This window comes from Carcharhinus amblyrhynchos, chromosome 28, assembly GCF_965287045.1.
Source record: "Carcharhinus amblyrhynchos chromosome 28, sCarAmb.v2.hapA, whole genome shotgun sequence".
Taxonomy (NCBI): domain Eukaryota; kingdom Metazoa; phylum Chordata; class Chondrichthyes; order Carcharhiniformes; family Carcharhinidae; genus Carcharhinus; species Carcharhinus amblyrhynchos.
This window is the reverse complement of record NC_137351.1, coordinates 14,285,756-14,429,934: the sequence shown is the minus strand read 5'-3', so window position 1 is coordinate 14,429,934 and position 144,179 is coordinate 14,285,756. Positions and strand designations below refer to the sequence as shown.

Below are 144,179 nucleotides of genomic sequence, written 5' to 3'. Positions count from 1 at the left end.
CAGGGAGAACGTTCAAACTTTACACAGACAGTGACCCGAGGCTGGAATTGAACTCAGGTCCCTGGTGCTGTGAGACAGCAGGGCTAATCACTGAGCCACCCAGAAGATACGTGCTTTTAATATGCAACTCCACAAATAAATATTAAAGTGTATAATGATTAGCTCTATCTTTCACCAGCTGGCTTTCTGGGATACAACAGGTGTAAGCCTGGAAATTAAGCATTGGGAGAATTTCAATTGTGATTTTTCTGGTTAATTCCCTCACAGGGCCCAGCTAAAAATGAACAAATTTCAGTAGATTGGTCAAAATCGATGGGCTATTAAACAGAAAGTAGATGACAATTCTCATCACTGCGCCTCTGTGGTCAGAAATATAATCTGAAAATTTGAGCTAAACCATTCAGCAGTGATGTAACAAAGCACTTCTTCACACAACAGCTGGTAAAAATCTGGAAATTTCTCTCTCTCTCTCCAAATATCTACCCCAAGCAGGGAGTCAATTGGAAATTTCAAATCTGAAGTTGGTAGTATTCTTGTTGAGTACAGAGGGTTACAGAACCAAAAAGTGAGTAATTGTGTGGTTAAGATACAGATCAACCTTGTTCTAGCTAATCAGGCTGAAGGGTACCTTGCTGTTTCTATCTTCCTGGCTCTGAGCAAATATCAGAGGTACCCCAGGTCCAAATATAGGCTCAGTTCCAATCTTGGCAGAGGCTTCACTGACTGAGCCACCAGGGACAGCGCCGTTATGTCAGAGTGTCAGAGGTTCAAGCACTGACTAATAACGCACAACACTCAGCTACATTACACAGATGTACAGCAACATGACAGCAGCAAAAGATGACATTCTACTGGGCTGCTCTCGAGCGTCCTTTTCTGTCTTCTTTCTCCACATTACATTTTACCAGCATTCTTTTAAATAGCCTGTTGTCATTGCAACGGAGAGTTTTAAGCAGGCTGATACTCTTACGTTTGCCTCATGGATAACACAATAAAAAGCTGTATATCCAAGTTTGCTGATGACAAAAAGATTGGTCATATAGTAATGAAGATAGACCGGAGAAAAGAATTACTATGCAACACAGACAGGTTGACTGAATGGGCAAAACCGTGGCAGATTGATTTCAATACAGCCAAGTGTGAGGTCTTCCATTTTCAATGAATTAAAAAAAGTGGATGAGTAACAGTTCAATAATGAAAATCAGAGATTGTGGAGATCCAAAAGAGATTGAGGTGTGCAGTCGGGTACAAAAAAGTCTACAAGGATAATCACAGTAAGAAATCTCATTACCCCAGGTTAAAGTCCAATAGGTTTGTTTGATAGCAGGAGCTTTCGGAGCACTGCCCCTTCATCAGATGAGTCACCTGATGACGGGGCAGCGCTCCAAAAGCTTGTGCTACCAAATAAACCTGTTGGACTTTAACCCAGTGTTGAGAGACTTCTTACTGTACCCATCCCAGTCCAGCTGCTGCATCTCCACATGTCTACAAGACAGTTAGCTTTTGTACTCAGTGCACTAGAATATGAATGGGTGAAATCTTTGCTAGAATATACAAAGCCCTGGGTAGGTCATTTCTCAGGTACTGTGTACAGTCTAGACATAGCCTTATAAAGGATATATTTGCCTTGGAGGGAATGCAGCACAGAATAACCAGAATATTATTAGGGCTCTTGGGTCAAATTTTAAGAATAAGTTACATTAACTAGGCCTGCATTGTGAAGAATAGAAGTGATTAACAGAGTGATTGAGGATTTGGAAAGGAATTGATAGGAAAGATACAAAGAAACATTTTCTACAGGTGAAATGAATCTTCAACAATAAGGCTCAGGAGTTAGGAAACATCTTCATGTAAAGCCATGCGGAAGTATAATGCTCTCTTCAGCATACTTCTCAATTGATTTTAACACAACCAAGTGTGAGGTCTTCCATTTTCAATGAATAAAACAAGGATCAGTAATAGTTAATTACTCAATTAATAGTTTTAAATCTGAGATCAATAGATTTTTACTAGCTAAGGGTATAAGAGGATATGAAGCCAAGGCAGTTGCAGAGATAAGATTCAGTCAATGATATGACCAAGTGACGGAACCAGGTTCCAGGGGCTGAATAGCTTGCTCTTACTCCTGTCTTCTCACAGGAGATGTTGCATTGCCTGCTGGGCTGCACCCATCTTTGCAACCCCTTCTCCAGCCCGACAACCCTCTGAGATCTCTACAATCTCCTCGAGGGTTGTCGCTGGGCCTAAATAATGGAACATCCTCCCTAATAGCACAGTGGGTGTACCTACACATGGGCTGCAGAAGTTCTGGAAGATGGCTCGCCATCACCTTCTGAAGGGCAATTAGGGATGGGTAATAAAATGCTGATCTTGCCAGTGACACCCACATCCCATGAATGATAAAAAGTGTTTTTGTTCTTGAAGGACAGAATACCACAACCTGATCTGCTGCAGTGCTAACTTCTACAGCAAAACCTTCCACCCAATTTTCATCCAAGATTTTAATCGTTTACAGCTGCAGTTTTGACCAGTGACAGTTACAAACATACAAGTTCCAAAAGGCATTCAGTACTCCAGTGGGGTAAACGGCACCACCTGGTGTCCCCACCACTCTACTCCCCCGGTAATGTTATGCAAAACGCTTCAGCCAACAAGAACGCTTGCTTAATGCAGAAAGATACGGATCCTTTCTCCATCAGTGGGTACACGTGTAGGGACCCATTACTCTGAGGAAAAGTTTCCTTCACCAAAATAATTTAGGTAAAGTCATGTTCATTCATGAGCCTGCCAGCCTCCAGCTGCTTCTTTTTTTGGGAGGGTTAAGAGAAGGAAAAAGGGTGCTGATGGACAGTCATCATACAGACACACAGACTGCATTTTACCAGGTTAATTCTGGGTGTCCCAGTGTTAATGTTGATGCAAGTAGTTGTCTTAAATCAGCATGTAAGAGGAGACAGTCGTTCAGGAAGAAATGCATCCTTTTTGTGGCAGCTAATAGGATTAGAATCGCCACACTTGGAAAAAGCAAGATATCCCACTCACCCTGGCTGGGACTTGCTGTGAGTTACCAGCTAACATGCCAGAGATTAACACTGTTTCAACCTACCTCACCATTCCCTAGCACTGTAATAAGAGCTTCCCAATTCTCATCATTATCTTCAGCCACACAAGGAAGAATGGGAATGCTGACCAATCATTGCTGCAGGAGATGCATTTTTACACTGATGACAATTGATACAAGTGGATTTCTTCTCCACAGCACGGGTGCTGTGCACGAACCCAAGAGGCATGCCCACTCTAGTCAAAATTCATTAAAACAACAAATTGAAGGATGGTGTGGAGAGCCACATTCTAACAGAAAAGTTAAAGATATTTCTGCTAAATGTCACCAGACTTTGAGATGACCATCATTTCATTCAGTTAATGAGGGTTAGTCCCTTTGGTAGTGCAGCAGTGGTGTACACACACAATAACTAATATACATTCCAAATACACACACAGCAGCGACCGAGCAGGCAGTTAGCAAAGGTGCAAAGTGTTTCACACGTACAGGCGCTTGCAGAACGAGAAGCGAATGTCCTTGTCCCGGCTCCCACTAACCTGAATGGTGCAGGAATACTCGGAATCGTCCAGCAGTCTGACAGTGCAGTCGAACTCCCGATCCAGGTTCCTGATGCTGCCGCTCCTTAACCTGCTCAGCATCTTTCCCCGGGTTTGTGGAACAGAACAAAAGGGAGCTGTTTTTTTTTACGGGAGGAGGGGGGGGGTGTTTATTATATATCTATTTATATATTTTGGGAGGAGGAGGTGTTTATTCAGTCAGTGGGATAAGTTCTCCTCCTCTCCCTCCTCCCGGGCTGCTTCCTCATCGCCCCCCTGTCTCCAGCTCCAGCTGAGGCTCTCGCATCGCAGCGAGTGGCCGGGGCCAAGTATCCAGGCAGCGGGGAGAGGGGCGGGACATCACCCGGCCTGACTGACAGCCCGCTTCACCAATCACCACCGGGACCACTCTGATTGGCATGGATCCTGACCAATGACGGCTATGGTGGGCGTGTTCTAGGGTGGCCAATAGGCGGTGAGAGGGGGCGGGCACTGGGTGGCATCCCCGCGGAAGGTTGGCCAAGGAAGAGAGGAGGAGGGGGGGACCTGGGGAGGTGAATTGGCGGCTTAATGATGGAGAGAAACTTGTGCAATGGGTGCAGGAAATCTTTCAGTGCAATGTATCAAATTGCTTACCCGCTTTCTCAGTGCGCAGCTCAGGATTTTTTTTATTACCTACAAAATGCATTTTTCTCCGCTTTTTGTGTTTCCCATTGTACCCACTGCTTTGTAAGTGCTGCATAATGAGAGTACGGACAAGACTGCCTTGAATTTGTTCCCTGGCTCTGGCTCTGTGTCTCTGCAGCGCCTCTGCACAGCCCTGTGACTGCTCTGCATAAATCTCCCTTTATTAGCACGCAGCCCAGGCGCAAGAGAGAGAAAAGGGGTGGTTGGCCACTAACACTGGAATTAGCTCCCCAAGGGTCTTACTGAGAGAGGGGGAGAGAAGAACAGCAAATAGGGGGAAAGCTCCACCCCCCAACCTCCTCCCCCAAAAAACAGAAACATATCAAAATAACTGGGCTGCATCCAGATCCAGCACACTGAACAGATGCTTTGTATGAGTTATTATTGCGTTTGGTAATTACGAGCCAAAGGCAGATCAATTTACATATATAAATATATTACGCGGATCTGACTGAGCAAAACGAAATACCTCAAAATCACTTCTGTGAGGAGAAGTCGGCTGGAAAGTCAAACTGCTTTTAAACCCCAAGCCCAAACTCAGAACAGTCAGGATTATTAATAACAAGAAATTTCTGGCTTGGAGGAAAAGTCAGATTCCTTGTAGCACATCAAAGTGAACAAGGCAATGACACAAAGAACACTGTTCCCAGTGAGGTGCCAACGTGGGCTGTAGAGCCTGCCAAAAAATATATAATTTATTCCCCAAACTTAATAAAAAACATAAATAAGATCATTTAAATGTAACAAGTTGTCTTTAATGCAATTTGTAAAAAAAAATTCCCAACCTAATCTGCCCAGCAATCCTGGGATAGAACCCCTCCATACCCAAAACTGACAAAAATCTGTCTTTGGACTGGATAACGGTATCCATCCAGCACAGGAGGAGGTTGTTTGAGCCATGGTACATGTTCTGTTCTGTGGAAAAACTGTCCAATTAAATCCACTCCCCCCTGGTCTTTCCCCATAGTCCCTCATTTATTTTCTTTCCAAATATCCAATTTGTCCAATTCCCTCTGGAAAGTTATTACTGAATTTGCTTTTCAGGCAGCTTATTTCATAGAATCTCTACAGTGCAGAAGGAAGCCATTTGGCCCATCGAGTCTGCACCAACCACTAACCCACCAAGGCTCTAACCCCATAACCCCATCCATTTGCCCTAACTAGTCCCCCTGACACTAAGGAGCAATTTAGAGTAGCCAGTCCTTCTAACCCACACATCATGACAGTGACCCAAGCCAGGACTTGAACCCGGGTCACTGGCGCTGTGAGGCAGCAGTGCTAACCATTGTGTCACTGTGCCTCCTGTTTCTGATCACAACAACTTTTATGTAACATAAATTTCTCCTCAACTCACCTCTGGTTCCTTCATAAATCACCTTAAATCTGTATTCCTGCTTATCAATCCTCCAGCCACTGGAACCCGTTTCTCACAATTTACCCAAAACTTTAAACACCTCTATTAATTCTCTCAACCACATCTTCTCTGAGAAGGCCAACCTCAGCTTCTTTAACATCTCCATCTATCTAACGTTCATCAATTCTGGTATCATTGCAGTGAATCTTCTGTTCCTCAAATCCAAGGCTTCAAGATCCTGACTTAAGATTACTTGGTGTGAAGAAGGGAGTCAGGAGAAAACGATAAAGATATCATGTAATTAACCCATTAAAGGCAAGAAATATTTGCACAATTAAAAATAATGCAAGATCTGAAATTTCCATTTGTGCTTTTAATAAATCCCATTTGTCTGGGTGGGGGTTGTTTCTAACCCATGACCCAATCATAGAATCCCTATAGCGCAGAAAGGGGCCATTTGGCCCATTGAGTCTGCGCCAACCACAATCCCACCCAGGCCCTATTCACGCATCCCTACATATTTTTCCTCCTAATCCCCCTAAGACTAAGGGGCAATTTATCACGGCCAATCAACCTGCACATCTTTGGGCTGTGGGAGGAAACTGGAGCACCCGGAGGAAATCCACACAGACACAGGGAGAACATGCAAACTCCACACAGGCAGTGACCTGAGGCCAGAATTGAACCCTGGTCCCTGGCGCTGTGAGGCAGCAATGCTAACCACTCTGACACCGCGCTGCACAAATGTTGATGTTCAGTTGATTTGGGTATCAAGGTCCTTTCAAAATGTGGCAGATAATTTACTCAATTAACTTTGAAATTGCTGATTGCATTGTCATTTTGAATCTGACACAAGAAGTGATACGGCATTGGAGGTATCATCATGTCATATCAGCTAAATCTCAACTTCGACCCACCCCCAATTTGCACCGACAATCTATAGACATTAGCTACATCACTGGCTGCCCCTATATGGATATTTTGATTTGATTTGATTTATTATTGTCACATGTATTAGCATATAGTGAAAAGTATTGTTTCTAGTGTGCTATACAGACAAAGCATACCATTCATAAAGAAGGAAAGGAAAGAGTGCAGAATGTAGTGTTGCAGTCACAGCTAGGGTGTAGAGAAAGATCTACTTAATATATGAGCTGATCTCCCCTGGTACTGTGCATTGCAAACTCACGTTTTACAATTCACAGAATGTTATACAATATAATTCACAATGTATTATTCTGCTGTCGGGTAGAGCTGTCTTTAAGATCATCTTTCATCTTCAGGCCAAAATTGACCAATTTGGCCCATTGAATAATATGTAAATGAGGCCTGAAGTCACTCAGAATATAATTGTTTGTGAATTTTCAGTTCCAAGTAAAACAAAATGCTTTTGTGAGGATCCTTCTTTCTTTGTTAATGTTTTTTGATTCTGTATTTTAACGACCGGATTGGATGTTAGGTGCAATATTTCAATGCAGAGCAAATGAACTGATTTGGTGAGTAATGGGTAAGGTTGAGTAATTGCTATGAGATTACAGCACACACCTTTCCACGATGGTAGTACGGGGACAGATTGCGGTGTGACAGCCGAAGTGTTCCGAAGTGACATCACAGTTTAGAATGTGACATGGGACCAATGACCAGATCAGCAATGGGAGCAGCTGATTGGCGAGTAAGTCTTGGTGGGTATTTTCAAACTGTAAATTGTAAGTCATTGTTTAAGTAATGATAGGGACATATTTGATTTATTTTAACTTAGAAACAAAATCTTCTAAGGTTTTAAGTGTAAAAGGTTTAGTCATGGCAGGAGATCTCAAAGCCATGGTTTACTCCTCCTGCTCTATGTGGGAAACTGGGCACATTTCCATGTGTCCAGGAAGTCTGTCCAGCTGCAGCTCCTGGAAGCTCAGGTTTCAGAGCTGGAGTGGTGACTGGGGATACTGTGGAGGATCCTTGAGTCTGAGAGCATCATGGATAGCATGTTTAGCCTGTTAGCCAAATAGGAACACAGCATAATACAGTAAAACAATCAAGTTAGTGGGAATACAGCTGTACTAAGTTTCAAGGGAGTAAAGCAAGACTGGATGGGCTCTATTTTAATGCTAGGAGTATTACAGGTAAAGTTAAGGATGAGGATTGACACGTGGAATTGTGATATAGTAGCCATCACAAAGACATGGTTGAGGCATGGACAGGATTGGCAGTTCAACATTCCAGGATACAGAATCTTCAGGTGAAACAGGGAGGGGGGAAATGAAGAGGAGGCATTGTATTATTAGTTAAGGAGTCAGTTATTGCTATAAGGAGAAATTGGAAGGAGCATCGAATAAAGATTTGTGGATAGAGTTTTGCAATAATAAAGGGGCAGCCATATTGCTAGGTGTTTATTATAGAACCCCAGATAATCAGTGGGAAATCAAGGAGCAAATATGTACACAATTTGCAGAGGTGTATAAAAATAATAACAATAGGGTAATTATATTAGGTGACTCCAACTTTCCCAACATCAGTTGCAATGAAGGTCTTTTTTCCTTAGAGAGACGAAGGATGAGAGGTGACCTGATAGAAGTGTATAAGATGTTGAGAGGTATAGATCAGGTGGATTCTCAGAGGCTTTGTCCAAGGGCTGGAATGGTTGCTACGAGACAACACAGGTTTAAGGTGCTGGGGAGTAGGTACAGAGGAGATACCAGGGGTAGGTTTTTCCCTCAGAGGGTGGTGGGTGAGTGGAATCGGCTGCCGTCGGTGGTGGTGGAGGCAAATTCAATAGGGTCATTCAAGAGGCTTCTGGATGAGTACATGGAGCTTAATAGAATTGAGGGTTATAGGTAAGCCTAGTATGTATGGATATCATCGGCGCAACTTGTGGCCGAAGGGCCTGTTTGTGCTGTAGTTTTTCTATATTCTATATGTTCTATGTTCTAAATATAATGTTAATGGCTTGGATGGAGTGGATTTCTTGAAATGTGTACAGGAGAACTTTTGAGGTCGATATGTGGAGGGTTCAACAAGGGAGGGCTCAGTGCTGGACCCAATTCTGGGGAATGACACTGGACAGGTGGTTGAGGTGGTGGAGTGGGGAGCATTTTAGTGATAATGATCACAACATAGTACAATTTAAGCTTGTTATGGGCAAAGAGATAGACAAGCTGTAAAAAAAAAGATTTGGATTGGGAAGACCAGATTTTAGTAAAATAAGGCGGGAGCTGGCCAAGTTGGAGAGGGAACAGCTACTAATGAGCAGTGGGGGAGAGCATTCATAAAGGGAATGGGGAGGGTACAGGCCCAACATGTTCCCTCTAGGGTGATAGGAAGGAGTAACAAGCCCAAAAAAACTATGGATGACCAAAGGTATTTAGGATGTAAAGAAAAAGAAAGGCTTTTAGCAGGTACCAGGGGAGCAAATCAGCGGAAACATTAGTGGAGAACAGAAAGTGCAAGGTGGAGCTTAAGAAAGCAATTAGGAGAGCAAAGAGGGGATATGAGAAAGCTCTGGCTGGTAAAAGTAAGTAAAGTCTAAGATATTCTATAAGTATATCAATGGAAAAGGATAACCAGGGAAAGAGTGGGGCCTGCTAGGGACCAAGGGGGAAATCTGTGGGTGGAGCCAGAGGGCATTGCTATGATATCCTTAGCTGGAGTACTGTGTGCAGTTCTGTTCGCCACATGATGGTATTTAACGAATACTCACATCTGTCTTCGCCCAAGAGAATGAGGATAAAGGTATGGAACTCAAAGACACTCTGAGGCTCTTGAGCAATTTGACATAGGGTGTGACAAGGTATCAGAGAGCTCTGACAAAGAGTCATCTAGACTCAAAACTTTGGCTCTATTCTCTCTCCACAGCTGTCATTAGACCTGCTGAGATTTGGGGATATGATTAGTAAGTTTGCGGATGACACAAAGATTGGTTGGGTGGTTAACAGTGAGGTTGAGTGTCTAGGGCTACAGGAAGATATAGACGAGATGGTCAAATGGGCAGATAAGTGGCAGATGGAATTTAACTCTGAAACGTGTGAGGTGATATACTGTGGAAAGAATAATTTGACAAGAAATATTCAATGAACGGCATGACATTAGGGAATTCTGAGGAACAAAGTGACCTTGGTGTTTCTGTCCATAGATCTCTGAAGGCAGAAGGGCACATTAGAGGGGTGGTATAAAAGGCATATAGGACACTTGCCTTTATCAATTGTGGCGTAGATTACCTAAGCAGGGAAATCATGTTGGAGTTGCATAGAACTTTTGTGTGCTTACACTGGAGTACTGTGCAGTTCTGGTCGCTACATTATAGGAAGGATATGATTGCACTGGAGGGGATGCAGTAGAGATTCATAGGATAGAAATTATCGGATTCCTACAGTGCAGGAGGAAGCCATTCAGCCCATCAAGAATGTACTGAATCTCCCATTCAAGCCCTTTCCCCATAACCCCACATATTCACCCCACTAATCCCCCTAACCTACACATCTTGGGGCACTAAGGGGCAATTCAGCATGGCCAATCCACCCAACTTGCACATCTTTGGATTCACCAGGATATTGTCTGAGATGGAACATTTTAGTTATGAACAGAAGTTGGATAGACTTTGGCTGTTTTCATTGAAGCAGAGAAGACTGAGGAACGACCTGATTGAGGTGTACAATATTATGAGGGACCTGGGCAGGATCAATAGGGAGCATCTGTTCCCTTAGTTGAACACGAAGGGGCACAAGGTCAAGGTGAGGGGCAGGAGATTTAGGAGGCATGTGAAGAAAAAGGTGATGATGGTCTGGAATGCGCTGTCTGGGAGGATAGTGGAGGTGGGTTGCCTCACATCCTTTAAAAAGTACCTGGATGAGCACTTGGCACACCATAACATTCAAGGCTATGAACTAAGTGCTGGCAGATGGGATTAGGTAGACAAGTTAGGTGGTTATCACGTGTTGGTACAGACTCGATGGGCTGAAGGGCCTCATCGGCACTGTACGATTCTGTACAATAAAACCCCCAGCATTTTACATATTTCTCTTTGCATCATCAGGCTGTCCCACAGTGCATCATAAATAATGGATTATTTTTGAAGTGTGGCCAGTGTTGTTTTGTAGACAAACAGCGCACCAATTTGTAAACAGCAAATTGCAATGAGATAAGTGATATAGTGAATAAGTTTTGGTGGTGTTCATTGAAGGGCATGGACATCAGGAGGAACCTTCTGAGGACTAACATCTCACCTGAAAGATTTAGCCCTATCATGTTATACCCTGAGGTTTCAACCTAGTATTATGTATTCAAGTCATCTGGTAGGTCTAGAACCTACAGCCTTAGGGGTAAGGTATTATTGAGGCACGGCCACCATCACTATTTAGAATCATACACGTATGTCTTTTTCATGTTAATTTTGTGATAGTAGTGTCCCCACCCTCATTCTATTTCCCTTTCCTTCCCAGAAAGAAACAAGTACAAGGAAAGGGAAACAAAGGAAATTTTGGGAAGATGTAAATTCAGGTCCTATTTTGCAAATGGAATTGTACCATTCTTGAGATGCCAAACATTGCAAGTGTAGTCACTGTTTTTATCCAACGAACACAGCAGCCAATTTGTACACAACAAGGTCTTACAAAATAGCAATGAAATAAATGACGGAATGAAGCTGACTGAAGGGTGAATATTTAGTGCGACTTTGAAAAGATCCAGGCGATCTTTTATGGTCAACTGTATACCTGGATAGGCCCTCAATTTAATATTTCTTCAAATGATCGCATCTCCTCAAGCAACAATGCCTGAGTTTTAGATTGAGGTGTCAGCCTACATTATATGAGGAAGTCCTGCAGTCCGTTTGAACCCATAACCTGCGGGGTTATGAATGTGAGAAGTCTTAATCCAGTTCCAATTGAGAATGGACTCTTGGCTCAAAAACTATACAAAGCAGCACTAAATGGTCAGTCACCCTGACAGGGCTATAGAATGGTCGCAGACATTCTGGTGCACTAGTTTTCTGCAGTTAGGCCTGAATCACATTATTACATGAAGAATTACACAGAATGTTGAGCAAGTAGACAGGCTATTGAGGCCAACATGCCTGTGTTTATACTCCACATGAGTGTCCTCTCCTCCCTCTTCACCTCACCCTGTCAACATAACCTTCTATTCCCTTCTCTTCATGGGTTTCTATTAAATGTATCTCTGCTACTCACTTCCATGACTCCAAGTTTCACATTTTAATAATTCTCTGGGTGGCACCATGGCCCAGTGATTAGCTCTGCTGCCTCAAAGACCCGGTTCCATTCCCAGCTTGGGTCACTTTCTATGCAGAGTATGCACGTTCTTCCCGTATCTGCGTGGGTTTCCTCTGGGTGTTCCGGTTTCCTCCCACACTCCAAAGATGTGCAGGATAAGTGGATTGGCCATGCTAAATTGTCCCATAGTGTCAGGGGGATTAGAAGGGTAAATACATGGGGTTGTGGGGATAGGACCCTGATGAGCTTGTTATTGGTGGTGCAGACTTGATGGGCCAAATGGCCTTCTTCTGCACTAGGAATCCCATGAAATGGAAGTAAAGAAGTTTATAGAGTGAGCGACAGAGGCAGATAGAGGAGAAAAACAAAATACAACTGAGCTGGGAATGTTTGAAGATGATATTGACTTTCTGAAATGGAAAGGTTAATGGTCCTAACACTGGCACCCATAACCGTAGACACATTTTTGTAATAATATTTGCATTAATTTAGTGGCTTTTCACATCACGATGTCTCAAAATACCTCAGAAAATTCTTTATCTTTGAAGTCTGGTGACTGTTTCTTCCCACTACCCTAACATACTGGAGCTGAGATTGGCAGGGAATTGAATTTTTCAATAACCAGCCTGGATCAGTGATGATTAACAATATTACAGTATTCTGTGAACAAACAAATAATATTAAAAATCAAATTATGAAAACTGCAGCCAAAATAACATCAATGGTCATGGAAAGGAAACCTTCTCAATGTCATGCATGACATCCACTGCGACTTAAACGATCTTTCTTCATCCTTCTCATGACTCACCATGTCAACCTCCTCCATTGATTTAAGAACATTATCTACCTTCCATCAACAGTAAATAACTACATAGAATCATAGAATTCCTACAATGCAGAAGGAGGCTATTCTACCCATCAAGCCTGCACCAATAACATCCTATCCAGGCCCTTTCCCCTTAACCCCATGTGTTTACCCTGGCCAATCAACCTAACCGCACATCTTTGCACTGTGGGAGGAAACCGTAACACCAGAGGAAACCCACACAGACATGGGGAGAATGTGCAAATTCCACACAGACAGTGACCCAAGGCTGGAATTGAATCCAAGTCCCTGGTGCTGCAAGATAGCAGTGCTAATCACTGTGCCACATCTTGTTCTTCATTCTGTGCCCTATGACTCCTTTCCTCAATAATTCTGCTACCAATCTTTATTAATATCGATATCCCCCAAGGTTACTCCATGACAATCCAGAATATATTCCTTCCAGCATATTCAGTAACAAAGCAGGAGCAGCCAGAGGCATCTGAATCAAACAAACAATACCTCATACTATGGCGCGAGTGGTTGCATGGGCTTCTTTTCAGTTTTATGTTCATAAGTTAATCAGTCGGTCTTTTGGTTTCTGCCTGCGATTCCAGCCATTTGATCAAGGCCTTCATGCAATATCGATTATCAAAGTCTATCTGAGTGCACACAATTCAGGTAACTGAGAGGATGGGTGGGATTTTATGGCCTCATTCATCCCAAAACTGTAAAACCTTGCCCAAAGTCAACAGACCTTCCTATGGTCCGCTCCTTGCCCTCTCCCATTCCCATGGCAGGCAGGTAAAATTCCGGCTGATATCCATATCTGGAAAGGCTGGACAGTCAGGTGGTTGGGGGAGTCCCAGTAGACATCTTTACGATTATGGAAAGGTTTGATAGGATAGACACAGAGGAAACACTTCCATTTGTGGGGGAGGTCAAAAACTGGGGACCATAAATGAAAGATAGTCATTCACAAATCCAACAGAGAATTTTGGAGCAGTGACTCGAATATGGATCCTGTACTGGCAGGAAGTAACTGAGGTTGATGCAGTTAAGTAGAAGCTAGATAAGCACATGAGGGAATGAGGTACAAAAGGATATGCTAATACAATGTGGTGAAGAGGGTTAGGAGGAGGACAGTTTGGAACATAAATGCCAGAAAAGACTAGTTCAGTCAAATGACCAGTTTATGTGCTAAACTTTCTGTCATTCTATATAATACTGAGCCCTGGAAAACAGACAGGAGCTCAGATTAAATCCAAAGATTGATGACAAAATGCAGGCAGAGATATATCTCATTGCTGTAGTATTATTTGAACACAAGGATGGCCTTGCCCCCACCTTCCCAGACACCTGGGTCATTCTCCAATGCCATACATAAGAAGCCAGTTTTCCACACTGGGGCAGTGGATTGACAGGGAGTTATTTGCCTTGTGGCTTGCCATAATTGAAACAGAGAGAAAACAGGAACTTGTTCATTAAAACATTCAGTGGAAGCTTTGTGAACACTGGGTAATCCATTGAATGATTCTTTGTTTAAATTCCAATTTCAGTGAATATGTCAAACGTAGGTTTCAACTCAAATCTTGTAAAGACAACATCTAAAGAGTTAGCTGCCAAGCAAAGCCTCTCTCCTCTTGTATTTGTTGAAGAAAATAAATCTTGGGAATCTTCCTTGAGCATCTATTTTTCATGGAATATGCTTGTACCAAATAAATTTCTCAACATATCCTCCAGTGTTCTTGTCAGTATCTTGGCTAAAATATTAAAATCAAAATTGAACAAACACTCAAATCTGAACCTTTTATGCTGCCTGGGGGTCTTTATTTTGCTCCAAGAATCAATGCTATTACTTAACTCACAGTAGACATTGGGAGAGGATGGATGTCCTTATTAATAATCTATTCATCAGTACACAGACTCCAAAACATTAAATATTCGATGTCACAGATTTACTAAACAAAAAATAACAAATAATATTTTTAAAAGGCATGCATTTAATAGCAGTACTTATAACAAAACCACACATGTTTCAGTCAGAGGTCCAAATTCGAAATGTTTCTCTCTCCACAGATAATGCCAGACCTGCTGAATTTACCCAGCACTTTTTTTATTTTATATTGTATTTGCAGCCCCTAGTTTTGAATTTTCCCTCAATGGAAACATTGTCTCCACATCTATCCTATCCAAACCATTCCTCACTTTGAAGACCTCTATCAGGTCACCTCTAAGTATTCGCTATTCTAAAGAAAAAAAAGACCCACTGTGTTAAATATTTCAAATCTTAATTAATTTACAAAGTGTATGTTCCAACACACGCTGTTTTTGTTTGGAACCCTTCTCAGTTCCCTTCCCCCAACAGTGCTACCGTATGGTGGGACACATGGAGCAGGGTTGCAAGAATGCAGACACCTGGGAGGGTTGTAAGGCTGGAGGTTAATACAGGGATAGGGAGGTGGCTCCTCCAGTTTGGCGTGATGGAGTCTGGGGACAAAGGGAACAACAGGCCCAAGTTTGACTATCCCATCCAATAATCTGAAATCCAGATAATTTTATAATCACATTAACTCCACATACTGCCTGTTTTACGAAAAATATTACCTGTTATTATCCTAATTCCAAGGTATTATGAACATTTTTATTTGTTGCAACAAACGTCTGCTTCAACTTTGCAAATTCACCATAACACAGAGGCTGACCATCCGGCACATCATTCTTGTACTGACTCTGTCAAAGAGTTATCCAGTCTAGATCCATGTCCAAGCATTTTCCCACATTCCTTTAAATTAGTCCTCTTTAACACATACAAGAGGGGGTCATGTGGTGCAGTGAGCAGTGTTCTTGCCTCTGAGCTAGAAGCTCTGATTTCAAGTCATACTCCAAGGCTCGATAGCCAAGAAAGGTGCCTTGACTGGTGGCCAATCAGATTGAGTATCAACTTGTAAACCTTTCCAACAGGTGCCAATGGCAGGTGATAAGAGCTGGAGAGATCCCTGGTCGGCCATGTATTGGAAAGAACATTGAAGCTTCAACTAAAGCACATTGCCATAACAACTTGAGACTCCTTGGGGGGCTGGTTGGCTCAGTTGTCTCAATAGTCAGATCAGACTGCTGCCTACATTATGGGCTTCGATCCCCATTCTGGCTGAAGTGGATTTTGGATCCACCATCCTTCCTCATCCGTGGTGGAGATCATGGTGCTGTGTGTGGGTCAGACCTCCCTTCAAGCAGAGAGTTTAAGAACATCATGGCCCAATTGTCCCTTCAAAGTTCATATAGAAGCTGATTCCACTAAATTCCAGGCATTGCATTCCAGATCATCACAACCCTTCACAGATTGTTAGTGCAGAATGAGGCCATTCAGCCCATTGCAAATACTATGGTTCTCAGAATGAATATTTGACTTAGTGCCATTCTCTTACCTTCTCCCTGTAAACCTGCACATTATTTTCCAATACTAAATACTTTGATTGAACCTGCCTTCGCCATACTCTCAGGCAATGCATTCCTAACCACTCACTGTGTGAAAAGATTCTTTTATATGAGTTTTGCTTCAAAAGTATCCTCTGTCTGATGGAACTTCTCCTCATTTCCCCTCTATTCTTTTGCCTATTGTATTGTAACTATATGACCTCTGGCTACCAACCTATTTTATTGGAGCAAATAGTTCCTCCTTTAATCTGTCCACCAAAATCTTGATTTGGTCTCCTCTTAAGCTGCTGTGCTCCAACAAAAACAACAACAACTTATATTCAGGCAGTGCCGTGAGTAACCTTTCCCAAGGTGCTTTCCATGGGGCGCTGGAAAGCATAATGTGACAACGAGCAACATAAAGAAATATTAAATCAGATGATTGAAAAGCTTGATCAAACAGGGTAGGTTTTAAAGAGTGTCTTAGATGGAGGGAAATGAAGTAGAGAGGTGCAAATGTGAGGAGATGGAGAAGTGGAGAGATGGAAAGGTGTGTGAAAGGAATTTCAAGGGTGAAGGCTGAGAACGATTGCAGCTCCTTCAATCTCTCTGCATGACTGAACTCTTTCATTGCTGGTAAATCTCATCTGCATCATCTCCAGGACTTGACATTCTTCCTGAAAGGTATTGCCCAGAGTTGTACACAACGCGCCGGTTGCTACGGGCTTAACAGAGATTTGTGAAAATTTAACATGAAATCCTTGTTTATGTATTCTAACTTCACTGCAGCAGAACATGCTAGAGGCAGATATATTCGCATATAAGAAGTATACTGTTGTACTGAACCTACCATTTCCTTATAAGGACCCTTATGTTATTTCAGGGATATTCATCTCTTGATGTGAATATTTTCACACATCGCTGTGCGGTGGAGCAGGTTTGTGTTTGCAGTTGGTTCAATAGTTTGATTAAAACCAAAAGCTACAGATCCAGTAAAAATACGAGGGTATCATGAGAAATGGTTTACTTAATTATGAGAAATTATAAATCTTCAGTCTTGTACTTGTTGGAACTTATCAGATTGGAAGCTTTTAATCATTCCCAGGTACTCACTGTTTATTACAAAAAAAATCAGAACTTTTTAATTCGAACAATGAGCTGTTTAAAATAAAATACAACCTGCAGTGGAAAGGCAATTGGATGTTTGCCTGTGCCAGGAAGTGTTAGATTTAGCATTCTCAGCCCAGGACAACTGAACTTCAAAATTAATTCATTGGTTCTGAGGCCGGCGCAATTCAAGGACTCAACCAAGACAATGACTGAGGCTGTTTTACTGCCACCTGTCAGAGATCAGTAAGTCACATAGAGCTGGGATCGAAGCTGGTCCTTTCTGTTTGCTTGCTCCATCTACAGATAAGTCCATTTCTTTGGCATCCCACGTCTTACTGTCTGTTTTTTTTTTTGGGTGGAACATTTTCAAATCCATAGCCTTTCAATGGTATCTGTCACAGCTCACAGAGGGCAGCTCATTTGCTTCTGAGTTAGAAGTTAGTGGGTTCAATTCACACAGCAGAGATTTGGACATAAAGGCTAGGCTGATACACCATTGCCGTCATGAGGGAATGCTGCAGTGTCGGAGGTGCCAACATTTTGGATGAATTCTCTGCGTGGATGCAAAAAAAACACATGGCACTATTGGAAGAAGGGCAAGTGTCCAGAAAATATTTACCCTTCAACTGACATCACTAAAAGAGAATATCTGGTCATTATCACAGTGCTGTTTGTAAATTTTACTTTGCATTTCCTACTTTGCAACAACAACTTGACTTCAGAAATCTATCTGTGGTTCAATTTGGCTGTAAATTTTGGGATGCCCCAAAGGTCATAAAAGGTGCAAATTAAATGCAATAGTTTCTTTCTATTGGCCCGCAAGAACTCGCCTCTCAACCAATCAAAATTCCAAAGCATGACAATCAAAGGGATTGTATCAAAATCAAAATCCCCTGAAGTGAAATGAATATATGGAGCAGGAGTAGGCCATTCAGCCCTTCAAGATGCTCCTCCATTCAATAAGATCACAGCTGATCTGACTGTGGCTTTAACTCCACATTCTGCTATTTACCTGATAACCTTTGCCTGCTTGTTAGTCAGGAATCTATCTACATCAACCTTTAAAACAATATTAATTGATCCTGACTGTACTGAACTCTGAAAAAAGAGTTCCAAAGAGTCATGACTCTGGTGATTTGTCCCTGTAAGGGTAACACACAGAAGAGGCACAGAGCAGGGTAATCACAGGCAGAAGACCGTCTGAAGGCATGTAAGAACTGGGGCAGCCAGAGGACAGTCAGTGGACTGTCAATCACAATACAGTTTTTCCTTATTAATAAACATCCTTTGTGTTTCTGACAAAGTCTGTAATGCGTGTGTATCGTTACACTGGCAACGAGGATGGGATGGATTTTGAGGACACCGCCTGTTGCCCAGGATGCACGACGAGTGAGATGTTGAGATGTTGCTAGGCCTTGAGGGACAGATGCAGACGCAAAATGAACCTGTACTAGCCAGGACCATGAGAGGTTTAGAAATCACAGATTCCCTACAATACAGAAGAAGGCCATTTGGCCCATTGGGTTTGTATTGACCGAAACCCCACCCAGGCCCTGCTCTGTAACCCCACACATTTACCCTCCTAATCATCCTGACATTAGGGTCAATTTAGCATGGCCAATCAACCTAACCTGCACATCTTTGGACTGTGGAGGAAACCCACACAGACACAGGGAGGATGTGCAGACACTGCACCAACAGTGACTGAGCCAGAATTGAACCTGGGTCCCTGGCGCTGTGAGGTAACCACCATGCCACTGTGCTATGTAGAAAAAAAATGAAGAAAACTAACCCTCAGGAGCAAGAGCAGTGATTTTGTGCTTAAGGAAAAGTGGAATTTAAGTTTAAAAAAAGGACAGAGAGGTTCTGTGAACTTATTGTCCGAATAAAAAAGTAAAGAGAACATAAAGCAGTGGAATTACACTGGGGGAATTTCACAGTAACTTCATTGCAGTGTTAACGTAAGCCTTACTTGTGACTAATAAATAAACTTTAACAGTGTTTTGAGCGAAAAATAAAAGAATGCCCCAAGGAGTTGCAGCTCAGTCCCTTGAGTGCGGGAAAGTGGAGAAGCTGAGATTGCGGGGCTTTGGATCCAAGCAGAGTCTGTGGTGGGACCCAGGTAGTGGTCTCTGCACTGAGAGACTGCAGACAGCAAATTCCAAACTTTTTGAGAGAAGTCGTCAACCTGTTTAGAAGATAAGTTGAAATGTTTTGAAAACCACCCCTTGGATTTCAAGACTGCAGGAACTTACAGTGAAATTGACAAAAAAAGAGGCACATCAAAGGTGTGCCTGCTGTGATAGTGGAGTCGGACACTTTAGGAACTTTCAGGCGGTTATTGGATAGGCACAAGGAGCACACCAGAATGATAGGGAGTGGGATAGCTTGATCTTGGTTTCAGACAAAGCTCAGCTCAACATCGAGGGCCAAAGGGCCTGTACTGTTCTATGTTCTAAAGGAAGAGAAGAATGGACTCTCCAAATGTCCTGAAAGAGAAAAAGAGTTGTAGAGATCACTGAGAGGGCTTTCTGTCAGTGAAAATAAGTTTTAAAAGGTTCACGGGAGGACCCGTAGGTTTGTGCCAAAATTTCAAAAGTGGGAAAAAAGTACAAAGAGAGAAATGTCAACAACTGATAGTTCAAAAAATGTCGACAGTCTTAAAGCAGTAATGCATTTAAAGAGATAATGTATTTAAAGAGGTAACGCATTTAAAGCGCTGACGCATTTAAAGCAGCAACCAGAAGAAGAAACAAAGAGCAATGAACAAGAAAATTGGAAATAGAGGGCAACTCTCAAAAAAAGTCAGTTGAGGCAAGACCACATGAGGAGGAAATTAAGACTGCAGGGAGAGGGAATGGAAGACCCCAGAAGGGAGGGCACTGAAAGAAGGAGCGCAATGAAAGACCCCAAAAGGAGGACAACAATGAAAGACGCAGAAGGAGGTCAACTAAATCACCAAATGAAGGACAATAAGAGAATTGCAGAATGGAAACAAGTCAACCCTTCATTGGAGACAGCAGTGAAGCCGAAAAGGAGTTAGTTAGAGCTAAGACAAGTAGAAATTAAGATCCCATTTGTCGAATATAAATGGCCAGTCGGAACATGATGAATTTCCCTTGGAAGAAGTGCAGAAATTTAACATTTCAAAAGAAACCAGGAACTATTGAACACAAAGAGGAATTAAAACTCTAGACAAACATTAAAACAACAAGATGAAACAATTGACAACTTCCAAGGAAAAGAAAGAGTTGCAAAGCATTGACAAAATGCAGTTAAGAAGGAGAATTTAACGAGATAATGGAAAATAAACTGGAATCCATGAAAAGCAACCAGAAAATAAGAACAACTCTAGTGAAGAATTGAATCAGGTGCTGTCAGCCTCTGTAAAGCTTTTCCTTTTTAATAAATACCCTTTGTTTTCCTGAAGAAACCATGAGATGCATAATTACAACAATGACCCTCAGAGAGAAAAACATTCTTCTCATCTCGTCTTAAATGATCAACTCATTTTTAAATGAGACCCCAGTTCTAGTCTCTCCCACAAGGGGAAACGCCCTTTCAGCATCCACCTTTCAAGTCCCCCCGGGATCTTCTATGTTTCAATAAGATCACTTCTCATTCCCCTAAACTCCGGTGGGTACAGATGAAAGCAAAATACTGCGGATGCTGGAATCTGAAACAAAAACAAAAAATGCTGGAAAATGTCGATAAATGTTGATAAAGAAGGGTAAGATAAACTATGAAGTGGGCTAGCGCTTAATATAAAAAAGGATAGCAAGAGTTTTTATAAATACATAAAAAGGAAGAGGCTGGCTAGGATGAACATTGGACCCTTAGAGGATGAGAGGGGGGACTTAGTGGTAGGGGATGGGGAAATGGCTGAGGCCCTGAATAACTTTTTTGTTCCGGTCTTCACGGAGGAGGACGTGAATAATTTGTCGGGTGTTAGCGATGGAAAGATGGTAGGACTGGAGGGCCTGAATGACATTATTGTTACTAGAGAGGTGGTGCTCGACAGACTGGAGGGACTGATTGTGGACAAGTCCCCAGGACCGGATGGAATGCATCCAAGGGTTCTGAAGGAAATGGCGGAGGTGATAGTGGACGCCTTGGTGATTATTTTCCAAACGTCGCTGGATTCCGGGGAAGTGCCGGAAGATTGGAAAACAGCTAATGTTACGCCGTTGTTTAAGAAGGGTGGTAGGCAAAAGGCAGGGAATTATAGGCTGGTTAGTTTAACGTCTGTTGCAGGAAAAATGTTAGAATCTGTGATCAAGGGGAAAATAGCGAGGCATCTTGAGGAGAATTGTTTGGTAGAGCAGACGCAGCACGGTTTCATTAAGGGGAAGTTGTGTCTGACGAATTTATTGGAGTTCTATGAGGACGTGTCTAGGGCGGTGTTTAGAGGAGAGCCGGTGGATGTGGTCTGTCTTGATTTTCAGAAGGCGTTTGACAAGGTGCCTCACAAGAGGTTATTACAGAAGGTCAGGGGGCATGGAGTTGGGGGTAGGGTGTTAGCGTGGATTGAGGATTGGCTGTCAAATAGGAGGCAGAGAGTGGGGGTCAATGGGTGCTATTCAGATTGGAGGTTGGTGATTAGTGGAGTGCCCCAGGGGTCGGTGCTGGGCCCTCAGCTATTTACCATTTATATAGATGATCTGGAGGAGGGAACCGAGTGTAGGGTGTCGAAATTTGCTGATGACACCAAGGTTGGTGGAACGGCAAATTGCGCAGAGGGTGTGGAGAGTCTGCAGAAGGATCTAGATAGGCTGGGCGAATGGGCCAGGAACTGGCAAATGGAATTTAATGTTGGCAAATGTGAGGTTGTCCACTTTTGTAGGAATAATGGTAGGAAGGACTATTACGTACGTGGCGAAAAACTGCAGCAGGCGACGGTGCAGAGGGACCTCGGGGTCCTTGTGCATGAGTCGCAAAAACCCAGCTTGCAGGTGCAGCAGGTGGTCAGGAAGGCAAATGGGATGCTGGCCTTCATAGCGAGGGGGATTGAATATAAAAGTAGGGAGGTCTTGCTGCAGCTGTATAGGGCATTGGTGAGGCCGCAGCTGGAGTACTGTGTGCAGTTTTGGTCACTGCACTTACGCAAGGATATTTTGGCCTTGGAGGGAGTGCAGAGGAGGTTTACTAGGCTGATACCGGAGTTGAGGGGGTTGAACTATGAGGAGAGGCTGAATAAACTAGGCTTGTACTCGTTAGAGTTTAGAAGAATGAGGGGAGATCTCATTGAGACGTATAAGATGTTGAATGGGATGGATAGGATGGAGGTGGAGAGGCTCTTCCCGCTCAGAAAGGACAGTAGGACTAGAGGGCACAGCCTCAAGATAAAGGGTGGGCGGTTTAGAACGGAGTTGAGGAGGAACTTCTTCACTCAAAGGGTGGTGAATCTCTGGAATTCTCTACCCGTTGAAGTGTTGGAGGCTGCCTCGCTCAATATTTTTAAGACGCGGGTTGATAGGTTTTTGATAGGCAAGGGGATTAAGGGTTATGGGGAGAGGGCGGGAATGTGGAACTGAGCCACGACAGATCAGCCATGATTTTATTGAATGGCGGGGCAGGCTCGAGGGGCTAGATGGCCTACTCCTGCTCCTATTTCTTATGTTCTTATGTCAGCAGGCCTGACAGCATCTGTAGGGAGAGAATAGAGCCAACGTTTTAAATCTAGATGACCCTATGTCTAATGAAGATTTATTTAGACTCGAAACATTGTTTCCAGTGGATACAGACCCAACTTGTCCAATTTTTTCCTCATAAAATAATCCCCTCTTCCCAGGAATCAGTCAAGTTAACCTTCTTTAAACTGCATATCATGCATTTATATCCTTTCTGAAATAAGGAAACCAAAACTGTACACTGTACACAGTACTCTAGATGCAGTAGACGGCATGGTGGCACAGCAGTTAGCACTGTTGCCTCACAGCACCAGGGACCCTGGGTCACTGTCTGTGCGGAGTCTGCACGTTCTTCACATCTTCACGGAGGAGGACGTGAATAACTTGCCGGGTGTTAGAGATGGAAAGGTGGTAGGACTGGAGGGTCTTAATGACATTACTGTTACTAGAGAGGTGGTGCTCGACAGACTGGAGGGGCTGATTGTGGACAAGTCCCCAGGACTGGATAGAATGCATCCGAGGGTCCTGAAAGAAATGGCGGAGGTGATAGTGGATGCCTTGGTGGTTATTTTCCAGACGTTGCTGGATTCCGGGGAAGTGCCGGAAGATTGGAAAACGGCTAATGTTACGCCGTCGTTTAAGAAGGGTGCCAGGCAAAAGGCGGGGAATTATAGGCCTGTTAGTTTAACGTCTGTTGTAGGTAAAATGTTAGAATCCGTCACCAAGGAGGAAATAGCAAGGCATCTTGAGGGGAACTGCTTGATAGAGCAGACGCAGCACGGTTTCGTTAAAGGGAAGTCGTGTCTGACAAATTTACTGGAGTTCTATGAGGATGTGTCTAGGGCGGTGGATAGAGGAGAGCCGGTGGATGTGGTCTTTCTGGATTTTCAGAAGGCATTTGACAAGGTACCTCACAAGAGGTTATTGCAGAAGGTCAGGGGGCATGGAGTTGGGGGTAGGGTGTTAGCGTGGATAGAGGACTGGTTGTCAAATAGGAGGCAGAGAGTGGGGGTCAATGGGTGCTATTCGGATTGGCGGATGGTGACTAGTGGAGTGCCCCAGGGTTCGGTGCTGGGGCCTCAGCTATTTACCATTTATATAGATGATCTGGAGGAGGGAACCGAGTGTAGGGTGTCGAAATTTGCTGATGACACCAAAATTGGTGGAAAGGCAAATTGTGTGGAGGGTGGGGAGAGTCTACAGAAGGATCTAGATAGGCTGGGCGAATGGGCCAGGAAATGGCAAATGGAATTTAATGTTGGCAAGTGCGAGGTGGTCCACTTTGGTAGGAAGAATGGTAGGAAGGACTATTACTTACGTGGCGAAAAACTGCAGCAGGCGACGGTGCAGAGGGACCTCGGGGTCCTTGTGCATGAGTCGCAAAAACTCAGCTTGCAGGTGCAGCATGTGGTCAGGAAGGCGAATGGGATGCTGGCCTTCATTGCGAGGGGGATTGAATATAAAAGTAGGGAGGTCTTGCTGTGGCTGTATAGGGCATTGGTGAGGCCGCAGCTGGAGTACTGTGTGCAGTTTTGGGCGCCGTACTTACGCAAGGATATTTTGGCCTTGGAGGGAGTGCAGAGGAGGTTTACTAGGCTGATGCCAGAGTTGAGCTATGAGGAGAGGCTGAATAAATTAGGCTTGTACTCGTTAGAGTTTAGAAGAATGAGGGGAGATCTCATTGAGACGTATAAGATGATGAATGGGATGGATAGGATAGAGGTGGAGAGACTCTTCCCGCTCAGAAAGGATAGTAGGACTAGGGGGCACAGCCTCAAGATAAAGGGGGGGGCGGTTTAGAACGGAGTTGAGGAGGAACTTCTTCACTCAAAGGGTGGTGAATCTCTGGAATTCTCTGCCCGTTGAAGTGGTGGAGGCTACCTCGCTAAATATTTTTAAGGCGCGGGTTGATGGGTTTTTGATAAGAGAGGGGATTAAGGGTTATGGGGAGAGGGCGAACTGAGCCAAGACAGATCAGCCATGATCTTATTGAATGGCGGGGCAGGCTCGAAGGGTTAGTTGGCCTACTCCTGCTCCTATTTCTTATGTTCTTATGTTCTCCCCGTGTCTGCATGGGTTTCCTCTGGGTGCTCCGGTTTCCTCCCACAGTCCAAAGATGTGCGCATTAGGTGGATTGGCCACGCTAAATTCTCCTCCCGTGTACCCAAACAGGCGCCAAAATGTAGTAAGTAGGGGATTTTTACAGTAACTTCATTGCAGTGTTAATGTAAACCCACTTGTGATAAATAAACTTTAACTTTTACTTTTGTCTTACTCACGCTACTGTAGCGAAACCACCCCACTTTTATGTTCTATTCCTCTTGTACTAAACAGCAAAAACATATATTGCCTTTCTGATTACTTGCTGTATCTGCAAACTAACCTGTCCTGATCCATGTACCAGGTTTGTGCTTAAGTCAAGGCAATATTTGCACATAAATTCAGAATGGTGGAATGAACGCTGGTGGATTATTCCACGCTCACTAGCAGTTCTACGCACAGACTGTTGAGATTATGTGTAGGATTTAAACATGCACCATAGACTGACACTCCAAGTCTATTCCATGGTGCATATCCATGAAATGGTTTCAACTGCCTGAGGGAACTGAGAGGAATATTCCAGAGCATTATTTTCCTGTGTGTGCCAGGGATTTTTTTTGCCTCTCCAGGGAGATTACAAGACTGGAGCGGGGGAGGTGTGGTGGGCTGGGAAGGGGAGAGGTGGTGGGCTGGGAAGGGGAAGGAAGTGTTGAGTAACAGTAATTCAGCTATCAATGTAGGACAAGCTGAGTACCTTCATAAGTTCATAAGATGTAGGAACAGAACTAGGGTATTCAGCCCATTGAGTCTGCCCCTCCATTCGACTGTAGCTGATATGTTCCTCACTCCCACTTCCCTGTCTTTTCCCCATTACCCTTCAGCCATTTCCATTAAAAATCTGTCAAACACCTCCTTAAATGTACTCACTGTCCCAGCATCCACCGCACTTTGGGGTAACGAATTCCACAGATTCACAACCCTTTGGGAGAAGTAGTTTCCCCTCAACTCTGTTTTAAATTTGCTTCCCCTTATCCTAAGATATGGCCTCTCATCCTAGAATGCCCCAGAAGAGGAAGCATCCACTCCATGTCTATCCATATCTTTTATCATCATGTACACCTCAGTTTGATCTGGTTCTTTGCTGCCTATCATTTTTTAATGTTGTACGGAAGAATACAGATCAACCAAAACAATCTCCGATTCAACGGTCATTCATCTCATTGATGTCTGTGGGACATTGCTGCCACAGAATATATTTGCTGTATGTGGCTGCGCACTAACAGTTGCTACATTCTAGAAAGAACTTTTAGTGTGCAGTGGTTAAGTGCACAATGATGTGCACAAGGTGCTATAGAGGCACAGGTATTTTCTTCTTGAGTGCATGACAAGAAAGAAAGAGATTTGTATTTCCATAGCGACTTTTACAACTTTAGGACGTTCCAAAATGCTTTAAGCCAGTGAAAGTCCTTTCAGAGTGCAGTCACTGTTGTAAAATAGGACAGTGCCTCCCAACCTTATCAGTAACACTTCAATGAGACAAATAATTCCACAGCAGACCCTGTTTTTTCAGCTCATAAATGCACCACAATGTTGTAGCAAATCGACAGTGACCAATCACATACAATTGGGCAGTGCGCCACAATTTAGGAATCCAAAGTGCTTCCTAACTATGCAGCCATTCATCCTGTGCACTCAATGTAAATCAGCATTGAACTTCAGTCCAATTCAAAACTGTTATATTCAGTAATACCATTCCACAATAAATCAGCAACAATAAATCCAGTTAAAATGCTAAGAGGTATTAGACATGAACATATTCCAATCAATGCCATCCAGCAAATAAGAAAAAACATATTGTTGCACTGTAACATGGGTTGCCGCACTATGTGAAACCAACCTCTTCCATTTACCAAGTTAAATGTCAAGTCTAAATACCAAAGCTACTTTATGTACATGCTTGTAATTGCAAGAGTTGAATTTAATTTCAGCCTTTAACAAGACATATGTCACTTATTTGCATTGATATCATTTTGTGTGACAGTCGGTAACTCTGCTACATATCCCTACTTTGTGCCATAATATATTTAGTACTAGATAATGACGACATACTTTGCAAAGATTGTTTTGGGCATTTGAGTGAGGGATAGGATCAACATAAAGTTTTACTGTTGCTATTACGTTGGAATGTTCCTTTTTGGCAATTTATGATGCCTAAAAGCAACACTCTGTCAACATTATACCGTGCATGAGTTTAATCGTGAACTGGGTTCTCCACTGCCTCATGGAGGTAGATTAGATTGCAATGTTCAGCAGATATTTTAAACCCCCAGCCTTGCAATGCAAACTGCAACTGTCACTCCCTTTCGACTCTCAGACACTCCTTTGGAGAGACGTTTCTGCACATGGCAAGAAATAACCAATGTGACCCTGTCCCCAGTTGAAGGAGTCTTGCAGTGACAGTTGAGACTTGTCGGATGTCTTGACGCAAGAGGAGCGGCATGGTAGCACAATGATTAGCACTGCTGCCTCACAGTGTCAGGGACCAGGGTTCAATTCCTGGCTTGGGTCACTGTCTGTGTGGAGTCTGCACGTTCTCCCTGTGTCTGCATGGATTTTCTCCCGGTGCTCCAGTTTCCTTCCACAGTCCAAAGATGTGCTGGTTAGGTGGCTTGGCCGTGCTAAATCCTCCCTCAGTATACCCAAACAGGCAACAGAGTGTGGCGACTAGGGCATTTTCACAGTAACTTCATTGCAGAGTTAATGTAAGCCTACTTGTGACCAATAGATAAATAATAAGAGTGCATGGATGGGAGTGCTGGTGGTTGTGACATACTTGCCCTTTTCTCACAGCACACCTGTGTGCAACGGCACAGCGGTTGAGAATCGCGGATACGGGAAGTGGAGCAGCTAATACCCACGTAACAAATAATTCTTAGATTATGACCAGGTCACTTTTTTTTTAGTAATGTTGATTGGAGGACAAACATTAATTTCAGGAAAGGGGATGTTCTTCTGTCATCTACACCCATCAATATTTTACGACCTCGCTTGAACGAGACTCAAAATCCCGCCTGAGGCCAATAGAGAATTCCTTTCTCCGATTTCGGGGCAGGTGTGCAGGTAGAATTCCAGCTGTGGCCTCGGTTTAATGTCTCATTACAATCCCTGATCATTTCATAGAATTCCTACGATGCAGAAGGAGACCATTCGGCCCATCAAGAATGCACCAACCACAATCCCACGCAGGCCCTATCCCTGCAACCCCATATATTTATCCGGCTAACCAGCCCCCCCCCACCCCCCACCACTAGGGTCAATTTACCATGGCCAATCAACCTAACCTGCCTATCTTTGGACTGTGGGAGGAAACCGGGGCACCCAGAGGAAACCCATGCTGACATGGGGAGAACGTGCAGACTCCGCACAGACACTGACCCAAGCCAGGAATTGAACCTGGGTCCCTGGCACTATGAGGCATTAGTGCTGACCACTGTGGGGTCATGGATTTCATGTGATTGGTGGAAGGATTAGAAGGAACATGAGTTTTTTTTTTCTTCTTTTTGGCCAGTACAGACACAATGGGCTGAATGGCCTCTTTCCGTATTGTAATTTTTCTATGGTTCCAACAAGATGCAAACAAATCAGGAATTTCTTTTTGATTCCCCTGGTGTATCTTTGTAAAAATAAAGTTTTAATAAAACCTTTGCGGCAGTTCCTAAAAAAACTGATTCTCAGAATGTGGGCAAGGCCAGTAATTTACTGCCCATTTCTAGCTGCACATGGCGTCTAGACCACTTCAGAAGGTAGTTGAGAGCCAGCTACACTAGATTGGGACTGGAGTCACATTACAGCGAGACCAAACTGGGCAAGGACAGTAGGTTTCCCTTCCTAAAGAACATTAGTGAAGCAGCTGGGTTTTTACAACAATCTGACAATTTCAGGCTGACTTTTACTGACACCAGCCTTTTTTCACTTTAATTTTGTTTCTGAACTGAATGCAAATTTTCAAATTGTCGTGGTGGGATCATTATCTGGATTGTTGGTTCTAAAAAAAAACCCCACCAAACTCCTCCGCCCTTTAAGTCTGAAAATTATTAAGAATATAAAAGGCAGATCAGTCCTTTTGATGAATTCTTATTACTCGGGGAGCTGGCTTTTCCTTTGCTTAGATTGCGATACTGTTCAAAGTTCTTTTAATTGCTGCTTGCGACTGGGCTGATTTGGTTCAGACCTCCCTGAACTCCGCTGTTCTTGGCCAGAGTGTGCGAAACACTGCCCTCTTCTGGAAGTTACCTCTTACACCACACAACATTGCATTGAAAAGTAAACAGGCCATGTAGAGGGGAGGATATTCCACCGGCCTGTGGAGGTGACCCTACACAGGCCAGCAGTGGGTCATCCCAGTCCTGCCGCTGCCAACAGGGTTTCCCATTGTTCGCACCCTCCGCCGCCAGGGAATCCACGGCAGCAGTTGCCCAGCGGAAAAACTGGAAGATCCCACCAGGGGGAATGGCCAGAAAATCCTGCCCAATTTTAGTGAGAATTGAGTGTCTTTTAATAGAAAATAAAGCTTCCTTTAAATGTAAAAGAAAGCTCTAGACACATTTTGGATTTTGGAATATTTTCCTATTTACAACAATGTCCACAGCTGATTCCTGGGTATGAAGGCCATTCACCCTGTTCCCGAGATACTGACAGTGTATAGCACAGAAACAGGCCATTCGGCCCAACTGATCCATGCTAACGTGCATACCCAAAACAATACTTAATTAGTTAATAGCTAATCTGTGTCTGAACTCCATTTACCCACATTGGTACCCTATCCTTTACCAGCCATTATCTGATGTCACAGGGACTAGGAGACGTGGGGCAGAGGTTTCCAGACACTCTGGCAGTGGGTTTAATGGTGGACGGGAAGGGGATTGGGGGTACAATGTAGTGGGAGTTGAAGGATTGGCTAATTGGATTCCTACTAGCCTACAATGATGGTGGGAACTTCGGCCTGTGCTCACCATGGCGGGTCATCAATCCTGCCAGAGGCTGCCAAAAACCTTTTTAATGGGATGCAGTTGAAGTTCGATATTTGTTATTGGGAGGCATGGCCCAGTGGTATTATTGCTAGACTATTAATCCAGAAACTTAGCTAATGTTCTGGGGACCCTGGTGGAATTTGAATTTAATAATAATAAAAAAAGAAATTAAGTATCTGCTGATGACTATGAAACCGTTGTTGATTGTCGGAAAAACCCATCTGGTTCACTAATGTCCTTTAGGGAAGGAAACCTGCTGTCCTTATCTGGTGTGGGCCTACATGTGACTCCAGAGCCACAGTAATGTGGTTGACTCTCAACTGCCCTCCAAGGGCAACCAGGGAAGGGTAATAAATGCTGGCCAGCCAGTAATACCCATGTCCCACGAATGAATTTTAAAAATCCTCCCGCATTCCTATCATCTACACTGCCAGCAGGAAATGATTTGATTTATTATTGTCACATGTATTAGTGTACAGTGAAAAGTATTGTTTCTTGTGCACTATACAGACAAAGCATACCGTTCATAGAGAAGGAAAAGAGAGAGTGCAGAATGTAGAGTTACAGCCATAGCTAGGGTGCAAAGAAAGATCAACTTAGTGCAGGTAGGTCCATTCAAAAGTCTGATAGCAGCAGGGAAGAAGCTGTTTTTGAGTCACATGATCTTAGATTTTCATATCTTTTTCCCGAGGGAAGAAGGTGGAAGACAAAATGTCAGGGGTGTATGAGGTCCTTGATTATGCTGGCTGCTTTGCTGAGGCAGCCAGAGGTGTAGACAGAGTCAATGGATGGGAAATTGGTTTGCACAATGGATTGGGATACATTCATGATCTTTTGTAGCTCCTTGTGGTCTTGGGCAGAGGGGGAGCCATACCAAGCTGTGATACAACCAGAAAGAACGCTTTCAATGGTGCATCTGTAGAAGTTGGTGAGAGTCATAGCTGACATGCCAAATTTCCTTAGACTTCTGAGAAAGTAAAAGTATCAATGGGCTTTCTTAACTTTAGCGTCTGCAAGGAGGGACTAGGACAAGTTGTGGGTGATCTGGACACCTAAAAACTTGAAGCTCTTGACCATTTCTACTTCATCCCTGTTAATGTACTCAGGGGCATGTTCTCCACTATGCTTCCTGAAGCCGATGACAATCTCCTTTGTTTTGTTGACAGTGTGGGAGAGATTATTGTTGCCACACCAGTTCACCAGATTCTCCATCTCTTTCCTGTACTCTGTCTCATCATTATTTGAGATCCAACCCACAAGAGTGGTGTCATCAGCAAAGTTGAAATTAGGCCACACAGTCAAAGGAGTATAAGGAGTATAGTAAGGGACTGAGGACACAGCCTCAGGGAGCACCGGTGTTGAGGATGATCATGGAGGAGGTGTCATTGCCTGTCCTTACTGAGTGCTGTCTGTGGGTTAGGAAGTTCAGGATCCAGTTGCAGAAGGAGGAGCCCAGGCCCAGGCCGCCAAATTTGAAGATGAGTCTTGTAGGGATGAATATGTTGAAGGCTGAGCTGTAGTCTATGAGTAGGAGTCTGACATAGATGTCTTTGTTATCTAGGTGCTCCAGGGTTGAATGTAGGGCCAGGAAGGTAGAGTCTGCTGTGGACCTGTTGCAGTGATAGATGAACTGTAATGGATCCAGGCAGTTTGGGAGGCAGGAATTGATTTGGGCCATAACTAACCTTTCGAAGGATACTGGGCCAGAAGGTGTTTGGACAAATATTGCACGTACATGTTGGCATTTACCGGAGAAGAAGGGAAACTCCCGGAGATCAGAAGAAAAGTTGGAGGCCACCAGAAACCAGATCCTGGATCCCCACATGCAGCAGCAGGTGGGCAGAGCATCAGCTGCATGGATCAGCTCTGAGCTGCAGCATCCAGGAGGTGGCTGTTGGTGGTCCCACAGCTTTTCCTGGGTTTGGATCTTCAGGCTCTAGGTGGATGGCTGCAGGAAAAAAGTAAAATTTATTTATTAGTGTAACAAGTTTAGATTAACACTGCAATGAAGTTATTGTGAAAATCCCTCAGTCGCCACACTCCAGCACCTGTTCGGGTACACTGAGGGAGAATTTAGCATGGTCAATGCACCCAACCACGGCTTTCAGACTTTGGAAGGAAACCGGAGAACCTGGAGGAAACCCATGCAGACACGGGGAGAACATACAGACTCCGCACAGGCAGTGACCCAAGCCGGAAATTGAACTTGGGTCCCTGGCACTATGAGTCAGCAGTGCTAACCACTCTGCCGCCATGCCGATACTGTTGGGTGGTGATGGCTTATATCAGGAGATGGAGGTGCGGCTGCAATAGACAGGGATGAGAGGAATGAAGAGGTGGGGCAAGTGTGGTTGGGGAAAGAGGATTTGTGTGGGGGTTATGGAATGGGTGAGTTGGTGTTGAGTGGGAGGATGGGAATGGCGTGCTCGAGTGTGGGAGTGGTTGTGCACATGTCAAGGGGCATCGGGGGGGCGATCTGTAGAGTCAATGGAGGGATTGAGGGGGTACATTCAGAATACCAATGATAGGTCAGGATAGTGAGGGTTAAAGGGGGCAGTGGGAGCTGATAGGGTCGGAGGGTGAGGGTACAAAATGGCCAGTGAAGGGGTGCCGAGGGTTATTGGAGGGGATGTGGATTCTAGGGGTTAGTGGGTTAAGGGGAGGGCATGGGGCATGTTAACTGTAACAAGAATGGGCTCTTTGGAATGGTTGGGGTCTTCTACACCACCTGTACAAGATGGAGGATGATGAGGGAGGGTTGCAGGGTGACAGTGGAAGGTTAAATGTAATACTTGGGGATTGATGGTTATTGGTTGGAGAGGGTGTGGGTGACTGGGGAGAGGGAACTTCAAACATTACTCACCCCCTGGCAGCTTTCAATTTGGCAAAGTCCCAAGGTGGAGATCTCCAGGTGCTGCGTGGGGAGTTGGGCGTGGAGATTCAGGTCAGCTCACCTGGCTGAATGAAGAGGAACCCCTGCTCATAACACTGACAATGTTCAGGCTTTGGGACAGATGAATGTGAAAGGCAAGGCTCAGCATGCGCCTTGCACATGGCTCTGGCAAAGGCCTCACTGCATTGCCTCATTCTGGGGGATATGGGGTGCCCCTCGGAAAATGTCAGAGAGCTGGTACAGGCCCAAGGACTATCACAAATAAACCACATCAGGCAGGGTTAAACTTGACTGAACCATACTTCCAGAAGTGTGATAATTTAACAATCACAGCACAGCTGTGCAACCACTTGTGAAACCAGAACTTCTTAATTTTACATAGAGTCATGGAACATAGAACAGTACAGCACAATACAGGCCCTTCGGCCCTCGATGTTGTGCCGAGATATGTCCAAACCCAAGATCAAGCTATCCCACTCCCTATCATTCTGATGTGTTCCATGTGCCTATCCAATAACTGCTTGATAGTTCATAAAGTGTGCAAGTTAGGATGATTGGCCATGATAAATTGCCCCTTAGTGTCCCAGGATATGTAGGTTAGAGGGATTAGCAGGGTAAATGTGTGGGATAGGGCCTGGGATGGGACTGTTGTTGGTGCAGATTTGATGGGCCAAATGGCCTCCTTCTGCATCGCAGGGATTCTACAATTCTATGATAATTCTATGATATGACATTTCAAGTAAAAAGCCTTCTTCTGAATTCCCAATTAGATTCCTGAATAACTATCTTGCATTGTGAATGCTGTATATTTGAATATCTGACAAGTGGAAAAGCTTTCTCTACATCCACAAGAGAGTAACTGCCCCTGAAATCAGAGCAGCATTTGGCCAAATATGGTTAGAATTACATCAACAAGACACATGACATTGGCCTCTTGGAGTTCTTGATTGAGGCCAGAAGAGTCTGCCCAATCAGGGAGCTCATGTGTATGTAAAACTGGAAGTGTCAGGTCTTCCGATGCTCTGGATTCTGACTGTGTAAGAAGTCTCACAACACCAGGTTTAAGCCCAACCAGAGACTTCTTACTGTGTTTACCCCAGTCCAATGCAGCATCTCTATATTCTGACGGTGTATCAGAAGTGTTCTGTGAATGGATTAGAGTTTGTAAATAATGAGAATCTGGTGAAGGGAGACTGGCCTCTGAGGAATAATTTCAGTGGTGTCAAGGAACCCCTAGTAAAATTGAAATCAATGGTAATTTGGGGCAACACTATCCACAATTTTTGGCCATTCTGATGCCAACATGGACAAGTTGGCCGAAGAGGCTTGTTCCTGTAAATTCTATGTAATTTTTTGTTGGAATGACAATAATTCTGCATCTTTTATGTAGACAGGGCTTTACAGAGCCACATCAGATAAATAGATTTTCTGCCAAATAAGGAGTTATTAAAATGTAACTGATAAAAATTACATCCAGTAACAATTTAGTTTTGCCACGGAAATTAATATCTGTTAATCAAGATGAAATAGAATTTACAAACTTTGTGGCTGACCACAATTTGGGTGTTATAGTTAGTAAGGAAGAAGACTTCAATAAAACGCAAGAAAACGTTATTAAACTCGCAGAATGGGTGTGAAAAGGGCAAATGGATTTCTATTTAGACTAGTGTGAGGGGTGAATTTTGGTAGCGAGACTAAGGAGGCTACATATCCTTTGGAAAATAAGAGTCTAAATTGGGTGGACGAACAGAGCGATCTAGGGATATAGATTCAACAAACCATTAAACAGAGCAACGCAGGTTGACACGGCAGGGAGATTAACACTGGGTTTTGCTTCTCGAGAAATAGAATTAAAAAGCTGGTAAGTTCTATTAAACCCTTATAGAATATTTGGGCAGCATGGTGACACAATGGTTAGCACTGCTGCCTCACAGCGCCAGGAACCCCAGTTCAATTCCGCCCCTGGGCCAGTCAATGTGGAGTCTGCACATTCTCCCTGTGTCTCTGTGGGTTTCCTCTGAGTGCTCCGGTTTTCTCCCACAGTCCAAAGGTGTGCAGGTTAGGTTATTGTTCATGCTAAATTGACCCCAGTGTCAGGGGGATTAGCAGGGTAAATATGTGGAGTTGCGGGAATAGGGCCTGGGTGTGATTGTGATCGGTGCAGACTTGATAGGCTGAATGGCCTCCTTCCGCACCGTAGGGGACTCTATGAACCTGTTTTAGTCCACACTTGGAGTGCTCCACACTGTTTCGGTTTCAATAATTGTTGCATTTCCATTAGAAGTTATATTTACAATAGAACACAGCAAAAGCTATAAATCAAAACTTCACTGATCCAATTGCTACGCCAACCAGACCAACAGAAAATCTGCCTCTGAACCCCAGAGGTGTCACCAAGTTCAGTTATATTGATGAGTTGTTGATTCTTGCTACAGGGGATCACTGCAACAATTTTAAACATTTAAAGTACAAGTTAGCTATCGCTGGAATTCTCCAGTCTTGCCACTGACTGGCACTGTGCTGGAAACCCAGAAAGCAACATAACATGCTCTTTCCTACAAAGTGCCATCAAGTGGCAGCAGTCAGGATCTCGAGCACACAAACAAAATGAAAAGACTGAAAGAGGAATTTGGAAACAAAGTCTTGGAAATTGCTAGACGAGAGAAAAATGACAAAACAAACTAATTTTAAAAGCATCAAAAGGGGGAGTTAATAACTTCACTATGCATCTCTTAGGAGATTATTGTAACAAATTTCAATGAAAAGGCTGAGTAAAAGGACAATATCATGTCCACTGCCCAAAAGCCAAGAACTTTATCTTTTATTCATTCGTGGGACATGGGCACCGCTGGCTGGTCAGCATTTATTGCCCATCCTTAGTTGCCCATGTTCAGAGGGCATTTGAGAGTCAACCACATTGCTGTGGCTCTGGAGTCACATGTAGGCCAGACTAGGTAAGGGTGGCAGATTTCCCTCCCTTAAGGATATTAGTGAACCAGATGGGTATTTTATGATGATCGACAATGGTTTGATGGTCATCAGTAGATTCTTAATTCCAGATTTTTTTTATTGAATTCAAATTCCACCATCTGCCGTGGCGGGAATTGAACCCAGGCCCTCAGAACATTAGCTGAGTTTCTGGATTAATAGTCTAGTGATATCACTAGGCCATTGCCATTGCATTTCTACAGTATGTTTTACTACCTTGGGACATACTTGATAAACAATCAAATGCAGTAGTGTTAGGGTTCTGGATCAGAAACTCTAAGGTACATTATGAGGTCAGGCTAGACCCCAACAAGTTTTGCTATTTTGGCATCATTGTGAGGATAGGATGTCTCACTCCAGGCACAATTCTATTGACAAACCAGGGATCTTGTATCAAACAACATTTTATTTAATAACTGTGTTTTTCAGGAAGGCAGACTTCAGTGGAATATACCAAGGACCAAGGAGATCACATTGTGACATATAATCCAACAGCTTCAGTATTTTAGGTAACAAAAAAGAACTCACGGCCATACTAAAATACAAGCTAAGAAAAGACCAGCTGCTCTACACTCATTCTACCAGGAGTATCATAACTAGATACTTTCAATGGGGGCAGCACGGTGGTACAGTGGTTAGCACAGCTGCCTCACAGTGCAAGGAACCCGAATTCGATTCCCAGCTTGGGTCAATGTTTGTGTGGAGTCTGCACATTCTCCCCGAGTTTGTATGGGTTTCTTTCGGGTGCTCCGGTTTCCTCCCACACTCCAAAGATGTGCGGGTTAGGTGGATTGGCCACGCTAAATTGCCCCTTAGTGTCAGGGGGATTAACTAGGGTAAATGGATGGGATTATGGGGATAGGACCTGGGTGGGATTGTGGTCGATGCAAACTTGAAGGGCCGAATGGCTTCCTTTTACATTGCAGGGATTCTATGATGACTCTACAAAAACAAAATCCTGTGGATGCTGGACATCTGAGACAAAGAGAGAAAGTGCTTGATCAGATCTGTACAGATAAAGCACAAGTTTACATTTTGGTTTTGGCCCCTATTCTGGAAAATAGAAGAGTGATGAAAGAAATTATTATCAGTGGTGCTGTGGCATGTAGTGTGTGGGGGGGGAGCATCAAAGAGGACAAAATTTAAGAGAATTTGGAAAGAACCAGAGAGGAGATGAGGAGAATGTTTTTCACTCAGGGAGATACTGTGACGCGAATGCACTATCTGAAAGGGTGGGGAAAGTTGGTTTAATGGTACTCTTTTGAAAGAGAACAGCTTGAACACTTCAACATTTGCAGGACCATGAGGCAAGGCAGGGGAGTAAGACTAACTGGATAGCACCAACATAATGGTCTGAATGTCCTCACTCTGCACTCGTACATTCTATGATTCTTGGTTCAACACCACACAAGTGTTGAAAATTTAAGGATTTGTTCTTTACTTCCTGTTCACTGCTGTGTTAATGTTAATGAAAGGGAATTGGAATATGATGAGCCCTCAATACACATAGCCAATAAAACAAAGTTCACATTTACCTAAGGTTAGTTTGATAATTTCATAAATATCGCGGTACTCCAACCGAGATGCCCCCTTTCTGTCTCTGGCCTGTGTGTGTATTTGGCTTCAATCTTCACCAATTTGTCTTTATATAGTGCCTTAAAGATTGTAAATCACCTCAAAATCTATCTTTTGTTTCTTTATTTGTTCTATTACCATTTCCTTTTGCCTTGCACCTTCAGCCCTTTTATCCGCATTAACAAATGATTCCCTTTTTAAAATGGATCATTGCAATTTGAATGCTATCTAAAAGTTAAGTACTGAGAACTTGATAATTTCTCGCTACCCATGTGTTGAGTTATATCAGCATAGTTAAATGATAAGAATGGGATATCATTTCATGGAATGAAATATAGCACAGAAGGAGGTGATTCAGATCATCATGCCTGTGCCTGATCTTTGGAAAAGCTATATATTCCCATTTCTTCACTCTTTCCCCATAGCCCAACTTTAATGTGAAACTTTGAAACTTCTTGAGGCCCAGAGTCAATGTTTAGGATTCTCCCTGCTCACTGTACCATTGCAACACCACCTCTGAATGCTTACCATGCTGGTGGGATAGAACATATCCGAGATGGCGATGAAGGAATCTGGAACACAAGGGTGCAATTCTGATACGTAAGACTGCTGTCTGACACAGTAATAAGCATAGCATTGAATTATTGTAAGAAAACAAACTACGCCCTTCTGGATAAGTCCTTCAATGTCTCAGCTAATCCTATGGAAGATGAATCACCTACAGATTCACATTTGATTATTTAAACGTTTCAAAATGGCTTGGTTCATCAGCAATAATTAAACAAAGCTCCCTTCATCCATCACCCTTGTGTTCGCTGACCTACATTGCTTCCTGCTTGAGCAATGCCTCAACTCAAATTCTCATCCTTGTTTTCAAATTCTTCCATCAGCTCCCTATGTCTGGCATTTCTTCCAGATGGTCAATGCTCAGAGATGTCTGCACTCCTCCTGGTCTCTTCTGCATTTCTGATTTGAATCACTCCACTATTGGTAGTCATGCTTTAAGCTGCTGAGATCATAAGCTCTGGAATTCCCTCCTTAAACTTCTCCATCTCTCTAACTTGATTTTCTCCTTTAAGACGCTCCTTACAACCTAACTCTTTGACTAAACTTTTGATTGTTCTCCTCACCAAGGCACCTTGGATTCTACCTTCCGAATCTGTAATATCTATCACCTAGAAGAACAAGAGCAGCAGGTATTTGGGAACACCACCACCCGCAAGGTCCCCTCCAAGCCACATGCCATCCTGAATTGGAACCAAATCGCCGTCCTTTCACTGCCACGGAGTCAAGTTCCTGGAAGTGTATTCCTATGGGCACTGTGGGTGTGCCTACACCACAAGGCCTGCAGCAGTTCAAGAAGGCAGCTCTTCACCATCTTCTCAAGGACACCAAGGCATGGCCAATAAAAATGCTGATCTAGTCAGCGATGCCCACATGATATGAAAAGTATGAAAATCAAATTGCGGCTGTGTCAACTTTTGTCTGCTGCATCTTGGGATGTTTTGTTGGATTTCTGTGGTGGTTTTCGCAACCTCGCTACATCCCAGATTGCTTTCCAGCCAATTCAATACATTTTCAAAAGTATTCATTGTTTTACTGCAGGAAACACTGCAGTCAGTTTGTGGATGGCAAACTCCCATGAGCAGATAAGAGTAGCAATTGGCCAAGATACTGGGGAGAACTCCCCTGCTTTTCTTCAAATACTATCCTTGAATTGTTTACATCCATCTAATAGAGCTAACAGCTCACTTGACAGGCCACCCCACTTTCAAAACCACACTGGGAATGTTACCCTACATTTCATGCTTAAAGCCGGAATTCTACAGTCTCGCACGCCCTGCCACTGCTGCCAGTGAGAATGGAGAATTTGGCACTCAGTCATCAGGATTGGAAAATCGCAGCCATGGGCAAGGTCGGAGAATTGTGGCCTGAATCATAGAGGTTACAGGATGGAAACAGGCCCTTCGGCCCAACTTGTCCATGTTACCTTATTTTTTAAACCCCTAAGCTAGTCCCAATTGCTTGCATTTGGCCCATATTCCTCTAAACCCATCTTACCCATGTAACTATCTTTTGAAAAGACAAAACTGTACCTGCCTCTACTACTATCTCTGACCACCTGTTCCAGACACTCGCTGTGTGAAAACATTACCCCTTTTGTATCTCTCACCTCTCACCTTAAACCTATGCCCTCAAGTTTCAGACTCCCCTACCTTTGGGAAAAGATTATCTAGCTAATCTATGGCCCTCATTATTCTATAGACCTCTATAAGATCACCCCTCAGCCTTCTACACTCCAGGGAAAAAAAGTCCCAGTCTATCCAGCCTCTCCTTATAACGCAAACCACCAAGCCATGGTAGTACCCTAGTAAATCTCTTCTGCACTCTTTCTAGTTTAATAATATCCTTTCTATAATACGGTGACCAGAACTGTACACAGTCACAAGGAGCCAATGGAGTGTGATTTTAATCCACAATCTCATGATTCAGAAGAGAGAGTGCCACTCCCCCATGCCAAGGTTGACATCTTCTAGGAAGCAGAATGGTTACTGACGTAGGCTGCATACTCCACTTATTTCGCACTTATGAAAGGATGCTTAATACTTCTTGCTTTGCAAGCAAGCAAGAAGATACATTTTTATAGTGCTTTCCATGGGCCCGGACTGTTCCAAAGCCCGTTACATCCATTGAAGTATCATGGGAATATAATCACTGTTGCAGTGCACAATGCAAACTTTCACAAACAGCACTGAAGGATAAAAATTGGCCTGGATAGTTGGCCTTTGACACCCCTTCAGCAATCCAGCCACCCCCCAGTTCAGGTTGCAAGGCCCACCAGTCAGAGCCAGCCTGTGGAAAACTCATGAAACTCATTTTCTTCAAGAAAAAGGAAATGAGTTCCAATCAAGTCCTTGAACTTGAACTCCCAGTCTTTCAATTGCCGTTTAAATTCTCAGGGACAATTTATTAAAGGTAACAGCTTCCTCCTGGTCAGTGTTAAGCTGCGTTCTGGTAGCCTGGTGAAGCAGTGTGCTCAATTACATCAACATCATTAAAACAAATGATCTGATCATTATCACATTGTTGTAACGAATGGAAATTATTCCTGATTTATCATTCCTTGAAATGTCACTTTGTTGCCTTACGTCACTGCCGTTGTCTACTGCTTTATTAGTTGAAGTTTGACCTTGAAAGCAATGCTTGTTGATTGTAGAAATCTGACCAGCAACATCCTGTAAATCAATAGAGGGAAGCCAATAGACTTGTGTTTTAACAAATCAGTGGAAGGATAGAAAATTAATGAAACTTTGTGATATCTACAAGACAAACGTAGAGAGGAAGCAGCAGAAAGAGAAATAAGCAAGACAGATTTTTCATTTTGCAATTCAGGTTATCACAAAATGAAAATAAGATCAAAGTTTATTTATTAGTCAGAAGTAGGCTTACATTAACACCGCGATGAAGTTACTGTGAAAATCCCCTAGTCGCCACACTCCAGCTGTTTGCGTATTGAGGGAGAATTTAACATGGCCAATGCACCTAAGCAGCATGTCTTTTGAATTGTGGGAGGAAACCTGAGCACCTGGAGGAAACCCATGCAAATCTGCATGTTCTCTCATGGGGGAGAACAGGCAGGTTCCGCACACATTGTAACCCAAGCCAGGAATTGAACCCAGGTCCCTGATGTTGTGAGGCAGCAGTGCTAACCACTGTGCCACCAAAAGGAGTTGGGAAAAAATATTTGATAATTGGCCATGTGTACAATGTCCAAAGAGAACCTGCTCTGCAGGTTAGACAAGAAAATAAAACAGAAATAACCAATTCATCCAGAATTAGAACTTCTTTCTCAACTTAACATTTTAAAAAATCCCAAAGTGCTTCACTGGAATGTAACCTGAAAGAGATTCACACCAAGCCAAAGGAAGAGATATGAGGACATGTTGGTCAAAGAGGTAGATTTTAAGGAATGTCTTGAGAGGAGGAAAGAGTGGTTTGAGCTTTGCTGAAAAAAAAAGAGACATATGAACAAAGCTTTTTGTCTAGCACTTATCAGGACGGCTCGCAAGATATTACCAACAGTAATGGGGACTGGGCTCTGCCCAGTTTGAGTGTAAACAAAGTTAAGCAATGAATTGTTCCATGCTGCATTCTCCATGGCAACACCTTCACCGATCAGAGTCTAATTCCAACCAATCAGCACTCTCTTTTCATGCAAATTGTTGATCCCCTGTTCCTGTTGGTCATTTCTTTTGAGCTTCCTGATGAGTGGAAGACGGAAAGACCATGTCTCTTTTTTTAAGCAATGCTCAAAACAAGGGAGAGGTTTAGGAGCGAAAACATGAGCTTAGGGACCAGGCAGCTGAAGGGATGATTGCCAACTGTGGAAGGATTAAAATTGGAATGTACAAAGGCCAAAATCAATCAAGTGCTGAGACCTTGGAGAGTTGTGAGGCTAAAGAAGGTTACAGATAAAGAGAACACTGAGACCATGATACAACTTAAACAAAACACATATATTGTCATATAAAGCAGCAGACAAAGATCATAAGCTACAACTTACACAAAAATGCAGTGAATAAAGTGCCTAAAATCAGGCATTCCCTCAAACACCAGTTCCAATTTTTGGGTCTGCCTAGACAATCACAGGGGAACAATGATGCTGGCCATGCCCATAAAGCAGTGCCGAGGACAACTGGGGGAGTGTGTGGGGTGGTGTAGGGGGAGGAGGGAGAGAGGGGTGGAAGGCCACAGATATCTACGTGGTGGAGGAGTGGAGAGGGGTGGGGAATAAATTTTTGTTTGGGGTCCCCTTTGGTTCCCAGCTCTAAGAGCCCCCACCTTGCCAGAGTGATGACACAAACCAAGCCTAGTTGTTCTTTGGCAGTTAAAGTGACAAGATCTGGAGCCCAGGATGTGGAGATGCTGGCATTGGAATGGGATGGACACAGTAAGAAGTCTCACATCGCCAGGTTGAAGTCCAACAGGTTTATTTGGAATCACGGGCTTTTGAAGTGCTGCCCCTTCATCAGGTGAGTGAAAGGTGGTGATATCAAATAAATCTGTTGAACTTTAACCTGGTGTTACAAGATCTGGAGAGAAAACTGGCAAGTGGAGCTGGAGAGTTTCACATCAGTTTCTCACCAGAACTAACACTCAGCCAAATTCCCGTAAGATTCCATCCAAAGTCTCTCCTGTTTTTTTAAGTTGGATATTGTGATTTCTGTCTAGGTTGATTCAATCTTTCAGTTTCTGAACTGAAAATATTCTGCTACCTGCATCTGAACTCACATAAAATCCCAGTTCCCCCTTCGCTCCTGGTTGAGCGTCTATTTTAAAATTCTCATCCTTGTTTTCAAATTCCTCCATGCCTTCCCAAATCAATGATGTAATGATTTAGGAAGCCCAACTGGAAAGGAACATAGTTTATTACATATTGTAAAGTAAAACTACTACTGTGGTATATACTCACTAGTCCCTGCTAGAAGTACAGTTCAGCAGGCCCAGTCCTGGGCCTGCCTTATAAAAGAATCAGGTAATGAGTTCCAGCTGGGCAGACCACTGCCTGTTACCAGGGGAACTCATTCTCAACGAGCCCCACGGGGAGATCAATTAGTGACTTCTCATAGACCTCATGGGGGTTACTGCATGTAACCTCCTGGAGACCAACAATACTCTGCAAATCTCTATGCTCCTAATATTCTGGCTCCTTTGTGAATCTTTGATTTTAATTATTCATTCTGATGACATGGCCATAAATTTACTGTCCCACCCAACACAGAATTGGAGCAGGCAAGGGGCGGACAATGGAAATATCCACTGACCTCAGGCAGGATTTTACAGGTTTCGGGATGAGCAAGACTGTAAAATCCGCCCCCCCCCCCCTCCCCCCCGCAATGTCTTCAGCTGACGAGGCTCTAAGTTCTAGAATTCCCTCCCTATCCCCTCTGCTCCTCTATCTCTCTCACCTTCATTAAGATGCCCCTTAAAATCTGGTCACTTGTCTTAATGCCTCCTTATTTGGCTTGGTATTAGTGTCTGATAACTGCTTCTGTGAAACATATTGGAATGTTTTACCAACTTGAAGGCACTATATCAATACAAGTGTCACTGTTGTTGGGTTAAAAAAGTTCAGGCTGTTCTATTCTGGCGACGAAATTTAAATGTTAAGATTAATAGCTTGAATCTAAATTCACTTCACTGCAAACTCCTGCCCATGAGAGACAATCATTTTGCCCTGGCTTAGGTTGGAGGCTGACTTTACTTGTTTTTTGTCAGTATTGTATTGAATCAGGTCTAGGCTTCAAAAGGACCTTGTCATTACTTGACTTACAGTAAAGAATGTTGGCCTTTCTCACAGTAGACCACCCTGACTCATCGTTTTCCCCTCTCCGCAATTAGACAGGAAATTGGCAGCTGAGTTTGGACCCTTTGCCCAGGAATTGATCACCAAACTAGAAACTAAACCGGCGATTTCACTGCCCAAGAATGAAATTCCAATAGAGCTACCCACCCCCGACCCACAGCCCCAGTCCCTACCCCTTTCTCTCACAGTCACCTGGATTCTTAAATGAAAGACCATCTGACTGATAATAGATGTAGAGTTTTGGAACAGTCCTGAACTGAGGTAAGCACTTTTGACTGTTGTCATTTAGAAAACAGGCTGCCCAATTTGCAATTCTGGATTACTAGTCCAGTGACATCAGTACAACACAATGGTCCTGTACTCATCTCAATGTACAGCACTCACTTTTTAATTACCTCTGAAATTGTTGTTTTGTGGGGAAACCTCTGCAGACAATTCGTATACAGTAAAATTTCAACAACACAAATGAAATAAACCATGGCGAGGTAATGGCGTAGTGGTATTGTCACTGGACTAGTAAACCAAAGATCCAGTACAGTGGTATGGTCAACGGATTAGTAATCTAGAGACCGGAGGTTAAGCCCTTAGGCACCTGGGTTCAATTGCAGATTATGAAATTTGAATTTAACAAAAATCTGGCATTAAAAGTCTAATGATGATCATGAAACCATTGTCAATTGTCATTTTAAAAAAACCATCTGGTTCGCAAATGTTCTCCAGGGAAGGAAATTTGCTGTCCTTACTCTGTCTGGCCCACATGTGACTCCAGACTCACAGCAATGTGGTTGACTCTTAAATGTCCCTAGTTTAAGGGCAATTAGGGATGGGCAATAAACGCCAGCCCCACCACATCCCATGAAAGAATAAATAAATAAAAATGACCAGACAATTTGTTTGTGTTTTGCTTGAGGAAGACCTGTTAGGGAAGACACTCCTCTGCTCTTCTTCAAGTAGTGCCTTGGATAATTTGCATTTACCAGAAAGGGCAGGAGAGGCCCCATTTTACTACCTCGTCTGAGAGATGGTACCTCCGATAGTGCAGCACCCGTTCATCAGTGCACTGGAGTGTCAGCCTAGATCAGGTGCTCAAGTCCTGGTTTAGGAAGCAGGAGTGCAATTATTGAACAAAAATGCTAGTTGGTTAATAAAGAAACTCCATTCAGTGCCTAGTGAATCATTTAATTCCTTCCACATAACTGTTTAAAATCTGTTCTAATCTTATGCACTTGAGCAAAGGGCAGCATAAACAGTCCCAAAATAATCTTCCAGCAATATTACCAATTCAGTGCACAGTGTGACTTATCCAAGTCACTGCTGATTTGTAACATCACAGAAGAGAATGTACCATACCAAGCCCGACAGAAAATAACTACCCCAGTGAATAATGCCTGCTGTGGCTATCTATTATTACAACAATAATTGACTTGTTCCTTGTTTCAACTTGTTTCTTGTTACAGAATTAAACTTACTTTGATTGCCTGCCCACTCTTTGAGGCAACAATATTCCCTTTTCCTTTCTTTAAACATCTATTTTGTGTTATCTGCAAAATCATCCACAATAATTCACACAGTCAGTTATACGTGTCAGGTACTCACTGCCAGTTTCGTTTCCCTGTCGCTAATACATTAGGAGGAAAAGTGCTGAGGTCAAAATAGGGAAGAAAATAATAGTCTCAATAACTCCTTATTTCATTCTTGCTGTTAGAACTCTTTAAATCGGGTGCCTGCACTGTCTTGCTTTTGCGTTTTTTGTGACTTCTGCATTGTTGGAATTTGGATATGATATTCATTGAACTTGGTGAGAAGAGATACCTGCATCCCTCATTCCTGTTTGTGCATCTTTGAATACAGAGTAGAATTGTGTTGGATGAGAAAGGAATAGAAAAGTTCGCTGCTAGGTTTGTGTGAAGAGGGATGGGGCTAGGCTTGTATGGAGAACAATTACTTGTGCGCTGTGCATTCTGTTTAATTCAACGTATACTGAAATGTTCAGTCTTTGCCCTTTGACTTTGGTCTTTTGAGGCATTGTCCTTTCCCCTAACTCCCAGACACTATCACAGCCTGCCATAGAATCACCACACAAGTTAGATGTCCTTGCATTTTAAAATGTACTGAAAGGCAATTATCAGGAGCCTTGTTAAAATGATCATCGTTTCACTGGTTTGTAAATGGTGTTCCCATTATTCAAAGTCTTTTTAATTCAGCAGGATGCTAGAAGATGCAAGTCTTATATTCAGCCCACTATTGATTTTGCTCCATTCATAAGTAAACAAAGACAAGCTCAACAAATTCTCTACGTGTCTCCATATATTCATACCAATGTGCACAGAATTCCCACAGGCTCAGTTACATCTTCAAAAAAGGACTTCACATCCTTTGGTCCCTGGCTCCAATGTTAGTGGTCACTAATCTCCTGTCCTCTGAAGGTCTCGGCAGGGTTTGTTCTGTTCTACTATTTGCTTTTAAAACCTCCTCAAAGTCCTCCTTTTCAACTGTGCTTCTCGTCCTCTGTCCCAGCCTCTCGTCTTTTTCTTTTGCTGGGGTAGCACAGTGGCACATCGATTACCACTGCTGCCTCACAGTACCAGGGACCTAGGTTCGATTCCTGGCTTGAGTCACTGTCTGTGCGGAGTTTGCACATTCTCCCCGTGTCTGCGTGAGTTTCTTCCGGATGCTCTGGTTTCCTACCATGGTCCAAAAATGTGGGGGTTAGGTTGATTGGCCACGCTAAATTGCTCCTTAGTGTCAGGAGGATTAGTAGGGTAAATATGTGGGGTTACAGGGATAAGGCCTGGGTGGCATTGGTGTCAGTGCAGGCTTGATGGGCCAAATGGCCTGTTCTGCACTGCATAGAATCATAGAATGCCTGTAGTGCAAAAGGAGGTCATTTGGCCCATCAAGTCTGCACTGGTCACAATCCCACCCAGGCCCTATTCCTGTAACCCCACATATTTACCGTGCTAATCTCCTGACACTAGGATCAATTTAGCCAATCAACCTAGGATTCAAATGAAAGATCGTTCTATACAGAGGAGCAGTCGATCCATTCGATAAGTTGCATGTCATAACAGAATTTATTGAGCATGCCTCAGTAAGTGGCATGCTGATCTTTGTGTCAGAAGCTCATAAATTCAAGACCCACTCCAGAGACTTGAGCACCAAGTATTAGCTGACAAGCCCAGTGCAGTACTGAGGGAATGCTGCACTGTTAGATGAGATGTTATGCCGAAGAGCTGTTTGTTCACTAAGGCAGACGTAAAAGATCCCATGAACTGTTTTAAAGTAGTGGAGTACTCCTTGCTGCCCAGGCCAATATTCATTTCCCAATCCACATCACTAAAATTGAAATCTTGTCATTATTGTATTGCTTTTTGTGGAACATGCTGTGCAAAATCGGTAGCCTTGCTTCCTATAATCATGACAATTCTTCAGAAAGTATTTTCATTGCCAATGAATGCTTTGGGATTCCTGAGGTTATGAAAAGTGCTATAGAAATACTACTGTTTGTTTTTGTTGTTAAAATTGCAGATTTTGCAGAACAAACTCCACAGCCCAGTCCTAATGAGCCATGAATTCCTGCATTTACTAGTCTTGTTGTTACACGTTTATGCTGAGTTTCCACCCAAGACTGAAGTCTTTGCCGCAACGAATATTAAGAGTTTCTTTGGCTTATTTTAAAGTATCTTCATCCCTCATCAAGATTATGGGGTCTCTTCATGAACGTGTAACTCAAGCATTTCAATCAAAATTAAAGTGTGCCACGCAGCTTGCGAAAGAGATGTCCCCAATTCTTTAATCTGATCCTAGATTTGCAAGCCACTGACTCTTTACAATTATCCATTCAGTGAAGGAATGAAGATTACTCAGCAATCCATATTATCAGTGCTTAATTTCATAAGGGTGGAGTACTTTTTTAAAATTTGCATGTGCATCATTACAGAGCCAAGCAATAGCCTTGTCAGTGTACAGATGAAGTTTGTTCATCCTGCGTTCAAGTTTAATCAGCAGACAATCCTCGACCATAATTGGAACAGGAATAGGCTGTTCACTCCCTCGAGCCTGCTCCAACATTCTATATGATCCTGGCTGATCCGACATTCCTCATGTCCACATCCCAGCTTTTTCCCCTTTACAGATGAAAAATCTATCTATCTCAGCAGTAAACATACACAAGGGGCAACACTTTCTGTCTGCGCTCGCCCCAAAACCAGAACATCTCACCCGAGGTCAATGGACCTTTGCATAGCCCGTCCACTATGATTGCCATGACTGGTGGGATTCTGCCCGCACAGCTCTCTGTAGCAAGGAATTCCAGAGACCTTTACTTTCTCAGAAGACTAAGGAAATTTGGTATGTCTGCTACGACTCTCACCAACTTTTACAGATGCTTCATAGGAAGCATTCTTTCTGGTTATATAGTTATAGTCATAAATTACTTACTTATTTATTTTTTATCACAGCTTGACATGGCTCCTACTCTGCCTAAGACTGCAAGGAGCTACAAAAGGTCGCGAATGTAGCCCAATCCATCACAGAAACCAGCATCCCATCCATTCCTGCTGCCTCGGCAAAGCAGCCAGCACCCCAGCCTGAGGTCACATACCGACTGACCTGTGGTTATAAATAAATTCTTTTGCAGCAAATGAAGGTACAAGACTAAGAGTGGAAAGAGATCAAAGTAGTAGAATTGTTATGGATTCCTGTTGCAATTGGTAAGGCTAGAAACCATCATAAACCACTCAAGCACAGCTACTTCCCTGCTGCCATCATTGAATGGACTTACCTAGCATTAAGTTGATCTTTCTCTACACCCTAGTTATAACTGTGAAACTACATTCTGCATTCTCTTTTTTCCTTCTCTATATATGGCATGCTTTGTCTGTATAGCGCACAAGGAACATTACTTTTCACTATATACTAATACACATGACAATAATAAATCAAATCAAAGACTCACAACTGTGATAATAAATTCCTCCTCACCTCAGTCTTCAATTAGCGTCCCTTTATTCTGAGACTATTCCCTCTGATCCTAGACTGTCCCATCAGGGGAAACACCCTCACAGCATTTGCCCTGTCAAGTCCCTTAAGAATCCTTTATGTTTCAATAAGATCAACTCTCATTCTTCTAAATTCCAATGAGTAGACCCCCAACCTTTCCTGATTAGACAATCCCTCCATACGGGGGATCTTCGACAACTTGAGTCATTGTTTGGACTGCATGACATCTGCAGCCTGGATGACCTCGGGATTCAGACTGATGTTGGGTGGCCGCACAGGGGCCTCAGTCTGTCCGGAAACAGGTTAGAAGGGTCATCTATCACTGTGGGAGATCAGGCCCAGTGGATGAGCAGTGGGGCCTATGTTGAGGGAATGGTTTCTGTCAGATGTTTTCTCCTGCCATAAATCCTCAGATGTTACTTCTCAACATGATGGGCTCAACTATGTGGAGTGGCATGAGGCAAGGCCTACTGCTGGTGGCTTGAGGAATCCTTGCATAAGGGTAGACCATCTCCAGTATCTTGCCTGTTCCAATTACCTTCCTGATGTGAGTTGTGGTGATGGTGGGGGTCAACGTTGCCCAGAATTGGGAACCAGAGGGATTGAATTGATCAAAAGATATCTGTGATGACGTGCATTGTTGAGGTGAGTTGCACATTGATAAATTTGGTTTGGACAGATTTGTACCATTCTGGGGCTCGGTATTTTGCAGTTATGAACATACAAATCAGGAGCAGGAGTAGGCCACTCAGCTCCTTGAGCCTACTCTGCCATTCAATAAGATTATGACTGATCTGATTGTAATTTCAACCTCTGTCAGAGGCCTAGTGTTGTCATCCATAGTAGCCTGAACAGTCTGTCCTGGGGTATCAGTATAGTGGTGGCACTAACCCAGGGAGTGAGAACTCTTTTGACAAATGGGCCAATGTGCCAGATTGTACTACAATGAGGTTAAGGAAAATTTCCCCTGTTTTAAGATTCCTTTGAAGGCTATTTTCATGAAAGTTGTTAATGTGAGGAGTTGATCACATGAGCTTCTTTCTTGTTGAAAGCCAGTGTGGTCTACCCTCAGGATTCGCTCCACTTCTGGCTTGATTCGGTGTAGGATAAGGTGTGCTATTACCTTGAAGCATACTGAGAGCTGTTCCCAATGTGGTCTCCTCTAAATTGGAGAAATCAAACATAGACTGGGTGATCACTTTGCTGAGCACCTTCAGTCTGTGCGCAATTAGGACACTGACCTTCCTGTTGCTTGCCATTTTAACACAATATGCTCACATGTCTGTCCTAGGCCTGCTGCAATATTCCAGTGAAGCACAACGAAAACTGGAAGAACAGCATCTCATCTTCCAACTAGGCACATTATGGTCTTCCAATCTCAACATCAAATTCAACAATTTCAGGTGATTAGTCCTACCCCACCTCCACTCCTTTGTTTTCATTTTATTCAATTTTTAACTGTTCTCTACCTTTAATTTCTTTATTGCCTTTATTTATTTTGTTTTTAACTCCCCCACTCTTTTCCCCTATTTTATCCCCCTTTCCTTACCCTTTGGCCTTTGCCCTTTCCCCCTTCTTCTCAATTTTCCTTCTCTCCCACTCATTTTCCTCCTCCCCACACATCTTAATCTGTCACAGTTTACCCTCTGATTTCAGCTTCTCTGCCATTTGGCCATTCACACCTTCTATTCTCCCTATGGGCTTTCATTAACAGCCTTGTTTTTGTGGCGATGACTCATCTTTCATTCCGTCACCCTACAGTAGAAGTATCTCCCACTTTCTATACCTTTTCATTTTGACAAAGGACACCTGCTCTTTTCTCTCCTTACAGATGGTGCCAGACTGCTGAGGGCCACACAGTGGCACAGTGGTTAGCATTGCCAGGGACCCAAGTTCAATTCCGACCTCAGGTCATTTTTTGTGTCATGCGTTTGCACATTCTTCCCGTGTCTGTGTGGGTTTCCTCCAGGTGCTTTGGTTTCCTTCCATAGTCCAAAGATGTGCAGGTTAGATTAATTGGCCATGCAAAATTGATCCTAGTGTAAGGGGGGCTAGCAGGGTAAATATGTGGGGTTATGGGCATAGGGCCTTGGTGAGATTGTGAGCAGTGCAGACGTAGTCAGTCAAATGGCTTCCTTCTGCACTGTAGGGATTCTATGATTTTCTAGCATTTTCTCTTTTGGTTTCTGTGAGTAGTGATATTGGATATTTAGTTTGTTGCTAATTTTGGATCTTTGCCTGGTGTTGGGAGGCTGAGGACTTTAGGCATGCGCTAAGATTTTGTCAGCCTTCCCTCACATGCAAACATATGAGTTAGGAACTGGATCAGGCCATTCGGCCCCTTGAGCCTGCCCTGCTTATCCAATAAGATCATGGTTAATTTGATTGAAACTCAACTCCACTTTCCCACATACCCCTGAAAACGTTTCACCCCCAATAACCTTTCACCCTGTGTTAATCAAGAATCTACTGAGTTCTGCTGTAAAAATATTAAAAGATTCTGCTTCCAGAGAAAACATTTCTCCTCACCTCTATCTTAAATTAGTGACCCTTACTTTTAAACAGTGACCCCTAATACTAGATTAACCCACAAGAGGAAACATCCTCCCTGCATCCACCTTGTCAATAACATGCAGGATATTGCTTTTCATTCCTCTAACTCCAGTGGATGCAAGCCTAGTCTGTCCAACCTTTCCTCATAAGATAACTCACCCATTCCTGGCATTAATCTAATAAACCTCCTTATAACTGCTTCTGATGCAATAACATCCTAAATGACCCTTGTAAAGAAATGGGCAACCCAGGAGTGTGTCCATGGGCCAAGATGTTTTAGGAATTCAGGAAGAATGTTGTCATAATGAGCAACAATGCCCAGACTGATGGTTTGTCATACTTTGTCCAACTCTAGGGTGGTGAAACATTGAGATCTGGAATTGTACTGCCTATTATAGGATTACCACTCACTCTGGATTTGCTCCTTTGGGGGTGATTTTACCAAAATAATTCCAAGTGCTAAATGAGTGTGAAAATGAGAGAGAATTGCACTGATTTTTTGGGCAAACTCCAAGTTGCAATCATAAGGCAATTGGAAAAAAGATGTGATTCTCACAAGCAGGGGGAATGGACAGAGCCTATTTGCACTGTAAAGCCGGCACCATTACGCAAGTGCCCCAATCACCCAGTGCACTCTGTGCACTAGGGGATCCCCTGTCACTTCCCCCCATCCCAGACATTGCACATCCCCTCCTGATCACTACCCCAGCTTATGTTGATCCTCACATCCCCGATCGCTGCTCTGGCCAAACCCCATCCCCCTGATCCACGATATCCCCACTAAGGAATTCCCCCCTCCTGCCTCCCCTGTTATGGCCCCACCACCTTAGCATTGCAAAATTTGAAGATATATTCATAGAATTTTGCAGAACAGCAAGAGGCCCTACGGGTCCATCATGGCAGGTGGCACAGTGATTAGCACTGCTGTCTCACAGCGCCAAGGACCTGGGTTCAATTCCAGCCTCAGTTAACTGTCTATGTGGAGTTTGCATTATCACCTCATGCCCACATGGATTTCCTGCCGGTGCTCCAGTTTTCTCCCACAGTCCAAAGTTGTGCAGCTTAGGTTGATTGGCTATGCTCAATTGCATCTTAGTGTCATAGAGATTAGCAGGATAAATATGTGCTGTTACGAGGATAGGGTCTGAGTGGGATTGTTGTCAATGCAGGCTCAATGGACCAAATGGCCTCTTTCTGCACTGTAGGGATTCTATGATTCTATGTCTGTGCTGGCCATTAAGTACCTATCTATTCTAATCCCATTGTCATGCATTTGGTTCACTGCCTTGTGTGCTATTTATTTATGGCGTTTCAAGTGCTCATATAAATGATCCTTGAAGGATTGGAAGATTCTGCCTCCACCATCCTTTAAGGCACTGAATTCCAGATTCCCACCACCCTCTGATTTATCTCTTCAACCTACCTGTAATTCCAGACTATGTCCTGCATCCTCCCTTTCCTTCTCCCCGATGCACTTTATGAGTGGTATGTTTTGATTGTACAGTGCACAAAAAACAAGACTTTTCACTGTATTCCAATACATATGTTTAAAGCTTATTTATTAGGCTTACATTAACACTGCAATGAAGTTACTGTGAAAATCCCCTTAATCGCCACACTCTCTGACACTTGTTTAAGTAGATGGAGGAACATACCCTAACCAGTATGTCTTTCTGACTGCGAGAGGAAACCAGAGCAACCCAAAGGAAACCCATGCAGACATGGGGAGAATGTGCAAACCCTGCACAGATAGTAACCCAAGCTGGGAATCAAATTCGTGCCCCTGGCACTGTGAGGCAGCAGTGCTAACCACTGTGCCACTCTTGCTAATCAACAATGTGACAACAATATATCAAATCAAATCCCCTGGGTGAGAAAGCTTTCTCTCAAACCCTGTCTACAAATATCCTGCCCTTGATTTGATTTGATTTATTGTCACGTGTTAGTATACAGTGAAAAGTATTGTTTCTTGAGCGCAACACAGATAAAACATATCGTTCATAGAGAAGGAAACGAGCGAGTGCAGAATGTAGTTTTACAGTCATAGCTAGGGTGTAGAGAAAGATCAACTTAATGCAAGGTAAGTCCATTCAAAAGTCTGACAGGAGCAGGGAAGAAGCTATTCTTGAGTCTTGTTGTCCAACAAGGGGCATACATGCGATGGGTCGTATGATGGCTGCTCTTGGATGTTTCGAAAGTAGCCTAGTACTTCATGTCGTTAGCGTACGCTTAAACTGGACCAGATGCTGGGCAACACAACAGCTCAGTGACTATCACTGTTTGCTGTGCAGATACATGGATTTGGGCCAGTGTCTGCCGGAGCTTGCACATTCGCCCTGTGCTTGCGTGGGTTTTCTCCGTGTGCTCCAGTTTCCTCCCACACCCCAAAGATGTGCTCTTAGGCTGATTGGTGTAACAAATTGTCCCTAAATTAGTCTTCCCTCAATGTGGAATGCCATAAGCATAGATAAGGGCATGGGTGGAGAGGGGACTCATAATGTTAAAATGGCGGCACAGGCTCGTTGGGCCGAAGGGCCTGTTTCCCATGCTGTGTTGTTCTTTGTTGAGTCAGTTGGTACGTGACCTTAGACTTCTCCCTGAAGGAAGAAGGTGGAAAAGAGAATGTCCGGGGTGCATGGGGTCCTTATTTATGCTGGCTGCTTTGTCAAGGCAGTGGGAAATGTAGACAGAGTCAATGGATGGGAGGCTGGTTTGTGTGATGGATTGGGCTATATTCATGACCTTTTGTAGTTCCTTGCTGTCTTGGGCAGAGCAGGAGCCATACCAAGCTGTGATACAGAATGCTTTAAAGATAGCTGTAAAGATTGGTGAGAGTCATAGCTGACATGCCAAATTTCCTTAGTCTTCTGAGAAAGTAGAGGCATTGGTGGGCTTTCTTAACTATAATGTCGGCATGGGGGGGATCAGGACAAGTTGTTGGTGATCTGGATACCTAAAAACTTGAAGCTTTCGACCCTTTCTACTTTGTCCCGGTTGATGTAGACAGGGGCATGTTCTCCTTTACGCTTCCTGAAGTCAATGACAATCTCTTTTGTTGTGTTGACATTTAGAGAGAGAGTATTGTTGCCTCACCAGTTCACCAGACTCGCTATCTCATTTAAGAACATAAGAACACAAGAAATAGGAGCAGGAGTAGGCCATCTAGCCCTTCGAGCCTGCCCCACCATTCAATAAGATCATGGCTGATCTGAAGTGGCTCAGTTCCACTTTCCCGCTTTCTCCCCATAACCCTTAATTCCCTTGCCTACCAAAAACCTATCTACCCGTGTCTTAAACCTTATATAACATAAATGACTAAGAATTAAGAAGAAAATGGGAGTGCAAATATATGAATTCCGCCTGTTTATGGGCAAGAATGTTCTCACAGTGCCAAGCACCCCCCCCCCCCCCCCCCGACTTTAAGGAAATGGAAAATTGAAAAATGCACAGGGGTTGGGTCAGGGTGAGGCATGCTGCTGGGATGCTACATCCGCGTAAAGCGGGATGTGGCTAGAGCTTGTGTCACAACCTGCCATCCACAGCAGCAACAACCCCCAGCGCAGCAAGCTCAACGAATGCGGAAGTGTGGCTGTGCCCGCTCACACTAACCTGCTAGACCCGCAACTTCCCCTCCGCCCACCTGGGGGAGAAGAAACCAATGAGAGCGCGCGGGCCGGCAGTCTGATTGGTGGAGCCGCCGCTTCCAGCCCTGCCTCCCCTGCACTCGTCACAATGGGCGGTGAGGGTAGGTTGCACCTTACTTATAAGGGGAGGGCGGGCACAGCCGAGCGTCCTCGGGTAACGGCCGGGGCCGGGGGATAGACGCGGGTGTAGGAGGAGCGGGTCGACCAGATTGAGTCGGGAGGGAACATTTATTTATTAAGGGGGGAAAAAAAAACACTCATTCCTCAGTGTTGAGGGCGACTGTCGATCGATAAACGTCAATCGGTCGGTCGCTGAGGGGGAAAAAATTACTGTCGTCGGCGGCGGGGGGTGCTGCTTTGAGGAGATTGTTCGAGAAGCGGCCGTTTGGACGGTGACGAGCGGTGGCTTGAGAGGCTTAAAATCGCCCTCCTTCCCCGGGAGGATGGAGTGAACCGGAGTGGCGGCTGGTGCAATCTCCTCAGGCCCGGCTTGAAGGGAGAGGAGGGTGGCGGGGCCCTCACTGATCGTGGCTCGGTGCCCGGGAGGGGTTTGACCCCCTTTGCCCCCGCTCTGAGGCCCCGTCTCCCGGCTCTGAGGCCGGTGTCTTGCCCCCCCCACCCCATCCTCCGCTTTATTTATTTAATTGATTATTCTCCCGGCCCCCGCGATGATGTTCGGGAACAGCCGGCGGGGGGGCCGCCTGCCGTCGCTACTGCTGATCGGCCTGCTGCTACTCATGGCCGTGCTGGCCTTCAACTACTGGGTGCTGTCCAGCCGCCACACCCGCATGCAGCTGGAGGTGGCCGAGCTACAGGTGCAGGTAGGGCAGCAGCCAGAGCATCGCACACCGGGGCGAGGGGGACGGGAGGTAGCATCAGCTGATGGGGTGAGGGGGTCAGACCTGGGGGCGGAGGGGAGTACACATGCCCCCAAGGAAAGTGGGGGTATACGCGCATCTGGGGATATTGGGGGGGTGTTCCAGGGGATAGGGTTACAAACACCTAGGGATGTAAAGGGAGTATGCACACTGAGGAAAGGAAGGTACACATGCACATTGGGGCAAGGGGGTTGTGCCTGCCCGCACGTTGGGGCAAGGGGGTTGTGCCCGCCCGCACGTTGGGGCAAGGGGGTTGTGCCTGCCTGCACGTTGGGGCAAGGGGGTTGTGCCTGCCCGCACGTTGGGGCAAGGGGGTTGTGCCCGCCCGCACGTTGGGGCAAGGGGGTTGTGCCCGCCCGCACGTTGGGGCAAGGGGGTTGTGCCCGCCCGCACGTTGGGGCAAGGGGGTTGTGCCCGCCTGCACGTTGGGGCAAGGGGGTTGTGCCCGCCCGCACGTTGGGGCAAGGGGGTTGTGCCCGCCCGCACGTTGGGGCAAGGGGGTTGTGCCCGCCCGCACGTTGGGGCAAGGGGGTTGTGCCCGCCCGCACGTTGGGGCAAGGGGGTTGTGCCCGCCCGCACGTTGGGGCAAGGGGGTTGTGCCCGCCCGCACGTTGGGGCAAGGGGGTTGTGCCCGCCCGCACGTTGGGGCAAGGGGGTTGTGCCCGCCCGCACGTTGGGGCAAGGGGGTTGTGCCCGCCCGCACGTTGGGGCAAGGGGGTTGTGCCCGCCCGCACGTTGGGGCAAGGGGGTTGTGCCCGCCCGCACGTTGGGGCGTGAGGGGAACATGGGTACATGCATGCTCACCTCGGGAAGGGGGGAATACAACTCACAAACCTGGGGAAGGGGTGTAGGAAGAGGGTGAGAGAGTGAGTGGGGGATGAGGGAAGGGTGAATGGGTTGGGGAATAAACGCGGGATATTGATTTAAAGTGAACATCAGTATAAATTGTCCTGTTTATACTGAGACTTGGGTCTGATGGTTGATCTCTGATTCAGAGACCTATGATATTGCAAAATAGACATATGGCTGGTTAGCAATTGCTGTTATGTACATTAAAGGTGTAGCAGACTCTGGGGTTACCATAACTACTATAGAATACTGAGAATACCTTCAGCATCTGCCAGGCACAGCTCACGTTGCTTCTTTGTTTTGTGCCATAGTGCTGTCAGTATGTTGCTCCTTTACCAGTGTGGGAAAATGTCTAATTAGGACTGATGAATTAGTTTTGTGGTAATACCACGCAGGATTTTTATTACTGTTATGAACCTTGCTGATGTTCAGTGTGGGGGTATTGCAAATCACAGAAGGGAAACTTCAAATCAAGAGTGAGGAGGAGACTGGAAGAGCAGAGGAGAGACATAACTACCGTTCTAAGGAGCAACATTTCAATCCAAATGATTGTCTATCTAAGGAATTTTGGCAGTAACCAGAGTTTGCAACCAATGTAATGTGGTCCAGCATTTTTGGTAGTGAAACTGACTAATGGAAGAGTTGTTCGCTGACATCAGAATCAATTATTCTACACTGTGACTCGAAGACAATGGCCTAGTGGTCTTATTGCTGGACTATTAATCCAGAAACTCGGCTAATGCTGGGCTCGAATCTCACCATGGAAGATGGTGGAATTTGAATACAATAAAAATAATCTGGAATTAAGAACCTACTGATGACCATGAAACCATTGTCGATTGTCGCAAAAAAACCCTAGTTAGCTAATGTTATTTACGGAAGGAAATCAGCTTTCCTTAATCGTCTGGCCTACATGTGTTTCCAGACCACAGCAGTGTGGTTGATTCTCAACTACCCTCTGAAACAGGGCAACTAGGGATGGGCAATAAAAGTTGATTGGCCAGCTAGCAACATCCATGTCCTGCAAATGAATAAAAAAAGACAGTTCCAGATAACACTGTAGAAGTAAATGCTGCTGAAGGTATTCAACAGGAAATGGTTCCTGATACACAAGAATTTCCAGTGGACTCGACTCCTGAGAAGATGAAGGATGAGGGACATTCATTCACCGATACTCAACCTACTCCTATGTCTAGCTTTGCTGCAACAAGCCTCGCCTGTGATATTGTTGCAGGTCAACAAAACTCCTGAAAGATTGATGTATAGTTGAGACATGAGTGTCGTGTTTCTGCCCATAATGGAGATTGAAATGAAGGGGAGAAATATTATAGTAAGCATTGTCTTTATGTATAAAATGACATCTTCAGTAGACATGAGCACATGCAAGTGACGTCATCGTTAGTACAGGTTTGAAGTTTATTTATTCGTGTCACGAGTAGGCTTCCATTAACATTGCAATGAAGTTACTGTGAAAATCCCCTAGTTGCCACACTCCAGTGCCTGCCTGGGTATACTGAGGGAGAATTTAGCATTGCCAGGCACCTAACCGGAATGACTGGGAGGAAACCAGATAATCGGGGGGAACCCACGCAGACACTGGAAGAACATGCAGACTCCACATAGACCGACTCAAGTCGGGAATTGAACCCAGGTCCCTGGCATGAGGCAACAGTAGTAACCACTGTGCTGCCCCATGTTTAGTTTTACCATGAAGAATCTGTGTAACAAGTTGCCTCCTATTGAGTCCGTGCTGTACTGTATTTCCATATTTTTACTTGTAGAAGAGGTTGAATATCACGTTTGACTACCATTTTAGTGGCCAAATTACCACAAGTGATGAAGGCCTGGAACCTGAGGCCCAATTTGAAGACAATCGAGCTAATGTTTCAATCTAGCACGGCTGATGAGGTTTCTATGGCTTGCACTTGTACTTGTGTATCAAGTTTCAAATTCCAAATGTGGGAAGGTAGTGATGCCTGTAGGAACAGAATCATCATCTACGTGGGAAAACGTAAAAAACAGCAGTATAGCAAATTGTTATCTACCCATATTGTGTAGTGCTTGCTGCAGTAGAGCTAGTATTAGAGAAATGAAGAAAATATTTTGTCATAGGTCGGGATTGGTGTCATATTAATTCTCCATATGTTAGGGAGATGCAGCTCAAACCCCAAGGCCAAGTGCTTTGTGCATTTCCTGATTCTGCAAGTTGAAATATTTTCTTCCAGTGTTAGTTGCAAAATTTAAGTTTCAGTTTACTTTTTTAAATTCAAACATTAGTTGTATTCATTGAAAACATTAAAGGTTGAAATGATATCATAACCGCATATCAAATAAACACTCCTGGCTCGTTGCGTTTCAGATCTGACATTTTATATAATGCCTCAGCAGCAGTACAACAATACATGCCGTACAATGCATGACAGTTGGTGTTCATTTTATTGTCATAATACATTGCTGTCCACCATGTATCAGTTCCCATTGTTGCTCGAGAGGGAGGGTCATTGGGGGAAGTCGCCTGATGCTTACAGGGTCAGAAGGAAAATCTCTAAACTTTATCCATGCACTTAATACAGTTAGTGGCATCAGTGAAGAATGACCTATAAACTCTCTCTTCCTGGAGGGAGGTGTATTGTGAAGTTGATTACAGCAGCACAAGATGAATGTTTATAATAAAGGTTGGCATATTGCGTTGTGGATGGAATGTCAGCAAAATTTTATCATGATGAAAAGCAATAGCAGCTTGCATTCATTGGAATTATTGTTTAACCATTGAATGTGTTGTGCAGGAATATAGTGGTTCTAAAAACTGATAAAAATTAAGTTACGTACACTTGTAATTAGCATATGTTGTGGATTTCTGATGTAACTCTTTATCAGGAATTTTCCTTTTTCTGTACATGTTCAACTCTTCCTAGCGCCCCTTGGGTGTTCTTTTTCTTGGAGTGATATGGTTTCATGGCGATGTAGTATGTCTAGCCTGAATCTAATTCATCCAAAGTGCATAAGTTAATCAATAATGGGGACTACATTGGAGCATAGGAACCACTAGCTTGATTGGAGAACCAACGGCAGAGGACCAATACCTTGGAAGATGGAAAACTGATAATTCTCAATCTGCTTTCGTTACAAAGCAAGACTTGCATTCACTTGATGCTTTGCACTACCACTAAATGTTTCAGCACTTTACAGGCAGTGAAGCACCTGTTGAAGTCTTGGCACTGTTCTTGTTAGGAAATGTAGTAGTCAGTTTATATGCAGTAACGTCCCACAAAAAGCAATGAGATAATTGATGATGGCCAGGTATTCTGTTAATTTGTGATGTTCATTTGAAGGATGGATATTCATGAAATCCGTACAGTGTGGAACAAAGCATCCAGCCCATCAAGTCTGTACCCTTTCTCCAGGCTGTGTTACCCAGCCTTATCCCTGTAATCCCACATATTTACCCTGTTAATCCCCCAACCTACACACCTTGGGACAATTTAGCATGGCCAATCCACCTGACCGGCAGATCTTTGGTCATATTGACATATACATATATATTAACAACAACATCAGGGAAATTTCCCCTGCTATTTATTTTCTGTGTTAAAATCCTGGCCAGTCAGTCAGAGAGGAAATTAAAAGAAGGATGAGTGACTTTGTTTGGTCTCATACTGTGACAAGATCAACAATGGAAAGGCTTCCGTGAGTTCCCATTTTTTCTCTTTTCAATTGTTTTCATTTTTTTAAATTCACTTTTTTTTTAAACATTGTCTGTTTCAGTTCTGCTGGTGCTGAAAACCTCATTCATTACCTCCTGATTATTCCAACACATCCCTAGTTGATCTCCCACTTTCTATCCTCTGCTATCAATATATTTCATGTTTAAGGAGAGCTACTTTAAGATGCAGTGTTTGTTACAAACAGTAACTGCCAAGATAGCAGCACTCATCTAATCCTGACCTTTTGAATATTTGATTTTAATTGCTCCATCATTATTGGCTTTGCCTTCAGTTGCCTTGGTCCTTAGCTCTGGAATGCACTCCACAGTTCTGCCTCATTTTCCTTCTCCGAAGGCACTCTTTAAAACTTACCTCTTTGGCAAAGCTTTTATATCATCTGATCTAACATCTCCTTATGTGGCTTGGTGCCATATTTTGTTTTATAATGCTCGATGGGCATTTTATTATGTTAATGACAATATATAAATCAAAGTTGTAAAATTTCTTGCTCTCTGCTCCAGTGAAAACTGGCTTAGCGTCTCAAGTCTTTTGTTAACTACAGTTTCATGTGAATGTACGCAATGCGTTAGTTTGCTTACTATTAGGGGTGCCCAAACTTTCAAAACTTTCCAATTTATAAAAAACCCTTTGCAGCATTATCCAACTGTATTTTCGTACACAAGGAATTTGCTTATTTGCATCCATAGGCTGCTGTCTTCCTCTATATGCTGCAGTATATTACCATTGAATGTACATAACTGTTCCCTTTCTGTGTATGCTACCAGCAGTGTGCTCATTTTGTTAATTTGTCTTCAGTTCTCCTGAACAATTGAAGACAAGCTCATATTCTCTTTTCTAGTTAAAACAGGCCCAACCTGTTTAATTTTTCCTGATGGTTATTAATGCCTTGGTTCTGCTATCATCCTTTTTAAATCCTTTTGGAATCTTCCCCTTAGACTCTATCTTTCTATAATATGGAGACCAAAAGTGGCCCAATATAACTTCCCTGCTTTTCAATTCTGTTCCTCAAAAATGAATCATAATACTTTGTTTTCATTTTTGTGGTCTGTTAACTTGTTTTGCTGTATCATGATTTTGTGAATGTGTATCCCTGGACTTGTTTGATCCTCCATACCATTCTGACTCTTTCCAAAGAGTAAGTGGCCTCTCTTGTCTACTAAAATATTCCACAATTGAAAATTTCCTTGAGGTTGTTTCAAATGCGATCCTTTCACAAGCTGTTTGTTTTTGCATTTACTTCACTATTACAAAGAAGTGCTGCATAATCACACATGTAAACTGTAGGTTGTCAGCGCATTGAGGTCACAAATGAAAATTTTGTAGATTATCTGAAGGGTTCAGTTTAACTTCTAATTGTTGTTGTGATAGGAATTTACAATGCAGAAGGTGACCATTTGACATTTTGTCTGTGCTGGCTCTTGAAAGATCTCCACTTAATCCATTGCTCTTTTCCATATACAAAATGCCTGTCAAATAATTATCCTGTGCTCTTTTAAAAACTATTGTGGATTGTGCTTCCCATCATTTCTGGTCAGTAATAAATTGTCTTTATTAACGTAAGACTTTTGTGAAGAATGCAGCTCTTGTGAAACTGTTGGCTTTTGCTATTGAAGCAGATATGCTTGTGATCAACTTGTGCTTGTCAGTCTCTGGCCCACAAACTTGCTTCTTCCTCTTTTTCCACGCCCCCCTCCTTACTTGAATATGCTTACTGGCATAATGAGAAAATGGGCAAATGAGTTTGCTACTGTACTAAACTCACCTAATTGTCTATGTTTCAATGGCTTTTGTATTTGTTTTCTGTTCATGCTAAATCTAGAGTTAGACTTTCATGAGAGATCACTGACGTACACAGAATATATTATGTTCTTGTCACAAAACAGCATCCTGTTCAAATTTGAAACCTTCAAATGCATGCAGGAAAATTTGTTATCGGTTGGATTTGTGGATACGTTTTACATCCTATTTAAAATCAGACATGCCTTTGGTAAGGATAAAGATTTTTATTTTTGTATAGTTCCTCAATCTATTTTTTAGAATGCCGAATACATGTTCTTTGCATGTACACAAGTTGTTGCTGTAAAATTCCCAAGTGAGGAATGTTAGTGCAGGAAAATCAAATGACTTCCATTTCAGGAGCCCAGTAAGTGCAGTTAGTGTTTCCCAAGTTATTAAGCACGGAGCAAAGTTCCATTGCCTCTGTCACAGTAATGTGCTTCAACCTGATCATCAGTGGATTACCTTAGAGCAATGAATATGTTTTTAAATTTCATCACCAACCAGCACACGATTTCCGTAGATGAGTTGGTTAATTTCATTCAGAACCTGCATGGATCAGTTGGTGACAGTATTCGCAGACATCTTCAACCTCTCTTTTCAACAATCTGACGACCCTATCTGCTTCAGGAACATGACCATCATCCCAGTGCCAAAGAAAAGCCAAGCAGCGTGCCTTAATGACTATTGTCCGCTGGCTCTGATATCCATCACTGAAGTGCTTTGAAAGGTTAGTCATGGCACGAATCAGTTCCAGCCTCCCAGATTGCCTGGATTCATTACAGTTCACCTACCGCCACAACAGGTCCACAGACGCCATCTACCTGGCCCTGCACTCAACCCTGGAACACCTAAATAACAAAGTCACTTATGTCAGACTACAGCTCAACCTTCAACATCATTATTTCTACGAAACTCATCTCCAAACTCCTGGGCCTGGGCTTCTCCCTTTGCGACTGGACCCTGAACTTCCTAACCCACTGACCACAATCAGTAAGGACAGGCACGATCATTCTCAACATTGGTGCCCCACAGGGCTGTATTTTCAGCCCTGTACCATACTCCTTTTACACCTATGTCTGTGTGGCCAAATTCCCCTCCAACTCAATTTTCAAGTTTGTTGCTGACACTGCCATGGTGGGTCGGATCTCGAGCAATGATGAGATAGAGCACAGGAATGAGATTGAGAATGAGGTGAACTGGTGCGATGACAATACTCTCCATCAATGTCAACAAAACAGGGGAGATTGTCTTCAGGAAGTATGGTGGAGAACATGCCCTTTTCTACATCAACAGGGCTGAAATAGAAATGGTTGAAAGTTTCAAGTTTATGACTCTCACCATAGAAAGCATTCTTTCTGGTTGTATCACAGCTTGATATGGCTCCTGCTCTGTCAAGAAACTACGAAAGGTTGAGAATGTAGCCCTGTACTGCACAATAATGAATTGTGTATTGCATGGATGAATGCCCCTCCTAAAACTGCATGATGCTATTCAATGTCCTGGAAGATCCACCTTATAAAAGAGAAAATACTGTTTTGGTTGCTCTATAAAGAATTCATCTGCTAATAGTGAAGGTCCAACTATATGGAAAATCAGCTGTAGTGTTGTACCAATTTACCTATTCATGTTTCTGATTTTTTTGGTGAAGTTTGTGTGATACGATTTTCCTTAAATGCTTTGAAAGTTTCTGAGGAATAGTAAATTGATTCACAGTGATAGATGGATGTGCTGTGTTAGTGCTGTGACATCAATAATGGTTAAGGGGAAACTATTTCTGTTTTTTTGGGATAAAGTTGTGCTATAGAAGCAATTGTATAGTAAGATAGTCAAAAATTTAATATAACAAATGTAGAACTCAATGTCGAAGGATGTTTGGTTCTGAGTTGAAGGTGAAAATAAGTAAAATATGTGTTTGGTAATGTCTGTCGTTAGGTTTATTTTATTTATGCTTTGTTTCTAACAAAATATTGGCGTTATCCAATCTTTTAATATACAACTTGTCCTATCCTTCTAATAGGTGCCCTGGAGTCTACTGGCACTATTCATTTAAATACAACTTAGTGTGGATTTTAGATATTCAAATGTTTGACTTTCCACATCTTAGTTCAAATCAGTTCTGGAGAAAACAGGTTTTATTTGTTTCATTGACATTCTTTGTAATTATTTTGTAGTTCAACACCAATATAGACAGCACAGGAGATATAATAGAATGTTCTCTGTGGTGAAACATTTTAAACACTGGTGATTGGAGGGATTTTGGGGGAAAAACTGAGTTTGAAGAAAGAAGTAGTTTCAAACATGTAGAAAATTAGTGAATCCAAGTTGTGGTGAGTGTGCTGTTGCTGGGTTGTGTTTATTTAGGAGAGAACTATAAAGGGCTTTTGTTTACGAAGAGAAAAGGTTCCCTTGGGTTTTTGATTAGGTGAGTTTAGATTGACGAGGCGATGTGGTGATGTGCTTAAGGAGAGGAACTAGATGTGTAACAAAACAGCTTTTGGATGGGGTTTGTTTAAATACAGAGATCTGCAAGCTACTCTCGACAAAATCTTTCTGAAGACTTAAATGTTGTTTACCTTCATTATAGCAAATATATGGTTTTTAACTATGAAGTGTTTTTTGATTCTGTAAGAATGTTGCTTATTTGGAACAAACAGTGATAAGTGAGAAATAAAGTTTTGTTTAAATATTGTTCAACGGGTAATAATTAAGTTGCTTTATTTGTTAGTTAAACTGCTTTATTAAATAAAATTTGTTTTACGATAAAAGAATCCCTAATTTGTCAGTGGAATAATTCCTGGAGCGAAACATTCTTTCCTCACACTTGGGCCAAAATAGAAAAATCTTTGGAGTCCATTCTGGCTTCCTAATGTAATTTGGAATTCTGGCCCAGGACCCTAATGTGGATATTTGTGACATAGTCATAGAATCTTGGAACATGCAAGAGAAAGCTCGAGTGGCTTATGATGATTTCTGACCTAATGGTTATAAATAATTTCCTTTTGAAGCAAATGAAGGTGCAAGGCAAAGAGTGGAAAGAGAGCAGAGTAATAGAATTGTTATGAATTCCTGTTGCATTTGGCTAGCCCGTTTGCAATAGATTGAAGGTTCTAATCTGTCCTAAAATACAGTAAAATTTGGAGATGTTATGTCAATTGCAGAGAATATATAAAATTTGAAAGCATTGTGAACTGTGAGGAGGATAGTGTAGAACCTTGAAAGAGCATGGGCAAGTTGCGGAGTGGGTGGGCAGGTGGTAGATTAAATTTTAATGCAGAGAAATGTGAAATGGTTCATTTTGGTAGGAAGGATACTGATATGCAGTAGGAAATACAGGGTACAATTCAAAAGCAGGAGCAGAGGGACCTGGATGTGTATGTGCATGAATCATTGAAGATGATGGGACAGTATCCTGAGTTTTATTAATATGGGTATAGAATAAAGAGAAAGGAAGTTATGTTGGAACTTGTATAAGGCATTAATTTGACCTCACTTGGAGTATTATATTGGGTTCCAGCTTCCAACTTTTAGGAAGAATATGAAGGCATTAGAGAAGGCGTAGAAGAGAGCCATGAGAATGGTTGCAAGGATGAAGAACATCAGTTATGAAGATAAATTGGAGAAGTTAGGATTGTTTTCCTTGAAGGAATAAGAAAGCTTGACAGGAGATTTGACAGTTTTCAAAATAATGAGGGGTCTAGACAAAGTATAAAGAGGGAAAGTATAAAGTGACATAGCTAAATATCAGGAGTTCTTAATTGAGCATCCAGATAACCTGTGACTTTTCCTGCTGACTCAGTCGTTGATGTCTGTGTGATTTAAAACACAAGTTTATTAACCATGGATGAAATTATACCCTAACACACAATTGAATTCTTGTGGATAATGTTCTTGTAGTGCAGTTAAGATCCTGCTGTACAAACAATGAAAAGAACAACTTGTGCTGGGCTGTATAAAAGCCTAAGGCCTTGAAGATTTTATAAGTTTTACTGTAATAAAGAATTGTCCCTTTGCTGAAGTTCATTAGCTGCTTTACACACAATATAATTTTAAGGGGTTAGAAATTTGCCAGTTTGCAATGGAAATGCTTTAATTTCAATTCTTAGGAATTGTTTTTGGCATCTTAAATTATGGAGCAAGACAACAGGAATCAAAAATTCTTCTTGTATTCTTTCTGCTGATCATGTTTGATTACCTTTATAGAATTCTTACAAAATAACACATTTGCTTGATGAGATTTCTATGAATTTTCAAAAAACACTTCAAGTGTCTTGTCTGAGATTAAAGGGGATGTGAACACATGGATAGAAATGTTTGCAAGTCACCATTTTTAAAATGTAGTGGAAGCTTTTCAGGCTGAGAGAGTGCCCTGGTGTACAAGGCATTATATTTGGGCTCATTTTGAAATGATCTGGGCTTGGGAACTGAGGGAACTGTCGTCACGTTGGTAGGATGTTGAATTGTGCTGATTGGACGCTGGGAATAAACAGTTTAGCAGAAAAACAAAATCTGAAATGGGCTGGAAAATCGCACCAGTTCTGACAGCATCTGTGGAGAGAGTATAGAGCTAATGTTTTGAGTTTGGATGATTTTGTCAGACCTTTATCTTAGTAGAGAGGCAAGTAAGTTGTTTTACTAAAGATAAATGTGAAATAATTCCTTATTCTTAAATGTATTATGTACATCCTGAATGGTAAGATTTTAAATGCAATAGAAGCAGAAGCACATTTGGTGTACTGATAACTCAGTGCAGCTGGAATAAGAGTGTATAAGAGGTAAACAAAATCCTTGGTTTTAAATTTTGAGGTTATAGAACACGTCAAAGATAAGGTGGTAATATTGAACATGTCTGTCTTGATCTGTTATTGAAGTACCATGTATACTTTGGGTTGCTCTTTCTAGGAGAGATGTGAAGGAGAAAAATAAACAAGCAAAAGGTCTACTGTGGATTTGGTACGCTGTTTTAAGTATGTGAGGTTACGGTTACAAGGGGAGACACAGTCAAGGAACTGAATAGGCTTTCGTCACATGATGGGCTCTTGGGAAGAATTTATATAGGTCAAATATTGATGACTTATTTCCATTGGTCTTCTGACACAGCGATGAAATGTTTGCAAGAAGCAAAAGAACAAGTCCAAAAACACTTTATGCAGAGGGTAGTTAGAGTTCTTTGCTGCAAAGCATTGAAGTAGAGCCTGTCATTTAAAATGTAATAGAGAGAAGAAAGCAAGAGAATGGGATCAGACTGGAAGTGGTCAAAGAAAAAACAGGGCTATCAGCCATATAGTCTAGGTCTATGTTGTAAAGTTCTATTTAATTCAGTTCGCATGTTGAAAGTTTTCTCTTGCAGCTAGTGTAGCGTGTGCTGTTGCAACTTGTACATGAATAGAAAAGAGTGGGGTCAAACATTAAACAGATCATATACCTGGGTAGATTGAATAGGAGAATAGTGATACATTGAACTTGAAGACCCAGTTAAAACATTTAATAATTATTCATGTTGAAATCTTAAATGAGAATGGCACAAATTGCATTCAAGCAAATGGGAAAAGGATTTCTCTGTGTCAAGTACATTGAAATTATAAATTCATTTTAAGACTGCATTGATAGTGAGGGGAAAAACTAACTTGTTCCTGTCAACACAGCTAGGAGTGTGCTTCCTATACAAATATTCCTATATTTGGTGCTCCTTATACAGGCTCTTGTCCCAACAGTGCAGAAGAGATTTACTGGAATGCTATCAGGACTTGATATTTTGAGTTATAAGGAGAAGCTGGATAGACTGGGACTTTTTTCTCTGGGGTGTCGAAGGCTGAGAGGTGATTTTATAGAGGTCTATTGACTATCAGCCAGATAATCCATATCTTTTCCCAAAGGTAAGGAAGTCTAAAACTAGAGGGTATAGGTTTAAGGTGAGAGGGGGAAAGATGCAAAAGGGTTCAGAGGGGCGCACAGGGTGGTGAGTGTCTGGAACAAGCTGCCAGAGGTAGTAGTAGAGGCGGATACAATTTTATCTTTTACATGCGTAAGATGGAGATAGAGCGATATGGGCCAAATGTGGGCAATTGGGATTAGCTTAGGGGCTTAAAAAAAAGGGAGGCATGGACAAGTTGGGCCAAAGGGCCTGTTTCCATCCTGTAAACCTCTATGATTCTGTGTAAAGGAAACAGATGTATTGCATTGAGATGGTAAAATGAGGAGGGATGGCAAAGCTGACCAGAGGTGGACTTTGCAGAGGATAGTCTTGTTGTAAGACAGATGTTAGGCAGTGGGAAGCCCTGCCACCTGTACTGGAGCGAGGTTGGGACAGATGCATATAGAGACTGGAGTTCAGAATTTTTGGGCAGGAGGAGATGGGGGATTGATTTGATGCCAATGACAGTTAAATTTGGGAGATGACCTAATACAGCTCAATCAGTGCAGGGGGTGATAGATTAGTGATGAGCAATAGAATTTTAAATAAGCTTGAGCTTATGATGGGTGAAATGTGCCAGGATGCCAAAGACAACATGGAGTTTATAAATGCTTATCAGGATTTTGGTGACAGCAGCAATGAGTAGAGGTGGAATGGGAAGTTTCAATGTGTGGTCATCACTCATATAATTTTTATTTTTTCCATGTTTTCATTTTGTGATGTGTTAAGTTGTGCAGTATAGACAACTGAAGTCGTATTTTCCTGACTTGTGAAGCCATTCATCCTAAGAAGGATAGTCTGGGGAACAATACTTTGAAAGTATATCTTTACCTGTGTAAGTTAAAGGTTCAATTCATAGTAAAAAGGTCGATTAATCAGGGGGTGTACCTTTAAGGTAAGGAGCGGGAGATTTAGTGAGGATTTGAGGAAAAACTTTTTCAACTAGAATCTGATGGGAATTTGGAACACTCTGCCTGAAAGAGAGGTTGAAGCAGGAATCCTCAACGTTTAAAAAGCATTTAGATGAGCACTTGAATTGCCGTAGCATACAAGGTTCAAACCAAGTACTAGAAAGTGGGATTAGAATGAATAGGTAATTAATAGGCCAAAGGGCCTCTTTCTGTGCTGTAAACTTATGAATTTATCATTTTGACCTCCATGACAACTCACCATATTGGATCATCTTTCATATTCAGACCATCTCTTATTGCATACTTGCAGTTGGGCCATAGCATTTGGCACTTCAAGAAGTGCTGAAATTGGAAAAACTTGATCTAACTGAGTGCACTTTCTTCTTGGATCTTGCCTCACTTAGGTACGCAGGTTAGGATTCAGGTAGCTTCTGAATGATCTCAACCTAGATCATAGCGTCTGCCTAAGAAAGGAGACTTGAGGTATCTTGTCAGACAAAAATTAATTAAAATGGAACTTTTTTTTAAAATGTAAGCAGGGTTGAGATAAGTTTCAAACAATTCTGCATCACATGGTTCTCTATTAAATTCAAGTTATCAGTTTGTGCAGTAAATTCTGTGCCTCTTCCACCAGGTGAAGAAGACAGATACAGCTAAAAGTCGTTTAGAGAAGAGAAATTCTGAGCTCATGGGGCAAGTGGACACACACAGGCGGCAGCTTGATGAAAAAGAGGATGAATGTAGTAACCTGGGCAACCAGCTCCAAAATAAAGAGAATTTGATGAAGAAATGCTTTGAGGAGAAGGTAAGAATAAGAATATTATGGTCGTAATGTGTGTACCGAGACCGATAATTAACCAATTATGCAGTTTTCTGTCAGGTATTTATCATCCATTTAAGGACTGCTGCTCTAATTTATTTTGTGATATTAAACACTAATAATTACTTTTCAAATTTGTTGCTTGTATACTTGCTATATTGATTTTTTGTTTTGGGAATTGATGAATAGCTATATCACTATCAACCATGCTGGTGTTCGTTCTGGAAGTATGAAAATAGTTGTTCCTTGTAGCTAAACTAAATGTTCTGTAGAAAATTGAACACGCTTTCCTATTGCATTTATAATTGCATCTTATACATAGTCATCTCCTGCGATGATATTTTAAATTGCTGAGGAACACAGTCAGCAAATTAAGAATATTTGTGCAGCATAGCAGTGCAATGTCCTTTTTCTGAGAATTGAGAAGCGATGAATATTTTAATAATAGGTCAGTATCACAGGCTACAGTGGAATGAATATTGTGGTGCCCTTGTCGTTTGATTATTCAGAGCCAGTAAAAATGCAAGCTGACTAGTTTAAATTATTTCAAAATATAATTTCTAAGCTGTGCAGAATGTGAAAATAAATTGATTTGATTTAAATTCCTCAGCACTGAATTTCCTTTCCAGCTATCAGATTATTGTCATACATAATTCAGGATTGCTAGGGTTGTAATTTAACCTTTTTTGCTGTCGTCTTGCCTTTTTTCTGCTTGTGGTAGCACGGTTACTAGCAAATGTTCTGTTTCACTCGCAAAGCTAATCAGGTTCAAAATTTCAAACATGTGCTTTAAATAATAAAAGTGTCTTAATGTGTACGCCCAGGTTCAAATAGTCTGCCAGTATTTGTTGTTGAGGCTTGCACATGAAAATTTACCCAGTGGCATTAACCATATCCTAGCAGGAAGACAAAAAATTGGCTAGGGAAAGAATTACATATGCTAAAATAAAAGGCACACCAAAGTATATTGGCCCTCTCAGGTTCTCTGTTTAAGAAGCCAAACTGCAAACTGAGGTTAAACCGGGTTCGATTCCCGGCTTGGGTCACTGTGGAGTTTGCACAGTTCTCCCTGTGTCTGTGTGGGTTTCCTCCCACGGTCCAAAGATGAATTGGTTAGGTGAGTTGGCTATGCTAAAATTCTTCCTCGATACACCCAAAACAGGCACTGGAGTGTGGTGACTTGGGGACTTTCACAGTAGTTTCATTGCAGTATTAATGTAAGCCTACTTGTGACTAATAAATAAATTTTAACTTTAACTTTAGGTTAATATTATTCTAGCTATGGAGTTCAGGTTCATACTTGATGCCAAAATAGGTGTCCATTTGAGCTTTGAAAGAAACTAAACTCCAAATAACAGCCTATGGTTGTGATAAATATATAAGGTGGGATGTTGCGTGAGACCAGAAATTCCTGCCTGAGTTCAACAGAGATTTTGATTTTGGACCCTCTTGCTGCAATTCTGTGGCAGGCAAGGTGGTAGAGCTCTGGTCACAGCGTCAGATTAAGGGTATCACTGAGTTAGATTGTATCTTAAATCATCATCAATTCAAGTTGGGAAGAGCTATTGAGTTGAAGAAACATGTTGCTAATTTTAGCAATTTGCATTAGAAAATGTGTTTGAAATAGAGCTGCATGGCTTGCATGATTTTTAAGTTCTTCAATGGTTGTTAGAATGAAGGGCACATGCTTTTAACTTCTTGTGGTAAAATTATGTTTTTGGTGAGTTGTAATATTTGAGAGGGTTTATTAGAAGTGTGGTATGTTTATTCTCCAATACTTTTCTGGAGAAAACAGCAATAGCCTAATCCATGCCAAAGTCAACAGTGGGCTTGATACTTGAGAGAATTGAGAATTGTTTGCTGAGGTTTAACAGCCAGTCACTTTGATCTGTTAAGAGCTGAAGGATTTTCCGTTCCTAAAAAAAACAAAATGCCCGCGTGATCTGAAATAAATTTGGAAATGTGGGAAATGATGTCAATATTATGTGCCTGTTGTCTGAGACTGCCTGTGGTGGGTTTCTCTTTTTTTGCCTTCAGTAGCTTTTTCATCAACATGGTGGGTACTATGCATTCAAAATTTTTTTTTTTAAAATTAACTTCATCATTATTATTAAAGTTCTGTTTAACTAGATTAATTTATTGTCTTGATTGCTTAATATTTTGAATTGACTCTTTACAGGGGCTCCAACTTAACTCAGCTGTGTAGTTCCAGAATTTTCTGTTCTAATTAAGTTTGCTACTCCTGACTTATGTTCCTGACAAAGCTAATTTTTATATTTTTGATTGAGAAACACTACCTTACATATACAGACATGCTGTCTTTCTCTTTTTGTAAAATAGTGTTTAGTCTATCCTAATAAACCTGGAGGCAGTAGTTTGACTTGAAAGCCTGCTGCTGCTAGCACAAGTTACAGAAGAAAAACATGCGGCCAAAAAACAAAGGGACAAATTTATATCCAATATCCGTTTAAAGCTAACCTTTTAAATGGCTGGCTCTAACACTGCACCCCACAGTTACCATTTATCCAAATTATATAGACTTACAGCACGTGCTGATGTGAACTCTGATCTTTCTTGCATAGCATAATGGTACAGCTTCTTTTCATACAGAGAAGCAAAGAAGACAAAACTAGAGCTTGGGTTTAAAAACTAATTTCTTGCCACAGTACAGAATTGAGAATTAAAATAAACAAGTGCTGTGGTATGGAGGATCTGATCAGTGTTTTTGTTTTGGATTAAATATTTTTACAGTTGGTCATGTATATTCTTTATATTTATAGCTGTAGATCATTGAAAAGTGTTTTTTCCCCTCTAGATATCATTCCTTCAGTCAAAGCTGTCCTTTTTGATTTCTAATCTACCGTTGCTTTGCTATTGTCTGATGTTGCACAGTTTGAATGATAGCTTATTTAAATACCAAAATCAACTAGATTACCTTGTTGAGAATTTTGAAGGACAGTCAACGTTTAGAATGAGCAATTGCTCTCCGGATGAGCAATATGGGAAATCCAAGTGCCCAGTATTGTGTGCAATCATCAAACAGTTTGTCTCCTGAGCTGGTGTCATTTTGTGCCAACTTGCCTGAAATAGCAATTGGGGGCCGATGGATCAGTTTCTGTTTCGGGGCTAGGGGAGCAGATATTGTAACCAACCTTGCACTGCTTCTGCTTTTTAACCAGAATCTGTTATGGGGAGGGAGGGCAGACAATATATAGCTCAGCAAGATGACTTACATGGTTAACACCCCAGCCTTATAATGATAGGCCACTTGGGTGAGGTTCCTGCACTTGTGCGCTGTATCCTAGCGATAATAAATGCATATTTGATGAGTGGTGGGGAACTGGAATAAAGGCAAAAACAGATGCTTTTCCGTAGTTTTTAATGGCACCATAATTGAATTAGACTGAATCTGTTAAATTGTCGCCTACTATGCTCAGTTTATTAGTGCTGAAGTTAAGTCTTGCAAATTATCATAAATATCATTGAAAGCAGTTGAGAGCAATCTAAATATGATATTTGGCGGGGTGATAGATCAATTCAAGAATATTGGAAATCCAAGGGTCTGGGCAAAAAGAAGTCATTACAATCCTTCCTCGTCCTCTTGGGTAATCATGTTATTGTCACTTGGACAATTGTTTTAGTCCAATTAAACTCAGTAAGATCTCAAATTGTTCCTTTTGCATTGAATTGCCTGAATATCACAATATTCAATTCTGTAAACAAGGTACCAATATTTTTGTCATTTGAAGAAAGAGAATTTTGGCAAAAACAGTGACAATTGTTTTGTTTCTCTTCCGCTATTGAACTCTGTCCTGCTTGCATCCAGTTTGACTGGAGACAGTATTGATCTGCACTGTGATTTTATAGCTACACATTTGAAACAAGAGTTCTCATGTTAATGGGTCCTCCCTTAGTATCGGTGATAAATTTATATTTCTTATTGCTTTCTAGTCTTTTCCTTTTAAATCCCCATGGCCTTGGGTGAGAAAGTACTAGTAGCATATACTGCAGCCCATGCCTGGACCTGTTGAAGTTGGTTTCTGTTTGAAGTTGGATAAAGGGGTCTTTCTCAGGATGGTAGCCGGTGACTAGTGGTGTGCCTCAGGGGTCAGTGCTGGGATTTTTCACAATGTACATTAATGATTTAGAGGAAGGAATAACGTGGCTAGAGTGAATGTTGGATCCTTGGAGGACGAGAGGGGGGTTTTAATAGTGGGAAACAAGCAAATGGCTGAGACTTTAAATAAGTTTTTTGTGCCAGTCTTTATGGTGGAGGACACAAATAGCTTACCGAATATTAACGATCGAGGGTTGGTAGGCGGTGAGGCCCTTTAATACAATTACTGTTACTAAAGAGGTAGTGCTTGATAGACTAATGGCACTGAAGGTCGACAAGTCCCCGGTTCCGGATGGAATGCATCCCAGGGTACTAAAGGAAATGGCAGAAGTAATAGCAGATGCGTTAGTAGTTGTCAAAATTCACTGGACTCTGGGGGAAGTGCTGGCTGATTGGAAAACAGCTACTCTTACACCGCTGTTTTAAAAAAAGGAAGTAGACAAAAGGCTGGTAACTACAGGCCAGATAGCTTAATGTCCGTAGTTGGGAAAATGTTGGAATCCATTCTTAAAGAAGAAAAAGCAGGACACCTGGAAAGGAATGGTTTGATCAAGCAGACGCAGCATAGATTCATGAAAGGGAAGTCGTGTTTGACGAATTTACTGGATTTTTATGACGATGTGACTAGTGTGGTTGACAGAGGAGAACCGGAGGATGTGGTGTTTTTAGATTTCCAGAAGGCGTTTGATAAGGTGCCTCACAAAAGGTTGCTGCAGAAGATTAGGGTCCATGGAATTGGGGGTAAAGTGTTAGCATGGATTGAGGATTGGCTATCTAACAGGAAGCAGAGAGTTGGAATAAATGGGTGCTTTTCTGGTTGGCAGTTGGTGACTAGTGACGTGCCGCGGGATCGGTGCTGGGGCCTCAACTGTTTACCATATATATAGATGATCTGGAGGGGGGTGACTGAGTGTAGGGTAACAAAGTTTGCTGATGACATGAAGATGAGTGGGAAAGCGAATTGTGTGGAGGACGCGGAAAGTCTGCAGAGAGATTTGGATAGGCTGAGTGAATGGCCGAGGACCTGGCAGATAGAGTATAACGTTGGCAAATGTGAGGTTATTCACTTTGGAAGAAATAATAGTAAAATGGAATATTATTTAAATGGTGAAAAATTACAACATGCAGAGGAACCTGGAGGTCCTTGTGCATGAATCGCAAAAACTCAGTCTGCAGGTGCAGCAGGTAATTAAGAAGGCGAATGGAATGTTGGACTTTTTTGCGAGGGGGATAGAATATAAAAGCAGGGAGGTCTTGCTGCAGCTGTACAAGGCACTGGTGAGGCCGCAACTAGAGTACTGTGTGCAATTTGGTCCCCTTATTTGCGAAAGGATATATTGGCCTAGGAGGGGTTACAGAGAAGGTTCACCAGGTTGATGCCGGAGATGAGGGGGTTGGCTTATGAGGAAAGATTGAGTAGATTGGGCCTGTACTTGTTGGCGTGTAGAAGGCTGAAGGGTGATCTTATAGACACATAAGATAATGAAGGAGCTAGATAGGATAGAGATTCTTTCCACTTAGAAAGGAAACCAGAACTAGAGGACACAGCCTCAAAATAAGGCGGGGGGGGCGGAGTCAGTTTAGAACAGAGTTGAGGAGGAACTTCTTCTCTGAGGGTAGTGAATCTCTGGAATTCTCTGCCCATTGAAGTGGTGGAGGCTACTTTGTTGAATATGTTTAAGTTATGGGTAGATAGATTTCTGATCGATAGGGGAATTAAGGGTTATGGGGAGCAGGTGGGTCAGTGGAACTGATCCACTTCAGATCAGCCATGATCTTATTGAATGGCGGGGCAGGCTTGAGGGGCTAAATGGCCTACTGCTCCTATTTCTTATGTTCTTATTAAGGAACTATTACTAAATTTGCAGATGATACAAAGATATGTAGAGGGAAAGTAATATTGAGGAAGCAGGGGGGCTGCAGAAGGACTTAGACAGGTTAGGAGAATGGGCAAAGAAGAGACAGATGGTATACAATGTGGAAAAATATGAGGTTATACACTTTGGAAGGAGAAATGGAGGCATACACTTTTCTAAATGGGAAAATGCTTAAGAAATCAGAAGCACTTGGGAGTCATTGATCAAGATTCTCTTAAAGTTAACGTGCAGATTCAGTCAGCAGTTAGGAAGACAAATACAGTATTAGAATTTATGCCGAGAGGATTAGAATGCAAGAGCAGGAATATATGTATAAGACTCTGGTCAGATTCCATTTGGAGTCTTGTGAGCAGTTTTGGACCCCTATCAGAGGAAAGATATGCTGGCCTTGGAAAGGGCCCAGAGGAGGTTCACCAAGAATGATCCCTGGAATGAAGAGCTTGTCATATGAAGGATGGTTGAGGACTCTGGCTCTGTACTTATTGGTGTTTAGAAGGGTGAGGGGGGGATCTTATTGAAACTTACAGGATACTGCAAGGCCTGCGTGGACATGGAAAAAATGTTTCCATTAGTAGGAAAAACTAGAATCAGAAGGCACAACCTCAGGCTAAAGGAACGATCCTTTAAAGCAGAGATGTGGAGGAAATTCTTCAGTCAGAGTGGTGAATCTGTGGAACTCTTTGCCGCAGAAGACTGGAGGCCAGGTCATTGTGTCTTTAAGACAGAGAGAGATAGGTTCTTGATTGATAAGGGGATCAGGCATTGTGGGGAAAAGGTAGGAGAATGGGGATGAGAAAAAAAATCAGCCATGATTGAATGGCAGAACAGACTCGATTGACCAAGTGTCCTAATTCTACTCCTATATATTATGGTCTTCTGGAAGTGGCTGCACAATCTGAACCTGTCTTTCAATCTCCAATGGTTTGAGGGATCTGACACACAAGACAGCTTTTACTGTTTCAATGCTCATTGACTTTATCCAACGTTAAATATTACAAAGTTACCAACATTTTGCCAAAAAATACTGATCAAGTCTTAATGTGCAAAAGGAAATTTGAGAGATTCCACATGCCGCACAAGTATTTACGTGACGCAGGATGGTTGTGGACTGGACTTGTGGAATATTCGTAATTGCATTTATCTGAAGTCCCTTGTGATCAATAAATGTAAATAATTTGAAGCTTCAGGAAGTTTTAAATTTTTTTTAATCAACTGGTGAAATTCAGATCAAACCTTTGGGATATGTACCCTTCCTACTGCACAATTGAGCTCTTGATGTCTGTTCTTACATTGATGGTATTTTCATGTCTTCCCTATACCTTGAGGGAGGAGGTTAATTCACATGCAGCAGTGTAGATGACTCTCTTTCTTAAATGTTTTGCCTCACACTTGTGTGTATGTGTTTTCAGATTTTCTAGTCACTGGTAATGTGGGAGAACACCTTGCTGACCTAGTTTAAAACTACTCCCTTACCTTGTGTGAGGGGTGGTGTTTGAAATGTAAATAGTCTGAGGTAGAATTTGTTTCCTGATGCAATAAATGCATTCCACTATTTCTTTTCCTGAACTAATTGGTAGCAGGTTCTGATCTTAAAATAAAGATAATATACAGCATTTTAACAGGAAAAATGTCAACTTGATGGCAATATTGCCAAAGCTGGGAGTTGGGGATTTTGTAGCAATTTTTACACCATGTTCTCTGTGCCATGTAATGTAATTTCACTGTCTAAATGAAATGTTTCTTAGTAATGGTAATGTCTGTCAGTGACAGTGTTTCATTTGTGAATGTGCCTAGTTGTTGAATGAGGTTATAATGTTTACCACATGCCAAATATGATTTTAGCCAAGTTGTTTCCCTTAGCTAGATCCTGATGAGGCACTACACACCAGTTAATAGCAATTGTGGTGCAAATAGTTGGACTGAAAGAGAAGGTGACAGAAGTGTTTGATCTGAAAATGAAGATAATCTAACGTCAGCAAAAAGCAAAAAAAAGTGGATGTTGGCAATTTTAGGAAAATGGATAATGCAGGAAATATTCAATAGGTCAGCCAGCATACATGGAAGAAACAAAACAGTTAACATTTCTGATATCACAAGAACTAGTGGAGTGTATGCCTCAAATGCAAACTTGTCTATTTCTCCACAAGTGCTAATCGACTTGCTGAATATTTCCAATATCTTGTTGATGCTTAGTTTTACATTAGATTTAGAAAACCAGAGTTCAAATCTCAATTTGTAATCTAGGTTTTCCAGTGTCAAACTTTACCTATCTCAGCAAAAATGTTCTGAAGAATGAGGATAATATTGATCTGATTATGCTTTTGGGAACCCACAAGATTGGAGATTCTCAACATAACAAAATTAGGCCTTGGAATACTGCATAAACTAGCTGAGTCATTTGGAAATTGAAGGATGCTTGAGTTAATATTGTTGAAGCTTTAAGTGAACCTTGCGTTGTTGGTTTTATTCATAGAGGTCGCTTTTTGACATTGGTTGCCATCCTGAAATCATTTAAACTATGAAAAATTCAAATGTTTGAGAAAGGCACACTGTGTTATCTACCCATAAAACAGAAATTCACAATTATTTTTCTTTTTTCCTCCAAGGTTAAATTTCAGAATAATATAACAGATCAGCTGTCTTTGATCCATCGGTTACAAGGTAAGACTGAAGGAATTGATCATTTTTAGTCTACTGCTAAGTTTTGACATTTTGGCTACAAATGTAGCTTACCAACCTTAATACTATTCTTGGTACCTATGCTATCCTAAAATATTCTCAGTATTACTTTATAATGCAATAGTGCCCTAGTTACCTTAATCTTAATAGTAACGTGAATTTTTCCATGCTGGCATTTTGATCATTTGAATCTTTTTAATCTGTGAACAGATTGCTGTAAAGCTCAATTCGTTCATAGATGTACTTTAGAGATGGAAACCTGCTACCCTGAACTTGGCTTAATATGTGACTCCAAATCCACAGTAATGTGGTTGACTCTTGCCTGTGCACTGGGCATTTGGTGTTGGCTTTTTCGGCGATGCCCAAAATCTTGAGGGGGAAAAACTAGTTTCATTTGTACCTTCATGCAATTTCTAACTCTACTATATATCAATACACTTCCCCACTTTCGTAGCATCAAAAGGATTCAGGGGGGCCTTTTGAGACGTCAGTGGAAAATTACTAGAATTGGCTAGGGTGGAAGACCCTCTTTTAACCCCTTGGTGATTGTTATTGCTATTGTGCAGAGTAAAACAACCAGTATGAAAATAATTCTTTTGCAATTAAGAGCCTTGATAAGCTGCATTTTAGCATAGTTGAAGTATAGTACAAGGTCTTACATAACAGACTACTATGTAAAGTTAAAAGCACATGGGATTGCAGGTAATGTCTTGAGATGGATAGAAAGCTGGTTAGCAGATAGGAAGCAAAGAGTAGGCATAAATAGGTCTTCTTCTGATTGGCAGTCTGTGACTAGTGGGGTTCTACAGGGACTTGTGCTAGGTTCCCAACTGTTCCCATTATATCTTAATGATTTGGAAAATGGAAATGAATGAATTATCTCAATTGGCAGATGATACAAAGTTCAGTGGAAGGGTGAGCTGAGACGAGGATGCAGAGGTGCTTCAACATGACATGGACAGGCTGAGTGTGCGTGGGCATTTGCATGGTAGATGCAGTATAATGTGGATAAATGTGAGATTATACACTTTGGTAGCAATAATAGGGAGACATTACCTGAATGAATGTAAATTGAGAGCGGTAGATACTCAGAGACCTTGGTGACCTTGTGCATCACTGAAAGTAAACGTGCAGGTATAAGAGGCAGTAAAGAGGACAAATGGTATGTTGGCCTTCAGAGTGAGAGGATTTGAGGATAGGGATAGGGATCTTTTGCTGCAATTGTATAGGGCATTGGTGAGGCCACACCTGAAGCATTGTGTGCAGTTTTATCTGAGGAATGATGTCTTTGCTATAGAGGGAACACAGCAAAGGTTACCAGGCTGATTCCTGGGATGGCAAGTCTGTCATATGAGGAGAGGCTAAATTGTTAGAATAAAATTCACTGGCGTTTAGAAGACTGAGGGGGAATCTCATAGAAACTTATAAAGTTCTAACGGGTTAGATAGGGTACAGTCAGATAAAATGTTCCCATTGGTGGGGAAGTCCAGAACTAGGGGTCGTAGTTTGAGGAAAAGAGGTAATCCTTTTTGGACTGAGGTGAAGAGAAATTTTTTCACCAGAGGATGGTGAATGTGTGGAAAGTAGTTGAGGCCAAAACATTGTCTGATTTCAAGAAGAAATTACATATAGCTCTTGGGGGCAAAAGGAATTAAGGGATGGGGCGGGGGGAGGAGATCAGGATATGGAATTTGATGATCAAAATGAATGGCGGAGCAGGCTCAAAGGGCTGAATGGCCTACTCCTACATTTTGTTTCTGTTTCCCATTCTTGATGTCCAGAGGCTTTGTGCTAATTGTGAATGTTTAAATTTTAGAGGAGAACGCATCGCATAGGCAAAGTCTGCCACCTGTTCACTGTCTAAATTTAAACAGTCTTTCCAGTTGTTGGAACCGGTGAAATTCCACCTCAGTAAAAACTGGAATGTTTAGAGAGGAAATAAAAGGGGAGGAGGAGTTGGGCAAGGCCAGATTACACACACATTCTCCAACTTTGATTCAAACTGAATTCTTCCTGATCTTTTTCCTCCTTGTCCAATCCTCCACATACTCCCCACCCAAAACACCACACCTCGATCCTTGACCCTTCCGATTCACTCTGTCACTAAAAGTTTCCAGTTCCCTGACCCATATTGTCTCCTGTTCACCATTGATGCCCAATCTGGGGACACCCCTTCCCAAACAATTTGAGAGCAAAATTCACCCTTGTTTGCTGAACTTATTCTCTTGTTGAAGAATTTCTCCTTTAATTCATCTCACTCCTTCCAAATAAAAGGTGTTGCTGTGGGTACTGCATGGAGCTCGGCTATACTGCTTTGTTCCAGCTGTTTCCTCCCACTGGCTTCTGCTGCTACCTTGATTACACCTCCTTGCAGGTCATTGTCCTACAACATTAAAATCAGTTTCCCTCTCCATGGATGCTGCCTGTCCTGCTGAATATTTCCCAGAATTTTCTGTCTTTTAGTTTTTTTTTACTTCAAACTTGTTGATTTGTAGCATTTTCATTCACAAATGATTAACGTTATTGCACTGCTATCCCACACTTCTATGGAATATGGAAACTGCAATGAAGCTATCTATTCAAGATGATCACTTCTAATATAGTAGCCTATGTCAAGGAACAAAGATCAGTGCAGCACAGGAACAGGCTCTTCGGCCCTCTAAGCCTGTGCGATCATGTTGTATCCCTGTATACCCCGTCTGTTCATGCGTCTATCCAGATAAGCCTTAAATATCATTCACGTATCTGCCTCAACCACCTCACTTGGCTGTGCATTTCAGGCCCCCAGCACGCTCTGTGTAAAAAAAAAAACACAAAACTTCCCCTGCATATCTCCACTGAACATTTTCCCCCTTTACCCTGAACTTGTGCCCTCTTGTGATTGCCTTTCTGCCCTGGGGAAAAGATTTCCAACCATTCACCCTATCTATAACCCTCATAATTTTTTAAACTTCCATCAGGTTGCCCCTCATCTTTCCAGGGAGAACAATCCCAATTTATTCGATCTCTCTTCATAGCTACTACCTTCCATACCAGACAACATCCTGGTAAACCTTCTCTACTCCCTCCAAAGTCTTCATGTCCTTCTGTAGTGTGGTGACCAGAATTGGACACAGCATTCCAAATGTGGCCTAACCAACATTTTATATAACTAACATAATTAGTCAACTTTTATACTTGATGCCCTGGTCAATGAAGGCAAGCATGCCACATGCTTTCTTCACCACCTTTTTCACTTGTGCTGCCACTTTTAAGGACCTGTGGACCCGCACCAGATCTGCGAGTCTATGCTCCTGATGGTTCTGCCATTTATTTTATAGCTCCCACCTGAATTGGATCTACCAAAATGCATCATTTCATATTTGGCTGGATTAAATTCCATCTGCCATTTCTCTGCCCAATTTTCCAGCCTATATCTTGCTGTATTCTCTGACAAACTTCATCACTATCTGCAACTCCTCCAGCAATCATATTATCATGAATATGTAGGAACAGGAGAGAAAGCCATTCATCCCTTTGAGTCTTTCTGCTGTGAGTACTTTTGCATAAGTCCTTCCTGTTTTTGTAATGAACCGTTGCATGAAAATGAAGATGGATAGCCATGTACAGCTTTGAATGGGGGCAATCTCGTGTATAATACCATCTCCACAATACCTCTTATGGTTTTCCTTTGTATCTGTGCTTGATCCTATGGTTTGTTGTGGGTTTCCATTCAGAGTTCTGGAACTGTCTTCCCTCTTGATTTAAAGAGTGGTTATTATCTTTTTTAGGTGGTGATGTAGTGACAATATAGATGTTTGGGAAATTTATGGAACTCTTGCACATGATTTCCAGGGAGAGAGAGATTTCCTAGCAAGATAAACTAATCTGGGTCTGTATTTGTTGAGAGTTTAAAAAAGTGAAGGTTGGCCTTATTCAAACATAAAACCCTGAAGGGGCTTGACAGGTTAGATGATCTGTTTTCACTCGTGGGAGAGTTTTGAACAAGGGGACATAGCTACAAGATAAAGGGCTGGTCATTTGAAACTGAGGTGCGTAGAAATTTTTTCTGCCAGAGGGTGTTGAATCTATAGAGTTCCCTGCCCAAAAAGTTAGTGGAGGCATTAGAAGTATTTAAAGTAGATGGATAAATATTTGATAGATCGAGGAATAGAGGGCTATTGGGAAATGGCTCGGAAAAGCAGTTGAAGCCAGCAATAGATCAGCCCTGATAGCACTGAATAGTGGGGCAGGCTTGAAAGGCCTGGTTACCAATTCCCGCGTCTGTTTCTTGTAATTTTTCAAACGAGAAGGCCTGTTGCATGTGATAAAATTAAACTAAAATTATTCTCTGATCTAAATATTAATTGATACTGCCCATGCAGCTTCTGTGCAATATTACTCTGAATTGAGAAATATTAGTCCAGGCTTATACCAGGTCATAATTGTAGATGGATCGCTTGATGAGACAGACTCCCTATTAGAGATCTTCAATTACGACACCTGCCTCTCACAACTGCTGTCACTCCACTTGTCTATTATTGAAATTTAATTAAACTTTAAAAATTATATCCATTCTATAGAGATTCTTTACAAAACCTTCACCCTTTGCCGGCTGTTTGTAGCCAAGACTTGGCCGTAAGCATTCTCCTGATACTGCAAGGCGGTAGGGTGCAAGGTCGTAGAAGCAGTTGTTCATGTGGCAAATTCTATCCTGAATGTTTCCTAACATTATGTTGTATAATTGTACGCACCTGGGAACAGTCCGTCTACACTATTCACAAATAAATATTTGCCTTCACAGCCTGAAATGTTAACTCACTGCACAGATGATGCCTGACTTGCTAAGTGATTCCAGCATTTTCTGTTTTTACTTCTGATTTCCAGCATCAGTGGTATTTTGCTTTTATGTCGTTGTAATGATATGTGGTATTAAAGGGGACAATAAGGAAAAGAGGGAAAAAAGTGTATTTAAAAAAATAAAATAAGTAAATTAGTATTTTTTCCTCTTCATTCAAGGGATGTGGGGGCATAGTGGTATTGTCACTCGACTAGTAATCCATTGAACCTGGGTAGTTCTCTGGGAATCCTGGTTTGAGCCCCACTATGGCAGATGGAACTTGTTTCTCAACCCTCTCATCCTGACTCCCTGATCAATCTAGGGGTCACAGCTTGAGACATTAAAATGGGGTCACATTGGGAAAATGTTTGGCGAGCAAGAGATTTTTTTCATGATGACAATGAAATGATTGTTGTTAAAACCCCATCTGGTGTACTAATCCCCTTTTTGGGAAGGAAATCTGTCCTTACCTGGTCTGATCTGCATGTGACTCCAGACCCGCAGCAATGTGGTTGACTCATAAATGGCCTCTCAAGCCACAGCTCAGTGGAAGTGAGGGATTCGCAATGCTGGCCCAGCCCACTTTCCATGAGGGCTTCACTGGTCAGGTCAACATTTTATTGCCCTTGAGAAGATGCTAGTGAGCAGCCTTGAACTGTGGCAGTCTGTGGTGTAGGTACACCCACAGTATTGTCGAAGAGAAAGTTGCAGCATTTTGATCGATTGATGGTAAAGGAACATTGATGTATTTTCTAGTCTGGTTGGTGAGTGGTTTGGAGGGGAACTTCCAGGTGATGTGTTTCCATGTATCTGCTGCCCTGGCCCTTCTAGATGATAGAGGTTATGGGTTTGGCAGGTGCAGTTTAAGGAGCCTTGGTGAGTTCTTGTAGATGGTACATGCTGCTGCTGCTCCTGTATATTGGTGGTAGGAGTTGATGTTTGTGGATAGGTGCCAATCAGGTGTGCAGCATTATCCTGGATGGTGTCAAGCTCTTGCGTATTCCATCACACTCCTGACTTGTGCCTTGTAGATGATGGATAGTCTTTGGTAAGTCAAAGTTAGTTGGTGTCCATAGGGTCCCTAGCCTGTGACCTGCTATTGTAACAGTAGCATTTTTAAAGCTAATCTAGTCAAGTTTCTGGTGAATTGTAACTCTGTTAAAGGGAGGCAATGGCATAGTGGTACTATCACTACACAAGTAATCCAGAGACCCAGGGTAATGCTCTGGCATTGGGTTTGAATCTTACCACAGCAGGTATTTGAATTTGATGAAAATCTGGAATTAAAATCTTAATGACCATGAAAACATCGTCAATACCATCTGATTCACTACTATGCCATTTTACCTGGTCTGGCCTACATATGACTTCAGATTGACAGCAATGTGTATGACTCTTAAATGCTATCTTGAACAGAGTAACTTGCTAGGTCATTTCAAAGGGAATTAGGATAATAAGTGCTGAAAAAATTTTTTAAAAATGTTTTGTGTAAAGTCTTCCATATCAACACAGGTGTTCCACATGCAATCCACTTGCTCCAATAACACCCAAGTTGGAGCAAATGTGCTCAAAGGGTGCTTTTGGACTGCACTCAAATATACACTGAAGCCCTTTTTGCCTTGATAACACCCCAAAACCACTTCAAATTCTTGTGCAAGTGACCCCTAAGTGCATCCATCAATTTTATTCTGTGGCCAGGTTTTTCCTGTATTATGGTATTGTTGCCCCAATAATATTTGGTTCAGTTGAAGTGTTTTTCTCCTACACAGAACAGCTCACTGAGTTGCGACAAGAGTACATCAGGCAGGATGAACAGCTGCAAGAGTACCGGAAGAACTCCACTTCCTTGGAGAAGAAACTAGAATATGAGAGGTGAAGTACTCATTCCAAATACAGATTCTAAATAATGAAACCTTGGAGGAGCTTCTCTGGTCTCCCTACAGCGTGTTCCTTACGATGGAAGTGGTGTGCTGTTTGTCAGTGGCAGGATCTTATCCTGCCACTAACAATGGGATTCCCATTGACTGCACCTCATGGTGCTGAGAAACCTGCAGTGGGGGTTGGCTAAACGTATAAATGGAATTCACCAAGAGAACGTTGAGCTTAATTTACTTGTGGTTTTGGATGTGTGGTTTCCGCATGGACTGCACAGTAACATTGTAAATCTATTCAAAAAGAGCATGCCTATGATTTTACTGTACTTACTGACAACTATAATGCTTCCCTTTCTGATATTAATTCCTCATTAACCACGAGCTAGTCATTAAACAGAAATAAATATTTACATCACAAAGTTGAATTTTTCACTTGATCCTATGTTTTGAAACATTTTCCCCTTTTTGATCATTTTCGGGCTTACTTTGTTTTTTTCTGTTTTATCTATTTCTTTGCTGTGGTTGTAAGTTTATATTGATGAATCCTGTAGTACCATTTGACATTTGATTGTGAAAATGCTGATACAACCCTAGTCAACAAGAGACTATTTCTAATGATCTATTAACCCAAAATATTGGGATGGAAGGGAGAAATTAGAACATTTTTCTCTGGCTCTTATTCTATCTGAATTGTATGCATTAAAAGAATAGTGCAAAAAATAAATCCATTTAACAGAATTGTAAGTGACAGCCTCCCATCCATTGCTTCTGTCTTTGCTTCCCACTGCATTGGAAAAGCAGTCAGCATAATCATGGACTCCTCGCATCCTGGACATGCTCTCTTCCACCTTCTTCTGTCAGGGGGAAAAAGATACGAAAGTCTGACATCACATACCAACCAATTCAAGAACGGCTTCTTCCCTGCTGATGTCAGACTTTTGAATAGACTTAACTTGCATTAAGTTGATCTTTTTCTACACCCTAACTATGACTAACACTAAATTCTGCATTCTGTCATTTCCTTCTCTATGAGCGGTATGCTTTGTATGGCACGCAAGAAACTATTTTTCACTGTTAATACTTGTGACAATAATAAATCGAATCAGCAGCAGTTTTTTTTTTAAGACAAGAAGGTAATGCTGTCTATGAACTTTGCAAAAACATTGACATGTAACTGTATCTTAAGTGGCATGGGGCACACTAGTTAATGAATATTTGTAATGGGAGGTGAATTAGGGTTAGGGTTGTAACCAAGCTTGTGAATGCTTTGATGTAACCAGAAAAATTGGCTGTTGAGGTAGGGGAATAGATTAGGAGAGGACATGATTCAGGTCTTTACTCAAGATTGTATCTGAGGTCAAAGTAACTCTGCTTGCATGAATATTCTGTATTATTACCATTTTAAAGGACATAAATACACAATTGTAAAGCCTGAAGTGAGACCAGAACTCAATTTTTAATGGAAATGGTTGAAAGCTGCATTGATTGACATCTTAAAAGAAAGTCAAACTTGGATAAAGATATAATCAAAAACTCTGCAGAACACAATGCTCTGTCTGGAAAAAATCATGGAAGTATCAGCTGTGGATTGTAAGATGCTATAACTGAATATAGGATTGAAATTTTAAGTTGTAGTTTTCTGACTCTTTCCCGTAGGCACAAAGTCAATGCAGCTGTGCAGTTTTGAAAGTGTTTTATAATTGCCTGATACTTAAAACATACCAAAGCCAAATGATTTGTTTAGGAAGTTGTCTAAACACCACTTTAGTTTGTCTTGGCTTGGAGTACAAGTTAAACTTATTGTGTTCTGTGCAAGGATGCTAGATTGGCTGGATTCTTTATAAAATGAAGTGTCGATTTTTTTTTAATGTTGTAAAGCAGATTAAGCCATTCATGACACTCATCATTTAAAAATAACTACAAAGCTGCTTTATGGAAGGTGGAACATGTACAGCCAGTGTTGTGACTCTGGCCTGCGTTCATTACAATTCACTGGTCTTCTGAGATCAATATTCGATAGTATACTGTAGTGCTGGTTCTTGCTTTCAAATAACCTAATTATTGTTAATTATTATGTAGGTAGACTGAGGGACTAAACATAATTTAATTGAGAACTGTCACCTATGACAATGGTTTCAAAAAGTGGTGTCAGTAAAAGCAGATGTAGTGTACAATTAATTGGTGATAACTATGTGTCTTAGAATCCTTAGAATGCCTTCATGTGTCAACAGTTTTAAGGTCCAGAATTATTTAGGAATCTTGCTTCTGCTTTTGAGGCAAGAAACTTTTTTTCACTTGTATACGTAACTTGTGAACAAGAATTGGGTAATGGCTCAGAATTGAGCAGAGCATTGCTGTAAAAATACATCCTAAGTATGCTTGCAGAGTTGTATACTGGAGTCCTATATATGAAAGAACTCACAAGGGGTTATTTCTGGTGGCCAGGTCTAGACTCAGATTGAAGAAAGTGTAGGCCAGTGTCAATCTTGTGCTAGGAAAGAAGTACTCCACCTCTTCAACCACTTCCCTGTGGGATGGGCAACGGCAACCTTGGCAAAGAGGGCATATTGACTTCACAGGAAAGATGTTTGTTTCTCATCCTTGTAGCCGCACGTTCCAAATGCCCAAAATCATGATGAAAACAACTAAAGAAAGCATTTGTATAGTTTCGCAGAACAGAGTAATTGGTTAGCGATAACGGGACTCTGCTCACTTCAAGAGAATTCATGAACTACCTCAGATACCATGGCGTGTAGCAGATCAGAACTGCACCTTATCCTTTTGTTAATGGATTGGTGGGGAGGTTGGTACAATCATTGAACAATGAAATTAACAAAGGATGAAATACCATTAACCAAAAGAGTAAACAACTTCTCATCCTACAGAAAGCCCGTGCGACAACCCAAGCCTGCCAGCAATGTTATTTTTAAAGAAAATGTTGAGAGCCAAATGACATGATTTGCTGTTGCCTCTTGACACTGCCATAATAGAGTAACAACTCCCCTTGAACAGACACAAAAATCAAGCAGTTTTGATCAGAGTTCTAACAAGAAACTGCTCTTCAGATGGGCTTCTCCAACCATGTTTGCCTCAAGACCAAGAAATCCTGCCCAAGGTCATGGTTTTCCCCCCCCGCCTCCCAGCCCACTACGATTGCTGGATGGGAAAATTCTGGTCTTCAAGTGAGAAGTGGGTATTTCCACAATACTTGTAATTTTCTTAAATGGCGCAAACTGATGAAAGTTCTTGAGTTGGGCAGTACGTGTCCTTAGACTTTTGTATTTTTTCCCAGGTGCAAGAAGGTGGAAATAGAATGTCTGGTATGCGTGGGTTCCTTGATTTTGCTGGCCGCTTTTCTGAGGCAGCGGGATGAGTAGATGGAGTCAGTGGATGGGAGGCTGGTTTGAGTGATGACTGGGCTTTGTTCGTGACTCTTTTGCAGTTTTTTGCAATCTTGGACAGAGCAGGGCCCATCACTTGATGGATACAAGCTTAACTATAGCATTGGCATGGAGGGACCAGGAGAAGTTGTTAGTGATCCTGATGCCCAGAAGCATGAAGCTCTCTACCAGTTCCAGTGCATCCCGTTGATCCAAACTGGGGCATGTCCTCCAGTATGCTTCCTGAAATCAAGGATTTAGTTCATGTTAGTTGTCGTACTACTGGAGTTAAGGGAGAAGGAGATTATGTATTATAAATTAATGCATCTGTGTAGTATCACACATGATTGCATGATAACATTGTAAGAGATGGTTGGCAGATTTTCCATCTCTTCCATTCTGGATTGCAAATGAACAACACTTATCTAATAAAGCTCCACAAACTTTTTAAAAAAACATGCTGTGTGGCAACCTTTTCATTCTTTTATCTTTGCTGCTAAAGTTAGCTAATCACTTTAGTGTACAACATCTTCCATTAGAAAGCGAATCTTTACCAGTAAAATCTTAATCTGAATTCAGCCCGGAATGGTGAGATGGAAACCCTATCTGTGCTGGCTATGGGGATGGAAAGAAAAATGAGCTTGTATAATTCCAATGTCGTGCTATATGCTATTGCCGAGTTCAGTGAAAATCTGTACTATCTAAAACCTGACACTAATATGTTACACCGCCTCTTGTCCAGCACAAAAAAGCACATTTGTTTCAACATATAATGCATATAAAAGGATATGGGAACAGGTTGTGTAAACATGCTTAGAGTTGTTTGCTTGTGTGAAGGGTAAATGCTGACTTGGAATGATTGGGCCAGAAAGCCTGTTTCTGTGATAAAATACATGAAGGTTACAATAATTAATCCTTGGGTTACAACCTATTAATGGAAAAGTTGTCTACCTTTGGCTGACATCAGCTGAAAAGAATTTATGTTGGAAAAATGTCACACTAATATAGCTGTGCCACTGAAATACTGTGGTTTTATTGACTAACTACATTTGATAGGTGACTTAAAGGTTCTTTGAAAATAATAGATTAAATTTGGCTCAACTTGCAATAAAAATGCATTTTGTGTTTTCAGAAGAAATGCATTGTTTATTAAAGGATGCGATTGAATTGAATATTTAGCAAGCAAGGGAATAAAAATCAGTAAATAGCTATCAGTTATACAAATTGAGTATTTCCAAAGTCCGTATGAATGATTCTGAGAATGTATCGCAAAAGAAGGGAGTAATAATGCAATGAAAGTGCTGGAAGTACTCAGCAATATAGGCAGTGTTTGTGGAGAGAGAAAAACAGTTAAACATTAGAATCCAGTATGACTCTTCAGAACTAAGTGGTTAGTTCAGTATGTAGCTAACACTCATTAATTAGTTGATATCTTAGTAGATACTGGTACTACTAACACATGGATCTCCTCAATATATGACAAACTTAAATTATACAGATCAGAGTTTCACTACAGAGATGTTCAAATTTTATATGGGTTCCATTTTTGTGATAAACTGGTGGATGCAGCAGTCAACCCGTTTTACTACAACTTTCCTTTCATTGCTTTGAAACACCATCCTCTACACCTGCCTCGTTTGGTTTCTGATTAGTCAGATTTGCATTACTCTCCAAGCATTGATCAGTCTCATCTGTAACACAGCAGTTTCCTGATTTGAATTACTCTTATCTAGATTACCTATCATTGTCTGAGGCCGAGTACATTCAAATCTGCCAGCTGCTACAGCGTCTCTCGCCGTCGCCGGCATCTTTTTTAGTCTGTCCCCATTCCAATGGTTGCATAGCAACTGATGCTGTAATCTCAGACAGTGGAGCAGAGCGGCAGATTTGTTCGAAGCAGTAGAAAGCATTATTTGTGTTCTGATAACTTTGAGGGGAAGCTCTTGGTACAGACTACAACCTGAGAATATTTATCAAATAAATATGACATCCAAGGAAAAGCAGTTTCAGTGCTTGTTGAAAAATGCAAAGATGTGACACTCTTAAATTATTTGAGCGTTTCTGAGCAATCGTAACAGCGCCATACTTCAGAATGCCAAATACCAGAATGTTAGTCCTTTTACAGTAGTGTGACTTGTGACATTTGCAATATGTGGCTAGACATCAGCTGCTTAATGCATCTGAAAGTTGTGTTGAACATATATGATTGAATCTGTGTGGCCAGAGAACTATCTATTGACTTTATTATTACTTATATTTCTCCTTTCTTTTCTGTATTTTCCCTCCTCCCCAAAAACATTGACCCAGATGACCTCCATCTGTACAAGTCCAGAATCAACAAGCTGGGTACCACATTCTGAAGTGCAGTGTTGCAGGCTAACTTCCTGGTGTTGGGGCAGCACTGGCAAGGTTAACTACAACACTCACGGGTAAAATGTGGTGTATGTTCTTCTAGGTAAATTGAAAGACTTGTATATTATATGCAGTGCACCATTGCTATTTTTCTAGAGAACCTTAGTTTCCTTACTCATGTTGTACTGAAGTTTTAAAAAAAAATGTTTTTAAGAAGGAAACAACTCCCACTTTTGGTAACACCATGGGCACAGTGCTTTTACCAGGTAAGGGAAAGTGTTTAGACTAATGGTTCTCTGTGCTTTCCATTAGGATAATGGATTTTCCTCCTTCAGTCTGTTTGCAATTTCAAACACTGTCCTGCAGATCAATCCTCATCTCCATAGTTTTGTTAGGGTCCTGGACCATGACCCCAAGTTACATTAGGACGCCTGACCAGACACCACCGTTTTTTTTTCCTTTTTTGGCGTAAGTGTTAAGATAGGATATTTCTTTCCAAGAACAATTCCATTGACAAAAGTAGGGATCTTTTATAGTGAAACAAACTTTATTAATGACACAGTTGAAGCAGCTTAACCATTAACAGTTGAACAGTATTTAAAAATGTAAAGAAGCCACTTTAGTTTCTACTGTATGACTGTTCCAGTTCCAAATAAGCCCTATTCATGCATAGATCAAACCACTTTCAAATAAATTGGTATTAAACCCAGGTATGCTTGCTGTAAATTGTTCGTCTGAAAGCTTTCAGAGATTTTGAGGAGTGGATGCTGAGGAACAGCCTGCACGTGTCTGACGTCAGCACCACTGTGACTGCTTAGTTTTCTTGCTCCTGCTACAGATCTAGCTCCTCCAATCCACCGCATCAGCACCTGATTGAACTTGACTCTTTCAATCAACCTAATCAAAAACTGCAGGGGAAATCTCCATCTATAAACACAAATCCTTTAGCTTTATCCTAAGTAAACACTACGTTGGCTAAAATGAGTAATTATCGGCATGTTTGGTTTCATTGGTCAGAACATTGAATACAGGAGTTGGGACATCTTGTAGAAGTTGTATAAGACATTGGTAAATCCACACTTGGAATACTGTGTGCAGTTTCTGGTCACCCTATAATAGAAAGGATATTATTAAACTAGAAAGAATGCAGAAAAGATTTATTAGGATGCTACTGGGACTTGATGGTTTGAGTTATAAGGAAAGGCTCGATAGACTGGGACTTTGTTCCCTGAAGTGTAGAAGGCTGAGGGGTGACCTCATAGAAGTCTATAAAATAATGAGGGGCATAGATCAGCTAGATGGTCAATATCTTTTCCCAAAGGTAGGGGAGTCTTAAACTAGAGGGCATAGGTTTAAGGTGAGAAGGGAGAGATGCAAAAGGTTTCAGAGGGGTAATTATTTCACACAGAGTGGTGAGTGTCTGGAACAAGCTGGTACAATTTTTGTCTTTTAAAAAACATTTAGAGTTACATGGTACGATGGGTACAGAGGGATGTGGATCAAATGCAGGCAATTGGGAGTAGTTTTGGGGTTTTAAAAGAAAAAGGGCAGCATGGACAAGCGGAAGGGTCTGTTTCCATGCTGTAAACCTATATGACTCTATCTTGCTCTCCCAGCATCTGAGCCATATTCATTCTAGACATACTGACTGCCTATAAAATAAAGCTGAACTTTATACATTTCCCATAAACATTGTGTGACCTGTAAGTGTACCTACAAACAATTAAACATTGGAAAAAAGATGGAAATACAAGTGTTATAGATATCGGACCTCTGCCCAAACTTGATTTCTTCTGATTGGGAACATTACAGTCCTCCATTGAGTTCAACAACATAGGGCTGTGACCTTTTTCCTCCACCTTAACTTTTCTTTATATCCCAAACATTCTTGTCCCAATGCAAAAGCCCACCCTCCCCCTTCCCCATCGTGCCATCTGTCATTCACTCTTAAGTCTTGCTACATCTTTGCAATCTCTCCCAGTTCCCACTATCACTGTTCTACCCCTCCTTATACAGCATATAATCCAACACATTTTTCTCCCTTGCTTTAGTAGTAAGTACATGAATTGTTGGCAGCTTGTTAAAATATGATCTAATTAATATTAATCCAAATCTTGGCTGTTTTACTGTGTTTAATAGAAGTAGTTTATCCAGTGGTGTTTTTTGTGAATTTAGTTACACCCTAACACCGCAAATAGTATTTGCTTTGTTATCTTGCAGGCGGAGTGGTGGTATAGTGGCATTGTCATTAGGCTAGTAACCCAGAGACTCAGGGTAGTTCTGTGGGATTTGAATCCCACTGTGGTAAATGATTACACTTGAATTCAATAAGAACCCTTAATTAAAAGTCTTTTGTTAATTCTTTGTTAAAGTCCACCTAGTTCAACAAATGTCCTTTTTAAGGAAGGAATTGCGAACACATAAAATACAAATATGAAATGGGAGCAGAAATAGGCCACTCAACCAATGGGATGAACGAGTACACTATCAGGGGCAGGAGTCTTAGTAGTGTTGAACAGCAGAAGGATCTTGGGGTCCGGGTCCACAGGACTCTTAAATCGGCCTCGCAGGTGGAGGATGTGGTCACGAAGCCGTATGGTGTACTGGCCTTCATTAATCGAGGGATTGAGTTTAGGAGTCGGGAGGTAATGCTGCAACTTTATAAGTCCCTTGTCAGGCCTCACTTGGAGTACTGTGCGCAGTCCTGGTCGCCTCACTATAGGAAGGACGTAGAAGCTATTGAAAGGGTACAGAGGAGATTTACAAGGATGTTGCCTGGACTGGGAAGCATGCCTTATGAAGATAGGTTGAGTGAGCTGGGACTCTTCTCCCTGGAGAGACAAAGGTTGAGAGGCGACCTGATAGAGGTTTATAAGATGTTGAGAGGAATAGATAGGGTGGATTCTCAGAGGCTATTTCCCCGGGTTGAAATGGTCGCTACGAGAGGACACAGATTTAAGGTGCAGGGAAGCAAGTACAGAAGTGATGTTAGGGGTAAGTTTTTCACTCAGAGGGTGGTGAGTGAATGAAATCGGCTGCCGTCAGTGGTGGTGGAGGCGAACTCGCTGGGGTCTTTTAAAAGACTTCTGGATGAGTATATGGGATTTAATGGGATTGGGGGTTATAGATAGGTCTATGGATTGGTAGGTGTTGATGTGATCGGCGCAACTCGTGGGCCGAAGGGCCTGTTTGTGCTGTAGTGTTCTATGTTCTATGTTCTATAACCCTCAAGCCTGCTGTGCCATTCAATAAGATCCCTGTTTGCATTTAGTTCCACATTCACCATTTACCTTGATAAAACCTTATCTCCCTTGCCTTAAAAATATTCCACGTCCCTGCTTCTGTTGCCACCTAAGGCAGTGTTTCGAAGTCGCACAATCGTCCGACGTCAGTACCATTCAAGATCTTGTATACTTAATCAAGTCACCCTTTTTTTAATTTTAAACTCTTGTTGAAACAGTCCAACCTGTCCAAAAGGAAACCTGCTGATTCCCAGAATCAATCTAGTAACTTCCTCTGAACCACCTCCAATGTTTCTGCATCCTTAAGTAAAGAGATCAAAACTGCTGCAGTATTTGAGAGGTGGTCTCACCAATGCCCTGTATAACTGAAACAGGGCATCCTTACTTTGATCTTCCCTTCTTCACTTAAAAGGAACAACATTCCATGAATCTGTTTGACTACATACTTTACCTGCATACTATCATTTTGTGACTCATGCACAAATACACCTAAACCCTTCAGCGTTCTGCAGCCGTTCTCTATTTAAGTAATACTGTGCCCCTGCTGAAGTGAACAACTTCATCCTTTTCCACGTTATGTTCCATTTACTAGACTTTAGCCCACTCAGTCAGCCTATCTATATTCATCTTCACAACATAGTTTGCTATTTATCTTTGTCTGCAAATTAACCTACCGTGCATTTGCTCCTCAAATCTAAATTATTGACGTAAAGTATTAAGGCCCCAGCACAGACTTCTACAGGGCTCCACTCGTCACACCCTGACAATAAGACAGCCCATTTGTGCACACGTTTTTTTTCTGCCAGCCAGCCAATCTTCTAATCGCGCTAAAATGTTGCCCCTTACAGCATGAGCTGAACAGATTTACAGATTTGCCTCTGTCCACAGCACGCTATTCCTTCAAGAACTCTAATAAATTGGTTAAACGTGATTTCCTTTTCATAAATCCATGCTGATTCTTCTCAATTACGTTGTACTTGTCTAAATGCCCAGCGACAACCTCTTTGATTCTAACATTTCCATGACAAACGTCAAGCTAACTAGCCTATGATTTCTTGTTTTCTGCTTCCCTCCCTCCCTCCCTTAAATAGATGGTTTTTATTGCTACATTCCAGTCCGATGGAACCTTTTCAAAATCTTATGAGCTTTGGAAAATTAACACAACATTATTATATCATTAATTACCTCTTTTAAGACCCTAGCATGAAGTCCATTATGACCTAGGGACTTGTTAGCTTGCAGCTCTGCCAGTTTGTTTAGTAGTTTGCTTCCCTAATAATTGCAATTTCACCAAGTTCCTTTCTCCTTTCCACCTCCTAATTTGCACTTTTAATCAAATGTTTCTTGTATCCTATGTAGTGAGTACAGAAGTAAATACAGTGAGGTGGTCGATTCTGAGACCAGGCTCCTGCACCTCAGTAAAGATAGCTATGATGCTATGGGGCATGAGTTGGCTATGCTGGACTGGGGAAAAACTACTGAAAGGAAGGACTGTGGACAGACAATGGCAGGCATTCAAAGAACAAATGGGTGAACTCAAAGATACTTATTCCTATTTGGTACAAAAGTGGAAACAGAAATGTGGCCATGGCTTACAGGGGAAATTAGAGAGAGTATTAAATCCAAAGAAGAATCATACAATTTTGCAAGAAAAAAACAATATACCTGATGATTGGGAATAGTTAAATTCAGCAAAGGCAGACCAAGAGATTGATTTAAAAAGGGGAAAATAGAGTACGAAAATAAGCTATTGGGAACATAACTGACTTCTATAGTTTTTATAGGTATGTAAAGAAAAAAAGATGGACAAAAACGAATGTAGGCCCCTTACGGTCAAAAACAAGAGAATTCATAGTCAAGAGCAAAGAAATGGCTGAAGAACTAAATTGGTACTTTGCCTCTGTCTTCACTAAACTGTGGAGATACTGACGTTGGACTGGAGTGGGGACAATATCAAATAAACCTGTTGGACTTTAACCTGGTGTTGTGAGACTACTTACTGTCTTCACAAAGCAAAATATGAGTAAAGTACTGGAAGTTCTGAGAAACAAGTTTTAGTGATGGTATTAGTGGAGAAATGGCTGTAGGGAAATTAATGGGAGTAAAGGCAGATAAATCGTCATGGTCTGATCTGCATCCCAGAATACTGAGGAAATGGCCCTTGAAATAATAGATCAATTGGTTGTCATTTTCCAAAATTCTCTGGATTCTGGCATGGTTCCTACAGATTGGAAGGTAGCTAACATAAGCCTGCCATTTAAAAAGGGAGGCAGAAAGGAAAACGGAACTATAGACCAGTGAACCTAATGTTGGTATTATCAAGGGTTTCAGAGCACAGTATTTGGAGAGCAATGGTATAATCAGACAAAGTCTGCACGGATTTACAAAAGGGATATCATGCTTGACAAATTAACTGGAGTTCTCTGAGGATGCAACTAGTAGAATTGACCGGGAGAACTGGTGGATGTGGTTTATTTTGACTCTGAAGACTTTCAATAAGGCTTAGCATAGCAGGTAACTATGTAAATGTGATTGTGGGTAGTGCCTTGAGATGAATTGAAAGCTGGTTAGCAGACAAGAAGCAATGGGCTGCCTTCTGATTGCCAGGTAGTGATTAGTGGGGTTCTCCAACTGTTCACATTTTATAATAATGATTTGTATGAAGGAACTAAATTTTATATCCAAATTTGCAGATGATACAAAGTTGGGTAGGAGGGTGAGCTATGAGAAGAATGCAGGAATGCTTCAGTGTGATTTGGGCAGGCTGAGTAGGGGCATATGCGTGGTAGATGCACTATAATGTGAATATATGTGAAATTATCCACTTTGGTTCCAAAAATAGGAGGGCAGATTATTATTTGAATGAGTGTAAATGTAGAGGTGGATACTCAGTGAGACTTTGGTGTCCTTGTGCACCAGTTGCTGAAAGTAAGCGTACAGGTATATCAGGTGGTAAAAAAGGCAAATGATGTGTTGGCCTTCAAAGCGAGACAATTTGATATAGGGATGCAATTGTATAGGGTGTTGGTGAGGCTATAACTGGAGCATTCTATGCAGTTTTGATGTCCTTATATGAGGGAGGATGCTCTTGCTATAGAGGGAGTGCAGCAAAAGTTTACCAGGCTGATTCCTGGAATGGCAGGACAGGAGGAGAGACTCAGTTTGTTAGAAGTTTAGAAATTTGAGTGGGGGACTTCATAGAAACTTAGAAAATTCTAAGTGTTAGACAGACTAGATTCAGAAAAAATGTTTGTGATGGCCGGGGAGCCCAGAACTTGGACGTCATATGTTGAGAATAAGGAGTAAACCTTATAGAGCAGAGGAGAAATTCCTTCCCAGAAAGTAGTGAATCTGGAATTCACAACCGTACAAAGTAGTTGAGGCCAAAACAAAGAGATTGAGGTATATGCAGGGAAAGCAAAATCAGGTATTGAATTTGATGATCCACCATGATCAAAATGAATGGCAGATAGGGGCAAAATGGCCTACTCCTATTTTCTATGTTTAAAATATCTGTTCACCTGCTATTTCCTTTATTATCTATTATTAACTTCTCTCTCGCACTCTCTTTTTCTCTCTCTCTCTCTCTTTTTTTCTCTCTCTCTCTCTCGCACTCTCCCCAAAGGACCAGCACTCACTACCGGTAGAAATTCTTGCTATTTTTACATTCGTAGCTAGCTCCCTCTTGTACTCTGCTATCCTTGCCTGGTCTGGCCCGCGTATGACTCCAGATTCAAAGCAATGCGATTGACTCTGACTCTGCGTAGCAAACCTTTCATTTATAGAGCAATTAGGGATGGGCAATAAATGCTGACCCGTCTAATGATGCCCACATCCCATGAATGAATGAAAGGTTCAGTTTGAGTTGGCTCGCATTGGTGTCAAATCAGCTAGTTTGTTTTGCGTGCTGAATTCAAACAAAGCTATCTCCCTGCCTCTGGGAAGTTGCTGTTCTGTGCACTCACAGTTTCTTGGATGTTGTCTTGCAGCCTGCAATGTGGTCAGCAGATCAGTGCACTTAAGGAACAATGTGAAGAAAAGTTGAAAACTTTAGGGAAAGTGCATGATCAGCCATCAAAACACCAAGATGATACCATTAAACAAAAACAGGTAAGCTGCACTGAATTTTTGAACTAATCCTTTCAGTTACTATTCAACTGATATTGCTAAATATTTGTTTCATTTCATGTTACTGTTCAGTCTTAAATTTGAGAAGTGTAACAGGTAAGGCAGATGAACTTGGAGCTTGGATTAGTACTGGAACTATGTTGTTGCCATTACCGAGACTTGGTTAAGGGAAGGACAGGATTGGCAGTTTAACGTTCTGGGATACAAATGTTTTGAGTGGGATAGAGGGGATATAAAAAGAGTGGGGGGAGTTGCATTACTGGTTACGGGGAATATCACAGCTGTACTGCAGGAGGACACCTCAGAGGGCTCATATAGCGAGGCAATATGGGTAATGCCCAGGAATAGGAAGGGTGTAGCCACAATGTTGGGAGTTTACTATAGGCCTCCCAACAGTCAGCAGGAGATGGTGGAACAGAATTGTAGGCAGATTTTTGCAAGGTGTAAAAGTAACAGGGCTGTTATGGTGGCAGATTTTAACTTCCTGTATGTTGACTGGGACTCGCTTAGTGCTAGGAGCATGAATGGGGCAGAGTTTGTAAGGAGCATCCAGGAGGGCTTCTTGAAACAGTATTTAGTTAGTCCAATTAGGGAAGGGGCCATACTGGACCTAGTACTAGGGAATGAGCCTGGCCAAATGGTCAACGTTTCAGTAGGGGAGCAGTTCAGGAACAGTGACCACAATTCATAAGCTTTAAGGTACCGATAGATAAAGATCAGCTTAGTCCTCAAGTGAAGGTGCAAAACTGGGGGAAGGCTAATTACAACAATATTAGGCAGCAACTGAGAAATGTAGATTGGAGGCAGATGTGTGAGGGCAAATCAACATCTGGCATGTGGGGGGTTTTCAAGTGTGAGTTGATAGGAATTCAGGACTGGCACATTCTTGTAAGAATAAAGCATAAGCGCGGCAAGTTTTGGGAATCTTGGATAACGTGAGAGATTGTGAGCACAGTCAAAGAGAAAAACTGAGCATTTGTCAAGGCTAAGAGGCTAGGAACACACAAAACAAGTGTGGAATACAAAGAAAATAGAAAATTTAAGCAAGGAGTAAGGAGGGCTAAAAGGGCTCACAAAAAGCATTGGCCAGGAGGGTTAAGGAAAATCCCAGGGGAGAGGGTTGAGCCACTCAAGGATGGGAGGGAGTCTATCAGTGGAGCCAGACGAAATGGGAGAGGTATTAAATTTGTGTCAGTATTCATCAAAGAGAAGGACTTAGTGGATGATGAGTCTGGGAAAGGGTGTATAAATAGTTGGGTCATGTTGAAATCAAAAATGGAAAGGTATTGGGATTCTTGAGAAACATTAAGGTAGACAAGTCCCCAGGATCTGATAGAATATACCCCAGAATACTGAGCGAGGCAAGGGAGAAAATTGCTGGGGCCTTGAGAGAAATCTTATATCCTCACTGGCTACAGGGGAGGTACCACAGGATTGAAGAATAGCCAATGTTGTTCCTTTGTTTAAGAAGGGTAGCAAGGATAATCCAGGTAATTACAGACTAGTGAGCCTTACGTTAGAGGTAGGGAAATTTTTTGGAGAGGATTCTTCGAGACAGAATTTACTCCCTCTTGGAAATAAGTGGATGTATTAGCAAGAGGCAACATGGTAGTGGAAGCAGATATGTAATGACTTTTAAGGGGCATCTTGACAAATACATGAATAGGATGGGAATAGAGGGAAGGGTAGTGGGTTTTTGTTCAGTTGGGCAGCATGCTTGGTGTAGGCTTGGAGGGCTGAAGGGTCTGTTCCTGTGCCAAAATGTTGAAAACTGCAATCAAATGCACCTGTATGTATCATATAGATAATTGCAAGATCATGAATTTTGTTCTTTGCACTATCTAATAAAATAAATATTCAGACAGTTTCTCACATGATTTCTTTACAAAGTTGTGCTCGTAAAATCCAGCCGCTATTTCCTAAAGGGAGCTTGGGGGAGGGAAAGGATTTGATGCTCACGGAAGACCGCAACAAATTTTACAGGCCACAATTAATCTTCTACCAAGAGAGAACAGTTTAGATCATAGTAATCCCCTCTAGCATGCTTAGTTTTGGAGTCAGAGGAATTTTCCAGTCTTTTCCCCACAAATTAACGTTACTTCAGTGCCAGGTGGGGCACTGAAGTACCAAGCTGGTACTTGGTGATCTAATGGATAAGGTGAGCATTGATGGACCTTGATTATCTTTCCTTTTAAGCTGCTCCATGCAGCTTACCCTCGTTTTGTAAATGTATGGAATTGACTTGAGGATTCATAGGCTGGTCATGCACTTTCACCAGGATCTTGAACTTACATTATTCCTCCAGTGCTTTGATCTGTTGACCACGTTGCAGGCCGCAAGGCATCTGACAAAAACAGAAACAATGCTCCTAAAACAGCAACTTCATTTTTATAGCGCGAACCTGGTAGAGAAAGATTATAAAAAGCTTATTCTTTAATGAGATGTGCATGTCACTGGTGAATGATGTTGGCCCATCCCTAAATGGTCTTGAACTGATTGGCTTACTCAGCCATTTCATTGGGCAGTTATGAATTAACCATGAAAGTTATCTTGCAGTTCAGTTTGAGTTGGCTCACATTGCTGTCAATGAGCAAGTTAATATTCCTGAATTTAACCAGGAAAATGAGCTATCTAATGGGGGGGATGGTAGCATAATGGTAATATCTAGTAAGGTAACAGAATTATAATTTTGCACTTAGCAGCAATCTCCTAGAAATTACATGTTTGTTTTGCTCATTCAGAGGATGTGGGCTTGTTGGCAATGTCACCATTCATTGCCCTTCCCTAACTGTCCTTGAGAAAGTGGCCGCCTTGAATCGCTGCAGTCCATGTGGTGTAGGTACACCTACAGTACCGTTAGGGAGGATTTTTGACTCGGTGATGGTGAAGGAGCCGTGATATATTTCCAAGTCAGGGTGGTGAGTGGCTTGGATGGGAACTTCTAGGGAGTAGTGTTCACACGTGTCTGCTTTCCTTCCCTTTCTAGATGGCAGTGGCCGAGGGTTTGGAAGCTGCTGTTTAAGGAACCTTGATGATTTCCTGAAGTGCATCTTGTAGATGGGACACAATGCTGCATTGGTGATGGGAATAAATGTTGTTGGGTGGGTTGCCAGTCAAGTGTGTTGGTTTGTCCAAGATGGCATCAAGCTTCATAAGAACATAAGAAATAGGAGTAGGCCATCTAGCCCCTCGAGCCTGCCCCGCCATTCAGTAAGATCATGGCTGATCTGAAGTGGCTCAGTTCCATTTTCCCGCTTCCTCCCCATAACCCTTAATCCCCTTGCCTACTAAAAACCTATCTACCCACGTCTTAAATATACTTAGCGAGGCAGCCTCCACCACTGCAACGGGCAGAGAATTCCAGAGATTCACCACCCTTTGAGTGAAGAAGTTCCTCCACAACTCCGTTTTAAACTGCCCCTCCCCCTTATCCTGAGGCTGTGCCCTCTAGTCCTGCTGTCCTTTCTGAGTGGGAAGAACCTCTCAACCTCTACCCTATCCATCCCCTTCATCTTATACATCTCAATAAGATCCCCCCTCATCCTTCTAAACTCCGAGTACAAGCCCAGTCTATTCAGCCTCTCTTCATAGTTCAACCCCCTCAACTCCGGTATCAGCCTAGTGAACCTCCTCTGCACTTCCTCCAAGACCAAAATATCCTTGTGCAAGTGCGGCGACCAAAACTGCACACAGTACTCCAGCTGCGGCCTCACCAGTGCCCTGTACAGTTGCAGCAAGACCTCCCTACTTTTATATTCAATCCCCCTCGCTGTGAAGGCCAGCATTCTATTTGCCTTCCTGATCACCTGCTGCACCTGTAGGCTAGGTTTTTGCGACTCATGCACAAGGACCCCCAGGTCCCTCTGCACCGTAGCACGCTGCAGCTTTTCGTCCTTTAAATAGTAGTCCCTCCTACTATTATTCCTGCTTCTTGTGTTTTTGGACAGGCAAGTGGAGAGTATTCCGTGTTCCATCATGCTCCTGACTTGTGTCCTGTAGATGGTCCACAGGAGATGTTACTTGCTGCAGAATTCCTGCTCTTCTAGTCACAGTATTTATATGGCTATTCTAGTTCAGTTTCTGCTTTGGTAACCCCAAGGATGTTGATGGTGAGGGATTCAGTGATGGTCATGCTATTGAACTGATGGTTAGACTTTGTCTTGTTTGTGATAGTCATTGCCTGACACTTGTGTGACGCAATATTATTTGCCACTTGTCAGCCCAAGCCTGAATATTGTCTGGATCTTGCTGCATTTTCTCCATATTCTTCATATTATCTCCTTATTATCACAGCAAGGACAATTGAAGGAGTACTCCAGGAAGTCCACCTCTCTTAGTTTGAATACAAGCAACCTCTATTATTTATGACCAAACCAGTTTCTAAAGTCATGACTGTTTTCAGTAGCATTTCCTAACTTGTCCAGGAGCTTGAGCAGAAGATACAAGATGTGACGACAGTTAGACTTTAGCAAATTAATCTAATATTGATCTGGTGACCTTTCAGAAGTTTGAGGCAATAGAAGTCTATCTTCTGAGCAGAAGTTTTGCATGCTGCTGAAGTCTGTTAATGTTGCCTTTTAATATGATTTTAATCCCACTTACTATTTCTCTTTGCTTTGATTTCACAGCCCAGAGAGGAGGATGACAAAGCGGCTGATCCTCAGAAAGCTGACTGGGATTACAACAAAGCCAAAGTAAATCTCCAGATTGAGAAGCAGACGGCTGAGAGCAATAAACCCAGCATCAATCTTAATGAAGGAAACAAACTGCAGCCTCACCGAGATGATGACAAGAAATTACTAAGTAAGAAAGGCTTGTAAATAAATGGTGTCATTATGTAACCTAGCAACTGAAGTACTGCCTGTCAGTTAAGCATGTTCGAATAGTTGTTTGTGCGTACAGATACTGAAAACTCTGATTTGATGGATGCAGTCCAATTTGCCTCAGGGTCTGATTCATTTTTTGGTGTTTATATCACTGAGCTTTGGAAAAACAAATTGAATCTTTGGATCTATTCTTGCTCCATTTGTATGGAAAATGAAAGTGATACGCAATGCATTAACAACATTTCAGGTATGAGATTGGAGTCCAATTCTGATAGATTTGAAACAAAATGTGTGACATTTTAAGATTCTGGCATACCTTTAATTTGCAATCTGCATTCTTGGAAACAAATGTCAAATTATTTCGTACAAATCAAAAATGTCAGTGGAGAAAAAGATTCATTGCAATCTCGCCCTACCCCAAATACAAAGACCCTGCTATTGCACTGGATTTGCTAATGTGCGATCAGATTAGGCACAAGAAAACCTGTTCAAAGTGTACCAGGCATAACAGCACTGGAATTTTAAAGTCAGCACACCCAAGCAACTGATTTGTGACTGGTAAACATCTCTGAAATGAAATGACAGATTAACCCTTTTGCACGCTGAATGTCTTTTGGAACTTACGTGCTTGTTAAATGCTTAAGAAATAATAATTTTTCGGTTATCAATTTTTGTTCATTTTTCTATGGGATGTGGCAGTTGCTGGCATTTTTAGAGTCAACCACATTGCTGTGGCTGTGAAGTCATATGTAGACCAGGCCAGGTAAGATCAGCAGATTTCCTCCCCTAAAGAACATTAATGAACCAGATGGATTTTTACTCCAATCAACAATGATTTCACGGTCATCAGTAGATCTCTAATTCCAGATTTCTTTCATTTGAATGCAAATTTCACCATTTGCCCGTAGTGGGATTTGAACCTGGGTCCCCAGAGCATTACCCTGGGTTTCCAGGTTATTAGCCCAGCAACAGTACTGCTACGCCGCTGCCTCTCTGTTGTGAATCCGTAGTTACCTTATGTACAGCTGCCTTTGTTGATTGATGGACAGTTCAATATTTTGTGTTCGTGACTGTGTGCAAGGAAAATCTGCTGATTGACAATGGGGAGAGTGTAGAAATAATATTAATCTGGTGATCTTTCAGTAAATATGTAAGTCTCATTCAGCACATTTGGTTTTCGTATAACCCTTCTGATGGGTACCCATCCTCTATAGTATATATTAATTGGATGGATGTCAAAATATGTAGTCTGTCATTTTTGAACAAAGAATTTAAAGGTCAATTCAGTTTGTTACTAAGTCAGGTGACTGGGATGTTATGCTACCCACGCCATAATATGGTTGGCAAGGGTGGTTGAAGTGGCAGGCTGTTTTTAAGGCCAAATTGAAGAGAGACAAGAAGGAAGGGAACCCACCCGCAGTTCCTTTATCACCATTGCTACAAAAGTCCAGCTCCTATCTCCAGTATACTCCCTGGGTTCTCTGGTCCCTCCCTTCCCTTTACCCCAGGACCTACTTCAGACTTGACCTGCAGTCATCAGTCGTCTTCCCGCTCCTCCAGTCTATGCCCATTATTGAGCCAGTCAGATTGGCTAACTCTCTAGGTTAGAGCTTCCTGCCACTGTGGGAGTGGGAGTCCTACTCTCCCCTTGATTAGCCTGCCAATATTGTTGTGGGGCAGGCTTTTTCCATGTGTCAATTGCAGTGACTTCCAGGGGATGTGCAGTCCGTCCCTTGCCCCATACTTGTAAAATCTAGCCCCAAGAATTAGCTGAGACACTGTCTCAATGGATTAACAGTTATAAAGTCATTGAGGTTTACAGCATGGAAACAGGCCTTTTGGCCCAACTTGTCCATGCTGCCCTTATTTTTTTTAAACCCCTAAGCTAATTCCAATTGCCCGCATTTGGTCCATATCCCTCTGTACCCATGTAACTACCTAAATGCTTTCTAAAAGATGAAATTGTACTTGCCTTTACTAGTACCTCTGGCAGCTTGTTCCCGACGCTCACCACCACCTGTGTGAAAAAATTGCCCCTCTGGGCACTTTTGTATCTCTCCCCTCTCACCTTAAACCGCTGCCTTCTAGTTTTAGACTCCCCTATCTTTGGGAAAAGATATTGACTATCTACCTTGTCTGTGCCTCTCCTTATTTTATAGACCTCTATACGGTCACCCCTCAGCCTCCTACGCTCCAGAGAAGAAAAATCCCAGTCTATTCAACCTCTCCCTATAACTCAATCCATCAAGTCCGGTAGCATACTAGTAAATCTTTTTTGTACTCTCTCTATTTTAATAATATCCTTTCTCTAATAGGGTGACCAAAACTGTACACAGTATTCCAAGTGTGGCCTTACCAACGTCTTGTACAACTTCAAGATATCCCAACTCCCGTATTCAGTGTTCTGACAGATGAAACCAAGCATGCCGAATGCCGCCTTCACTACTCTGTCTACTTAGACTCCACTTTCAAGGAGCTATGAACATGTACCCCTAGATCTCTTTGTTCTGTAACTCTCCCCAGTGCCCTACCATTAGTAGGATAAGTCCTGCCCTGGTTCAATCTATCAAAATGCATTACTTCGCATTTATCTAAATTAAACTCCATCTGGCATTCGTCAACCCACTGGCCCAATTGATCAAGATCCCACTGCAATTGGGGATAACCTTCCTCACTGTCCACTATGCCACCAATCTTGGTGTCATCTGCAAACTTACTAACCATGCTCCTATATTCTCATCCAAATCATTAATATATATGACAAATAACAGGGGCCCAGCACTGATCCCTGAGGCACGTCGCTGGTCACAGGCCTCCAGTTTGAAAAACAACTCTCTACCACTCCAATTTTGTATCTATTTAGTTACCTCACCCTGGGTCCTGTGAGATTTACTTTATGCAACGACCTACCATGTGACATCTTGTCAAAGGCCTTGCTAAAGTTACTTCCCTCAAAGCTCATTCAACCTTGCATACTGTACTTTAATAGTTTCTTTTTCTCTCTTGCATAATTGGTACTTCTTGACCTTTGACTTCAGTCCAAGTATTTTTTCATTGTTGCCTTGTTTAGCTTCACCACATTTCACTGGCCCTTAAAGGGAACCCCCAAATCTCCATTACCAAAGCTACCTCTAGGATATTGGGTTTTTCTTGGCAAATGCTATTTTCTTTCAACAATTTTAAACTTTAAAGCTCAAGTCTATCCAAAACTGCATTCAGCCCTATAACTCAGCATGTCTAAAGGAATTAAAGAAAATTATTCTAACCCCTCTTATTAAATTTTATTCCTTTCCCTTCCTAAGCTACAAATACACTTCCATGCTTACCCTGTTGAAATCAATGTTTTCTGTTCTAATGGATACTTTCCCAGGGATTTTAATTTGTGGAATTCCTTCAATTTAGTAGGATTGCTTCTCTTCAGTTTTTCCTTCTGTTACTTCTTTCTTGCTGTTTTCAACCTTGGCATGTTGTTCCTTGTCTGCCAGCGCTGTGCCTGCGGTATGTACAGTTTGCAGCATGCATTGCAGCTGTTCACCAAGGTAACTTGGCTAGTTCTACATTCCCCTGTGCCATCTGTCACCAAGCAAGACAACAATAATGTGGGAACACAATCTTTTCCCAAGTTGCACAATATCTTGGCTTGGCCATATATCACCTTTCATTCCTCCTCCGTTGCTAGGCCAGTCTTCTTGGAATTCTCTACCCAGCAACATCAACTCAATGATTATTCAAGGACAAGACCCAATATCACCCCTGCAGGACAGCTACTGATGGGCGATAAATGTAGCTGTGTCAGCATCACTGTTTCAAAAGCCAATATATCTGGGGAGAAAAAAACATTTTTCAATTTGATCAGGCTTTTGCACCTGATTTGTTATTTTTAATCTGTTATCTGTATGATATAGAGTACTTGAACAGCTATAATTTCAGTATTGTCTTTACAGATCTGGGCAAAGCAGATGATGATGCTGGCATGCCTGGAATAGAAGAAAATGAACAGTCAAAACCTGTAGATCTTTTGAATGGTAAGTGCAAAGGGAAAAAAAATCAAATCTTAAAATTCAAAATTTTCAAGTATGTTTAGATTATTGAATTGACATGCTCGCAACAACTATCTATTTTGTGTAGTTACAACCTGAATTGTATGATAAAATGAGCTGGATTTTTTCAAACTGTTTAAAATCAGTGCAAATAATTTCTGTTGGGAAGTAGATTTACAGTCTCCTCCCTGTGCTGAAACTCTCATATCACCACTCAGCTAGACACTAGGAAGCTAACCCTGTGACTGTAGCTGGTGGAGTCAATATGGTCCCATCTATCCTTCTCTCCCCTTTCCCTCCCCAAAACTGGCCAATAGGTGAGACCATCAAATATTATAACCCCATCAAAAAATTTTTCATTTTTCCTGTTCTGTTTCCTTTATTTCAATACTTAGAGATTTTGCTTTGATTTAGTTTTCCCTGTTTCCCTCTTTTTAGTTAATCCCTGTGTTTTTGCGTAGTTGCACGAGCAATACAGACGTGAAAAAGTTCCATAACTGGCTATGTGCAGAACAGTAGGTCAGATTCATGTTTCCCCCCCATCTCTGTTAAAGCAATATCATTTGTAATAGCTCCAAGCTCACATTGCATTAACCATTTATTTTGAACCATTCAAAATGAGAGCAGACTGGCTACTAACGTAGTCACTGTTTAACTGAATCATGAACAAAAAGAAAAACTAAAGTACTTTTTATGAAATAGCAAAGTGTCGGCTGATTAGATTTGTTTGTTTCCACCTCCTACCCTAATCGTAGAAACCCTGCAGTGCAGAAGGAGGTCATTCAGCGCATCGAGTCTGCACCAACAACAATCCAACCTAGGCCTTATTCCTGCTTAGTTACCCTGCTAATCCCTCTAACATATCACATCCCAGGACATTAAGGGTTAAGTGAGCACGTTCACTCAACCTAACCCCACATTTGGACTGTGGGAGGAAACCGGAACACCCGGAGGAAACCTTCGCAGACACAGGGAGAATGTGCAAACTCCACACAGACAGCGACCCAAGTCGGAAATCAAACCCAGGGCCCTGGAACTGTGAAGCAGTAGTGCTAACCATTGTGCTGCCGTAATTGTTCAAAATAGTCAAAGTTATAATTTGACAAGTAATTCAGGAGAAACCTCTTCATGAATTTGGAGGCAGTGAGCCACAAAGATGTGGTATGTTTTGTGGAGTTCTCCACATTGGACCTTGGGGTTTGGACACGCGCATGTATAAAAGCATTACTGCAAAACTCTGTAGTTGCAGTGCCACCTGGTGGTAGTGTTTTGGAACGGGGAAATTTATTGAAGACATTAGTGAAATTTCAGCAGGTTTTATATGATCATATGATTATATGTATGGAAGGCCATTCAGCAGATCTGATTTATCCATCTAGAATAATCTTCATGACATTCCATGTATTTTTTTGTCTTTCACCCTTTTGTTCAGTGATAACGGGCTACGTTGGGTTGGGGTTTTGAGACGTGCGAGTCAGTCCATTTCCTAAGTTAGAAACGTGGGCCCATTGCCTTGGTCCATATTTTGCCTCCTGGAGATGTGGACAGACGGGGTTTGGGTTTTCCAAGTCCCAAGACAGCGTTGGAGTAATTTGGGGGCTGAAATGCGGCTGGTTGAAAGGCCTGCTTCAGTTATTGGGACATCAGACCAACTGTGCAGTACAGTTCTTATAACCCCCCAACCCTCACTCCCCTGTTAAAGTTTTATCCATTTTACCCTGTACATCTGTTTAAAGCAGAAAATTATTATCTCTATACTAAACAAATTATTTCCTCAGATCACAAGAAAAACAAACTGGTTGTTGAAGAAATTGAGAAGCGCGTATCTAGGGGTGCTGGGATTGCTGGAGACAAATTGAATGTGGAGGCTGAAATGATGCCTGTCCATCGTTTTGAGAGGGGTCCAGCTATGCAGGCTCCACCTCCAAAACAGGCCATGTTGTATGATAAGCAACAAAACATTGCAAAAATTGGGAAAGGCTTGGTTGTAAATGTGCCAAATCCTGCAGACCAGGAGGATCCAGAAGATGAAAACCTCCAAGTCAAAGCAGATGAAGTTGGAGAATCTCAGAATCGCCAGCCAGGTGGGTATACGCACTTTTTTTGGAGTGTTTTGTCTCCTTCAAAAGATGGAGTTACTCTAACAACTTGGCTGTCTTGGTTAATGGAGTGAACTTGAACAAGAAGGCACCCTGTCTTGTATGGCACTGGTTTGCACTGACATCTTATTCTGTAAGCTGCGATATCCAGATGCCTGCCGCAGCCACCAAGCCTGAGCCATTTTTCTTGGCAGTTTTTGTCAGTGGTGATTTGTCATTGTTCCCCACTCTTGGGGGCAGAGCAAGGAGGAAGTTGCCACTTCGACCTCAGCTTGAGCAGGAATCGAACCTGCACTTGGTGTTTTTCTGAATTGCACGCTAGCCATCTAGCCAATTGAGCTGACTGTCCCCCTTCATATTTCACCCATGTAAAATAATTAATGGGGGAAAACTCCCCCGTTCACTTTGAAGTGCAACCTATGGAAAATAAGATTTGGAATATTTGTTTGAAATTTTATGGGGCAGTATTACTGCAGTCCTTGGGTCTTGGTTCCAATTTTGCATCAGTGGAACTAAGCTTTATATTTTGTGGCCAAATAATCGCAGGAATTTTCTCCATAATTGTTGCCAATTACCCTATTTATTAATGTAAACATTCTTGTATAAAATATAGAATATGAATTTCAAACTCCTGCAATACTTGTTGGTGGAAATAATCCCGTGGACGTGTGGCAGGCAGGGATAGCAGGGTGATTCAACAGCTGAAATAGTTTGTTAAGAAAATGTTGTTGAGGCCAGAATATCGGACTAATTTAAGAAAAAGTTTGATCGTAGAGTATCAAATAATCTGTAGTTTCTCAATAATGAAGACCATACCACCAGTTGCCAATTTCATTATAATAGACTCCCTAAGATGCAGAAAGAGGCCATTTGGCCCATTGAGCCTGCATCGACACAGTTCTTAGGCCTTATATCCCCTTAACCCCATGTTTTTACCTGCTAATCTGTCTGACACTAAAGGGAAGTTGAGGATGGCCAACTGACCTGACCTGCACATCCTTGGAAACCAGAGCATCTGCAGTAAATCCATGTAGACACTGGGAGAATGTGTAAGCTCCACACACATCCAAGGCTAGGAATTGAACCCGGGTCCCTGCCGCTGTGAGGCAGCACTGCTAACCACTGTGCTACCGTGCCGCTATCATTGATCATTGTTGCCCTCTCAAAAATGAACAAAGTGAGAAATAATGTGAGTATTATAAATATATATTATAAATAATAAGTGGGTTACCAACAATCCTAAAATCTAAATCTGGGCTTAATCAATTTGTTCTAAACATTGGAGCTTTATATTAATGAGATCATTTGAATCTCTTGAGTAGATAACAATCCCATTACTTCAGGCTTTCCATTATTCTCCAGTATATACTAATTGAGTTTTTCTGGTTATGAATTGCACAGTGTTCATGTTAAATTTGCTAATCTTTCAGTGAGGGCATCCTCTGGCATTAACTGCACAGAGCATTTTGTTTCTCGGGCTTCTGTGACGTTTCATTGAATAAATAAAATCTCTTGTGGTTATGCAAATTATGGATCGGTAGGAGTGATTTTCAGGCCTTGACCTGGATTTTGGAGATCTAATTGCTTTAATAGATCAATCGAACTTCATGCACTCTCTTTATGGTACATGAGTATTCCTTTTGTCGATACCGCAGAATTCAAGTCAGTCAGTGTTTGAAAATCTGTTCTCAGTGACCAATCATTGTAAAACAAACTTAATTCGATATTGAGAGAATGCTAGTGATGGTGATCTGGAGCTTGAAATAATGGTGAAGTGAGGATGGCAAGATGAATAAATCCCGCTTGCCTGGTGTCCAGATGCAACAAGGAACATGAGAACAGGAGTGGGGAGGTGATGGCTGACTGGTATTGTCACTAGATTATTAACCCAGAAATTCAGCTAATATTCTAAGGACCCGGGCTTGAACCCAGCCACGGCAGATGGTGAAATTTGAATTCAACAAAAAAAAATCTGGAATTAAGGATCTACTGATGACTATGAAACCGTTGTCGATCATCAGAAAAACCCATCTAGTTCACTGAAGTCCTTAGCCAGTTGGGCCTATGTGCGACTCCAGAGCCACAGCAATGTGGTTGACTCTCAACCGCCATCTGAAATGGCCTAGCAAGCCACTGTGGTCAAGTGTGACAAGGGATGGGCAACAAATGCTGGTCCAGCCAGCGATGCCCATGTCCCACAAATGAATTTTAATAAAAGGAGCAGGCACTAAAGTGAGTCCATTATAGAACTCTGATTAAAGTGGGTGTTCCAATTTTGGATTAGAATTTGTTCACCAGAACACTTCACAAATTAATAAATTCCTCTTGATTTTTCTCCTTTCTCTGAACTGCACCAACACAGGTCCAGATAGACCACATCAAGGAAAAATGATGCATCATTTAGCCAAGGAGCCTGCTATGCAGCCACCACCCAATCAAGCTTTACACTTCCCTGCTGGTCAAGCCTTTCCAAATCATTTTGATCACCGTGGTGGGAAAGGACATGAGAAAGCAAATGGACCAGGAGAGCATCCTAAAGACCAACAGGGTAGGTTTCAAAGTCTCTATTTAATGGAGAGCCCATCTTTATCCTCTTGCTGCCATATAATGGCCCCCCTTTATTATAACAGGTTAATTCTCATATTAAAATGTAATAAATAGAATTATGCTACACACATGGCTAGTTCTTTCATTACATTCGTCTTGAATTTGAATGTTGGGACATGTAGTTTTTAAAAATTATTTTGTCGTGAATATCAAGATTGCAAAAAATCAGTTTAAGGACCTGTAAGCTTTTGTTGTTTGCAGTGTTTATAATGGATCAGGATTCTTTCTCATTCTGTGCCCTTTAAACATCATACGAATATAATCCATTTGATAGCTTCTGGGAAACCATGCATGGTGTATGTTCACAAATGTCTTTGGATTGCAGATAGACATGCGTAAATCTCCAATACTTGTGTCATTCACTTGGTTTAGATTTTAGCAACCAATGATTCTCTGCTCCTTGTGGCTGATTGCTACAAACTTAGCCCAGGTCTTCAGCCTGTTTGCTTGAGTGGGTTCGAACAGTAGACAAAGATATCAGAACTCTTCTTAACTATTCAGCTTGCCTGGGATTTTGTTTCTCCACTGTCTTAGACTTTGGTATGGACGCAGATCATCAAGTGATGGGCCTCCAAAAAATGTTTTAAATTCTTTTCAATGAATGTACGTGTCTCAAAAGCAATTAGGGATGAATAATAAATGCTGGCCAAGCCAATGAAGCCCATGTCCCTTGAATGAATTTAAAAACTTGTGCTAGCATTTATGCCCCAATTTATTGGAGGTGCTGAGACTATTCGATGAACTGTGTGGCAGATTTGTACAAATCACTGGCTTGCTTGCCCATTCAGAGGGCAGTTAAGTTAATCATATTGCTGTGCTCCTGGGGTCACTTATAAGCCAGACCAAGTAAGGGTAGCAGATTTCCTGCCCTGAAGAACATTAGTGTACCAGATTAGTTTTTACAATAATAGTTTCATGTTCAATATTATTGAGATTAGTTTAATTGAATTTCAGTTCCACCAGCTGCTGTGGTGGAATGTAAAAGTGTCCCTAGAACGTTAGCTCTTTATCTCCGGACTCCTAGAAAAGTACAACACGGGAACAAGCCCATGCTGATCAGGATGCTCTAACTAAACTAAAATAAAAGCTAAAACTACTAGATCAGCAACATTGCCACTAAGCCACTGTCTCCCCTTAAGTATCACATTAGCCTGCTCCTTACAGGGCAAACATTCAAAAGAAATGGAAGTCATACTGTTTAGATCTAGTAGTAACATCAGTGACTTTTTCCATTCATTGGACAACTGATAATTAAGGCAGGAAGGGAAACAAATGAGTATTGTTGAAAAAAACAGACATGGTGTTGAAGCATTTGATCTTGTGCTGATTAGGACGGATTCACAAGAATGTATATTGTGAAGGGAACAACAATTTGTACTGTATGAGAAGAGCGTGCTGATTGATTGGCAAGTGGACTCTGACTAGTGGAGGCATTGCCATGGAGAAAGCACAGGGAAAAGTTAAACTGTCAGCATGTCTCTCTTTCAGCGATACTCAAATTCTGAACTACCAAATAAATGAGTGTTAATCTTTGCAGTGCTTAGGTACATGTTGAAATTTTACACTTAATAGAACATTCGGTTATTCACTGTGCCTTATTGTATTGGTCCATGTAATATGCCACTTGCATAAAAAATAAAATTGCTTTCCCATAGCGGAATTATACATCTGCAGTAATACCCATCAAAGGATTAAAATGCTATGCAAAGTGTAGCATCTGTTTGCAATCATAGAGTACATTGAATAAAACGTGACACTGCAACTTATTAAACTTAACTTAACAGAAGAACCGTGCCCATGAAGAACAGCTGCACCTGTATTTTCCGCTTTTTTCAGTGCAAATTGGGCAACGAAATTAATCGTGGTTACTGATAAATGTGGCGCAACTTCACCATTATATGTCAAAAGCTTAACTTAAGCCTTTGGTGGGGAATTGTTTGTAATATGATGCCAACATAGTGCAGACACCAATTGGAAGTGTGATCCTTTTTATGTCACCATAGTGTTAGAGTTTGCTAGTGCTGAGAACTCTAGTACTAACAATGAACTGCATCCATCGTTGAGAGTACTTATCGGTATCCATTTCTACGTAAGTTAAGAGCAGAATACAAAGGTAAGTGGTATAGCAAGTTGCGTAGATAGGCACATCAAATTACAAAGAGACTGTATGGATTAACTAAGCAGATCTCTGGCTGATGGATTTCAAAATGTCCAAGTGTGTGTCATCCATTTTGGAGCAAAAGAGGACAGATCTGAATATTATGCAAATTGTATTTTGAAATTTAAAAGCTAAGGAACACTGGAGGTCCAAAGAGATTTATGTTTCCATGCACACTGATCACTAATGTTGGCAGGAAGAAAAGGTAATCAAAGGCTAACAGAATGTTAAGTTCTATGCTGTGCTCTGAAAACTTGTGATTCCAAACAAACCTGTTGGACATTAACCTAATGTTGTGAGACTTTTTACTGTGCCCATCCCAGTTCAATACTGGCATCTCCACAGCATGTCTACAACAAGAGAGCTAGAATATAAAGAGGAGGATGTTTTGCTGCTGCTATGTAAATCCCTGGGTGGACCACATCTGGCGAGTCTAGTACTGTTTTAGGCACTGCATCTTATAAAGAGATCATTATTCATGAAGGGTGCAATGCAGTTTCATCAGAACGTTACCAGGGCTTTAAGGATTGTATTATAAGAAGGAATTACTTAAAGTAGGCTAGTATTCTGTGGAACATAAAATAGTAAAGGATAATTTTGATATGTTTAGAATTTTGAAAATAAATTCTAGGGTAGATGAGTTTTTCTGCTGGCGGATGAAACTAGGTTAAGGGGAAAGCCTTAAAATTAAAGCTAGATCATTCAAGAGAAAATTGAGAATTGAGAAACCATTTTTTTCGTTGTGGGATCATCTTTCACTATAGTGGTTGATGCTATCTCAGTCAATTTTGATTTATTATCACATGTATTAGCATACAGTGAAAATGATTGTTTCTTGCATACTGTACATAGGGAAGGAAAGGAGAGAGTTCAGAATGTAGTGTTATAGTCATAGCTAGGGTGTAGAACAAGATCAGCTTAATGTGAGGTAGGTCCATTCAAAAATCTGATGGCAGCAGCGAAGAAGCTGTTGTTGAGTCAGTTGGTACGTGATGTTTAGACTTTTATATCTTTTTCCTGATGGAAGAAGGTGGAAGAGAGAATGTTCAGGATGTGTGGGGTTTTTAATTATGCTGGCTGCTTTTCTGAGGCAGTGAGAAATGTAGACAGTGCCAGTGGGAGGTCTGTTTGAGTGATGGATTGGGCTTTGTTCATGATCCTTTGTATTTTCTTTTGGTCGTGGGCAGAGCAGGAGCTGTACCAAACCATGATACAATCGGAAAGAATGCTTTCACTGGTGCATCTGTAGAGGTTGGTGAGAGTTGTAACGGACATGCCAAATTTCCTTAGTCCAAAAAGTAGCGGCATTGGTGGACTTTCTTAACTACAGCGTCTGCACAGAGGGACTAGAATAAGTTGTTGGTGATCTGCACACCTAAATACCTGAAGCCGTTGACCATTTCTATTTCATCCCCATTGATGTAGACAGGGCCATGCCCTCCACTACTCTTTCTGAAGTTGATGACTGTCTCCTTCATTTCGTTGACATTGAGGGAAAGATTATTGTCGAATCACCAGTTCACCAGATTCTCTATCTCTTTCCTGTACTATGTCTCGTTATTGTTTGATGCCTGACCCATAGCAGTGGTGTATTCAGCAAACTTGAAAATCAAATTGGAGGGGAATTCAGCCACACAGTCATAAGTATATAAGGAGTTTAGTAAAGGGCTGAGAACACAGCCTTGTGGGGCACCAGTGAACATGAGAACATAAGAAATAGGAGCAGGAGTAGGCCATCTAGCCCTTTTGAGCCTGCCCCACCATTCAATAAGATCATGGCTGATCTGAAAGTGGTTCAGTTCCACTTACCCACCTGCTCCCCATAACCCTTAATTCCCTTATCGATCAGAAATCTATCTACCTGTGACTTACACAGTGCTGAGGATGATCATGGAGGAGGTCTTATTGCTTATCCTTACTAACTGCAGTTGGTGGCTTAGGAAATCCAGAATCCAGTTGGAGAGGGGGAAGCCAAGCCCGAGGTCACATAGTTTGGAGAGAGACTCGTAGGAATAATGCTGTTAAAGGCTGCGCTGTAGTCTGTGAATAGGAGTCTGATGTAGGTGTCTTTGTTATCTAGGTGTTCCAGTTTGACTGTAGGGGCAGGAAGATGGCATCTGCCATGGACCTGTTGCAGTGATTGGTGAACTGTTTGTGTTTTTAACTCCCATGGGTATCAAATGTAGAACCAAGGCAAGTGGAAGTATGGATCAGCAATAATCTCACTGACACAACCAACTTGCAAGACTGTGTAGCCAACTTGTTCCCATGCTCCTATTACACCTATCATCCAAAGTCTAATTGTGGGAGTGGGGGGAGCCGTTATACAGTTTAGAGAACTCAGCAGTACCTGTGAAGAAATTTGTCCTGGTCACCAGTGAATATCCTTCAGCTTATACTTACTGAGGGCTAGATAAAACAAAACTGGAATATCTTCCTGAGAAACAATAGGCTGAGAAACTTCAAACTGTAACCCAAGAAAGCAGCACTAGGTGAACTGATGCATTCTATTGGGTAACTCACTTTGCTGCTTATTAGCATGATGCTATTTTCATTGGGATCTTCTCTCTTGGAGAGAGAATTTTTTTCAACATCCTTTTTTAGACAGAATCCTGGGGCAACCACAGATTGGGCTCCTTGAGCAAGACAGCGAGTTGGAGAGTCATGATCCCAGTTATCATGGGGCACACGAATCCCACAATTGATTTGTGCTGGATCACTATTCCTATCCAACACCATAGCAATAGCCATTGTTGTTTTACAGAATGCTGTCATATTAAAACTCAACCACTGCATCTCAGAATTTTTCATCCAAGTGATACCAGTGTGAAGCATGAGCAACTGTTGTCAAACAGATTATTTTGTTCTCCATCAACTTGGTTTTGTCCCCACAAAAGCTGCAGAACCTTCTGTTAGAAGCTGAAGAGCACCATTTTTTAGGTTAATTCATTGCCTCTTGTGGTTTCAGCTACGATGTTCAAATGTATCAGGAAATTAGTTGCAGGTGCACAGCTGGAGTTGGGATACTGATCAGCTATAGCTTAATTCAATCTTGTAGGCGAGAGGGGCTAAACAACTATTTCTGATCTCTTCATGTTGCTTGGTGATTTTGAGTTTCTGACTTTGTGTAAATGGTAAATTAGCTTGGGCATTTTCATAGTAGAATATTTTGTTTTTATGTATTTCAGCAGTAACCATGTATGTAGGCAGCAAGGAGGTGTCAAAGATAACCAAGCAGTGCCACTGTAATTATGCAACAAATTTCAGTTAAATCGTAACTGATGTGACAAGAAAATGTTACAGGAAATAAGTATGAAGTGAATTTCTTGATGTATACAAGTCGATCTCCTGTGGCTTTATGCACTGGGATCTGATTAAACATAGTCTTCAGATGTTCCAGGTTAAAGGTTTTGGATAATTGGTTCAGGCATGAAGATGTGATCTATTTTAAAGTCATGCATTCTATCCTTATTTTAATATATTTTTGGTGTAAATTTCTACATTGACATTTATAATGGATGCTGCCTTTGTAATTTTGTGGGACATTTAATTGCAACCCCTGCTCCTCAGCACCTCAACTGGTGGGAGGGCGGAATTACAGTATGGACAGAAATTTATAATTTGGAAGTTATCTCTATGGTTCATGTTTTCCCCATAGTGTTAGATGCAGGGAATCAAGACAAAGTGTAAAAACATCAGAAGAAGCAAGTTTATGAGTCAGGAGATAATTAAGTGAGGAATGTAATTAGGGAAAAACTCAGGTCTGGAAGCGTCTGTGAAGAGAGAAACACAACAAACAATTAAGTCCAATATGATTTCTTTTTGGAACTCCAAGGAGGAGTAATATTGGACTTGAAACATTAACTCTGTGTTTCTTTCTCTGAAGATGCTGCCAGACCTGCTGAGTTTTTCCAGCATTGTTTTTACCTCCGATCTCTAGCATCCATAATCTTTTGTTGCAATTCAGGCCATTTTTCTAGTTCATTATAAATTCCTGTATCCATACATGGAAACTGCCTCTGTTAATTACATCGCTCGCTTGCTCCCTCCCACCAATACCACTAAATGTACTGGATATTTAGAATTTTGACAAATCTATCAAATACCTTTCCATTATAAATGTGGATGAAGCAATTTAAATTGAAAAAGTAGCCAAGTACAGACCTAAGACTTTAATATTATAAATGGATCTGGATAAACAGCTCTCCCTTGAGCTTTTCATCAGATGCTATTCTAGTCTGACCCAATGATAGGTTGGTTGGGACAGATTTATGTGTCTTCACTCGGTTTAAGGTCAGTACAGCAATCATTGTTAAATATTCAAGAATATCCCATTGATGTTTAAACTGTAGAAAACCAAACGAAATGGGCAACATTTTCATATAATATCTGATCCAGGAATTTGATTTTGAACAACGTAGGTAAAAAATCAGAAGGACATTGTGAAAAAAGGAACTTGTTTACATTTTGTTTGAGCATGCTTATGGTTAGAAAAACCATGGAAATGGGGAGGAAATGACTTTACTCAAGACCACTGAAGTGGGAAGACTGGTGATGAAACCTTTAGCAACGTATTAATCAGAGCTCGCAATTCTAATATGACTATGTCTTAGTCACTTTGTTGAATCATGTGTGCTTTAAAACCTGTTACTTATTTCTCCATGAATACCTTTTCCGTTCCTGCCAACTTTGTAGTTGCCATTTTTATTATGTTACTTCCATGTGATGGGAATGAGAATCTGCTGGGTGGGAAAGATGATTCTTAAATTACTATCAACTTTAAAAGTTGTATGATTTCATTAAGTAGCAGTAGGAAGAACAACTGAGGCACTTTGATTAAAAAAAATTCTTAAAAGCAATTAAACAAATTAAAATTGGCCCAAGATGAAACATTAAATAGCTGGATAAGGAAAATGTATCACATTCAAATAAAGCTCACCTTGTGGTGACTGGCTGTGAGTGGAGTGATGGTCTTACTGAAATTCTCACCAGTTACTTGTTGCACAGCATGTTTTGCATGGTATATGGTGTGTGTGCCTATATTTAAATAAAAATACAAATATTCCTTCCTCTCTGTGCCACTTGGACTTCTCAGGTTTCTATCACTTTGTATTGGCTTTTCCATTATCGATTCAGTTGTCCATATTCATAATGGGAAATGTCAAATTAAATCTGTTCGTGCTGTTTGGCCACTGGCTTCCTATAACTCTCTTCTAATGCTTTCTGAAATTGTCTTTTTTTGGGCTGGTTTCTTTGAAAAAAAAACTGGACTTAGACTTTTTTAGTCCAGAACTAGTATTTGGGTTATTAAATCTGAGCATATGCAGTGTACTAAACCTTTTCAATCAAGAGACATGGGCATCACTGGCAAGTCCAGCATTAATTGTCTATCCCTGATCGGATGCATCAGTACCATTCCTTCCACTACTCTCAGCTTCTAGTTATTATGCACAATTTCTTCAAAATTATTGGAGGGAAAGTTAGAGAATAAACTTCAAAAACTTAACTGAGAAGACGCACATCTTAAAAGGTTTTTGTGCCAAAAAGAACTTTCTAATTGCGCATCTTCTGTAGGCTTAACTACAAAAGATCTATAATCAGAAAATAGAGGTGGGGTAAAGGATATGAAGCATGTCTGTATTCATGTAATGTTACCTCAGTTCTCAAAACATTTTGGAATTGTCTAATTAGCTCACCTGTGTTTTGATTTAGATGTTAACATCTACCTATCAGGCAGAGTTTCTAATTTCAAACACCTAAAATATGGGGATGACAATTATGGAGAATGGCAAACAGTTTACTTCTAATTTGATTTCTATTTAAATCATTTTAATTTGATTTGTATTTATTTTGCTTTGAAAGTGTATGAACCTTTGGGGCAATACTTAGGAAGATGAGCCAGACAGACGTCTTGAAGATGGGCAGCTTTTGACTGTCACTACTTATCCTCACAGGGGATAATAGGGAGTGCAGGAGGCTTGAGATGGATGACAGTGGGCCATGAAGGGGAGGTTGCAGGGGTTGTATGAGAGTGAAGATGTGGTGTGAAGTAATGGGAACATGACTTGAGGGGCAATTTTTTCACACGGAGGGTGCTGAGTGTCTGGAACAAGCTGCCAGAGGTAGTAGCAGAGGTACAATTTTGTCTTTTAAGAAGCATTTAGACAGTTACACGGGTAAAAGGGATATGGACCAAATGTGGGCAATTGGGACTAGCTTCGGGTTTTTTAAAAAAAGGTGGCATGGACAAATTGAGCCGAAGGGCCTTGTTTCCATGCTGTAAACCTCTATGACTGTAGTGAAAGACTGGAATGGGAGCCATTCAAGGCCATATTCTTCCTGCAGCCTTCACCCCCAAACGCAAACTGTAGTTCTTTTTTCTGTTTCACTGCCCACCAACCAAAGGAATAAAAGGATAAGTGAAAAGAGTTGAGAGAGAGGGAGAATGAGAGAGAAAAACAACAACCTGAAGATACAGGTGGTTAGCGTAAAAATAATCTCCTGATTTGATGTGTATAATGCCATATGGAATTGGCTGTCCTAAAGTATACATTATGAATATTCAGCTCTAGATACAAAACACTTTTGTTTGTAATAAAGAATGGTTTCTGAGCAGATTTCATTAATGCTGTCTGCAGTTCCTCCAGAACCAGTAATGATCACTTAAGTAAGCGGATGAAAATGTGTAATTTTTTTCTGGGCTGCTGTTATATTTATTTTTTAATCAAATATACCACCTGGAGCACAATTTTTCACGATCTTTTAACAGAAAATGAGCACTACAGCTTTAGCTTTGGAAACCTTTTCCTCATGTCACCAAACTATCAAAGGTTTTAAGTATAAGAGCCTTGATTATGGCAAACTATTTGAACAACATTGACTTTATCTTCTCTCCAGTTTAGGATTATACAAAGTGGGGTAGAGGAAGTTTGTGTGCAGGATAAACCATTTGGTAGAAAGGCCTGTCTCTTGTAAATGGTTCAATTTTAATCAGACCTTTAAGAGCTGGTGTTGTGCTTCCATCAGCATGCTTCAGACTGAAGGTGATTTCCAGCTGCTTATATAGTTTGCACTGTATTCTGTTTGGCTCCAGTCTACTCACTAGAATTTTAGTTCAATTCTAACTTTGAATAGCACCCAGCTATACAAGAAATTACCACATTAACCAGCTAGTAATTACCTTCACCCTTAAGTGGGCTGATGGCAACAGAATACCAGTGCGTTAAATTGATTGCAAGAAATTGAACCCCAAAATTGCTTGTAATTTTAGTCCAACTCCGAGTTAGAGTTTTCGTGTGCTGCTTCATGTGCACAAGCCCTAATGAGCAAAGATGACAAAGTAGTATTGGAATTGCAAAAGAAAAGATTTATTGGTAGAGCTTCTTTTGACATCTTTTTAAAAAAGAAAACAATTGAAATTCTTTTGTTCTCCATTTTCAACTTGGATTTCTGTCTCTTTTCCCCCTCCCTCTGCTTTCTCTCGCTTCTGACTTGGATTCCTCAGGCCAGTTCTTTGATGAAAATGAATCCCCAGCTGATCCGCAGCATGACTCTAAAGTGGCGGATTATAATGGGGATGATGGTAATGTGGGTGAGTACGAGGCAGACAAGCAGGCCGAATTGGCTTACAATGAGGAAGAGGATGGTGATGGTGGGGAAGAAGACGTCCAAGGTGAGCTTGGGCCTTATTTCCTTGAAACTGAGAGCTGTGCTAAATCTGTGTGTTATCTGCTGAATACCTATTTTATGGCTCCAAAGGACAGGTTTATTTTCATTCAGGCTGGTGTACTTTTTCTAGTCTGTTGCTTTGTTTATATTCTTAAACTGTATACATATTTTATTATACCCTGGTTCTAAGTATTCATAAACTCAAACATCTGCAAACTTAGAGCAACCTGCCATCAGATGAACATGTCAGTCCTAATAGATAGTACCCTTTTTGTTCCTTTATGCTCTCATGTTCTTTGGCTCAGTGGGTTGACAGTGTGCTACTCCCAGGCGTTTGCCAGTTGTCTGGTGTAATGGGCTTTGAGGACCTGTGGAAGACAATCCCCTCTTCTCCCTTCATTTCCCATTGTCAACCACATTGGAATTGTACAAAACACTGGTGAGGCCAGAATAGGAGTATTGTGTGCAGTTCTGGTCGTCATATTACAGTAAGGACATAATTGCTCTGGAGAGAGTGCAGAGGAGGTTTACAAAAATGTTGTCAGGGCCAAAAAGTAAAGCTATGAGGAGAGATTGACTAGGCTGAGGTTATTTTCCTTGGAACAAAGAAACCAGAGGGGTAGCTTGATTGAGCTGTACAGAATTGAGGGGAAGAGATAGTGGCCAGGAGAAAGCTTTTTTTCTTAATGGAGAATTCTAGAACCAGGGTATGTAAATTCAAGATAAGTGGCAGAAGGTGTAGGGGCAGAGGAATGAGGAAAAACCTTTTTATACAAAGTGTAGTGGGTGCCTGGAATTCACTGCCTGAGTTGGTGGTGGAGGCAGAGACCCAAAACTCTTTTTAAAAAGCACCTGAATCTGCACCTTAAGTAATGCAAACTACAGGGCTACGGACTGGGTCACCTGGGGGTTTTCACATGGATAACTTGGGCCAAATGGCCCCCTCCTGTGATGTAACTTCTCCACTGTTTCTATGACAGTGGGCTGGGGGAGGAAGCTTGATTGGGTGGGTATTTATTAATAAATATTGTTATAATATTATTTCCCCCTCTTGCAAAGCCATAATTTTATAATTAAACAAAATAACTTTGAGATATCGAGACCAACTCCCACTGAGACACTCATCAAATATTAGTCTAATTTGTAGGTTGCTTTAAATGCCTGTCATTTGATTAAAAACTATGCCAAATGAATTAAAAGTTGCACAACTTTACAATTTAGAAATATAAATAAAAATTGAACAATATAACTTATGTACCTGATTTTGTAGTTTCTTCACTTGAGGAATAAGCTAATCATAGAAATCCTGCTCTGCATGCAAGATTCATAGAATGGGAGTGTAACACAGCATCTTGTGTGCTGTGTCCTACCTTGGAGGGAATTGATTGTTTTATTGTGTGGTGCAGTGAGCGCACCTAGTTTTGCTGAACTTGAAGTACTTTTGCCATGGCAGGGCACAAATAAATTGTATTAAAATAGGAGCATGCAGAGGTGTGAAAAATAGTGGGATAGGCAGTGAAATGATATAGCATTGCACATTAATGTCCCAGTGGATGGAGTTGTCCCAGCAGTGAGCCCACCTGCAAGTTCTCCATTCCAGCATGGTGGTTGTTTGAGCCATGGAAGGGAATAGAGAGCAAAAGTTGACCAAGGACTTCCTTACAGATAGACTGAAACATAAGACAGATACTCAGGCCTTCTCTTGTATGCCCTCTAGTAGTCAAATGAATAAATTGCGTGCCTTACTTCCCTGCTGGAACCTGCACGTGGGTTAGTGAAGGATAAATAACAAAAACGTTTTCAAAAATGCCTAGAAAAAGAAATGAATGAAATGCTGACTAATATGTCCAACAACATAGAGAATTTTACTTTTTAAATACATTGTCTTTCTCGGCTAGATAAATTGGTAACATTGTATACCAATTTGCAAGTCTAGCAAATGATTTATTTTAATTCAAAGTAAATAATCATGCAGATGACACACTTTGATTTAGTTTCAGTTTTGTCTGCATGATGCCATCTGTTTCTCAACGTACGTAAGCTTAACTCTGGCTCTAGTTTTCCCACTGAATCCTGCATGCAAACCTCAACCTTTCAAATGTGTTGACATTATTTCACCATCTTTCTATCTCCTGGAGTACTAGTTTCAATGTGGTGTTGTGCATTCACGTTAATTATAACTGTCAACTTCGTCTTTGCATCTTGAATGTTTAGTTTTACTAGCTGTTTTGTCCCACCAGTTATTCAGTTATAAATTGAAGATTAATTAGTAAAATGTTAAAATCAGTAAAGTAGATGGGGGGGAGGGAAGAAACAGACAAATTTTTAGAATCATAAGCACTTTAGATTTGTGCTAAGTACAAAATTATTTTAACACCGTTAGGTTAATCCCCCCTTCTCAAAAATGGAATTGTTTCAAGATTTCCTTGTCATCTTGACAATAACATTGCACCAAATTCAACCCCATATCGTATAACCTTGGTAGGATTGTCTCATAATTTGATCTTGGAGTTTGCATACATGAACTCTAATGTTGGTATTTGTTTGCACAGTTAGCATATGAATGGGTAAAAAGAATCCTGAGATTATTCAATTGTAGCATGTGGGGCTTCCTTGTTGGTGCAAATAGTTTGAACAATAATCAAATAATGAATCATTTGCTCAGCCTGGTGCACAGATTCAGATTCTCTTCCTGACAGGAATTTTCATGCTTTTAATATTGGCAATGTTTTGTTTCTGTTTAAATCTTAAAACAGGTGAACTTGAAGCAGAATTGTGCTGAGCAATATAATTGCTGTACGTTCAGTCATAAATGTTATTTATTGGTACTGGCCAGTTACTATAGTTGGTTCCACTGTTTATATCTTCTCATTGAATGCAGATTCTGTTACTTTTGAATATATTCAGTGTCAGTGGGGGGCAGTACTAGGTTTGAGTCCAATCCTTAATTCCACTGTTTTTTTTCCCTTAAATTATAATTTCCCCTAACTTTTGAAGTTGTCTCTTTTAGCTAGTACATTGGGTAAACCTGATATGAAATTTTATTTTATTGGCACATTCCTTTTATTGCAATGTTTCAACAAATCAATTTCCATATCATGTCTCAGTATTGCTTCATGTTTTAAGTTTAAGGAGTAAATTTATAGATGCAATAAAAAGATTGTTGAAATCTGGACCATTTGTCACATTCAAACACGCTCTATCTTGTGGATCTGACTAAAGTGTTGTTTTCCATTTTTGTGTTGCTTTTTAAATTTCTCGAGGATCGCAAGTTAGATACAGGGGAAAGTAATTTATTTTGGCAGTCAAGAAAGTCTATATAAAGTTCCTCTCTCCTTCCCGTTATAACATGCAACTGTTGGCTATTCTGGGTGGGAATTTTGGCCACACTTGCCCAAGACTGGAAAATCTCACCCGAGGTCAACAAGGTTTGTGTCCCGCCTGCTATGATTCCTGTGGTGGGCTGGCAGGCAGGATGGGAAAATTCCACTCTTTTGTCTTCAGTATTCCAGAGGTCCATTCCAAATACTTTAAAAAGTTTATTCTTTCTTTAATATGGGCATTGCTGACTGGACCAGCATTTTATTGCCCATCTCTAATTGTTCTCAAAAAAGTGATGGCAAGTCGCATCCTTGAACTGCTGCAAGCCATGTGGTGAAGGTACACCCCAGTGCTGTTTGGAAGGGAGTTTCAGGATTCCGACCCAGTGACTCTGAAGGAACAGCCAATACATTTCCAACTCAGGATGGTGTATGGCTTGAAGGGAAACTTGCAGGTGGTATAGAAATGCATGTGATGTTCTCCGAGGTGGTAGAGGTTGTGGGTTTGGAAGGTGCTGTTGTAGGAGCCTTGGTAGTTGCTTATAAATAATGCACATTGCTGCCACTCTGCATTGGTGGTAAAGGAAGAGAATGTTTAAGGTGATGGATGGAGTGCCAATCATGTAGGCTGCTTTGTCCTGGACATGCCAAACTTCTCGAGTGGCTTATCTAGGAGCTGTGCTTATCTAGGCAAATAGAGAGTATTCCATCACACTCCTGGCTTGTGCCTTGTAAATAATGGCATGCTTTGGGGAGTGAGGAGGTGAATTACTTGCAGCAGAATTTCAGCCTCTGACCTGTTCTTGTAGCCACAGCATTTATATCACTGGGTCAGTTCAATTCCTAGTTAATAATAACCCCCAGGATGTTGATAAAGGAGGATCCAGCTATGGTAATGCCTTTGAATGTCAAAGGGAAGTGTTTTGATTCTCTAGTTGGAGATGGTCATTGTCTGGCACTTGTGTTGCGTGAATATTACTTGCCACTGGCTCAAGCCTGAATGTTGTCCAGACCTTGCTGCTAATGGACATATTGCTCTTTTAATCTGAGGAGTGTGATGAAACCAACTGATGGTATGTGCACAAGTGTTCCAACCTGAAACACTGGTTTTGTCTGGTGCATTGTTTTTTGGATATTAGTGAGAAATATTTGTGGAAACAGAACTCTGACCTTTCCTTCATTAAACAAACAAATACAAGTATTTATTAAGTAGAAGAAAGATAATATGCAACAAAGAACAGTCTTCCACTTTGGCACATAAACAATAAGCACTTAGTCCCTCAAAGACTGAAAACCCAAATGCATCTGTTTCCTCAGCATCTGTTGTTTCCCAAACAATTAGGCTGGCGTTGTTTTCAGCAGAGAAGGCTGAGGGGGAACCTGATAGAGATGTACAAAATTATGAAGGACATAGATAGCATAGAGAGGAGGAAACTTTTCCCATTTAATAGAGGGAACAATAACCAGTGGACATAGACAGAAGATTGAGGGGATTTGAGGAAAAGCTTTTTCACCCAGAAGGTGGTGGGAATTGGGAATGCGCTGCCACAAAGGGTGGTAGAGGTGGGAACTCTTGCAACATTTAGGAAGCATTTAGATGAGCATTTGAAACACCATAGCATACAAGTCTATGGACCAAGTGCTGCAGTGGGTCTGGATTCACGTGTAGGCCAGACCAAATAAGGATGGCAGATTTCCTTCCCTGAAGGACTAAAGGTGAACCAGGTGGGTTTTGGTCACAATTGGCAATATTTTCATGGTCATCATTAGAATTTTAATTCCAGATATTTTGTTGAATTTGTAGTCGACCCAATTTGTAGAGACCCAAGGGTCTCTGGATCACTAGTCCAGTAAAAAGAACACTGCCACCACCTCCCTCTACAGCTAAGGCTGTTCTGAGCAATGGTTTTGCAAATTTAAAGTCAATGTTCCTAAAAACCATTGTCATCTTGAATATGTTCTGACCCTGCAACAGGGTGATAACCAAGCCAGCTCCTGATGCTGTGATGCAGCTTTAAAGATGAAATCCTTGTTTTAATTGCAATTGTTGAATGAACAATTGCTAATGAATTTATAATGGATGCAGCAGTGCAAGGCTGTTGCCTATTTTTGGAAAAGAGACTTTTTAATCTATCTTGGTTTAGATGCAGAGAAAAAAAATTAGGCAATCTTCTGTTGGGGGAGCAATATTTGCTGCTGTTATGTGTCTAGTAGCTGGGAACAGCTGCTTTCTGATTTAATGTTTACAAATCATACAAGAGCAATAATTTTAGTCAGTTGTTTACCATGTTACAAGCAACATTTATTCTGTGTACTTCAAAGTTATAAATGTACCTTTTAGCTGTCAAAGTCCATTGAGCATTTCTGCATGTCAACAGGAGAATTCATTCCTCACTGTTTGGATCAAATCTGTGGTTGCTCTTTAGATTTCTGAATGCAGTCTTCCCACGGGTCTTCCTTGTTAACAGGGCTAGAATGTTTATGTTGGATTGCAGTCCCTTGTGTCTGCACCTTTTCAGTGAACTTGAATTTACTTACCACAAAAACAGAAGATGCTGATAAACCTCAGCAGGCCTGACAGCATCTGTGGAGAGAGAATAAAGCCGATGTTTCAAGTTAGGATGACCCGTTGGCTCTACTCTCTTTCCACTGATGCTGTCAGATCTGCTGAGATTTTCCAGCATTTTTTGTTTGTTTCAGATTCCAGCATCTGCTTTTGTAAAGGACTTTTTTTTCTTGTATTTAGTCAGACCTGCAACTGAAATGGGGAAGATTAATTTTCATTGAGCTCATGATCATCCTGGTATAAAATGGCAGGTGTTTAGGTTTGCAGAATGAGATTTTGAAATTAAAACAAAGAAAAGAGGTGGTTGTATCACTTCAGATAAGAACAGACATCACTGGATACATCCACATCAGATCTTTTTCCCTTTAAAAGCAATATGGTTCATCTTTTAGCCTGTGTATCTGTGGAAGTGTACTCCAAGGTCCCTCAGCCTTCAATACTTTCCAGGCTCCTACCATTCATTGCGTAATCGATTTACCTTGTTAGCTCTCCCCAAGTGCATTACCCTTGCACTTTTTTCCGGGTTGACTTGCTCTGCCCACTGTTGATCTCCTATGGTGTACATCTATTCTCCTCACTACCTGACTGATCCTTGTCGTCAGCGATCTATGCCTGGCTAAGATGCTGTTTTGAAGAGTTGGTGCAGAGTGGATGGGTTGAATGGCCTCCCGCACTGTAGAGATTCTATGATGGACCTTATCAAAAGTCTTAGTAAAACCCATATAGAGCTCATCAAAAGCCTTAATCAACTCACTTGGTTACCTCCTCAAAAAATGTTTAAATTAGTCAAATGTGACTTTCCTTTGACAAATCTATGCTGACTATCCCTGATTTACTTTTTGTCTATCCAAGTGCAGATGTTTCCTGTCTTCCCCACTACTGATGTTAGACAGATTAGTCAATCCCTACCTCCCTTTTTTAATAATGGGATAATGTTAGCAGTCCTCTGACACTACACCTATGACCAGAGAGGATTTGGAAAATTTACTGCCAGTACCCCTGACATCTCCTCCCTTGCCTTCATCAACAGCCTGAGATGTATCTCATCCAGGTCTGCAGATTTATCCACCTTCTGAGGCTGCTGAGCGTGCTGGTACTTGGTAACTTCCTCTAATATTTCACAGTCCTCCACCCTCATGTCTACACCTGCGTCATCCTTTTACAATGTGAGGACCAATACGAAGTATTCATTGAGAACTCCCCACAACTTCTGGGTCCACATTCAAACTGCCCTATATGGTCCCTAATTGGGCCTATTCTTTCTCTAGTTTATATTTTTTAAAAAAAAGCTATGTTGAGTCCTCTGTATCTTCCAGAAACTTCTCTTTTTATCTTAATCCTGATCTTTAAATCCCCTGACAGCCAGGATTTTCTGGTTCTTGCCATATCGTTTGTCTTTACAGGAATGTTTTTATCGTGTACTCCTGTTATCTCCTCCTTGAAGGCCTCCCTTCTGCTCTGTCAGTTTTATCTGCAAGAACCTGCACCCAGTCTACTTAGGCCAAATAATATCCTATCTTGGTAAAATTATGCTTATTCCTGTGGCTCCTTGCATTAAAATATATTGCATTTAACTTCGCTAGGCTCACTTAAGAACATTGTGGGTCAACCCACAGTAAGTGGATTGCAGCAATTCAAGAAGGTGGCTCAACACCACCACCTCAAAGACAACCAGGGATGGGCAATAAATTTTGGCCAGCCAGCAATGTCCATGTCCCATGAATGAATAAAAAAAACTAGCCTGTTTCCTCTACCTTTCAGACTCACTGGCATTTTAACTTTATAGTTCTGTCTCAGTTTATTTTCCTTCTGAACTATTTGTCCAGATTCCACCCCCCTACCGATTAGTTTAAATCCGACCAACAACACTAGCAAACCTCCCCACGAGTATGCTGATTGTATTCAGATGTAACCTGTCCAAATTGTACAGGTTCCATATCCCCCAGAGCCAGTCCTAATGACCAGGGATCTGAAGTCCTTCCTCCTGTACAATCTCTCCAGCCAAATATTGATCTGCCGTAGCATTCTGTGCTTCTACTCTTGTATGGCATTGAGAGGGTTAACCACAAACCTCTCAGCCTCCTGGTTACTCCATAGTGTTGTCAGCTGCCGGTCAAGCTCCAGAGCCTGGAGTTTGTGTTGCTCCAGTTGAAGGCGTTTCCTGCACACGTGAACATACAGACCACCAGGAGTATCTAGGATTTCCCGCATAGCACAGGATGTGCAAATCACAGGACTGAGTTCCCCAGACATAATTAAATGGAATGTAATGTACCAAAGAAGTCTTATTCTTACGTCAGACAAACTAGAGCCCCCTAACTCAATCAAATGAAGGAATTTAGTTTTGAAGTTTTAAAATAAAGTTTTTAAGCTGTACTTGCAGTCTAAGCTAAAATCATAATCTGGTTATTTTCCTATTGCTTATGTTTCTTTCCTAAATGTACATAGTCTTTTTTTACAAGTGTTTTTCCAATTCTCAGCTATTTATTGACCTTCCCTAACAATAACAGCATCTACTTCCATTAGCAATGAATGCTGAAATTCAGTTTGCCTTCCTTATTACCTGCTGCACATGCATATGAACTGTGATTCATACATTACAACATCCAGCTCTTTCTGCGCTGAAGCATCTTGAAGTCTCTATCCATTTAAATAATAAGTTGCCTTTTTATTCCTCTAACCAAAATAGATAACCTCATACTTATCCATGTTAAACTTCTACCACGTTTTGACTTATTCCCCTAACTTGTTGATGTCCATTTGCAAATGTCCTGTTTCCTCATTGCACATACAGATGACGATGTGGGAAAGCAAATGTGGCTATAGTATAATCTATTCCTGCATCTCGATCATTAATATAGTTTGCAGATAGTTGGGACCCGAGGATCAAATCCTGTAGCAGACTACTAGTTACAGCTTGCCAACCAGAAAATTTATTTATCCCACTCTCTCTGCTTTGTGTTGGGATGACTTTTCCTTGCTATTTCTTATTTCTATCCAGACTAATTCTGCATCTTGATCTCCAGTCCCAGTTTCATTTCTCACTACTGCACTGATCCATTCCTTTACTAACAAAGCTACACCACCTCCTTTTCCTTTCTAACTATTCTTCTGAAACACTGAATACCCTTGGATACTTCGCTCCAAGGTCTGGGCTGGAATTTTCCGGCTGTTCACACCCTGCCAATTTGTTGCTCAACCAAAACTCCATTCACTGCAGCGGGACCAGAGAATCCTGTTGGCATGATGGGGCATTGGGGAGAGTTACAGAACAAAGAGATCTAGGGGTACATGTTCATAGCTCTTTGAAAGTGGAGTCACAGGTGGACAGAGTGGCGAAGAAGGCAATCGGCATGCTTGGTTTGATCAGTCAGAACATTGAATACAGAAGTTAGAATGTCTTGTTGAACTTGTACAAAACATTGGTCAGGCCACACTTGGAATACTGTGTGCAATTCTGGTCACCCTATTATAGAAAGAATATTATTAAACTAGAAAGAGTGCAAAAAACATTTACTAGGATGCTACCAGGACTTGGATTGCATTTTAAGGAGAGGCTGGATAGACTGGGTGTTTTTTCTCTGGAGCATAGGAGGCTGAGGAGTGATCTTATAAAGGTCTGTAAAATAATGAGGGGCGTCCGCTAGATAGTCAATATCTTTTCCCAAAGGGGAGTCTAAAACTAGAGGGTATGGGTTTAAGGTGATAGGGGAGAGACACAAAAGTGTCCAGGGAGGCAATTTTTTCAGAGGGTGGTGAGTGTCTGGAACAAGCTGCCAGAGGTAGTAGTAGAGGCAGGTACAATTTTATCTTTTAAAAAGCATTTAGATAGTTACATGGGTACAATGGGTATAGAGAGATATGGGCCAAATGTAGGCAATTGGGATTAGCTTAGGGGCCTTTTTTAAAAAAAACGGTGGCATGGACAGTTGGGCCGAAGGGCTTGTTTCCGTGCTGTAAACCTCTATGACTGACTGTATGAACAGCTGGAAAATTTCAGCCCTGATCTCTCTAACCATATCTCAGTAATTGCCACCGAATCATATCCCTTTGTTTTTTTTAATGCTATTAACGCATTAATTTTATTCAAATGCTATGTGCATTCAGATGCCAAGCCTTTAAATTTATTTTATTATATATGGTATTATATTTATATATTACTATTATTTATTCTATTTTTTCCTACTCTTGTATGATTCCCTAATATCATAAGTGCTCATAAATACTAGCCGCTTCTCCAACCCCACCAAGTTGCACTTTAATCACAGGCTGTAGAGAGACAGAGGCTGCACTGTAATCTCATTTACACTGACCTATAATGAACTAACAACAATGTTGTGATCATATCACTTGTCCTCATTTATAGCCTGTAAAGTACTGGACTTCTTGGACCTCAATAAGAGACTTGAATGCATTAATCTTAGAATATAAGGATCATCATTCGTAGGATATAATTGTTGAAGAACTGATTCTGAATAGCGAGCATTATATTTATGCAGCTTGTCATGATTGTTTTCCTGGGCAAAATATTGTTAAATAACTGTGGCAAATGTTATAAATTGTCTTGCTTGCAATGGTTGTTGTATTGCTTAACTCACTCCTTGGCTGCAGACAAGGTTTCAATTTAATTGAATTCTTTTGTGGATCTGTGGGGTAAAAAGATCCTGGCCTGGTGCTTGGTTATACTAACTAAGAAAAGATTAGGATTAATCTCTCTGTGCTGGGTTAGAGAATATCAGCCGGACAGCTTCATATATACTGCCATTGACTTTAATGTTTGTAGGTTGAGGAGGAAAAAATCTGTGAGGTTTGCTGTCTTCATTTTGATCTAGTCTTTACTCCTGGAATGTATGCACATAATAATGATTGGGTAAAGACAATCTGGCTCAGTTGTGATTGTCTTCATAGTCAACTATCAGTGCCTACATTCATGGCTAATAACCAATGACTGAAGTCTGGAGCCACAAATCAATACCATCAGAAGAGGACAGGTGGAGAAAAGGATAATTCTAAATATAGTTTAATTTCCTTTTTTTAAATGTCATATAGTTTTCACTATATGAAAAGTGTAGTTTGACCCAATAGTTAGAATTTTGGACTAATTTTTAAAATGTGTACTGTGAATTCACTTCTAAAATACTTGATCTTGATTTCTAATTTTGTCAATCCTCTCATTTCCAATCTCAGATGAGGAGGAACAAGACCTTCCAGGGGGCCTGAACAATCCTGCTGCGTATGAAAATCGCCGTTTTGCAGTTGACGGTTTGTAACTGTTTGCCATGGAGTGGAATCCAGGTTTATAGGCTGTGGAGGGAATCTTGAATCTGACTCTCAACGCAATAATGCAAAATCGTTGTACAGTATGCCATGGCCTTTTTCTTTTTACAAGTGCATTACTTGACAAGTTTGAGAACTTCTGGTGTTGATGTCCGGTGAAATAGAAGGTGATGCAGACTAATACTTCTTAAAGATTATAAGCAAATTGTTTAATTGATTTATAATTGCAAACATGTGGTGGGGGGAGGGGATTTCATTTACCTCTGTACATTATTTTGTATATTTTGTACTTTTGAAGATTTTATGAACAATTTAGTTTTCATTTTGAGAAAAGTTTGGCATTCACAAAACCATTACGTAAACATAATAAAATCAGCGAAAATGACTGTGTCAGGTTAGCAGTAATCTGCTATATTCAGGTTAATCAAAGTAGCATTTGAGAACTGATCTGTTTAAATTTACTATACTTAAAAAAAAACTTAGCAACTAAATAGCTGAAACATTTTGCGTTGTACAGCCATCTACAAAATTTAATTTTGCTTAGTGAAGTTTTTGCATTGTGCTGTGAAAACAGTGAATATTAGTCATAGAGGTATACAGCACAGAAAAAGGCCCTTTGGCCCATTATGTCTATGCTGGTCAAAGACCAACCACCCAACTATTCTAATCCCATTTTCCAGTACTTAGCCCATGGCCTTGTATGCCCTGGCATCGCAAGTGCACATCTGTAAGAGTTATCTCCTTGGTTCTTTGGTAGAAGTGATGAGAAGCTATTGTGGTGATTTGAAAGTATTCTAACTTTAACACTAAAAGAAGGTATAGATACTTGTTTTGATTGAACCCATTGCAACAGAGAAAATTCACCTGAAAAGTATTCAATATAAGCATTGTTTGAATATTAATTTTCACACGCATTCCTTTTGTTGCTTCCATCAACTGTTTATTGCTATGTAAATTTAAAAAGGGGACAGCAATGAAACTTGGACAGTGCTACCTACAGACAGACATGGAATATGCACTTTGTGAAGAGGTTGCTGAATTGAAGAGCAGTGTCACAGTGGAACTCAGTGTTGTAAAAAAAACACCAACTTGAAAAATTGTGGTGCAGCGTGACCCTCCTTTAGATTGTTGTTGTTATTACTATTGGTGAGTAGAGTACTAATATATCTTTCCTAATGAGTTAAATATTAGACATCTTTTCAAGGGGAATTGGAATGGACAATAAATGCTGCCCTAGCCAGTGATGCCCACATCTGATGAATTAATTTTTAAAAAAATCTATTTCCACTCCACTAAGTGAGCATAGGCTCTTTTGCTTGACATAAACTGACATTAAATAAGCTTTAAAAAGGCTTATCACACATGTTTTGGGTATGGTTTACATTCCTTGAGATACACTTAACCACTTTTCCTCCTTTGGGCTTTTCCTGTGTTATGTGGGATTGCTGGTTGATTGCTCCTTCATATCACCATAATGTTTTTGGATTTAACAGGTGGTTTTGCAGCTGGTTGCCCTTCCTGCCATTAACACTCCCCTTTTAAAGGGTTGGGAACTGTCATTGAATCACACTGGTCTGCCTGCTGGATTCTTGCATGTCTAACAATCCATGGAGTGTGACTTGAACTGGGTCATTAGGCTCAGAGGTAGAAGAACTTACCCATTCAGCCACTCCCTCTTCCCATCCAATAAACTAGTGAAATTATGCTGAATCTTTTCCATGACTTTAATACCCTTCCTATATTAGGATACCTAACTTGTGAAGAAAACTCTTAAATGTGGCTTTAAAGTGTCTCATACGGAACTGAAAATCACCACAGCGGTTTCAATATTGTTTCACCCTCTAATGAGTTAGCCAGGTGGTAAAATGTTGCACTATCACTTTTAAAGTGAATGTTGTAGATTTTCTACATTGTACAAAAAAAGTATAGCCCTTTAATTTACTGTTGAAGTAGGAAGCAAAAAATACTGTGAAGACACAATTTGCAGATTTGGGAAAATCTAGACAGACTAGAAATGTATTGCAATATACTATCTCCATGAATTTGAAATCTTGTTTAGAGTTAGAATGTTCATTATTAGGTGTAATAAATTTGATTGCAAAGTTTGTACTTCAAAAAATTATGTTCAGAGCAAATATTGGGATTTAAAGTGTAGAAGAATAGTGCATTTTACCTTAAGCATAATGAGCTTAAAGGCTAAAATACTCCAGTATATCTTCTGTGGAATAACTCAAGAGTCACTTCAAGAGCAAACTTTGTTATGGCCCTTCTAATCTCATGTTAGGTAAGGTAGCCCTCAATAGAAGTGATAATACATCTTCCGTGAATTGTGGGATCCCATCAATACCATTTGAGTGGACACTGTGGAATGCAATATGTAAAATATTCATTTTTAAGGAAGTGATTAACAATTTAATAATGGAGAGTGAGTAGTACAGCTCATAATGAACCTTCTGGCCAATCAATTACTTCATTTTATGGTTCCTTGCATTATCTGAAGCACTAGATTGAATTACACCGTTTCTAACTTGCTTCTGGGTATCTTATTCTGCAATTGGCAAATTTAGTCATGTAAACAAATATTAGTAGTTCCGCCTCTGTGTGCAGCTTTTTAGGGAGGGCTGGGTTGTTCTTTGCCCAAGTCAAATAATTACATTGGATTTTTGTGCTTCTGAAATGTTTCAACCGTGTTGTAAAACTGTAAAAAGATGCTGCATGGTAAAATGGTTTATGTTCCTCTGATTTGTTTACAATACTTTGAATAAATGATTTACTTGAGTTGGTGAAGAGTGTGTTTGTGAAATGCTCTTGATTAATACCTGCATTGTTTGGACTGTCTACCAGAAATGGCCTTGAAACAAAATGTACGTCCATTTCAATACCTTTTAAAAATAGTGTGAGGAGTTCAGACTTTGAGATGGGAAAATGGAGAGAATATGTGGACTTCTCTGCAACTTCATCTACATCAGAAAATTCTAAGTGTTGACGAACATTAACTTCTCAGCAGAAATGTTGGAAATACCCAGCAGGTCTGGTCTCACGTGGATAATGAAAGAGTTAACATTTCAGGTCAAAAACCTTAATTCCCTCAGCACTGTGCTATTGGATATTTACATCCATCTGAAAGGATTGACAGCATCTTGGTTTAATGCCTCATTTGAAGGACGGTACCTCCGAAGTGCAATGCTCCTCCACTACACGAGAGTGTTGTCCTTGAGTTTTATGCACAAGTCCTGAAATAGGACTTCAAACCAGAATTTTCTGACTCCACGAGTGCCACCAACTGAGCCAAGGCTGACACTAGCAGGAGATGATTATGAAGTTAAGTCTCTGGCACAATGGAGCATAGTTACTTGGAGCACCATCCTATATCTGATCATTTTTCAAGAGCCACACGTGTTGTAATCTTGAACTGGGCATGTGTTGTATGTTTTTTATTCTTCTGACGGCCCTCCTGTTCTAGTCTTGTTCTCCTTTGAGTTGCAATTGGAAATGAGGTTCACAAAGTATTTCCAGCTTGAATGTTTTTCCAGCAAAAAAAAATTCGAACTAAAATAAAAATGTTTTTTCTCTAGGGGCGTGGGTCTGTCTTGTTATTTTAAATGGTTTTAGTACTGGTTTATTCAGGTCAAAGAACCCATTGCTATTTTACATATTACCAATTTGTTTAACATTCTAATGTTTTGTAGCTTACTGAACCTACAACCAGCCATTCCTGATCATAAGCTTTATTTTTGTCTTTTACTAAAGTCTAATGTTAAATTGTCTCCAATGTTCTAAAACATTTGTGAGAAAGGGCAGTGTAATGGCAGCTATAACTTCGAAAGAGTGTCAAGTAAGTAATGATATCTGGCTGATTGAAATGATTTGGTTTGAATTATTTTTGTCACATGTATTAACATATAGTGAAAAATATTGTTTCTTGCATACTATACAGACAAAGCATACCATTCATAGAGAAGGAAAGGAGAGAGTGCAGAATGTAGTGTTACAGTCATAGCCAAGGTGTAGAGAAAGATCAACTTAATGCGAAGTAGGTCCATTAAAAGTCTGACAGTAGCAGGGAAGAAGCTGTTCTTGAGTCGGTTGGTATGTGACCTCAGACTTTTTTCCAATAGGGGAAGAAGGTGGAAGAGAGAATGTCCATGGTGCATGGGGTCCTTAATTATGCTGGCTGCTTTTCTGAGGCAGTGGCCAGTGTAGACAGAGTCAATGGATGGGAGGCTGGTTTGTATGATGGACTGGGCTATATTCACGATCTTTTGTAGCTCCTTGTGATTTTGGGCAGAGCAGGAGCAATACCAAGCTGTCTGGTTATTATTTTAAATGGTTTTAGTACTGATTTACCAATTTGCCTGACATTCTCATGTTTTGTAGCTTACTGAATCCACAACCAACCATTCCTGATTATAACCAAAGAATGCTTTCTATTGTGCACCTGTAAAAGTTGGTGAGAGTCATAGCTGACGTGCCAAATTTCCTTAGTCTTCTGAGAAATTAGAGGCATTGCTGGGCTTTTTTTAACTTCAGTATCACTATGGGGGGACCGGGTCAGGTTGTTGGTGACCTGGACACCTAAAAATCTGAAGTTCTCGACCCTTTCTACTTCGTCCCTGTTGATGTAGACAGGGGCATGTTCTTCTTTACGTTTCCTGAAGTCGATGACCATCTCCTTTAATTTTGTTGACAGCGAGGTCAAGATTATTATTGCCGCACCAGTTCACCAGATTCTCTCTCTCATTCCCATACTCTGTCTCGTCGTTGAGATCGGACCCACTATGGTGGTGTCGTCCGCAAACTTGAAAATCAAATTGGAGGGGAATTTGGCGACACAGTCATAGGTGTATAAGGAGTATAGTAGGGGGTGACATTAAATGACATTAAGTTATGACGAGCCAAATCTCTTGGAGTGACTTTTATGTTTTCTTGGGCCAGAGTTAAGAACATAAATTTTCATTAATGATCTTAAGAGAAGTGGCATAATGGTTAGCACTGCTGCCTGACAATGCCAGGGACCCTGGTTCAATTTGGCAGTGCAGACTCCATACAGACATTCTCCTCATGTCTGCTTGGGTTTCCTCCTACAGTCCAAATATTGCAAATTAGGTGGATTGGCCATGCCAAATTGCCCCTAAGTATCGGGGATTAGCAGGGTAAATATGTGGGTTTACTGGGATGGGGCCTGTGTGGGATTGTTGTTGGTGTAGGCTTGATGGGCCAAATGGCTTCCTCCTGCACTGTAGGGCTTCTATGATTCTAAGTGCTTGAAACTACCAATCTCAAATGTGTTTGATTTAAATGTCTATGGAGTTAATACTTCAGAAAAAAATGATTGAAGGCAGGTTTGGACAACTGGTTGAAGGTCTCTCTCGAGCCGATACAGATGATAGGAGGATTGTGCATGTAGGGTTAGAAAAGTGGAGATGTGTGCAGCATGCTGAGAAAGATCAGAAAAGAGGACTGAGTAGTATTTGGTCACTCGTTAGGGTGCAGCATTAGATTACTGTATGGGAAATGTAGTTTTAGTTGTAATACAAGGATCACTGAGGTACCGAGTGAACAACACTATACTCCAACTATGTAAGGGCTTGGAATTCTGTGTTTGACAGTGTTCAATTTGACCCTGCACACATTCCAAGATGGTGTCAGAGCGAGCAGCTTCTTGCAAGCTGTGTCCAGTATACCCTCTAATTCCATCTTTTACTCTCATTCTATGCTTCTAAAACGCTACTGCAACTCTTTTAAACTTTCTAACAATGCACTATTATAGATCTTTCTCGTTTTAAGCTGATCTTTCTCAATACCTTAGCTATGACTGTAACATCTACATTCTGCACCCTCTCGTTTCCTTTTCTATGAATGGTATGCTTTCTCCGTATAGTGCGCAAGAAACAGTACTTTTCACTGTATACTAATACATGCGACAACTCAAATGTTAAGTTATTGAGATTTTGCATAACAATAAGCTTTAAGATTTGGGGGGAAGAGCAGTCTGCAAGGGGGAATAGCATTTACTTTAAATATACGGCCCTAGGAAGGCACTAATTGAAATGGATAGGATGATGGTAATAGTTTGTTAAATCCATTGGTCACAATGTTTCATTTTTATGACTCATTAACTGGCTCCAGCATAGAAAGAGAGCATTTGACATGCCATGTGGCTTTCTGCAAGAGTACCTACCTAGTCCTTTTACTTGTGTACCCTGTGGACCCTGGTAGGTCTGCAATTTTTTTCTTTTAATAATTGTCGAATTCCCTTTTAAATCTACTTCTGCCCTACACGTACACCAGATCCGAATCACTCGCTGCATTAAAAAAAAGTTTCCCTCATGTTGCTTTTGCCAATCAGCTTAAATTGATGTTGTCTGCTTCTCAATTCTACCAATAGGAACAGGTTCTCCTTTTCCACTCTGTCCAGCCTGCTCATCGTTTTGAATATCTCAATCAAATTTCTTCTGGATCATCTTCTCTAAGGAGAAGAGCCCAAACTTCTAATTCAGTCATGTGCTTGAAGTTCTTCGTCTCTGGAACCATTTGTGTAAATCTTGCCTGCACCCTCCCTAATACCTTCCTATCCTTCCACAATGTGCCAGTTCAGCCTGAACTACAGGTTTAACATAATTACCTTGCTTTTATATTCTGTTAAAGAGGTAACAGAGTGTTGATGAGGGAAATGATGTTGGTGTAATGTATAGGTACTTACAAAAGACATTTGATATAGTGCAATACAATAGACTTGAGCAAAATTGTAGCTCATGGAATAAAAGGGACATATGCATATGAAATTAGCTGTAGGATGTTTTTCAGGCTGGAGGAAGGTTTGTAGTGGAGTTCCCTACAGGTCCACGTTGGGACCCTTGATACTATTAATGATCTAGACCTTGGTGTGCTTGGCACAATTTCTGAATTTACACATGATAGGAAACTTGGATGGTTTTGAAGAACTTGGACAAGTTGGGACATAGGTTGGAATGGGTGGCAGGTGAAGTTCAATGCAGAGAAATGTGAAATGATTCATTGATAGGAACGATATAGAGACAATATGTGATAAAGGGTACAACTCTGGATGCAGAATATGCATAAGTCATTGAAGGTGGCGGGACAGGTGAAGAGAGCAGTTATGCATTATATTCCACATAATTGTTCTTGTTGATGGAAGTAACACATTATGTTTAGCTTTATTAATAGGGGCATTGAGTACATAAGCAAAGAAGTTGTGTTGAGCTTTAATAAGACACCATTTTGGCCTCAGCTGGAGCCCCTTTCTGACCACCTCACCTTTGGAAGGATGTTAAGGCATTGGAGAGAGCACAGAATGATGGAGAAAAGACGGAGAAGAGATTTGTCAGGGGTGCCCAAAATCAGAGTAGATGGGGAGAAACGTTCCCACTTGTGAAAAGATCAAGAATATGATGGCACAGTTAAAAAATTGGCAGAAGAAGTAAAAGCAAACTAGAAACTTATGGTGCACCATGTGGTTAAGATTTGCAATGCCCTTCCTGAGTGTGGTGGAGGTGGGTTTAATTAAGTATTCAGAAGAAAATAAGACCTTCCTGAAAAGGAAGAATGTGCAGGGTTCCTGAACAAGGATGGAAATGACACTAAGGGAATTGCTCATTCAGCGAGCATTGCAAATATGGTCCAACTGACCACCTCCTTTACTCTAATTCCCTGATGCCTCCACTTACAAAGTATGGTATATTAATTGCTTTCTGAACTTGTCTGTACATATATAGCAACTTTAATGTGGTAAAATGTCTGAAAAAGCATTTGGGACAAGCTATTGTATCGGCTGTGGACAGATTTTCGAGATGGGTTAAATATGAATTAACACAACGAGCCATGACAGAGTAATGAAATGAGTAAGTATTATCCAGTTGGGTAATGAGTCTTTACTTTCCAATGGGCAAGTGTACTGCAAGGCTGAACATGTGGACTGATCAATGATTGGAGTATGGGGTTGGGATGGTTGAACGCAGGAGACTAATGTAAAAGTTCCAGAAGTACATCTAGTCAGAGTTGGCAACTCACCAGAAGAACAGAGAATTAGATAGGCTTCTGACCAGGTAATGTCTTTATGGGAATTAATTAATCATAAAATCTCCACAGCACAGAAACAGGCCATATTTGCTGGAATTATTGCATCATGAGCACAAGCAAATTGGACAAAGATTAGCCCACGTTTCCACTCCTGGTTTGAGCTGTGGTGTAATATCTTTCATTAGTAATTGCTTCTCAGAAGGATCTCTTGAGCTCAGACCCCATGCAATGGTATTTTTTGCATTTTCAAGATCAGAATTGGGGTCATGATGGCAAGAGGAAGGTTGGAGATTAAAACCAAATTTCCTGAACTTCAGTAAGATCTGAGAGCCAAAAGATTGTGATGGCAGGCAGGGTGGTGGATGAAAAATAAGTGCCTTTGCAATTCTGCAACACGACTCCCTGACCAGGCCACATTACAGCGCTTGTAAAAAGGTGCAATGATACATCAATATGATTTAGTTGTATTTTCTGTTAACTTTTGCTGGTATTTCCCCAAGTAGCTTATTTAGCAAAAGCAGGTAGTGTGACATCATCTGGTGACAGATAACTACTCTCACAATCTCCTGAAAGCAGCAAATGTCTGCTTATAGTAAAAGGGAAAAACTCAATTTTGCATTGTTTTTACTGGTGAAAGACAGAGGATGAGTTAAATTCTGGAGGATGGTTTATATATTTAAACCGCATTTAGCATAATGTCAGCGAGAAACACATGTATTGGTACTTGGGAATGTTCCCACAACATCAGCTTTGTCATAATTTAATCTCCTCCTGATTCCATTTCTTCAGCTGCTGCACAGAAAATAATGAAGAACTGCAATAGTTGGTCAGTATTATCACAAGTGAAAAGTAGATTTTCTTGTTAACGTTGCACATTCTCTTCCCCTCCACCCTCTCCGGCCTGGTTGTGTCCTGCTGTCATCTCAGCCATGTTGAAAGAAGTCAGCACAAATTTGTTAAAGGAACATCATATTTGATCGAGTTACTTGTAGTAATGAAGTGGGTTGATTACAGCATTGCTCTGTGGTATAAATTATATATATTAAGGATATGGACTTGGGTATATAGGGCATAATTTGAAAGTTTGCAGATAATAAATTCAAATTTTGTAAATGAGGACAGCTGACAGACTTCAGGATGACATACTGGTAAACTGGGCAGACACAGTATCGACAAAACTTAACACCCGAGATATGAGCAGTGAATTTTGGCAGGAAGAATGAGGAGAGGCAATCAGAACTAAATGTTGCAATCTTATAGGAGCAGAGAAACCTGGGGCTGTATACACATTTTTGAAATTGACAGGCCAATTTGAAGGTTTTTTTTGTTCAAAAATACTTTATTGAATCCTGTAAGTCTCAGCTGGAAGATTGTTTAAACCTGAGCACTGAACTTTAGAAAGGATATGAAGCCCTTGGTGAGAGTGCAGAAGAGGTTTACTAGAATGTTACCAGGGAAGAAAGGCTTGGCTATGTAGAGAAACTACATTTGTTGCTCTTCAAACAGAAGTCTGAGGAGATTTTATAGGGCCATTTAAGATCATGAATGGGTTTGAAATAGTATACAAATAGAAGGATTGGTAACTAGAGAGGACAGGTTTAAGATGATTGACAAAAGAGCCATAGGTAACATGAGGATCCTTCTTGAAACAAAGTTGTGAATGCACTACCGGAATGGGTTCGGGAAAATATCCAATAGCATATTCAAAACAGAATTGGATAAATTCTTGAAAGGTTTTTACAGGATTATGGGGAAAGAGAGGGTATACATAAATCGAATAACTCTTCCAAAGAGCTGGCACAGAAATGATTGGCTGAATTATACAGCACACAAGGAGTCCATTCTATGCTTCTAAATTTTCTACTTGATTTCACTGCTGTAGTTGCACTGCTTAATAATTAGGGATTTAGGTAACAAATTAATATTGCTGGGGTATGTCCTAATGTGAAACACCAACAGCTTCCTGCCACTGGCACTTAAAATTCTGGCCAGTGTTGCTACTGCTTAGGTGTATACTGCAAGAGTGACAAGTTACCTGGTGCTGTGTGACTTCTCACAATGTTATCGTCCAATAGGTTTATTTGAAATCACAAGCTTTCGGAGCGCTGCTCTTCATCAGGTGAGTTGGAGAGAAGCGCACAGGCACAAAATAAATAGGTGGAATGATTATAGCCTGACACTCACAGGTAATCAAGAGTGTCAAAGGATAAGTACAGAGAGTGTAGTGCAGTATAGGTTGGCTGTATATGTAAAGCCTTGTTATTCAGCTGGCCTACACTACTTATCCATTGATGCTCTTGATTATCTGCGAGTGTCGGGATATTGTCATTCAGACTATACTGTGCCTCTCTCCACTTCACCTGATGAAGGAGCAGTGTCCTGAAATCTTGATTTCAAATAAACCTGTTGGACTATAACCTGGTGTCATTTGACCTCGTCTCGTCCACCCCATTCCAACACTAGCATCTCCACATCATAATAACATTGTGCTGCTGCTGAGAGGAATATAACATTTTTCACAGTAACTTCATTCAATGTTAATGTAAGCTTACTTATGACACAAATAAATAAACCTAAGACGTCAACAGAATTTGTTGAAGTGCATGAGTCTTTAGTGGGGAGTCCTTTCAATCGAATTAAGTTCAACTAAGTAGATGTCATTTCATTCCAAGTTACTTGGATGTAAGGATTTAAATGAAATAATAGGGATAACTTGCATTCAATTCTTAGTAAATAATCCCACGATTTACTATCCTTCATTTGGCAATCCTGTGAATAAAGCAAGGACAAGAATAACACTGAAAAAAATGTGGCTGACTGCTGGATTTGTTGATATTCTCGTGAAAGACACATTAGGACATTAAAGAGGGATGTCTGTCCTGCATTTAACTTCAGTTGGAGTATTTGATTTTATAAAAGCAAAATATTGCAGGTGCTAGAAATCTGAAATAAAAGTGGAAAATGGTGGAAACTCAGTATGTCTGGCAGCATCAATGGAGAGAGATCAAAAGAATCACTGAACTGATATGCTGCTTACCTGTTGAGTGTTTCTATCATTTTCTGTACTTAAAGGTGGTTTATGTTGGTTCCAGCATCGTTCAGTTTGTCAAACAGTTTTTATGGTTTATAACTACTGGACTTGTGGCAGAAGGGCATTAATCAGAAAACACGAAAGGCAATTAGTAAAATAAGCGGCAGAAATAAATAAAAATTAACTAACCTGTGCAGGGGAGTTGTGTTCCAGAATGTGCTCCTGAAAAGGTGGTAGAATCATGTTTTAACTTGGGGGAGGGGTAAGAGAAGATGGGCTAGCTCTTGCAAAAAA

At 41.4% G+C, this 144,179-nt stretch overlaps 2 protein-coding genes across 6 annotated transcripts in view; one reads left to right on the top strand and one right to left on the bottom strand.

The window, feature by feature from the left end:
- Positions 1–3,885, bottom strand: part of frmd5a (FERM domain containing 5a) — a 222,945-nt gene extending 219,060 nt beyond the window's left edge. For 3 of the 4 annotated variants that reach the window (XM_080214173.1, XM_080214176.1, XM_080214174.1), the window contains exon 1: positions 3,601–3,885. In XM_080214173.1, coding sequence (XP_080070299.1) covers positions 3,601–3,702 — 102 coding nt within the window. In that variant the 5' untranslated portion in view covers positions 3,703–3,885. The remainder of the gene's footprint in view (positions 1–3,600) is intronic. The other variant, XM_080214175.1, reaches the window with a different exon arrangement.
- A 51,207-nt stretch (positions 3,886–55,092) lies between these two features.
- golm2 (golgi membrane protein 2) lies at positions 55,093–134,572 on the top strand. Of its 2 annotated transcripts, XM_080214185.1 has the most exons (11): positions 55,093–55,733; positions 69,600–69,770; positions 78,386–78,440; positions 85,047–85,149; positions 98,115–98,235; positions 102,882–103,056; positions 107,024–107,104; positions 108,898–109,203; positions 111,581–111,766; positions 121,488–121,655; positions 132,725–134,572. In XM_080214185.1, exons 1-11 carry the CDS (start codon positions 55,581–55,583, stop codon positions 132,805–132,807), a joined length of 1,602 nt encoding a protein of 533 aa, XP_080070311.1. In that variant the 5' UTR covers positions 55,093–55,580; the 3' UTR covers positions 132,808–134,572. The 2 variants fall into 2 exon arrangements, with proteins under 2 accessions (XP_080070311.1, XP_080070312.1); XM_080214186.1 differs by lacking the exon at positions 121,488–121,655 and having other exon boundaries at positions 55,095–55,733.
- Positions 134,573–144,179: the final 9,607 nt, after the last annotated feature.

What these genes read in the sequence shown, in the direction of transcription:
- golm2 (XM_080214185.1), top strand. Translation starts at nt 55,581, where the DNA reads ATGATGTTCGGGAACAGCCGGCGGGGGGGCCGCCTGCCGTCGCTACTG. An exon ending in AGAAATGCTTTGAGGAGAAG is followed by an intron (nt 69,771 to 78,385) that starts GTAAGAATAAGA and finishes TTTTCCTCCAAG; the next exon opens with GTTAAATTTCAGAATAATAT. An exon ending in AAGAAACTAGAATATGAGAG is followed by an intron (nt 85,150 to 98,114) that starts GTGAAGTACTCA and finishes GTTGTCTTGCAG; the next exon opens with CCTGCAATGTGGTCAGCAGA.